This window comes from Meles meles, chromosome 13, assembly GCF_922984935.1.
Source record: "Meles meles chromosome 13, mMelMel3.1 paternal haplotype, whole genome shotgun sequence".
NCBI lineage: Eukaryota > Metazoa > Chordata > Mammalia > Carnivora > Mustelidae > Meles > Meles meles.
In genome coordinates, this window is record NC_060078.1 from 31587444 (window position 1) to 31728419 (window position 140976).

Here is a 140976-nt window from a genome sequence, read left to right on the forward strand (position 1 = left end):
GAAACCATGTAGGGGAGGGGGGCACCTGGGCGGCTCAGTGGGTTAAAGCCTCTGCCTTCGGCTCAGGTCATGGTCCCAGGTTCCTGGGAGGGAGCCCTGCATCCGGCTGTCTGCTCAGCAGGGACCTGCTTCCTCCTCTCTCTCTCTGCTTCTCTGCCTGCTTGTGATCTCTGTCTGTTAAATAAAAATAAAGTCTTAAAAAAAATTAAAAAGATAAAAAAGATGACGGTGCCATGTAGGGAAAAAAAAATCCCAGACTATATTTCTTCTCATTGTGGCCCCTGCCACCCCAAGCCCTCTGTCATCAGCACAAATTCCAGTGCCTCACTGGTTCCCCATGGGTATTTCCAATCGCTCCCAATATTTTTGTTATCCGGGAAGGCACCATGATGCCATGGAAGGCCGATTTGGGAGCATTAGTTCCCCTTGCCCCCCAAATATTCATCGATCTCCCTACACCGTCCCAAACAAACACTGTGCTTTCTCTGCAAGCAGGGTGTCCAGGAAATACCTGTCAGACTTTAGGGTGCATGTCTATTACCTGGGGGGCTTGTTAAATCTAATTTCAGATTCATCATCTGGAGTGGGGCTCCAAGAACCTCCATTTCTAGCAAGCGTCCCAGGGATGCCAGTGGCACTCCTGGGGAAACCATACTCTGGGTTGGGAAGCTCCAGGGAACCCCACCTCTGCCTCCCCACCAGCTCAACCCGTGCTTCTGAAGCCCCCACCGTGAGAGAGTCTGTTGGGGGGAGAGGGGAAGGAGATTTGCTTGTGTCCTTTCCTTAGCCAATGCTTCTTGCTTTTTCATATCCCTCGTCCCTCTGCACTGCATTATAATTCTCTCTTTTCTGTCTTCTTTGTTCTCTTCTCTCTAGCTTTCTCCCAAGGGCCCACCGATATAGTTAGGACACCTAAGACCGAGGGTCTGTGGGGATTTTGTTCTGTTTTAGTATAATGTGATTCCCCCGTGAAGGCTGAAATTATCTCCGTTAATCCCCATGCTTCTTTTATCCCTGGCCACTGTCTCCTTGATGCTTCTCGTGTAATCCCTGATGTTATCCTGTGGTTAGGGGGAGAGGGAGCATGGGGCAGAGAAGCCAGGGGCCTTGAGTGTCTCTCTGTCTCTGTCTCTGAATCTCTCTGTCTCTCTCACGCACACACACACACACACACACACACATACACACAACCTCTGGGCTCTGCCAGGAACAGCCAAGAGTCATGTTCCTTTCTGGGCCTTGGTTTCCTCACGCATACGCAATGGGGTTGAGCTGGCCAAGAGTGGAAGTTTCCTCTACCTCAAACTTTTGAATTTAATATATCAACCAGCATATTTTAGGCTCTCCCTCCAAAATCTAAAGCCTTAACTTTCTATCCAAAAACTCTATCCCCTTCTTCTGTGTGTCTTTGGAGTGATCATTCACCTTCTCTGGGCCTTGGTGTCCTGATCTGCAAGTTGGGAGGTAATGAGAGTCAGCTGATCTGGGCAAGTTAGGACCTAAAGAGAGTCTTGGTGTAAAGGTACCTAGTTTAGTTCTTGGCAAAGTTAGTTTCTTAGTCAGATTGGGCTGTCACAACAAAATATAACATAAAGGTGTTGGCAGGTTTGGGTTTTGGTGAGGATCCTCTTTCTGTCTTGCAAAGGGCCACCTCATTGCGCGTGCTCACATGACTTCCTTTTTGTGCGTGACTGGAGAGAGAGAGCCAGAGAGGGCTGCGGCCTCTTCCTTTTCTCATACGGACACTCATCCTATTATGGGAGCTCTGCCCTCAGGATCTCATCAAAACCCAATGACTTTCCAGAGACCCCACCACCACATTGGGGGTTAGGCCGTCAACATATGAATTCTGGGGGGGGTGGAGGGGCTGGAAGGGGTGGAGACAAACTTTTAGTCCACCACAATACAGATTAGTCAATAATGTTGAATTGGTTGGTTCATCCGGGAAGAATGACAGGACCGCCTGCTGCATTTTAAGGAACAGCGAAATTGTACTGCAGAAGTGTAGGGAGGGATCAGAGATGGACCCTGGTCCTTCAGTCAGCTGGCATAGAGATTTTAGATGAAAGGATGGAAGGTAGCAGCTAAGAAGGAGATGAGGGAGAGCAGATCCTAGGATCGAAGAAGAAATAAAGAAGAGGGGTGGAAGTGGGGAGTGGGGAGTGAGGAGATCAGGTCTGGAATCGCAAAGTGACTCTTGATGATTTGACATTGGCTGAAGGGCCCAGAACATTTCCTGGCCCTTCCACACTGAGAATAATGGATGTCTGCTGGGAGATATCCCCAAGAGGGGTATGGGTTTGGGAGCGTCAGTGACTGATTCAGGAGCTTTGAATGGCAGAGGTGTCTGGGATTTCCGATGGGGTGGGGCTGACAGTGAGGAAGCCTAGAGATAACCCGCTTGACCCTTTCAGAGTTTTCACCACCCTGGCGGCGAAGATGGGAAGTGCTGAGGGGTTGTGCGGAGGAGGGCAGCTGTTCTAACAAGAGATTCCATCCCGAGAGCCCTGGTTGAGGGTACCAGGGGCAGCGATGACACTCTGGGTTAGTGTCCTGACAACATTTGCAAGGGGTTGGAATTGGGTACCCTCATTTGTGTCATTTTTGTTAAGATTTCAAGATTCCATCTAGGTGTCATTTTTAAATCTGTTGAAAAAAATACCTCATGAAAAAAATACCAGTCAGTGACCTGTGACTACCCTATCTTTGCTCCTGCTGAGTTAGTGTCCTGGGCAAGTCATGAAAAACATATTTGAGACTGAGCTATTTCATCTGGAAGTCAAGGGTGACGTTTGTGGTCCTGGTGGGCACTTTCACTTCAGTATTAGACGCTTCCTAACATTGCTCATGAAAATAAAGTAATATTGGTAACGTTTTTTGCCCAGTACCTGGTCTCTGTTCTTCATGTTTGTGGGGGGAGGGGAGCATGGGGAGGGTAATTCCTTTTAGGGAGTTTTCATGTAGCTTTTCTTTAGGCATTACTGACCTCAAGGAAATCTCCTGGAAAGAAAGGGTGCAAACCTCTGAGACACCTGTTAAAATTCCAAAGGTCTTTCTAGGGACCTATTTTGAGCGGTTGCTTTGGATCATTTGGTGCAGTGCTCGGCCAGCTGACTCTCTCAAGGGCTCCAAGTGACCAAATGTGACCAGTAAGTTGGTTTTTACAAAAGCCGGCCTGAGGGAGAAGCTGGTGATGGTCCGTCCCCAGGTTCCACCGCCCCTCAAGGCCCGCAGAGATGCGGGTCCCTGCCCGGCCAACAGGCGGCGCGCACGCGCCGTCAGGCCCGGAGTAGAGGCGGGCCTCGCCCCCACCCCCGGTCCCCAGGCCGGAACGTGCGCGCGCCCGATGCCAGGGTCGCGCACGCCGGGATTGGGGAGCCATTTCCGGGCGGGGAGGGGCGGGTCCGCCAGCGGTCGGTACTCCAATCTCGGCGGCGGCGGCGGCGGCTGCGGCTGCAGGGGGAGCCCGCGCTCCGCCGCCAGCAAGTCGGTCGCGTGGTGAGGAGGAGCAGGGCGGGCGAGAGGGAGAGGCTGAGGGAAGGAGCGGGGCGGCGGACTCGGGGCAGGGGAGTGCAGGGGGCCACTGCGGCTCCGGAAAAGGGAGGGTCGGGCTGGGGCGGAGGGCTCCAGGGTGGGCAGGGCAGGGGCGTGAAGAGGGAGAAGGAGGGCCCGGCTGACCGAGGGACGCGGGCTGAGTGTGGGCGTGCCGAGCCCCTAGTTCTGAGGGAGCTGGGAGGGGGGGGGGCCGAGAGGGAGCCGCCGTCCCGCGGAGGTGGGAGCGGACCGGGGCCGCCGGGATCTGCTGATCCTTCCTTAGAGAGGAAGGGCTCCGGGCTGGGAGTGACGGAGTCGGCGGCGAGGCCGGCGGGGCTCGGGAGGCTGGACGCTGGGCTTGGCTGAGCTGAGCTGCCTTCGGCGTCCGACCCTCCTCCCTGCTGCGCTGGTGGGCTGGGCTCCCCGGCCTTGTGGCCGGGTCGGGGGCGGGCTGGGCGTTTCCCCGGGTTTCTACCTGGGGGGCTAGCTGGGTGGGAGGCTGGGTCTGGATTCGTTCGGTCAGCTGTGGGAGGGAAGCACAGTGCCAGCAGGGTTGTGATTCGCTGGCTTGGGTGCAGGAGGGGTGGAGTGTCCTAGCTGCGAGTGAAATCGGAGCTCTCAAAGGAGGGAGAGAACCATTTCTTGACTGCTCCTGCGACTCTAGGCGGGCCGAGGCGACAGTTTAAAGCTTGAGAAGTAAACAAACCTGCTTCCCTTTTGCAGAGGGGAGGCGCCTAGAGGAGGGCTGGGGGAGGAAGATGCCGAGTACGGACCTTCTGATGTTGGTGAGTCTTTCCCAAACATCCTCGCTGTAAGGCACTTGTCCCTTAAGTTTTATTTTTAGTCGAAAGGATCTGAGTGTGTGGATCTCACTTCTGGTGCTTGCTTTTGGTAGCTGAGCATTTCTGCTCTCCTTTTAGTTCGGGTTGGGTTGGATAAATGCCTGAGTTACATATACGAATATGCTTGTATTTAATGAATACGAAGACTCTTTACAGAATTCTTGTAGTTGATTTTAATCTCTCCCTTCCCATACTCCCAGAACGGTTTTAAAACTTGTATTCAGTTTTGCCTGCGTCTGCCGTGTACTGGTTGATAAGCGTTTGTCTCTCAGACTAGACTTAAGATTCCTCAGAAAACAGATAATCATGTCTTACATGTTTAAAGATGAATAAACAGCTGTCATAGTGCTCTGTCTATAGTAAGTACTTAACACATGCTTGGCAAGTTAAACTAATTTGAATTTAAGTTTTTCTGTTGGGCTGAGGAATATCCCTGCTTTGGTAGAGTCAGTTTTTTCCTCTGGAGATTTCTGTGCCTCTTTCTCCCGCACCCCACCCCCACCCCCCAGCAGGGAGAATAGCATTGCAAAATGAGTGTTTCCCAAAGTGAGCTTTTATTCTTGGGACATTTATGATTCCATAGAGGCTCTTTTTTGGGCTTGTTGTGGGGAGCCCATGGCTTTCTAATAGATATCTCAAAAAACAGCATTTTGCTTTTAATAAGCTAGCTCTCTGAGTCTGATATGTCTTTGTGCAAAAACACTGATTTCAGAACAATTCATCTCCCTCTCTTTATCTCACTCTCCCAGAGAGCTGGTAGCTGTCACTGGGAAATTGGCAAAAACAAACAAACAAACGGGCAGTGAGGGTTTTTTGTTTTTGTTTTTTAAATACCCAGTGCTGACTTTCTGTAGTGATAAAACCTATAAGGTCTGTGGGAGGGATAAAGAAGGTAATTAAGTGCTGATTAGTGCTGGTTTGAGGCAGAGACCAAGGATGGTTTTAGAGACCAAGGTAAATACTTGGCTTATTCACAGATCCTGATAAAGAGTTCACTTAAAGTAGCTTCTTGCTTCAAATTTCATGGATTGTCAGTAGATAATCGTTATTTATTATGCGATTTTAAATTCTTATTGCAGGAGCCATGTATTAGAAAAATTGGGAGCTATACATAAGCAAAAGGAAGCAACCCCCCAATGATTACATTACTCAGAAATAAACACCTTGGAGGGTTAATGCAGAATGATTTGTAACGATTGGCAGTTTGTTTTTCCCCTTACAGACAGATCAGTATGTTGATGGAAATTAAGATTTCCTTGTGTAAGTAGGCTGCACCTTCATGGCCAGAGATGAGCTTGTGACTTCTCCGGGCCGTTTGCTCTCTTGAAAGGTGTGGCCAGTCAGGGCTTTTTAATTCAGGATGTTAACTTGGGCATCTGTTTTGTTTTGAAGCATTTCTCTGGTCACCACCATTAGTTTTCATTTCCTCATTCGATAAGCTAGAGTATTGAGGGTGTTCATTTGCTTGTTGGTGTAAGGAATACATTCACATGGACAGTGACTGGCTCTCGAGAATCCTAACTCTCTGAGGATACTGTACATGTTCCTTGAGGTGCTTTCTCTGGGAAAGCTGTCATTCCTTCTTTGCCTGTGCTGCGTTCTTGAGGCCAAATGGTAAAGCACCAGTGGCCAGGGCCGGGTTCTTGAGGGCAGTAAACGGTCATTATCTGCATTCTTTAGCTACTTTGTGTGAAGTGGAAGACATGTTCTGGGCCCTCTAACTGAGAAGAAAGGACCCCAGGTACTAAAAAGAAAAGAGCCTCCATGCCAGGCAGCGTCTTGTAGAGCCGCAGAAGTAGAAGCAATGTTGGAGGCCGTGTGATGCAACTTCTCACTTAGATTGTATGTGAGTCCTTTTTAGAGCTTCTCTGATGAATGGATAGCCCGTCATCCATCCTTTCTGCTGGGGGAATAAGATGGGCGTAAGCTGGTTCGCAGTCCAAGGTGAACCCAGGAATAATAATGTACGGCTGGTAGCTAACATTTATTGAGCACGTCTTTTTTTTTTTTTTTTTTTAAAGATTTTATTTATTTATTTGACAGAGAGAGAGATCACAAGTAGGCAGAGAGGCAGGCAGAGAGAGAGGAGGAAGCAGGCTCCCTGCAGAGCAGAGAGCCCGATGCGGGACTCGATCCCAGAACCCTGAGATCATGACCTGAGCCGAAGGCAGCGGCTTAATCCACTGAGCCACCCAGGCGCCCCTATTGAGCACGTCTTAAATATTAGGTGCGGAAACAGATACTTTCCATGTTCATTGAATTTTCATAAAAACCCTTTGAAAAATATGCCAGCATCCTCCTCTTGTAGGTGAAAAACCAGGCTCAGGGAGTGTGCTGCCGCCGTGAGCTGGCGGAGCCCTATTTGACCTCCAGCTAGTCTGACTTCAAATCCTTCCTTCTGTTCTGCTTTTTTTTTTTTTTTTTTAAATATTTTATTTATTTATTTGATAGAAGACACAGCAAGAGAGGGAACACAAGCAGGGGGAGTGGGAGAGGGAGGAGCAGGCTTCCCGCTGAGCAGGGAGCCCTGTGTGGGGCTCGATCTCAGGACCCTGGGATCATGACCTGAGCCAAAGGCAGACACCTAACCACTGAGCCACCCAGGCGCCCCCTGTTCTGCTTTGTGATGCTGCCTCGGACCACACTGCGCATAGGGACAGAGGTTGCTGAGCTCTTTGAGTGACGGGACAGGGGTTCGTGTGGGGCAGGGGGGCAGCATAGTTCTGTCCCCTGAGGGGGGCACTTTGAAAACCCATGTGGGGTGCTTTTGTTTTCTAGTATGGTCCTGTCTGAAAATACATGCTACATGATACAGATCTGATTTATGTTCTCCTACCTTGGCAGTTAGGGCATTATGCCGAGATTTTTAAAAGTTATGTTAGCACAGGTAGTCTTTGAATTCCGTTTCAGAACCATTAAAGGGGCATACGAAATGTTTGTTCTAACAAGAGGGCGGCAGGTTTGATAGTGTTGGAAACTGCTTATGTGAACAGTATCCTGTGGCACAAAAGCACGAAGATGAACCAGAGTCCGGAGCTGATAAGCCTTGTCCTGCTCCATACCGCAGGGCTGCGGCCGTCCATCTGCCATGCCTTCCTGCCCTATACTTTGCCCTCGTTTGATAAGGATGGTTTGCCTGAGTTTTCCGTTTGCTCACTTACGTCATGAACTGTAGTACTTTCCACCTGTGTCTCGAAGAGAATGAAAGGGGTGAGGGTATTCATCTGAGACCTGCGATGCTTTCAGAAGGATTTCAAATCCGGATTTTTTTTTTTTTTTTTTTTTTAGCAGTTTCTCTCCACTTTGCCCACATTCTTTTCACCCACGTTCTCTTCCTCCCTGGTGCTAAGATATGGTGTCACTTTGTAAGTTGTCAAATACTTGGAGCTTTTAGGAAAAGAGTAAGTCTGCTCCTTTGGGTGGCTTTTCTCTTTTCTCATCTGGTGACTCATTCACGCCATGGCAGTGCTGGGTGGAGGTGGAGTGCTAGTTTATCTGGGGCCAAGGTTCTCGGCTGTGATTTTGCTCCCCAGGAAAATTTGGCAATGTGTGGAGGTGTTTTTGGTTGTCCTGCTGAGTGCTAGAGGTCAGGAATGCAACTACAGGCCCTACTGTGTACACAGCACTCCACCACCAAGAACTATGTGGCCTAAAACGTCAGTAATGCTTGGGTTGGGAAACCCTGGTCTAGGGTTCCTTAACACGGGTAATAGCGTCTATGTAGCCCTGGCATTCACGTGGGTGAGAGAAGGAGCCTTTTCTTAGAGTTCAGTGAGACTGTTCCAGTGCTCCATTGGGTTATTTTGTCCATGGACCAAGTCCTGCCTCTTTGGAATGTCTGTATTGGACCGTATACAGCACAGTCTTCTGTAATACAGTAAAATCTTGAGAAATACTTTCCTTCACAACATGTCTGAAGCACTCTTGATTTGGAAACAGTAAGCCTGTCTTGGTTTTGTTTTTTGGGTTCAAAATGGAATCTTTCCAGATCTTAGAGCTTTTATCTTTTGAGCCTTGAATCTCTCTCAGGCATGCTTCCTTTCTGAATGTCAGGTCAGATTTGAGCAATAAGCCAAAAGATCGACTTTGAATCCGGTGTCTTGTTTGTAGGATTGTTTAGGAAAAAAAAGGGAAAATTCATTAGGGCTGGTAGGACCTTTAAAATTTTGTTGACTATTTGAATGGCCCTTGTAAGATGAGCACCGTGTTTGGCATTGTTCCAGTCATATTGGTAAAGCAAAACTATAATAACAAGTTATTATTCCTCCAGCCATTGGTCTAAAGGAAGGAGGGGTGATAAATAATAGATAAATGCCAAATCCCAGTATTTGGCTTGGCTTTGCAGTCTGTGTGTCAGGAATTTTTAGTGCTGTTTGCTTTCTTAATTAGGCTCTGCCCAAACATACAGTTTGTACACATTGGTGGCAAACCTGGGAATCATTTTGGGATTAAGAATTTTCCATAGGGAATTGATTTAGAGTGACTCAGTCCGTATGTGGAAACGTATAGGACACAACTACTGAGAGGAAAACCATGCTGGGGGTAAGGGGAAATCGGCGTCTGGGAAGGTGGAATGGTGCAGGCTGAAGAGGGGGTTGGATGTATCTGCTATCTCCTGGCACCCTCCAATAGTGTGATTGAGGAGAAGAAAGAACTGTTTACAAAGCTGGGCAGAGTTAAGGAGACCCATAGTGGTTGGTGAAACACCTCAGGGTTAAGAGTCATCATCATTCTTAGGCCTGAGTGGGCAAAGAGAGAGTAGCTTCTGGAACCTTGAAAATTTAGCTGGAGGAGAGGGTAACCTGTAGGAATGCTGCCACTGCCAACCGGTACCCTAGCAGGAAGGGAATCGGGGAATACATACCTCAGACCCTTTCTTTTCCCACCCTCTGATCTCACGCTGGAGCCTTTCGTTGGCCAAACCCAGCTGGAAACGAGAGGATGAGGAAGGGAGCCTGGGAGGTTTAACTCATAGAGGGCAGTCCTGTGAGGCACAGGGAGGTGGAGAAGGTTGGGTAGAGGATCTGGAGGAGCCAGGAGAGGATAGCCAGCATGCTCAAGTTGAAGTCAAGTTCATTCTGAGAGGCACAAGCAAGAAGATAGCTTGTTAGCAGAGTCTTGAAGAAGGGATAGAACACAGAATGTTACAGAAAAGGAATGTTCTCACTGATAACAGAAGGATAGATTCAGAGGCAAAATGTTGCCACAGCTTTGGCAAGGCGGGAGCTGCTTTTTTCCAGGAGTAGCCTTAGAATCTTAATTGCCTGAAGGGCATTGAGAAATCCTGCAGTCCAACTTCCCTTGCTGTGTGGAAATCCTTTCCATGGTGCCCTGCCAGGGGTGGGTGCAGAGTGCTTTCTCATGGAGTTCTTTCCATTGTTGGACAGCTTTAATTGTAGAAAGCGTTCCCTTTGTCCAGATCACTGACATATCCGGGAGGGTTAGGTTTGGCTGCCTATGAAAGAAAAACTAAAGTAATAGAGATTTTTAAAGGTAGAAATGAATTTCTCTAAAGTAAGAAAAAGCCAGAGTAGACCCTTCTTGGCTGCTCTGCCCGTTCCTAGGTCTTTGAGGAGGTTCTACCAAACACGGTGTGTCCCCTCCTGGTCCAGGATAGCCCTGAGCTTGACAACAAGCTCATGTTTCATGACATCAAGCTCATGAAAACTTCATGTTTTATTTGGTAGGAACAGCAAAGGCAAGGAGAAGAGCTTGCCCTCCTTTTTAATTAAAAATGTTTTCATATGAAATTTGTTATACATATAGAGAGCTATATAAAGCACATATGTGTATTTTAAAGAATAAAGATAAAACAGTCATACAGCTATCCCCAGGTTAAGAAATAAAGAGTATTTACTCCCAGTCCCATGTGCCTCACCCTGATTGTATCTCCTTTCCTCCCCTCTAGGGATAACTATCCTGATTTTAGTAATAATCTCTTGCTGTGCTACAAAAAAAAAAAGTTACCACTTACATATATGTCCCTAAGTTTAGTTTTGTTCATTTTTTAACTTGCTGTAAATCTGTGTGTATGTATTTTTTGGTGATTTCCTTATGTTGCTCAGTATTTGTGGGACTCATCTGTGTTGTTACATGTAGTTATTGGAATTTCTAGTTCATTCATTTTCATTGTTGCCCAGCGCCTCGCTGTATGACTACCACAGTTTATCCAGTGCACGATGGTGGGCACTTAGGTGGTTTCCAGTTTGGGGCTCTTTTGAACATGACCGTAGTGAACTTTCTTGTATATGACAAAGTTTTTCTGGGATTTCCTCCTGGGAGTAGAATGGCTGCATTGTACCTTCACTTGATAACGCCAAACTTTGCAGAAGAAGTGGATGCAGTTTATACTCCTGGGAACAGTGTATGAGAGTTCTTGTTTCTGTGCAGTTTGACAGACATGGTACTTTTTGCCATTCTGGGTGGGTAAAATCTAGTTGATTCCCATATACATTTCCCTGATTACTCCTGAGGGTAAGTGTCCTTCTCACTGTATATGGAGTGTTTGGATCCCCTGTTTTGTGGGGTGCCTCTTCCAATCTTAAACACTTTCTCAATTATTTATTTCTCCTTGTAGTTGTAGTAGATTCTGTTGTATGTATTTTGAGATTTTTTTACTGGGTACATGCAGATTTAAAATTATCATATCTTAACCTAGTAAGTTGCACTTTTAACCTAATAGTGCCTTTTGACTTGATATAATACAGCTGCATTAGCTTTTTGTCATGAAATGGGCAAACTGTAAATGTTTGATGAATGAATGAGTGTCTTGCCGGTTGTATAGGCAGGAACTGCAGAACAGTCTTTATCCTGGTTCGTTTTTCTGGCATACTGCTGTTTATATGGCCCTTATCGCTAGCAGTGGATAAATCACTTTTGAATTAAAAAAAAAAAGGTAGTTTTCTTTTTTGAGAAAGAATTTGCATACAGTAGAGGAAGGAATCTTAATTATACAGCTCAGTAGTATTTGCATGTGGTTATGCTGTGCTCGCTGCCCAGATACTAAGAATGTCCAGCCTCCCAGCAAGTTCTTCCTTCCCTCCCATTTGGACCCACCAGGGTTATCCTTCTCACTTTAGCTTCGTTTTGCTGATTTTTGAACCTCATATAAATGGAAACATACAGTATGTTTTATTTCGAGTGTCCTTTTTGCCGAGTCTGTGAGATTCAGCCATGCTCTTGTGTAGCAATAGTTACATAAAATCATAGCTGTGTGGTTTTACATGTATAAAATACCACAGTTTAAAAAAAAAATACTGCCGTTTATTCCTTCTATAGTTGAGGAACATTTGTGTTTCTAGTTGTTGGCTGTTTTCAGTGGCACTGCTGCATCCTTGAATATGTCTGCGGGTAAACATAGCATTGCCAGGTCATGAGGCCTGCTGCCAGATGGGTTTCCCAAGTGGTTGTACCAGTTTATACTCCCACGGGGTTTTCTTAATGTGTAACTTGTGCTTTTAACTTCGGGGCAGCGAATCTTAGATTTCTGTTACCTGCACATTAGATGTAGGAAGACGGCATTGAGAACTCTGACCTGAAGTAGGGTAGGCACTTTTAAAGTGTGAAATGTCCTTCCTTTTTTGTAATTTCCCCGGAGAGTAAAAGCCTACTGTGTTCTTATTTATCTCATCTCTAACTATTAATACACATTTGATGGAAAGCGAGCAACCTGGGTTCTCTGTTGAGAAGCAGCTGTTGTATTATATTTACACTTTGTGCTCCGTCCTAGGGAGACCTTTTTTTTTTTTTTTTCTGGAGGCTTTTCTGAAAGCATTTAAATGTATTCCTTTGAAATGCATTTTGGCAGAGAGGACTGATGTATTCTCTTTTAAAACCACCCTGAGTTCTAGTCTTACTGGTGCTGAAACAATTGAGGCAAATAGAAAATTCTGTTTTCATACTCTAGTAGGAAGGACTGTAGAGGTGAAAAACAAGATTGCCACCAGAGACCTGCTCCCTGTCTAGCCCATTGCAGCCAGGGTGGACAGCCAGGGTGGACGAAGGCCTAGGAGTAAGCTACCCAGCCCTTTTGATAAATTTGTGATTTCAAGTGCTTTCCCAAGAGTCATAACAATAGTAATCGACAACAATCTATCCCGATGCCTGAAATCAGGCTTGTGATCTGTAAACAGGAGTAGGTAACCAATATAATCCTGTTTTATAGGTGAGAGGGCGCTTGCAACCTTCTGATTGAGTTAGATAGTTGGAGGCTGAGAGTTGACTTACCTCTGTCTTATTAAACATTGGCATCTGTAAGATGGTACTTAAGATAGTACGACGTAGGCATGGGAAGCAAACCACGTAGAGCCTCTCCCAGCTCTGCCTGTGGGACTTTGCTTGGGACATGGCAAAGCTCATTTTGTCTTGCTGCTCACTGAGCAGGAAAGGAAAACGTTTATCATCAGAGATTCAGGTTCATCAAATATTTAGTAAGTGTTCATTATCTGCAGTCAGTCTCTTACCCCCTGACTGCGCTGAACAGTCACAGCCACCCTGTGAGTAGCTACGTGAGGTGTCTGTTTGTCTTGTGAACTTTTTGTTGAATGACAACAATGGCATCTGTTTTTGCAGATCAGCAAAATCCAGCTGCATAGAGGCTCAGTCATATGCCAGAGGTTGCACAGAGCTCACATTAGAGTAGAAGCCTCTGCTCACCAGTGCAGACTTTCCAGGGCACCGCAGCTGTCTGTAGGACACGAGTAACAGACGTTCAGTGAGTCTCCAGGAGTGGTGAGGAGTGTCGGCTCAGAACAGCAGCCAGAACCGGCTGTCCTTTCCTCATATCCTTAGTAGTGGCTGGAGCACCAGTTTATGAGCTGCCAGGGGAGAAAGTGGTTTTGGTTTTTGTTTTTTGTTTTTTAATTTCATCCTTTTAGCAGTTAGTAGTTCTGTTTATGGACTCGTAAAAAATACATACCTTTAGGCAATAATGACCTGCTTTGTCGAGTTTATACATAATTGGTCTACAGATTTCTGAGTTATCCTCAGATACTCAGGATTGCTTTCATGTGGAGTCCAAAGCTTTACTCTCTGTTTCTGGAACTGCAGTTTCTGCTGTTTTTGGCCCATATGGCAACTTTTTTTCAAAAAGGCCTTTAGGCTTTTTGGGTTTTTTGTTTGTTTGTTTGTTTGTTTTTTGCTTTGTTTCATTTTTTAAAGAAAGCCTGTGAATCTTAGGTGGTTGGTCTTAGCTGAGAGAACAGTGGTGAGCGTAAATGGAACTGCTGGGTCATAATGCCTTTTTTTGTTTCTTTTTTTAAAGCATCCAGTTCATTGGTTTTCACTGTGTTCACAGAGTTGTGCAACTATCACCACAATTTCAGAACATTTTCAGAAGAGACCCCTTATCTCTGCAGTCACTTCCTTATGTCCTCCCAGTCCCCCAGCCCTAGATGACCCCCAAACTGCTTTTTGTCTATGGATTTTCTTATTCAGAACACTTCATATAAATGGAATCCTGTAGTGTCTGGTCTTTTGTCATTAGTTTTGTTCCCTTAGCATGATGTTTTGAAGGTTTATCCATGTTGTGTAGCTTGGATCAGAATTTCATTCCATTTTGTTATAATCATAAGGCTTTTCCCAATTTTCAGTAATGGATAATAGTTCTCACCTCCAGGCAACATAGGGGACTTGGGTTTACTCTACATATAATAGGATACTTTGTTATATTAAAGCATTGCTGTGATTCATTTTGAAGAGGGGTTTATTAACCTGGGGAATATAGGCCCCAGTGACACCTTCAGGATGTTCTGAACCCTTTGTAATTATTTACAGGTTTCATGTTCCCAGATACTTTTTGGTGGGGAGTGTTTGGGAACCTATGGGTTTTAGCCTTTGTTGAAAAAAGGTAAAATCATGACACTGATACAAATATAAAACAAACACACATTAAAAATTTTATTTTGCTTATAATGAGTAAACCTGGCAGATGTTATAACCGTTTCAGAGGAAAGGTCCAAAGAACAGACACATTTATAGGTCAGGGATATTAAAATGAATATGCAAACAGCACCAAACTGATTTCTTCCCTAGAAAAGAGGGAAGTCACGTGAACCATTACCAGACCTGGCAGATTTTACATGTTTATAGATAAAGAATAGTTTAAATTGCTGTAATTATATACAACTTAAAGGGTTGTACAATAACTTCCTTACAGTCAAAATCAGGTAACCCAAGGGAGGTCCTAGGTAATGTATAATTTTCCATTGGAAGCACACATCTTCTTCTGCACTTCCAGCAGGTTATCAGAAAAGTCAGTAACTTTTCCCAGTGTTACTATTAAAGTTGGACCTTTCTTTACTTTTAAAAAGTAGCTCCTTTGTGACTAGGTTTTGAAAGCAGATTTTCCAGTGGGTGTTTATATCCCTTGATGGCTGGTTAGAGACCCAGGGACAGGTCTTTGATTTGTGCTTTTGAATAAGGTTACACATTAGGAATCTCCAGAGAAGGAGCTTTTGTGGCTTAACTTAGGTTAAGCTTCCTGGCGCAGATTCAGTGTTTCTTATCTCTCATAGCCGCATGGCGATGGAAATGGAGATTTCTGAACTGTAATATGGAAAAGGTGGGCATCTGAGCTCAGTGACAAAGGTAGAAATCCTATCAGTAAATAAGGATGGGAAGGGAGAGGCCATGTGACTCCTTCCCCAGCTGCGGTCTGTGCAGGGAAGTCAAGACTTCCCCTTGATGTGTGAAGAATAGGGGATTATTTCTGCTGCTCCTTATTTGTAATCCAAGGAGTTTCCATTAGTTGACCAGAGGATAGTGAACTCCTTTTGTACTTTGAAAGGGAGCTTATATGTACGTGCACAGTCATTTAGCTACTACGTAAGAGGCTCTGGGAGTTCATAGCTGTCAAGTTTGAACAGACCTCCTCCCACCCCACCATCTTCCCTCCTTGCGTTTGGGTGAGAATGTATTCAGCCAGGCTCTTACCTCAGCATCCCTCAGCCAGTCCCCCTGCTTACTGAACTTGGTTTCCTGCATGTTAGCTTTCTCCTGGTTGAAGCTGCAGGGTGCCTTTCCTGATGCATCACAGAAGAGAAGGGCTCCAAGTCTTCGGTGACAGAATTTGCATCAGTCTTCACTCAGTGTCTTTACCCCCAATACAAGTAAATAAATGCAGAATTTACGCACCCGTTTGGCAGGTTTAGGGCTGTCGTCAGCGTTTATGAGCGCAGAAGCTTTGATCTTCCAGGAGTACACTTCTGGCACTGCACGTCTGTCCCCTGTCTGAGGCCAGGATCATGTCTCAGCGATGGTCCTGGGCTTGTCTGAATTCTCCGGTGCTAAGTGCAGAGCAGTTAGACGTGGTAAGTGTTACGGAGCAGTACAGCTATACCTCTGACTCTTGAGGCAGGCCGGCCGGGGGGGAAACATGGACAGTTAAGCTTGTTGCGATGATGACCTCCACCCACGTGGTGGAATTTTGGAGGAAGTATATGGTTTGTTCTTTACCACCTAAGAAATGATGATTCAGTCCCTTCAAAAAGCTCTGTAGTGCAGTCAGTGGACTGGTTTTGTTGCTCAGTTCTTACTTCTTTAATGACCCAAGGGAGTTTTTCCTTTGGGCTTGTGATCTGGTTTTGCTGATAAACTTTAATGCCTTTTAAGGTTGCAAAAACAATAGTGTTTTCTTACCTGTTTACTTTGCACTTTGAAGTTCTGTGGAATGTGATATGAAAGGGAACCAGATTTAATTTGCTTTGTTTTTCTGTGTTTTTAGGGCAGAAGTGGAGTAAGAATGACTACATTAACTCTTTGGTGTCTTCTGTGTCTTAGCTCTACTCCTTGACCTGAGTCCCAGGCTTTAAGTACCCTCTGATCTTGAGACATTAAGGTGGTGGGTGAACTGGGTAAGACAGGTCTTCTTTTCCTCAGCAGCCCATTCCTGCTTTAAAGCTCGGATTTCTGGCTCTTCGGGAAAAACTATAGAGTGGTGAGGTGTGTAGTTGTATCGGGTATAAAGAAAGTGGAAGGAAAAAGAAAACCAGTCGCTTTTTGGCTGCAGCATTGCAGGGTGGGAGGTTTTGATTACCATTAGTATTTGGCTTAAGGATAAAAACTAGGGGCGCCTGGGTGGCTCGGCGGGTTAAAGCCTCTGCCTTCGGCTCAGGTCATGATCCCAGGGTCCTGGGATCGAGCCCCGCATCGGGCTCTCTGCTTGGCTGGGAGCCTGCTTCCTCCTCTCTCTCTCTCTGCCTGCCTCTCTGCCTACTTGTAATCTCTATCTGTCAAATAAATAAATCTTAAAAAAAAGGATAAAAACTAGGAGCAGTGTGTGGTCTTGTGTATGATGTGGCCGGGCCTTCACTGACACTTCCAGGAACACTTGGCGATGTTAAACAGTCATCTGAAAGACGGATAGCCACAAAGTGTGGCGACTGAGTCTCAGTCATTATTCTTTTACCACAGCAGGGGATGGGGAAGTCATGTGAGCCTCGGGTGGCAGTGTGTTCATCTCTGAGGTACGGAGAAGGGCCCTGTGCTAGGCTTGAACATCCCTGCTGCCTCCGGTGGCCAATGACCTGAGGTGCGTTGTGAGTTCATCTGAACGGTGTTGGTTTGTGCTGGCTGGTTACAGATACCTGCCCTTGTCCTCCTCGGGTTTGAGCCCCTGCTGCCAGGAGAGGTGTGGGAGAGGTGAGACAGGATCTTCCCTAGGACCGTACAGAGCAGTCCTAGTGGATGCAGCATTAGAATTATTTCACTTTAGTTGAACCAATCAATCTCGCATTTCCGCCGTGTTGAAGGTGTTACAGGAGATATAAAAATTATGCCTTCTCTGTTGTTTGTATTCTTATCAGCACTTGGTGCCGTAAGAGAGGTCAGGTCTGAAAACAGTTACTTGGTTGTTCTCCCCGACCAGGGTTGAGGGCTCTGCCTCTGGGATGTGTTAACTCACAGTGCGATTGGCTAATGCTGCTTGGCGCTGATTGACTCTTGAGAAATAACCCGAGCTGAGGCACATGGAAATGCAGAGCAGTCACTGTGCTGGGATAGGGAGGTGAAGATTTTGTAGCAAAGCAGCTTTCCCAGAATCCCAGTTTCACAGTGACTTCGCAGTGATATTGTCAGGGAATCACTGTTCTGAATTTTCCCTCCTGCAAGTGACAGACTTAAACTCGAACCTGGGTCTTTGTCTTGGCCAGCAGCCCTCATTTGGACAAGCAAGCATTTGGAGGGGCCCAAGTTGTGACGGGAACCGAAGAAAACTAGGGAAACTAATTTGTGGGCACTTTAGCTTTGACCTAAAAAACCTTCCTAGACTTTGTGCTGGGTAATAATCAACTGAGCAAAATTGCTACATTTTCTTTGGTGAGGAATCCATATCTCTGTCAGAAATTATTAGCAGAGTCAATCATTCTGACAGTGGGAATGTTTTTTTCTGATGTTTAGCCTGATTTTCTTTGATATGGGAGGATCAGGAAGGAAAACATACATTGGAATAACTTGCTGGTTCCTCTGCTTAGCCTCACAGCATTTTGGTTTCCTTGAGTTCTCTTCTTTCAGGTCCTGCTCCTCCAGTTAACGTTTAGTTACATATGGTGTCATGGACCCCGGGAGAGGGTTCAGGACGTTTCAGAATTCAGCTCTAAGTGTGTGAAGTCCTGTGTTTTAGTCCTCACTTTGCTCCTTATTACTTGCTGTAGAGCAAACTTACCCTATCTTGATTTCACTTTTTGCCACCTATGAAGTGAAACCGTTCATTCTTTTTTTTCTCAAACCATTTATTCTTATTTATTTATTTATTAGAGAGTGAGAGAGTGCAAGAGCGCACAAATTGGGGGGGGGTGTGTGAGGGAGAAGCAGACCTCCAGCTGAGCAGGGAGCCTGATGGGGGTCTCAATCTCAGGACCCTGGGATCATGACCCATGCCGAAGGCAGATGCCTAACTGACTGAGCCACCCTGGCGCCTGTGAAACATTCATTCTTTTTTTTTTTTTTTTTTAAAGATTTTATTTATTTATTTGAGAGAGAGAGAGAGAGTATGAGAAGGGGGAGTGTTAGAAGGAGAAGCAGATTTTCTGCCAAGCAGGGAGCCCAATGTGGGACTCGATCCCAGGACTCCAGGATCACAACCTGAGCCGAAGGCAGTCGCTTAACCAACTGAGCCACCCAGGCGCGCCGAAACATTCATTCTTAATCTGAGAACCTCATGAGGCTATAAAGTACACATAAAATAACGTGAAAGCTGGTTAAAAATTTAAGTTATATAAATATCACTGGGTATTCTTTACAAATGAGTTAATGCTTTTAAGTGCTTCACCGTATCCTCTGCGTGTTTATCATGGCCCCTGGGGCCTTCCCCACCTTCATTCTAGTCCCTCTGTGATCAGGGGGTCATCTAGTCTTGGAGTTTTGAAGGGAAGAGAAAGTTATAAGTGAAAACAAACTGGTGATCCCTGATCCCTATAAGATAACCCTGTGGGGATAGTAGGTGTTCAGGCAGTAATTGTCCTGTGGCAGAAAACGTGAGGAGCAGTAGGCATGTGTGTAGTGCAGGCAGCATAGCTCTGTGAGCTGCTCGTAAAGTGTGGGAGGCAGTGCAGGGAGCCGCCTGAGCTGAGACGCCCAAGCTCTTGAACGAAGCCAGTACAGATGGCTCGCCCTGCAAGACCACGGAAAAAGGATTGTTGTTATTTGTATTAGCTCCGAGGAAGGAAGCGCCGTCTGCCAGATAGATTTTCTCTTTCAGTCCTATCCATTCTTAGAGTGTTTCTTCTAGTATGCATTGGTCAAAATCGCTGGGGAAGAAATATCACTGCCTAATTGGCAGTTGGCCAAGTGCAGTTTTAGTTCTCAAAGAAGGTTTTTTGGGGGAAGGGTGTGGGTAGTGCCACTGAGGGAAGTTTGCCTGTGGAGTCTTCTCTCCCAGAGAGATGTGGGGACTGAAAGAGTTAGCAGTCATTGGGAGTAGCTGTGGGATGGGACCAGTAGGAGAGGAACCTGTGATGGAAGGATTCAGTATCTCTTTGACTGACCGTTAGATCATGACGTCATAATGCTGGCCTCACAAACATATGAAGAGAATAAATCTTAAGTGCAAAAACCACTGAGAATGTGGAGAGTGTAACGTACCTCCACGTTAACACCCACAGCTGCGTTACACAAGTGCATTCTCTATTCGGAGAAGCCAGGAGTAGACTCACAGTAAGGCCCTGCTTTTAAACCTGAAGGCTGTGATCCATTCAGAGGGATGCAGAATCAAGTTAGTGGTTTGAACATTTAAAGAGAGAGAGGAAAGAAGAGAAAAAAATGTAGCTGCAGCACAAGTAACAGGTGTTAGGTTTTATTTTGGAAACCTTTGTTTTGGTTTCCTACCCTTCTGTTGCTGTGTGTGCTAGGTGGTTGTGAAATACACTTTGCAGGTCTGGAGTGGAAAAGTGTGGATCTGGTGGTGCCTGGGCAGCTCAGTCAGCGAAGCCTCTGCCTTTAGCTCAGGATGGAGCCCTGCATCAGGCTCCCTGCTTAGCAGGGAGTCTGCTCTCCCTCTGCCCCTCCCCCTGCTTGTGCGCCCCCCCCAATAAATAAATAAAATCTTAAAAAAAAAAAAAAGAGGAAAAGTATGAAATCCTGTGGTCTAAAAATTAACATGCAGGGGCACCTGGGTGGCTCAGTCGGTTAAGCATCTGACTTGATTTTGGCTCAAGTCATGATCTCAGGATCATGGGAATTGAGGCCCACGTGGGGCTCCAAGCTGGGCGTGGAGCCTGCTTGAGAGTCTCTCTCTCTCACCCTCTGCCCCTTCCCATCTCCTCCTTTCTCTCTCAAAAAAATAAAAATAAAAAAATAAAAAAGCACATGTCCGGAATTTATAGATTTTCACTATTGTGTTATTTTTATATGGAAGTGTCTTGCTCCTTTGAAGTGATTTGGGGGTTGGAAGACTGCAGTATGATTGGGACTAAGAGGGCTACTAAGTTCCCATAAATCCTAGCTGCTGCTTTTTGTCTGATAATGTTTAGGATTATTGAGTACTATTTTGACGGCTTGTAGGCGTCAGCTAATACTTAATCATTAGATGGGAAATCGGAAAGAATTAAGAAGAGAAGGGCCAGTTAGTTTATTCATCTTTGACAGTAGCTCCTTAAAGTAGTTACTCTTTGGAATCTTTATATTACTGAGGTTTATCTTTCTATTTTAATATTGTATTTTTAAAAAGATTTACAGTATTCTTTGTCATCATTTTAAATATGCTAGTGAGCAAAGTGTTTTATTTTGGTTTTCCTCCAGGGGAATACGTTCCCAATCTGATAACAAACTGCGGAGGAAGGAACGCTTTCCCTGTGGAAATTTTACCAAAACTGCTCTGTTCAGGGTTGGAGGTTCATGCCCGCACGTACCCCCCCCCCCCCCGCCCCACAGAAGCACATCTACACAGACACAATTTCTTTCTTGTGTGACTGTTATCCTGTGTCCCTTCCTCTAGGTGAAGGACGGATGCACATATTGGTGAAATACTTACCTGGAGGGCACGACAAGCCAGTGGCCTTCACAGATGTCCACTTGTGGTTCTTGTGTTTCCAGAGACAATGTGTGGATTAGCTTGAAATAAAAGCCAAATATTGACTATTAACACATATGCAGGTGTATATTGACCCCCAAAAATGTATTTCTGTAAGCAGGAAGACATGGTGGGAAGTAGTAATTGTAATAATATTATATTCTTGTGCTGTTTCTGTCTAAGTGTATTTATATCTGTAGTCATGACCTAATTCTACAGTTTTAGTTCGTTCTGAACTGTACATATATCCAGGGTAGGTTCTGCCAAAAACATGTGAGAAGGAAGCTCTTGGGATGGCACTGGATGGTAACGTGTTAAGTGACCCTCTGCTTATAGACACTTAATGAAGAAGGGTGGAAAGAACCCCGATCCCTGAGCTGGAGGCCCGGGCTTGGACACAGCCTCTGTGGCTAGGCTTTAGCATGGCTGTCTCACCACAGGGCCTCTGTTTGTGCACTGCAAATGTGGCCTTGATCTCTAGGGTTCCCTGCAGCATCGGGATTGTATGTTTCTCTAGGGCTGCCGTGTTGCGTCAGGCCCCGGACTGGGGCTTGTGCCGCATGCAAGGCCCCAAGGAGCTGCCTCATCCTTTTTTCCAAGGAGATGGTGTGCATTAGCCCCAGAGCCCTATAAAGCCATGAGCTCTTACTGCTGGGAGGTGTTTATTCACTGGGGATGGAACCTAGGTTGTTTGTGGTAACCAGAAGGACCTTGGGCTGAGGCCAGGATGTGATTTCTGTGACCATCTAGTTGTCTACTCAGACAGCTTACTAGGACCTTTCCAAGGCCAGCAGCATTCTGTATTTGGAGAAGGAGAATATAGAAACAGATCTCTTCCTAAGGAGATATATTTAAGGACTTGGAATTTAAGGACTCCCATTATCCTCTTAGAGCAATTACCAAGAAAATACGTTCTCACTGAATGTAATTTTATAAATGTTAGAAAGGAATGCATTCATATCTTAATAGGCTTTGTAAAACTTAACACAGATTACATTTGCTGATTCTTTGCTCTCTCCCTGATACTAGTTATATTACTTTTTGTTATGTGCTGTGAAAAATTGATATTTACAGGCATCTTTTGACCTAGGTAAGCTCTATTTTTCTGGGTAAATTAGGACCTGGGATCACCAGAGGAAAAGCTGATCTGCATGATTATTTCTTCTGTCATTCCATTTGTATACATTATTCATTTCATGTATTTACTATTATTTAATGTAGGCTCCATGCCCAGTGTGGGGCTTGAACTCATGACCCTGAGATCAGAGTCGCATGTTCTGCTGACCGAGCCAAACAGATACCCCATATACACTATTTAACCATTTGGTTTGGTCCTAGCCTTAACACTAGAAGATTTCTTCATAATGATGGAAATAAGGACACACCTCTGATGATGGGTAGGCTCCTCTGGTCTTCCCCAGGTCCTGACCGACACTGTCACCTCTGGGCAGGATTGAGGCTGTTGATAGCGACAGTGGACTCTGGGGAGTGGCCAAGAACTATGAGGGGGTTGGAGATCAGCTGGGTTTCCATGGCTAGCCCTCTAGGGAACCTAGCACTTGCCCCATGTTTAATGACCTTACACTGCAGCCTAATTGCTAAGGATGGAAATGTTTTCAGTAAACATTTGTTGAGTACCTGTCCTCCTCAGCTTTCATGCTCCTACTAGTACACTGCAGGTAGATATCCAACAGGAACATAACTCAAACCAGTATCATTATCTTTATCGCAAAATCTCCTTCACCTTCTTCCGGTTCCCTTTTCTTCTAGCCTGCTGGGCTTAGTGCTGACACCACTCACCTGCTCTCTCAGACTTAAACTTGAACATTTGGAATTACGTGTACTCTTCCCACTCCATACTTCCTGTATCTGTGAAGTTAGCAAACCCTGTTTGTGCCACCTCCGAAAGGGGTTTTTAGTCTGTGCTGCTTTTCAGTCCCAGTGTCATACTGCTTAAGGTCAAACCTAGTCACTTTCTCCCCTGAACTGTTTCAGCAGTCCTCTTAACTGGGATTTGTGTTTCTGACCTCTGTCCTCCTTTCCTTCATCTCCCATCAAGTTATCTTTAAAAAAAAAAAAAAAAAAAAAAAGTACTCTCCTGATTAACAACCTTTTGTTTGCTCTTGTGGTTCTGCAATTTTTTTTTTACACTCAATATTATGTTCTAGAAATTTTTCTATGTAGTTCATTTAGATCTTTCTTTTAAATGCTGCATAGTATGAATACATTAGGTATGTATTATAGATTGTTTAACCATTCGTCCTCGAATGGCCATTTGTGGTATTTATATTTCACTGTTACAGAGAAGCCTGAAATGACTATCCTTGAACCTGTCTCTGTGCACACTGAAAAGGATGTAGATACCAAAAAGTTGAATATCTGGGTCAAAATGAATGTACTTTGAAAACATCAATAGACACTAGCAAATTGCTTTATAAAAAGTGCCTATCAAATTATATTCCCACTCTCCAAGTTTTTTTTTTAAGATCATTTCTAGTCTGGACAGACTATTCTATTTCTGCCAGCCTCAGTTCTCCGACTGACGTGTTGACGCGCATGCTGGGTGGCCGCCGGCCACCATCCGAGTGTTCGTGGAGCACGTGCTGTGTCCTGGGGGCCTAGCACTGATGACACACGTAGCTCCCTGTCCTCACTGCTGCTTGCACTATGCAGAACTTTTTTTGCTCTTCCTAGACTTTCTTTATGCATTTGCAGGTCCTCTTCTCTCTTCCCAGTTATGACTTTTTTTTTCTTTCAACTTTTCTGCCAAGAGAATTTTCTTTGGTAGTTCTTTTACCCTTTTAATAATATTTTCCCCGTCTCCTGTTAGGTAGAGTTAGACAGGCCTTTTTTCTTAGTGGTCTCTTTCAGCACTTTACTTCAATACTTTAAAAAATATATTTCTTTTATTTAGGAGAGAGAGAGAGAGAGCTCACAGGCGCGCACCCACACGCATGGGGGGGAGGGGCAAGCAGAGGGAGAGGGAGAAACGTGGTCTCCCCTGAGCAGGGAGCTGGATGTGGGGCTGGATCCCAGGACCCTGGAATCATGACCTGAGCCGAAGGCAGATGCTTAACTGACTGGGCCACCCAGGTGCCCCCTTAAATACTTTTTATCCTGAAGAGTTTACATGTATATGTCTGCCAGTGTATGTTTTCATGTGTATGCCTGTGCGGGCGCACACGCACACACACACCCCCTTTCCCATTAGACTGTAAACTCCATGAGGGCAAAAACTTGTGGTGTTTACCTTAAGGCTCCAACACTGGGGATGCTTAGGAAACGTGGAATAAGCCAGTGAGGAACAAACTCAGATGAACCAGTTTCGTTCGGGCTGCCCTAGGGGCCTGGGGAGATGACACATATCTGATGGGCGTTGAAGGACTCAGGCCTCAGGCGGAGTGAGGAAGATAAAAACAGAGGAGTAGGCCAAGTGCAGGCCACCTGGAGCTAGGCTCTGTGGGGCGGCACAAGGGGAGACTTGAGAGTTGAGCGGGAGAGATTCATTCTTTTGAGTGGGGTAGTCTGATCAGGGCAGAGGACTTTTTTGTCCCTCGTGCTGGCTCTTGCGAAGGACACACGTAGCGGTAAGCTTCTGTCTCTGCCCTAAGAGTGTGTTAGCCAAGCTGGATGTGAGAATGGAGATTGGCCGCATCTGCTGCCTCTTTCTGTATAGCCTGGGAGCTAAGCATGATATTTTACATTGTGAAAATGGTTTTTATAAAAAGAATATTTTGTGATACGGGCAATTCTGTGGAATGCAGATTTTAGCATCTGTAATGAACTTGCTGGAACACGGCCATGGTCGTTGGCTTCCTGCCGTCAGGGGCGCTATCAGGGGCTGCTGCCACAGCAGCAGAGCCGAGTCCTTGTGACAGAGACCAGCCGGCCTGGGATGCCTGAGACCTTTCCTCTCTGGCCTTTAAAGAAACAATCTGCTGACCCCTGGGTTAGAGGATGGGAAAGATCCAAATAAAGCAGAGCAGGAGGGGAAGATGGGCTTGGTGGAGCTAGGAGAGGGGGACGATGGATACTGTAGTCATAGTGAATCTTCAAGACGGAGATGACGATCCTGCAGAACCTTCTGTTTTATAGGCTAGGCAGAGGATCAAAGACCGTGTCAAAGTCCACCTGACTCGTGAGGGGCAGTGTACCCTGGAGCACCTGGAGCAGAAGCCTGGAGGACCCGAGAGGAAGATAAGATTATTGCTGGGGTGGGGCCAGATCCTAAATGGCCTTGCCCTTGAAAAATGAGAGCTGAGGAACAGATGAAGAACAGACTTTCTCTTTCTGAATGTCATGTTTCTTTTTTCTTCTTCTTCTTGTATTTCTAGAAGGCTTTTGAGCCCTACTTTGAGATTTTGGAAGTCTATTGCACAAAGGCCAAGAATTATGTAAACGGACATTGCACCAAGTATGAGCCCTGGCAGCTCATTGCCTGGAGTGTCCTGTGCACCCTGCTCGTAGTCTGGGCCTACGATTTTGTCTTCCAGCCAGAGAGTAAGTACACTGCCCCCTCTCCTGGAAGGGTACAGTGGAGTCTCACCAGCCTTAGAACTCATGGCTGATGGATTGGATGAATTTCTTGCCTTCTGATTTGGTTCTGATTTTTAAAATCTGTTTAAACGGGAAGTGGGACATTATCTTCTGACCATAAAGTTATAGTAGGACTCCATACGTAAAGTTATAATAGCTACTCTCATGTGTCTGTTCCTGCTCTGGTTGATCCTTCTGGATTTGCAGCTTGCACAAAAACTCCCGAGAAAGTAGTTACTGTAAGGATCTGCAGGTATCTCAGAGCATGGCTTAAAATAACTTTCTCATTTTTAGTTTCTTGCCTAGAACATAATTGCATACCCTGGAGTTTCCCAAGCAAGAATTTATTGCGGTCATTTTAGGCCATCTTTTCAGTATAGATTATGGGAAATTGAAACAGCACTCCTGCAGTGACCCTATGAGTATATGCTGTGTGCCAGGCACTGTGCTGGGCTCTGGGGATTTCTGCACAAGTTGTACAGAGTCCCTGTCCTCTTGGAGTTAAACATGGATGTCAGGGGACAGTGTACTTCGAACTTCCAGGCAGCAGGGTAGTGCACTACTATTCCGGGAGCCAAAATGACATGGGGAAGAGGAGGCCACTTCTCAGGGAGTGCAGAGGAAGGTGAGAAGTCTATTAGTTACGGGTTTGTAAGTCCTCCATCCTTCCCAACCTGTTGTCTGGTCCTCCTTGTGAATTGTTTCTCCCTGCAGGTTATGCTTAACAAGTAAAACAGGAGTGGCGCTGGGTGTTTTAGACCTCTCCTCTGCACCCCTTCCCCACCCTTAGTACAAGAGCGCACTTGAGTTAACTTCCTTGGGATAAAAAACCAGCCACTGAAGAGAATTGTGTGTCATATCTCATTTGTTTACAATGTCCTTGACCGTTTGCTTCCCTAATAACATCTGTTTGAAGGGGCCCTTAAACTATACTTTTTCCGCTTTTCTTCTCCCTGTCAGGAAGGTTAACTTAGAAACCAGTTTCTGTTTTACCTGTTTACCCTGCAGATAGCCACTGAGCTGTTCTAGTAACCATGCTGTTAAGGGGTAGTAAACATTGCGCTTAACGAAGGTGAAAATGAGACCTGCTTGCCCTGTTTACACATTAGTCCATTCCAGCTGTAAAAACCCTGTCCTCAGTTTTTGCTCCAAGTCCTTGCAAGGTTTCCTCATGAACTCCCATGACTAACCCTTCTGCCTCGTCTGCTCGGTGGTTGGGAAATGGACACAACCTGTATCTTTCTGCTCGGGGAAGCCCACCATCTTGTCCTTCCAGGTGAAGTAACTTATTCCAGAGGACTCTAAGGCATAGCAATAAATAGACTTTTCTTCCTTTCTTTTTTATTGTGATAAAATATTTGTACATAACATTCTTTTATCCGTTTTTAAGTACATTCTCATTGTTGCACAGCCATCCCTACCGTCCATCTCTAGAACTTTCTCAGCATCCTACACTGAAACCCTGTACCCACTGAATGATAACTCCCCGTGACCCCCTCCCCCCAGCTCCTGCTGGCCATCAGTCTGTGTACCTTTCCTTTTAAGGCTGTGCATTTGTTAAAACCAACGTAAGGTTACAGATCTTGAGTTTATATTTCTTCACTATGATCAGTATTCGCTTTAGGTATTGACTTCTATTTTTAGTTCTGCAGGCCACAGTGCCTGTGTGCATTTTGCCCAGAGCCACCTTAGACCCTGGTACTTATGTACCTGCCTTGTTCCAAACAGAATATAATGGCCTCCATGCATTCCGTGAGAAAATTACCAGTAGCAGTGTATTGATGGTATGTGCCATGGAAATCTTTGTAAGCCCAACTCCGAGCTATTTAAGTCCTTTTAAATACATTTTTTCTTATTACAAAAGTAGTACAGGTTCATTGCTGAAAATTAGGCAATGCCAATAATCCATAAGAACTAAATGAAGATCTTGCTACCTAGAGCCAACCACTGTTTACACACAGGTATCTTTTCTCTGTATCTGAATCCAGTCGAACCAGACATACAAAATGTTGCATTTTTGAATATCAGCAATTTCCTATAGTTTAACACATATACACAACCTAAACTTTTTATTTTGTAACTTCTAACTTGAATTTTGGACATCGATCAAAATGTCTTCCCTCTAGAGATTGGAGATAACATTGGTGGCATTGCCATTTTTTCAGTACCTTGCTTGTGGAGAGGCATTGTCCTTATCACTGAACAGTTGAGTTATTTTCAGCCCATTTCCCCAGAGGAGTCTTAAAGTCTCGACTGGTGATAAATTTTGCTGATTTTCAAACTCTGAATACACGTCTAAGAGGAGAAGATAATTGTGGAACACAGGATGGACACTGGGGCAGATAAGAACTAGAAGTGGCAAGAGGATGGGAGTGAGAGCGTGGGCAGGGGTCAGCTGCTCTCAGGCGTGTTATCTCGTCCCTAATTCTGCTCAGCGATATCAGCGCATATCATTATTCTTTGACATTGATTTAACTGTGGGATTGTCCATAGTTCATGAACAGAAATCGGAGTTACGTGGCGGGAGGCGGTGATACACTCTGCGAGTTTCTAGCCGTGGCGCCTTGAGCAACGCCCTTAAGCTCTCTCAGCCCGTTTCCTCATAGTAAAATGGGTAATGTCAGTATTGGGAGGCCTCATTTGTGTGAAAGGAATTTGTCACCTGTAAAGAGCGATGCTTTGGTGTCATCATACTGCTTTTCCTATTTCATTACCTTAAAACACTACAATAGACACTGTAATTACTTTTCTTTCTGTACTTCTGGGAACTTTTACTTTTGAGATCATCTTTTTATGTCATGATCACATGACCTCTTCATTTCTAATTTCTCTGTCTCTGACCTTGTATTCTCTTCTTTTTACCTGTCCCGTTTAATCTCACAGCTTGCACACATTCAGTCTGTTCTCTCCTCCTTCACCTAGCCACATGACTAGTTCTGGACAAGTGACTCCCATTTACTGAGTTTTTGACCTCTTTCTTCCTCATTAATTACTTCATCTATTAAATAAGGAAGTTGTTGTGAATCTTTACAATTTCAACATTGTTAGAAATGGTCAGATAACAAGCAGCTTAGATATCCAATGTTAAGTTATACTCATTTGAGGGCCTACTATGGTAATATTTTTAAAAACTCTGTTTAGGAAGAATCTTTAATGTAGCAAATGCTGTGACAAGAGGACACAGGGTAGTACATACCGTTAGATTGCAGCTGTATGTAGAACATAGGCCTGAAAGGAAATACTCCAAAATTTAAACAAAAAAGTAACCTACAAACAAGTGATTTCAATCCCTTTGTCTTCTCACTCAGTCTCCGTCTCAGTTCCTGGTTTTGTCCCAGATGTTAGGGAGTGTTGACACTGGCCTTAGGCACTGTGGGTAAGGGGGAAAGGCAGGGTTGCAGTGCACATAAAAACAAGCAGTAAAGATGCAAGGCGTCATGTAGTCAGTACTAACGAGGCACAGACAGTCCGTGCTTGTTGGAGAGTGCTCCCCTGGCCAGGGAAGTTGGAGTGTCTCCCATCTCCTTGAAGTGTAGTAAAAGGTCATATTCATTTCCTGCCTGCACAGAAGCTAGGTCTAGATTCCTTATGGACTCATTCGGGATAACAGAATTTCTGTTCTGTGTTTGAAGCAGCATAGAGTCCTGGGGTTCTAGGGCTAGGAAAATTAAGACTTCAGTTAAATCCCTGCTGCGTCACTGTTGTGACCTGTGGTCTTCAGCAAATTATTAATGCTTGATCTTCAGGTGGCTCCTATATTGAATGCGAGTTTATTAGAAGTTACGATGGTCTCTTTGGATGCCATGTATTTATAATTCTTGCAGTGGATAGGATCAGAATTCCTTATTTGTCCTGTGTACTGCCTGACAGAAGAGAGTCTGGTTGGTGTCCGTGATACCGAAGGCCTCTTTAAGTCCGTAAGTGGTGAAAAGTTGTCAGGGGGTGTATTGAAGAGAGACTAGAGCATAGATCCTGAAGAAGAGCATGGCTTGGTCATTTGTGTTCGCGGAGGGAAGAGAGGTGTTGGGCATCTGGAACCTTGGGAAGGTCAACAGCCCTGCAGTACGTATGTCATTTGACCCAGTGTTCTGTTCCCAGGAATTCGTGCTGTAGGCACGCCGTGAGGTGTGCAGTACCTGCTGCAAGGTTATCGTTCCACTGTTGTTGGTAACAGGAAGTAACTAGAAAGTACTAGAAATAACCTAAGTGTCCATCAGGAAGGGGCAGGTTAAATTAGTTATGATATGTCCATATCATAGATTACTTTAGAGCTAAAAAGGTGAATGCGAGGGCATCTGGGTGGCTCAGTCAGTTAAATGTCTGCCTTCTGATCAGGTCATGATCCCAGGGTCCTGGAATCGAGCCCCATGTCCGGCTTCCTGCTCAGTGCTAGTCTGCTTCTCTCTCTCTCCTTCTGTCCTTCCCCTTCTTGTGCTCTCTCTGTCTCTCAAATAAATAAAATCTTTTTTTTTAAAGATTTTATTTATTTATTTGACAGAGATCACAAGTAGGTGGAAAGGCAGGCAGAGAGAGAGAGGGGGGTCCTGCTGAGCAGAGAGCCCGATGCGGGGCTCGATCCCAGGACCCTGGGATCATGACCTGAGCCGAAGGGAGAGGCTCCCACTGAGCCACCCAGGCGCCCCTCAAATAAATAAATTATAGAAAAAATACGGATGAATGAGGAAGCACTGAGCTTAAGAGAATATGCCTAAATAGAAAATCAAGGTCTAGTATAGTGCTAGCGTATGCTACCTTTTGTTTAAAAGGTGGGGCAAATAAGATTTTGTCTTTATTATTGCTTGTATAAGCATAAAGAAATTCTAGATAGCTATTCTAGAAGTGAAGAGTAGTAGTGTTTACCTGAGAATAGGATGAAAGTCTGGGGAATCAGTGAGAGCGGGGAGCCTGATACGGGGCTTGATCCCAGGACCCTGGGATCATGACCTGAGCCGAAGGCAGCCACTTAATGATTGAGCCACCCAGGCGCCCAAGAGAGAAACTTTTAACTCTGTGTGTATTTATTAATTTAAAAAATTTTTTAAAAGATTTTATTCATTATATATTTGAGAGAGGAAAAAAAGAGAAAGAGAGTGCACGTGCACACATGAGCAGGGGGAGAAGCAGAGGAGGAGTGGGAGAGAACCTGAAGCAGCGCTGTGCTCAGTGTGGAGTCCAACTCCAGGCTTGATCCCAGGATCCTAAGATGGTGACCGGAGCCGAAACCAGGTGTCTGACGCTTAACTTGATTGAGCCACCCAGGTGCCTCAATTTTTTAAAAATTTGAACCATGTAAATATATTACTTTTGGCAGTTTAAATTTCAAGGTTTTTTTAAAAACAATACCTTTGTGAGTAGTAGGTGGGTGAGGTTGCAGGAGGTACATTGAGGAGTTCATACCTTATCCATGGGAATTTATTCGGGTAACGGAACCCTCTGTTTCTTTTAGGTTTATGGTCAAGGTTCAAAAAGAGATGTTTTAAGCTCGTCAGGAAGATGCCTATTATTGGTCGCAAGGTAAGTGGAATCTGTGTACATCTCCTTGCCCTCCCACCACCCGCATGATCATGATGTCTTCTTTCTGTTTATTGAATCTAGTGTGAATTCCCCAGGGCAAGGAGTGATTTTTGTCCCCCTCCCCACCGGGGAACATCTGACAATGTTTGAGGATGCCTTTGGTTGTCACAACTGGAGCGGGGTGCTGTTGGCTTTCAGTGGAACGCAGCCAGGGGTGCTGCTAAAATCCTGCAGGGCCCAGCAGACAATTACCTGGCTCAGAATGTCGGAAGTGCCAAGATTAAGAAACCCAATTGAACCCTCTCTCCAACCTATTTGACCAAAGGAGACAGATGACGTCTGTTGAGGCAGACTTTGCAGTTAGGAAAGCTGACCAAAGTGGCATGGTGCTTTTGAGCAGTCTAACTTGAGATATGTATCTAGGGTCGGGCGCTTCCATGGTTAGGGCAGGGTTGACAGACTTTCTCCGTGAAGGACCAGATAGGAAACATTGTAGGCTTTGCAGGCCATACCATATCTGTCAGAACTGTTCGTGTCTGCCCCTGGAGCAGGAAAGCAGCACAGGGCCATGGGTAGGTAAAGGAATGAGCCTGGCTGTGTTTGCCTGAATAGCCAGGGGCCAGATCCCAGCTGTGGTCTGTGGGTCCCAGGTCTTGAACTTAGCTCTGTTCTCTTGCTGTTTGTACCTGTCTGTAGCACAGTATGTTCTCTTCCCTGTGTCCTCTGTCCCCTCACCCATGCTGAAGATGAGACTGTCACCTCTGTACCCTTCCCACCGGCTCTTTATTGGAGAAGATAAATAGGGCAGGTCCCTTGCGGGCCCTAAGGAAGGCACACGGGCCCTGGTGTCTTCATCTCCCTACGTGCCCTCCCTGTCCCTCTTTCACTTTTGGCTTTCGGTTCCCTTTCCCTTTTCCCCTTTCCTGGCAAATCAGAAGAGATGTCAGTCATCTTTAGCCTTTGACCAAAATCCATTCAGACCCCTGTACTAACTAACTCTCCCATAACTGTGATTTTATTTTCAGGTTCACTTCCTGATAGGGAAGTGGAAATAGTCATTGGGGTAGAAAAGGTGAATGGGAATGGATAGGCTTTTATTTGACCCAAAATCATCTTAAGCCCTAAAATGAAATCTCCTTGAGTCGTTCTAGAGTTAAGGGGGTAGGGAGAGGGCAACTGTAGAGAGTGGACTGGATTTCAAAGGATACTGGCATTTCCCCTTTCCATTCCCCGTATTTTTTTGCTCTTTTTCTTCACACATTTCTCCTTCAGTTTCAAATTTTGGGACAAATAATTGCTAGGGTTCCAGAACCCATTCTTAAATTTATAAAATGACAGAATTGGAAGGCACTTAGAAACTATGCAGACACCTTTCATTTTTTAGAAGCAGATTTTGAGGCTCAGAGTTAGGAGTTCTCTTTGTTTTGAGTTAGTGTGCATGTGTCCCTGTCTCGTTCATTTCGTTATATTCACTTACTCAGTTGACAGTTTGTGGGCCTGTGCTCAGCATCGGGTACTGCTCTGGGTGCTGGGGACTGAGTCCCCAGTCTGTGCAGCTTGCATTTTCCTGGGAAAAGCAGAAAATAGATACATGAACAAATACACAAGAATTTCATTTTGAAATAAATGCAGTGAGGAAATTAGAATGTGATTGAGGCTCTGAGGCAGGCTCTGGGGGAAAGGTATGTGCCATGCTTTCTAATATGATTATCATCGTTTTGTGTTTCTTCTGTTTTATTATAGCAGCAGTCTAGGCATCGAAGCTCGGCTCCCATGGCTTGGTCCTGCTGTGCGCTCGCCATTTAGGCAGTACAGTCCACGTACAACTTTAAAAATACTTTCATGCCCATCACATGCCTCCCAGATACCCTGGGCGCGGCCTCCACTGCCTGCTGCTGCCTGCCTGCTAGCCTGGTGGGCATGGTTCCCAGGCACGGCTTTCCCTGCGGTTTCTCTGGGGCCCGCATCTAGGAGGTGTCTCTCCTGTTCTAATCCTCTACAGCTAGAGATGGAAAGGTCACAACATTTGGGGTCAGATCTTGGGCCTCAGACATTCGCAAACAGGTCGCTGAAATGGTCTCGCTCTAATGCTCATAGATCATGGCCTGTAGCCGCTCTTCTAGGCCTGACCCTCAGTGGTCCCTTAGCGCAGATAGCAGCCCCTGCTGGCTTGGGTGTGTTTTTAAAACTCCGCTCTGTCCTCCCTCAGCACTTTCCACCACCTGACTTTCACTTTCTGTGTCTGCTGCTACAGGGAAGCACTGTGAGAACAGAAGTAGTTCTTACTCGTACTGCCTAGTGTGTTCTGGTCACTGTGTCTCCCAGGCCCACAGGGGTCGTTGGGCAACGGGGAAGGGAAAGCACGGGCTGTTGTGGTGAGGATGAGGGCCAAGGAGAAACAGCCGTAGCTGATGAACCACACGGAAAGGACCGCCGCTCCCCTAGCACCGAAGCCTCAGGGAGTACAGGCAGCAGACAGCCCGAGGAGATTGAATGTTCTCTTGCTGGACCCCCGGGGGTCTTGTGCTTGCGTGTGGGGAGTTGCACAGGGCCTCTGCGTTCTGGGCGTGCTGTGTGTGTGTCTGGTGACGGAGCCCATCACCAGCACGGGCACCAGCATCCCTTCTGCATGTGGCCTATATTCTGGCTGCCGTTCGTGGCTCCACCTTTGTTTCTTCAGCACACACACTGGCTGCTGCCAGGATGCAGATATGGTCCAGATACCATGCTCAGAGGTGCCGGCACTGGCTCCTGCGAACCCAGTAAAGCAGGGCTGATGTTGGGCATGGCAGAGGAAGGGGGTGGGGAAGGGAAACTGAATGCATCTTTGACTTTCAGAAAGAAAGTTGACTTTTCAGACTCCTAAGAGCGTGTCTCACATGCCAGCTAAGAGCTGAGCAGCCAGCATGTACCGTATCTGTTGAAAAAAAATACCATCCCTGTTCTGTCGCACCGGTGTGGCGCCCAGCCCGGAGCAGTTGACTCGGAGTCATAACTGGTTCTTCTGCTCCCTGGCCTGTATTTTTCCATATCCTTTTTAACTTCGCATTTCTTCCCTTTGGAGATCCAAGAGAAGGTGAACAAGACCAAGGATGATATAAGCAAGAACATGTCATTCCTGAAAGTGGACAAAGAGTATGTAAGAGCTCTGCCCTCGCAAGGTCTGAGCGCAGCCGCAGTCCTGGAGAAGCTCAAGGAATACAGCTCTATGGGTATGATTCAGGTCAAACGCATGCTGTTTGCTTTCCCAGTGTGGCCAGTTTGGTCCTTGTTTAATGTCATAGGTTAAGAATGCTTCATCCCTGGAACTTACATGTTCATCCTGTCTCAGAGGCTGAATTTTTTTTTTTTTAAGATTTGATTTATTTAGGCAGAAAGGCAGGCAGAGAGAGAGGAGGAAGCAGGCTCCCTGCCGAGCAGAGAGCCCAATGTGGGGCTCGATCCCAGGACCCTGGGATCATGACCTGAGCTGAAGGCAGAGGCTTTAACCCACTGAGCCACCCTCAGTGGGCACTGAGGCACCCTCAGAGGCTGAATTTTTTATTATAAAAATTATGCTTACATTCATCCTTCATCCATAAAGCAAATAAATCTCAGAGACAGTGGAACTAGAACTTGGTCCCATTTCCTTTTACGAGCCTGAATAAAACAGTTTTTTTCTAAAGAGAGAATATATGTAATAAAAATGAAATGCAGATGCATTATAGAAATTGTGAAATCTGCACAAAGGCACAAAAGAACATCCCATCATCACAAGATAAACACAGATTTTATATATATATATACACACACACACACACACACACACACACACTCACACACATACATAATATGTATGTGTATATATGAATTTTAATAGTGTTTTTGTGTAGTAAACATACACACATGAATAGATACATAGATATGCATGCATGTAAGGGAAGGATAAATATACCAAGTAGCTTAGTGTTCTTAATGTTTAAGAGTATAGCCCTGGCTGGCTGAGTCGGGGGAGCATGTGACTCTTTTTTTTTTTTTTTTCTTTTTAATATTTTATTTGACAGAAATCACAACCAGGCAGAGAGGCAGGCTAAGAGAGAGGAGGAAGCAGGCTGCTTACAGAGCAGAGAGCCCGATGCGGGGCTCAATCCCAGGACTCTGGGATCATGACCTGAGCCGAAGGCAGAGGTTTTAACCCACTGAGCCACCCAGGCACCCCGGGAGCATGTGACTCTTGATCTCACGGTTGTGAATTCAAACCCCACCTTGGATATGGAGATTACTTAAAAAAATAAAAAGATCTTTAAAATGGAGTGTCGCCCATGGACTCAGCCTGGATTCACATCATGGTTGGGCCACTGAAGATGTAACTTTGGGTGAATTACTTAACCTATGTCGTGGTCTCTGTCTTTCTACAATGGGGATAATGCAGCTTACTTGAAAAGATGATTACAGAGATGAAATAAAATCGTACATATAAATGTATAATACCTGGCATATAGTAAGTGCTCAATAAATGTTGACTCTTTTTTAAAAAGATTTTATTTATTTGAGAGAGAAAGAGAGAGAAATAAAGCACTAGCAAGAGGGAGAGGGAGAAGCAGACTCCCCACTGAGCAGGGAGCCAGATGCGGAGCTTAATCCCAGGACCCTGAGATCATGATATGAGCCAAAGATAGATGCTTAACTGGTTGAGCCACCCAGGTGCCCCAAAATGTTGACTATTACCACAGATGTAGGTTTGTTACAGAGTAAGATCATATTGCAAGTACTTTTAGAAAATAGGCTTTTTAGTTTGTCATAATTTTAGATTTGTAGAGAATTTCCAAATTCATGCATAGAGATTTCCCATACACCTGGCTTCTCCTGAAGTTAACATCTAAAGTGACCATGATTCATTTGTCAAAACAGTAGTTGACTAAACTGCAAATTCTATTCCTATTTCACCAGTTTTTCTACTAATGTCCTATTTAACGTTCTAGGCTCTAATCCAGGATACCACATTGCATTTCAGCAAATACATTTAAAAATTGCTAATTGACATGTGTTGAGATTTTGACATTGGATAGTAGAAAATTAGCTGCAGTCCAGGATTTACAGGTGATATAAAGCAGGGATCAGCCATCTGAGACCTGGATGTTAAAGATTTCTGTGATCTTGAGGGCACATTCCTATCGCCATATTGCCTTGCCTTCCCTTTTCTGAGTCATTGTCAGTAGCCCCGTAAAATAACAGGAAATGAAACCACGTATTCTATTTTTGAAGGGCTGGTGGCCTCTGGTCTGAAAACATACATGGGACAGTCCAGTGTCCTCTAAGGAAAGAGGGAAAGTCCTATGGAATCAAGCCAGAGCTGGCAGATTGCCTGAAGATGAGGGGTCTCTCTGGATGTTCGCTACTCACTCTTTTGCTCTCTTGATGGAGCTGAAGAGCGTGGCTTTGTAGGGCCCGTGGTGACAGTTTTCAGTTAGTGTGTCTCTAGTAGCTTTGTCACTGCCCACTCTCAGTAGGGCACAACTGTGTTGTAGCAGAGGTACCCACATCAGCAGAATCGTTGATATAATGTAGACTGTCTTTGGAGAAGCACCTCAGACAGGAGGTAGAATTGTGGGTGGGTATGGGGCTCGTGCGAGGCCAGGGCTGCTGAGACCAGGGTGCTGATGGTGTGTTCATCATCGTTGTTTGTCTGGTCGGGGATTCAGTTCCCTGGTTCCAACTTTGATGGTAGTGTACTGAAATTTCACACTTCGCCTTGCATTTTCCTGCCAACTCTGCTCATCACAGTTCTTCATACGTCCTTCGACTGGATAGGAAGGGGAGAAAAAAGTCAAGTTAGCCATACAGAGACCAGAAAATGAGTATAGATAAAGGAACAATTTGGTACTGGTAGAAGGCCGCTGGGGATGATGACAGCGTCATTATTGGACTGTCTTACACCTGGATGCTCTTACTGTCTTTTTCACACTGTTGTTGGTAGTTTCACACTTTCATCTTTATTTTGCTATGATAATAAGTCTTTATTGGAATTCTTTTTCTTGATTTAACATAAGAACACCTTTGGGTTTCTACTCAAAAGTTTTTTTTTTTTTTTTCTTTTGTACCCAGAGGTGTTTCTTTGTATTTTGGGGAGGTTCCTGCTTATTGACCCAGTGGTCTTACCTTTCTCTACAGACATCTTCTGGCAGGAAGGGAAAGCCTCCGGAGCGGTGTACAGCGGGGCAGAGGAGCTCACCGAACTCCTGGTGAAGGTGAATGCTGGCACCCCAAGGGAGTGTGTGTGGTCTGTGGCCTTCATACTACCTCAGTTTTTCTCCTTCCTTTTGTGATAAGAAAAAAAAAATTAAGGATTATTGAAAAGTTTCTCTTTCCCCACACATAGGTGAATAGGGATAATATTGTCAGAGACATCTTCAGTCCATAAAAAAGGACAATACTACTTATGTTCCCATGCTTTATCGGTGCCCCATGTAGGAGGCAGATTACTGGGGAAGGTAGTCTGTTACCCCATCACTTGGGGTTATTAATGACAAGACATACTTTGATGAGAAGAGAGGAGGAACAGACACTTGTCCATCAATCCCTGTACCACCTGAGTCTCAGATCAGATGACTTGAGAATAAGCAGTAGGCTCACTCATAATTGAAATAATTCTCATTTATTTGGTTGACTTTAGGGTTGCCTATAGCTTCTTCCTCTCCTAATCCAGTTTATTTCCTAAACCCCACTTTGTCATTGGCATTGGCATTGGACTTAACAGTGTTTAAGGTCTTCATGTTTGATTATGGTAACTATGAAACCGCTCCTGCCTCACTAAATACTATAGGTTTGGCTCGGCTGTACCTTGACATAATGCTCTGAGCTTACTTCTTAGCTTAAAAATCTTGCCACTGAAAGATTTTCACTGAAAGATAGCTTCCTGCTACCTATGGGATAAAACCCAAGCTGCCTACGTAGCAGAAAATGTGAGCCCAGCCTCAGCTGGCTCCCACCTGTGTTTTTCAACTACCTCTGTTACTTTCCCATGTAAATTATGAACCTCCGCCTTTCCTCTTCACTGAGTGTACCTTGCTCTTATCATGTTTTCCTCCCCTCCTTCATTCCACCTGTTCAACTTGATCTCTCAAGGTTCTGCCTGTACAGACACCTCAGACCCCTCTGGCTGTTTGTTATTCCCTCCTTAGGGCTCCTTCCATCACTTGCATATTTCTGCTATCACACACCTGGCTGCTTTTTGCCAGATGCTCTCCTAAGGGCTTTGCATTACCTAATGTTAATTTACTTAGCTAGAACCCTGTCAGGTAGGGACCATGATTATCTTCTTGAGCACATGAGGGCATTGAACCTCAGAGAGGTGTTTTGACCTCAGATGACATAGCAAGAAATAATAGGCAAAGCTAAGATTGCAAACTGGTCTGTTTGGTGTTTCAGTGTGTGCTTTGAACCACATTCACATCTCCTCTCTCACCACATTGTAAAATAACTATTTGCAAGTCTGTCTCCTGCACTGTATTTTGAGCTTCTTTGGAGGGGAACACATATCTTCCCGTTTTTCCTATCCCATACCATGCGTTTATCCCTCTTGCTTCATATCTGTGTGCATCGGTTTGCAGGCTTATGGAGATTTTGCATGGAGTAATCCACTGCATCCAGACATCTTCCCGGGACTGCGGAAGATCGAGGCCGAGATTGTGAGGATAGCTTGTTCCCTGTTCAATGGGGGGCCGGATTCCTGTGGATGTGTGAGTATATGCAGGTGGCCTTCAATAACCTTATGTTTTTAGCCTAAAATAGAGTTTGTTGGAAACATTTTGTTATACAAGTAATGTGATTATTGGTAGGAAGATCAGATTAACAGTAATGGAAAAATGCTAACTTTTGGAATTTTTAGAGCATTAGCATTTTATTGTATATTTTTAAGATTTTTTTTCTCTTTAGTTTTGTATTTTGAAAAGTTTTAAACCTGAAGTTACTAGACTAGACAGCACCGTGGATTCCATTACTATAAATATTTTGCACATCTGCTGTGTCTGCTCCCTTCCCTCTTTGACCCACCCAGTATCCTCCCAGCACTAGACCTTCTCCTGTGCCGTCGACTCTCTGAACTCTGAAGAGACCATCAGTTAAGCAAGCCCAAAACAGTTTGGCCTCATCTGAAGAAGTGGAAGAAACATGTATCTCATGACCCTGAAATTTCACTACTTAGGGCACATACCCCCGGAAAACTGGCACGTGTGTGTCAGGATAGATGGATGTTCCTAGCAGCATTGTCCGTGATGTTGGAAACTGGAAGTAATTCAAATGTCAGTCAGCAGTCGGGGGGGAGATTACAGACTGCTCCCTGTGTTGCAGTCCGTCGGAGCTGCTGCTCTGAGTGATGCTCCGATTAGCCTATTTTGACCAGTGGGAGCCTCTTAATTTTGGCCTCTGGGTCCTTTTGTATGACTCAAGTGGTCTTTGAAAGCTTCCCTTCTTTCCTTCTTTTTTTGACAAAATATTTTTATTTGCTGAAATGTTCCAGGGTTACTTTATGCATTTGCAGACACCAACCCAGCCATTTGTCTGAAGAGCCCTGTTTCATTCAGAATGGTATAAAATACATACATGGCTCCTAACGCAGTTTATAGAATAAGACTTACACAAAATTAGCCAGAAAAACATCCAGAGGGACAAACAGCACAAAGGAGGTTGGAGAGACATGAGGGCTGCACCGAGAAGGGCTGCCACGCACCTGGTTGGGGTGTAATTAGCTGTTGAAAGAGCAGGTGTTATTAGCCGCAGCGGCAGGGGCGTTTGCAGGTGGAGGAAAGACAGGCTGTGAGGTGCTCATTGTTGGAGCGGGGAGATGAGTACAGGGGTTTCACGGATTCCCTCTTCAGCCGTGTCTCCTCTGCACTTGAGTTCTCCCATTGAGTTTTTTTTTTTTTTTTCTTTTTTAACCTCATTTACTGTATTCTTCATTTTTGAGAATTTTGTTTTTATCTGGTGATTTTTTTTTTAGACTAGGTTTTTGCTCAGGTTATTTGTTTATTTATTTCTGTCATTATTTAAGCATAACGCCTTACGTGGGGCTCGAACTCACAACCCCGAAGTCAACTGTTGCATGCTCTGCTGACTGAGCCAGCCAGGTGTCCCTGCATGGTGGTTCTTTATCGTTCCTTTCCTTGGCTTATGTTTTGTTCATTTAAATACGTTGCATGTAAGTATTTTATATTCTGCATCTGATCGAATTATCAGACAGGATTGTTACTCATGAGTCTTACCTCTTTGTTTCTGCTGGTTTCACTCATAATCGTCTTGTATCCTTATATTTGTGACTTTTTCTTACATCTTCCTGGGAACTTCAGTCTCCAGATTGAAGTGAAGTTCTTGCAGGGAAGATGTGTAGTTACTTCTGGCAGTTGCCCGGGACTTGCTGGGGGTTGCTGTCACATGAGAACATTTGAGTCTGATGCTCAGGGTGCAGTCTCGTCCTCCAGAGGGCACGCGCTCACGCAGACCCACGTGAGAGCTGTCTCGTGAGTCCTTGAGAGAGAGCCTTATTTTTCTTTACCAGAGCATCGGGTAAGGGAGAAAGCAGTTTTTTGCGCTGTCTTCTGCACCAGTGGGGCTTTAATTTCTTGTTCCCCGAGATGTGGGTGTAAGTCCCAGGTTCTCCAGCTGTCTCCTGTTAGACTCTTGACCTTGGACGGGCCCACAGTTCACCTCCTGTTCCTTTGTCATCGTGGGGGTCGGGGGTCTCGGAGGGTGGTAGCAGCCCTCAGAGTTGAAATCAGCTTTGGCACTCACTTAACTGCTAGGATTCTTGATTTTGCTCTGTTTGAGTTCAGTATATTCCTTTATGTTATAAGCTTAGTGGTGGATGTAAAGTAAATTTTAATGTTTTATGAGGCTTTTTAGTTGTTTCCCTTGGGGCTGCCCAAGATGGCTGATCTATTGTGCTAGAAATAGGATTTCCATGATTGTTGTTTTTTACCTCCATGTGATCTTTGTACACTTTACAGCTTTCTTCCTCTGGATCTGCTCTTCTCCACTTTCTTCCTAGGCTACTCAGCTATTCTTAGAGAATACGATTTCACAGATTGGCAACCATGCCCATGTTTCTTCTCCCAACACCTTTTGGTTATGTGTGTCCGGCCAGAGGGATACAAGTGTAGAGAGGCAGTGATCTTTCAGTCTCTGTCTTTTTTTTTTTTTTTAAGTCTGGGTTCACTAAACTTGCCTTAAACCTTACCTCCAAGCCCTGATCTTTATTCTCGGCTGTGTTTATTCTGTTCCCCGTGTCCTTATTACTCCTGTGTCGGGGTCGTTTGGTACTCTGTGTTTTAGGTCTGTGGTCTCATTCTCTTGTTTGGGTGTCCAGTCTTTCAGCTCTTACTTTCTTGAATTGGTCTTCTTATAATGTTGTCCTATAGTGGGAAACAGTGGTGAGGAATTCCCTTCTCCTCCTCAGACTGTTATCTTTCGACTTAGTTACCATGCCATTTTCTTTCACTGTGGCTCATGCTGATCAGAATATTCTATTTTGTTGTGACACATGCTGGTTGATTTCTCATCGGAGAGCATTAGGTTGAGGGCCTCTTGTATTAGAATATCAGGCCACACCTGTGTTAGAATATCTGGGTCTCTTCTGAGATTTTGTTAAAAGTTACCTGTTAGAGTTCACTCTGCCTAGGTGGAAGAAAGCCCAAAACCCTTTGGGCTTTGATTATTTCTTTAACCCATTCTATATCCCTGAAGCTGTGACTTTGAGAGGTCGGTCCCAGTGTTCTCTTTCCCCATTTTGCCCGTTTCTCCCTAGCTCCCTCTGCCACTCACAGAGCAGAAGATGAGGAACCCCCGCCCACTTGCTTCTCTGGAGATTTGGAGGGGTATTAATGAGAATCCTCAGGATTTTGCTGGCTTGCTGGACAATTTTCAGGGCCTCGAAGAGGAATTAGGAACTGTGTTTTGCTCTCTGCTGTGTTTTAGTAACTTGTCTGTCTTTTTCATTGCCAGTATTTGAAGTTTATTGCATTGTATTCTCTCTCTTTTCTTTGGTGGTTGCGATTATAGCTTTCTGCAACTGTTTTTTCCCTACTTTTAGGTACCGGGAGAGGGAGTAGCTGTGAGGTAGGTTCAATGTTTCATCTTAATGCCCAAGTCCCACCCCAAGGGCGTTTTTGCATTGCTATGGTATCGGGGCTCGAGAAAAGGATGGAGTCTGAGATCCCCTAGTCTTTTCTAATACTTAGACTTTTATAAGAGAACTCATTACCTCTGGGGTACTTTGAGTTTCTCTGTTTCTCTCACTCTTCTCAGTCTCTGTCTCCATCTCTTTGTCTGTCTCTTTTTTTTTTTTTTTTTAAGATTTTTATTTATTTATTTGACAGAGAGAGATCACAAGTAGGCAGAGAGGCAGGCAGAGAGAGAGGAGGAAGCAGGCTCCCTGCCGAGCAGAGAGCCCGATGCGGGACTCGATCCCAGGACCCTGAGATCATGACCTGAGCCCAAGGCAGCGGCTTAAACCACTGAGCCACCCAGGCGCCCTCTTTGTCTGTCTCTTGATGAGTTGCTTTCGGTGAAAAAAGTTCGGAGATGGGAACTAAGACAGAGCCACATGGCCAAGCTCTTAAGCTCTTAAGCTCTTTTCAGGTTCTTTGTTCTTCAGTCTAAACCATCTTTCCTGTTACTAACTTCATTTGGCTCTGTTAGTAATGGATAAGAAGTGATTTCATATACTGAAAGAACTTCTGTTTACCTGGGGAACAGTCTTGGCTTGTGCAAAGGCCTCTGGGTCCAAACAGCATCTGAAAGGAAATTCTCCTCTTACTCTCTGACATACTTCTCTTACATTACAGCGAGAGTTTTTCTGAATGTCGGAAGAAGCTGACTAACATTAGTAGTTATTGAAGCTTTCATCTTCTGATTACACAGCTTCCATTTTTCTTTGGGCACAGAGGGTCGAGGCAATGGGAGGTTAATAGCATGTTTAGACACAGAATTTGGGGATTAGAAATAAAAATTAGAAGTAGAATTTAGGTGTTCCTGCTTTTACAGTCAGAAGTACACTGCTGTTTGCCCAACAAATAATGATGTTGACCTGATTAGTTATTGGACTAAAAATAGGGCGTGTGTGCTGGGTGACTAGGGGTTTAGAAATCCTTTTGCGTAGGTCATTACTGAACCTTAGGAAGAGGCTGACATGCTGGAGACTTGGACGTTGCCGGTCCTTTCCTGACTTGCTTCACAGCTCGTTTGGGTCCTCATGTGACAGTCTGACGTTTTGTGCTAGACCACAGGGTGGCTGCTGATTTGCAGAGCTGACCTCCACTATAAGCATTTTCATTTCCTCTGGCAGAAAGTGCAGAGGCTACAAACAGGCGGGCGTCCTGTGCCCAAGTTCAGTGTATTACTTCGTGGGTGATGGGCACGTGTTTGGTGAAAACTTCCTGAATCACAGTATGACTAACTTCTTTCAGCTAATCTTCCATGTAACTCCTGACCGCTGGGATTTTGTAGCCAATGGTGTTTTTGTCCTCTATGGGGGTATTATATGAAATTCCAGAAATCCCCCTCTCTTATCCAACTCATGTTAAGCTTCACCAAATGAACAAATGTAGAAAGTTTTCCTTTTTTAAAAAAAATTTAAATTCAATTAATTAACATAAAATGTATTATTTGTTTCAGGGGTACAGGTCTGTGATTCCTCAGTCTTACACAATTCACAGCACTCCCCATAGCACATACCCTCCCCAGTGTCCATTACCCAACCACCCCATCCCACCCTCCCCACCAACTCCAGCAGCCCTCAGTTTGTTTCCTGAGATTAAGAGTCTCTTGTGGTTTGTCTCCCTCTCTGGTTTCATCTTGTTTCATTTTTCCCTCCCTTCCTCTATGATCCTCGGTCTTGTTTCTCAAATTCCTCATATCAGAGAGATCATATGATAGTTGCCTTTGTCTGATTATTTTGCTTAGCATGATACCCTCTAGTTCCATCCATGTCATTGTAAATGGCAAGATTTTGAGAGTTTTGATGGCTACATAGTATTCCAATGTATATGTGTGTGTGTGTGTGTATATATCTCTCTCTCTCACATCTTCTTTACCCATTCATCTGTTGATGGACATCTAGGCTCTTTCCATAGTTTGGTTATTGTGGACATTGCTGCTGGGGTGCAGGTGCCCCTTTGGATCACTACATTTGTATCTTTAGGGTAAATACCCAGTAGTGCAATTGCTGGGTCATAGGGTAGCTCTATTTTCAACTTTCTGAGGAAACTTCATGCTGTTTTTCAGAGTGGCTGCGCCAGCTTGCATTCCCACCAAAGTGGAGGAGAGTTCCCCTTTCTCCGCATCCTCGCCAGCATCCGTCATTTCCTATCTTGTTAATTTTAGCCATTCTGACTGGTGTGAGGTGGTATCTCACTGTGGTTTTGATTTCTATTTCCCTGATGTCAAGTGATGTGGAGCACTTTTTCATGTGTCTGTTGGCCATCTGGGTGTCTTCTTTGCAGAAATGTCTGTTCATGTCCTCTGCCCATTTCTTGATTGAATTATTCGTTCTTCAGGTGTTGAGTTTGATAAATTCTTTATCGATTTTGGGTACTAGTCCTTTATTTGATATGTCATTGGCAAATATCTTCTCCCATTCTGTGAGTCGTCTTTTGGTTTTATTGACTGTTTTCTTTGGTGTGCAAAGTTTTTTATCTTGATGAAGTCCCAGTAGTTCATTTTTGTCCTTGCTTTCCTTGCCTTTAAGACATGTCTAGCAAGAAGGTGCTGCAGCAAAGTTTTACTTTTTATCAACTGATGCTAATAGATGGCATTGGGTGGATTATTTTAGACTTCTTAGGGCTCAGTTTTCTCACCCGTACAATGAAAAAGTTATCTAAGCTTGTATGAATTTTTAGAGATGAGAAATCTAAGAAAATAGCCACCTAGCTCAGTGCTGTGGCTTTTTTGTTTTTTTTTTTTTTGTTTGTTTGTTTTTTAATTTTTTTTTTTTTTTTTTAAAGATTTAGTTATTCATTTGAGAGAGAAAGAAGAGGTCGGGGAGAGGGGCAGAGGGCAAGAGAGGGAGACCTCCACTGAATTCGGAGCGTGAGGTGGGGCTCGATCTCACAACCCTGAGATCCTGATCTGAGCTGAAATCAAGAGTTGTATGCTTAACCAACTGAGCCACTCTGACTCCTCTGAAATGATTCATTCTTAGATGTCATCAAAAGCTCACCTGATGGGTATGATATGCCTGTGTTGGTCATGGTTTACTGAGTGTCAGATCAGGCTTTGAGAAAGTTAGGTGACGTTCTGTTAGGTGTCAGCCTTTAGGCTAGGTGCTTGGAATATTGTCACGAGTGGATAGGTCCCCACCTTCATGAGTTTATGGTCTCGTGAGGGAAATTGGACACATGACATGACCTTTGAATATTTACGTTTCATCTCTGATAAAGCAATTCACCGATAACAGGGGGCAAAGCCTAGCTTCAGGAAAACATTTTACTTTGTTTAAAAACACGAGGATTTTTGTTTTGATTTCAGGTAAGTGAGATAACCAGCTTTAAGTAGAGGCTTCTGCTTTTCTTTTTCAAAGAGAAACCACAGTTCACTTCGGAATGTCTAAACTTTTCTTCTTGATCTGCTGAGGTATCACGTAGTTTAGTGGACTTTGTGACTGCAGTGTATTCTGCAGTGGGCACTGGGAATATAGATCAAAGTCTGTAATCCTGACACTTTTGGGTGGTGTAAAATGCGCTGTCCTGTCCGCAGCTGGACGAGTAGAGTGTAAACAGCCCATGTGCTGCCGACGTCTGGGGAGCTGGTGCATTTTTCCATACAGTGCAGAGATTCTTATTTCATACGTTTTTACTCTTCTGAACCAAGATTGGGCTTAGCTGATAAAGCCACATTTCCTTCCGGAAGACACAGCAGCGTCCGTTCTGCAGAGTGCATGCCAGACCTGACCTGACCTACTCCTGCATCAGACACCACCAAGATAGGGTGGGACGTGCATGCCGACAGCTGTCCTTCACTGCGCTCCAAGGATGACATCTCTTCTTTATTACAGGTGACCTCTGGGGGGACAGAAAGCATACTGATGGCCTGCAAAGCTTACCGGGACCTGGCCTTTGAGAACGGGATCAAAACTCCAGAAATGTATGTATGCGTGGCTTTGGGATTTATCTGTTTGGAGTACTGCGGTTGGAAACAACCTGACCATCTGTTTTCTCCTTCTCTTCCCTCTTCGTCTGGCAGTTCCAGACCTCTTTCATCCCGTCCCGAACCCTCGACCCTTATCCCCTTACATTCCACAGAATCCTATGTGGATCAGTCAGTTAATTTTAAAGGTCATTCATTTCCCAACCCCCAAGTTTATACATGGTAAATACTGAAAGCAAGAATGAAATCATTTTTCTAAAAGTGACCAAGTAACAGGACTACATCTTTGAATTCTGCAATATTTATTATAAATAATCTGGAGCCTAAGGAAAAACTCTCTACTTCCCTTAAGTTCAGTGCTAGTTACTTAAATATAATAGGCTGTCTCAGGGTGCTTCCTAAGAAAATCAGCCTGCAGGATATTTTCTGGGAGGAGAACTTTTTAAAATCTTTTTGAGATTTATCCGTAATGCCACCCCATGGGTGTAACTTTGATATTTGGCTGCATTTTTTTCTCTAGACTGTCTCTTTGCCCAGAGGGTTTATGCTACATCCTCTGGGTTTCCGTTTCCCCACAAGTATCTGTGACCCAAGGGTTGCACGTGGTCTCATGCTGTGCCTCATCCTCGGCCTGAGAGAATACGTCAGGCTGCCATCTTCTTCCATATGTAAATCTTGGTGCTTGGTACTCAGTAATAGAGTCTTTCCTTCCATAAAGGGAACGATTGATTTTGAGAGTGCAGTAATTGAGAGAAATTGAAAGCAAATACTTAACTGTGACTCAGTCTCCTTTTCAGTGCGGTTTGTCTTTTTTTTTTTTTTTTTTTTTTTTTTTAAGGAGCTCTGTGCCCAGCAAGGGCCTTATACTCAGGACCCCAAGATCAAGAGTCGCAGGCTCTGCTGATCGAGCCACCAGGCACCCCCATTTCAGTGCTGCTGGAAGTGCTGCTTCCAAGTGTGTAGGAGCAGTAGGAATTATAGTTTCTCACAGGCTCATGGGCTCTCAGAGCTGACCTCATAAAAGCAGTCTTGGGTTCTTGCTTGGCCATGTGTCGTGTCGGCGTGACCCCACCCCCCCCCCACGGCTTCTTGGCTTTGGATGGCTGACGTGAGGAAGCTCTGCTGGATGCCGATCTGCTCCAGATTCCCAGGCCCTCGTCTTCTCCCTGTCAGCCCTAATTTATGCTTTGGATTTCCTAAACCATAGGGAGAAGATTTCTATGGAAAATCAGTTGACCTCTTTTTCTTTGTGCTTGAAAGGGTAAAACAGTATAAACACTTGTAAAAATGTGAGGAAGAATAACCAGCTGCTAACTCGGCTCTCTCTTGAGCCCTGTTTCTATCTGAATTTCATTACTCTTCTCTCTCATTTAGTGTGGCCCCCCAAAGTGCCCATGCCGCATTTGACAAAGCCGCCAATTATTTTGGGATGAAGATTATACGGGTTCCGCTGAACAAAATGATGGAGGTGGATGTTCGGGTGAGTTCCCCTGAAGGGCCCGTGTTGTGCCACGGGCTGTGAGGAGCAGGGACACACCCGGCTGACAGACGGTCTCCAGCGTTGTGCGCAGAGAGGCTCCAGTGGCCTCTGACTGTGGGCATCGGGGCTGCCAGGCTGCTGCCGGCTATGGGGACGGAGTGCGGCTCAGTGTTTGCATAAAGTCGTGAGCTCTGAGAAAGCAGGATGATCCAGTCCCTGGGTTGAGACTTGGCAGACCTGGGCTTCAATTCTTTAACTTCACTTTCTCCTCTCTCTAAGATGAGCATGGACTGACTTGGTCCAGGACTCTCTCTGTGGTTTTCAGGAGCCCGAATCCATATCCTCTCCAATAAAATAGGAACTGTATCTTTTCAGAACTAAACTGCCCAGTTTTGTAGCACTAGCATTATTTCTGCCTGCCATCTTTATTGATATGTTGACTGACTAATTAATTGACAGATAAAAATCGTGCATATCTAAGGTGCTCGCTGGATGTTCTGCTGACGCGTGTCCACACAGCCAGCTCCTCACTACAGCCGCACTGTGGAGCGTATCCCATCTCAGATAGTTACCATCATCCTTCTTCTCCCTTGTTTCTGGGTTAGAATACACAGGCCTGCTCTCTGGACCGCTAGCTGGTTTCAGGCACACAGTGCAGTATTGTGCAGCCTGGCCACACAGCTGTCCACGAACGGTCCAGAACGTCTGGACAGGCAACACTGAAACTTGGTGCCCCTCATCCTGCAGCCCCTGGCAGCCGCCATCCTGCTCTCTGCTTCCGAGTTTGCCTGTCATGGGCGCCACGTACGTGAGGTCATGCAGCCTTTGTCTCTCTGTCCCCTGGCGTGCTTCACTCAGCACAGTGTCCTCCAGGTTCATCCATTTCATCACAGATGGCAGGCTTGCTTTTTTGAAGACCCTGTAGTAGTCCTTTAGTCACTGTTTCTATGCTGTGCTGTGTGGAGAACTCTCTAGTGCCTGGGTGCTGTAAGAATTGCATCCGTGTCCTGTGACAGTCCGGGTCGGGGGCGGGGGGGGGGCTGTAGAAACTGTCTGTCCTTGCACAGCGCACAGGTGAGGAAACAGTTTGTATGGAGTTAAGTGGTTTGCCCCAGGGTTCCACACGAGTGAGTGGGGCTGAGACTAGCACAGGCTTCTCTGCCTCTCGGCCCGATGCCCTTTGTCCTGCCAAGTTGTGGTCTCGGACTTTTCCCCAGATGGAGCCCTCTGGCCGTGTTTGCGTGCTGCCACCGTGGTGGGGGGCTGTCCTCTCCCAGGTTGGAGAGGCATAGGAGGTGGGCTAGAGGAGCACAGACCCTGAGCCGGTGGCCTGGAGTGCTCTTGGCAGCAGCACAGAAGAGGGATTCTGACGTGGCTTCTCATTTTCCTTTCAACTTTAAACCTCTATCTAGGCAATGAGGAGAGCCATCTCCAGGAACACGGCCATGCTTGTCTGTTCTACACCCCAGTTTCCTCACGGTATCATTGATCCTGTCCCTGATGTGGCCAAGGTACGTGGGAGAAATGGGCTGCCAGGCACTTGGGCTGAGATTTGAGAACAGAATGTAATGGTGTAGTACTCGGCAGGGAGAAGCAAGTCTCAACTTAGACACGTGCACACATTTCCTGAGCCCTGTAGGAAGCCCTGCTGCTCTGTTCGGAGCCTCAGAAAGTTACTGGCTTCTGCTGTGGGAAGAAGACCATTGAAACTGGATATTCTGGGAGAGAACTGGCATTTCGATTCAGCCAGGAAGATGAGCTGCATTTGGAGTCTGCTGCCCGAGGGTGGCGTCCAGCAGCAGCCCCACCTGTCCCCTTTCCTCCCCATCCAGCAGTTACTACAGCAGGACCTTGCCCCCAGTGTCAGAGGGCTGCTCCTGTCTTGCTTGATTTTAGAGTGAGGTTGAGGCCCTGTGTATTAAAGGATTTTTTAAAGCCTGAAAGACGCGGTATATAGTGGCCTGTGGTCACAGCACACCTTTCCACCTATGTCTTGCAAATTTTTGTTATATGGCTATAATGAAATTCTCTTGTGGTCTTTGTCTTTTGGGACTAGCTGGCTGTCAAATATAAAATACCTCTTCATGTAGACGCTTGTCTGGGGGGCTTCCTCATCGTCTTCATGGAGAAGGCAGGATACCCGCTGGAGCAGCCTTTTGATTTCCGGGTGAAAGGTGTGACCAGCATTTCAGCGGATACCCACAAGGTGAGACAGGGAAGCGACCAAATGCTAATCAAAGTAGGTGGCTGATTATCTCCACTACTGTCAACAAAATAAATTGGTTAAAGCATTAACTTCCACTCAAAATGTAAAATTAAATCTGGCTCTTTGATCTCCCCCGCTTAGCTGGTTCAGGTGACAAAGTACCGTGCTAGAGGTGACTGGTAATCGTGAAAAGGGACCTGTTATCTTTGTGGCATATGGCTAAGAGAAGTTGTGCATCCCCCGGCTGTATGTAGCTGGGACATGCCAGGACAGGGGCCCATAGAACAATGTTCCGAAGCGCTGAGATTCCGTGGGGTGGAGGATAGTGATGAAGCTGATAGTGGAATTCCTGAGAGGATGGACATCGGTGCTGTAGCTCCCACACAGCCGGGGCTGCTGCCTGGAGTGACAGGAGCCAGCTAAGGGAAGCCCTTTGACAAAAGGGAAGAACCGCTTGCTGGAGAAGGTTTGGAAGCCACCCCCGGTGGCCTGGAATGTCGTCTAAGTTGGTCAAGAATGCTCTGAAGCTACGCGCGGTTGTGGGGGAAGTCGAGCAGCCTCAGGACTCACTCGCGGAGCTTGTTTTCATCCCAAGTACAGTGGAGACCTGTGTTTCAAACCCTGCGTGATGCACGTGGATCTCCTGTTGGGACCTGATTTGGGGTGTCCTCAGCCCCGAGGCCACCCCTTGTGCCCGCGTCCTCACCATCTCTCGCCATGTGGGTCAGGGAGCCAAGCCGTGTCCGTGCTGGCTGCGACGGGAGTTCATTGGGAGGGCAGGTTGCTGTAAGGAAACCAAGTAGTAGGTTGTTTTTTTAAAGGGTATTCAGTAGCTTTAAGATTCTAAACACCCTGATGTTCCTAAAAAGGAAGTATAACACTGAGCGAGAGGGATGGGAAGGAGTCAGCCGGGGTTTTAGTTGCTTCATGTGAATTCTACCCTTTTCCCGGTTTCCAGTGGGAGCTTGTCTTTGCTTCTGTCCTGACGCCCTGTGCTGGGGTCCTGTTTACAGAAGAGAAGCCACCTGTTGGGAGGGGTGTTGGGTGGGGGCCCTCGGCCTCTCAGCAGCACCGGCCCTGCGTGCCCTCCACCCTTCATGTCTGAGTGCAAATTCTCCAAGTTCCAGGTGCGGGTGGGCCCTGGAGAAGGGGCGTAGAAGAAGTACGGGAGGAACTCATGGGGCGGGCACTCACCTGTACGCTTCTCCCCCTCAGTATGGCTACGCCCCCAAAGGCTCTTCTGTGCTGCTCTACAGTGACAAGAAGTACAGGAGCCATCAGTTCTTCGTGGCAACAGACTGGCAGGGCGGCATCTACGCGTCCCCGACCATCGCTGGCTCCCGGCCCGGAGGCATTAGCGCGGCCTGTTGGGCTGCCTTGATGCACTTCGGTGAGAGCGGCTATGTTGAGGCCACCAAACAGATCATCAAAACCACTCGCTTCCTCAAGTCAGAGTATGTGTGTTAGATTGGGCTTCTGCTTCGTCTCTTGCTTTGTCTGCTTCTAGGCTCGAGGCATATGCTGGGCCCAGCACCTGTGCCCCCAGCCCAGTCAGCATCCTTAGCGGCCAGGGTTTAGGACAGCAGCTTAGGGGTGGTGCTGGCCTGGGAGGAGGAGAAGCCCCCTGGCACTTCTGGGACTTAGAGGGTCCGATCCAGGCTTCATGTGTAGGCCCTTGTGTCTCAGAGGATATCTTCACGAGTGGCCGCTCTTACCCACTGCCCAGATGCTGTGCGCCGTGAATGCTGCAGACCGCGGTTCTCACACGTGACCGTGCGTCGTCATCATTGGGAGGGCCAGTCACGACACACGTTGCTGGGCACCCCCAGGCTTCTCATTCTGTCCATTTGGAATGGGAGTCTGCAGACCGGCATTTCGGGGATGCTCCCAGTGGATACGGAAGCTGCGGGGCTAGAGTCGCTGGTAGATGAGGCAGAGGGAGTGGGGGAAGGGCGAGCCGGGAAACCCAGGGCGGGGATGAAGCTAGAACGAGGCAGCGCATTTGTCTGACACACCTGTTCCTGTATATCCGCACCCCCCCCATCCCTGTGGCTCACCCACCCTGGAGATGCTTTTTCAGAATCTGGAGGGTGAGTGAAAGCGGCCAGGAGGCATGTCTCATTTGAACAAAACCTGCATATACACAGCCAATACACCCATCTATTTGTGAACTGCTCTGCCATTTCTTGCTTTAGGGATTACATACATGACTTTTTAAATTGCAGACACGGAGGAGTTATTTTCCAGGATTATTTTCTTAAGTGTGTCTTTTATACATCGTACGCCCCTGGGCACGCCGTAATTTGGGAGTTGGGCAGACAGGGTAGGAGCCAGTGACTCTGACTCATCTGAGCTCAGTGGGGTTTGGGCCTTTGAATGTTTGTAATGTTTGGGAACCACTGATTTCAGTCTTGCCACCTGATTTTAGAAGGTGAGCGAGCTGAAGCCCTAAAAGATGAGACTGTGTTATAGGGGAGATGTTGCATGATGAAAGAGATGATGGCCCAAGCAGTATATGTGGCTGAAATTTCCTTTCTGTTCCTTTTTTTGTTTGTTTAAGACTGGAAAATGTCAAAGGCATCTTTGTTTTTGGGAATCCCCAGTTGTCAGTCATTGCTCTGGGCTCCCGAGATTTTGACATCTACCGGCTATTCAACCTGATGACTGCTAAGGGCTGGAACCTGAACCAGCTGCAGTTCCCACCCAGGTAAGCCCCGGGGAGCTTCCCGCCTTCGCTGTGCTCTGTGACTTCCCAGCAGCTTGGGTAGCGGAGTCACCCGAAGCCTAGAGACTGGCAGTGAGGCCAGTGCCCTGGGGCCGACGGACTATCTGTGTAATTTCATCTCACCACCTGGCATTACTCAAACTCTGGGGACCATTGGTCAGTCAGGAACCCCCTCTACAGCAGACCCTACCCTCTTCCTGGGCTGTGTACTCTGTGCCCCATCTCGTAACCACCATCAGATTGTCCTTGGACGCACTCATGACCTGAGTCATGCTTAGCTCAGAACCTTCCACAGGCTTCTCATCGTTCAGGCCCACTGCCCTGTCCTATAATATACTTCTGTCATCTCATCCCCCATGATGCCTATAACTAAACACTGCTCCCCGAGGGCAGAACCCCCCCACCCCCAGGTGTCCTCGGTGCACCCTGATCCTTTCACCTGGTGGTGCCCTGCCAGTCTCACCTGGACTCAGCTTCTTCCTCTTCACGATCCCTCTGGACCTCAGTCTCCCTCCAGGGGGTGTGAGCATTTCTTCTGTGCTTTGAAGTCCATCAAGACCCCTGTGGCCGTGAGCTTGAGGGGAGTTATCATCTGCGAGGAGAGCATCCCCTTGGTGGCCCCGTGGCTCAAGGCATAGCAGTTGGCAGTTTCTGAGGGGAGAGGTGGGACAGAACAGGCAGCCTGGACTCCCTTTTGTTAGGATGTTGCTGCTCACGTGGAGGCGTGACACCCTTGTGCTGGCCCAGGCTTGACAGCCCGTGTATTTGAGAGCCCCAAGTCCCAGGACTGGGAACACTTGTCACAAATAACATGAAGAAGCGAGTGACGAATTCCAGTCTGTGGGGCTGCCTTATTTTAGAACTTGGTTTTCTTTCCCCAAGGTTCATTTCCGCCTGTCTCTCTCTTCTCCCACAGTATTCATTTCTGCATCACGCTAGTACACACCCGGAAGCGTGTAGCCGTACAGTTCCTAAGGGACATCCGGGAGTCTGTCACTCAAATCATGAAGAATCCTAAAGCAAAGACCACAGGAATGGTAGGGACGCTGGGGACTTTTATCTTCCTGTGGAAGTTTAGGTGTCATGGGGGGTTTGGAAGAACCAGGTGACCTCAAGTCTCTTCCTGCCTCTGTTCTTTCTCTTTATCCCTTGGAGCTCATGACCTCTGCCTCACCTGTTTCCAGGCTGTTTGGTCTCAAGTGAGGCATGCTGTAGATAACGCACCTTGTATATTTGAATGTGTCCTACAGAGGCAGGTGGTGGTCGTGTCCCTTTGAATGGAAAATTTTGACACAGGAAAGACAATAAGCGTGTTTTCTCTGGAATTTTCTTTGACAAATCCCATGGGTCATTTCCTTTGGGCAGAAAGGCAGACCAGCAAGTACCTGTGAAGAGCTGCCTGGGTGGGCGTGGAGCCAGGGTGGGATGCAGACGTGGAAGGTGGGGAATGGGAGGGAATCGGAGCCGCAGCTTCGTCTCCACCCCCCATATGCTATCACCACTAACACTCTGACTGGATTTGTAGGGTGCGATCTACGGCATGGCCCAGACGACCGTTGACAGGAACCTGGTCGCAGAATTGTCCTCAGTCTTCTTGGACAGCCTTTTCAGCACTGACACTGTAACTCAGAGCAGCCAGATGAATGGTTCTCCGAAGCCGCGCTGAGCCTGGACCCTCTGGCCCCGAGGGGCTCCTGGCCTCCAGACGGTGCTCGGGGTGTGGAATGGGCCCTGCGCAGGGTCAGCATCTGGTCTTGCTCCATGGAGCACGACGAGACAGACCGCGAGATGGCTCGATCCTTGGGATTCTTGTTCTTCCTGCCGTCATCCTCCTGTGGTCTTTATGTGGAGACCCTGAAGGAGTCTATTACATAATTATTTTGCCCTTGTTCTCAGATGTTGCCCTAGGAATTGTTTTAGCCATTTCCCTCTCTAACCTTCTAGCTTTTGACTTCACTTAATCATTGTGCAGCGGCTCTGACCTGAGTCCTTACAGAGGCTGGGGCGGTTTACGTGATAAAGCAGCTTCTCTGTTCTCTCAGGCAGGCTGGCGAGGCAGATCGGAAGATGTGTTCCCGGGTGGGAGTTATGTGCCCTCTAAGCGTGAGGCCTTCTCCGCCTCCTCTCTGCGTAGTGAGTTGTCTGTCTCGTAGAGTCACTGGTAGTGCGGCTCAGTTTCTTTTCCTAGGACACAGATGGATAGGCCATGGCTTCTGTTTTGTGGGATTAGAGTGGCGGAGCTTATCTGCTCAGTCTGTCAAGGCAGGCTGTGGAGTGGCCTTCTGCTCTCCCCATTTGATACTTGGTGGCCCCATCTATGGAGATTTGTGCTTGAAATTGGGCTCCCATTGGTTTGTTGTTGCTGCCCTGGATTAGGAAGAGATCGGGGTTTCCAGAGAGGCCAGGCTTTTCTGGCCCTGGCGCTGCCTGTCTGCACAGGCAGTGTTCAGAGCACACCTGGAACCTCTCCTGGGCTGCTAAGGATCGGAAACCAGAGCCTTTTCTCAGGTTCTCTGTCACATTCAAATACATGTCCCAGAGTTGGTGGTGGTCCTCCCTTCCCCTGCTGCTGTACGCCATCTCGTCTGCGAGTATGTTTGCTTGAAGGAACAGCTCAGAGCACCTTCACAAGTTGCCTTGACCTACCCTAGATGGGTGCAAGGAAGCATGAGAGAGCCTCCAAGGCAAGGAAATTTCTCCCCATTCGTGTGTCCCTCCTGCCTCTTTCTGTTCTCTTTGGCTCCCAAGGTACTATGGCAGTTTAGCCTCAGGTACTGGACACTTCTCAGCCCCGGCTAACTCTGAACTAGGGAAGCATGATGGCAACTCTCAGTTGGGGTCTGGGGCCTGGGATTCCTTCCTAAGACTAGTTGCTCAGGGTGGTGCAGGGACAGGACCAAACCCTGCGCCCGCTCCCTGTCCTCTTCACCCCTGCAGAGGGCCCTGACCTAGGTGGAGCCAGAGTCTTCCTCTGAAGACAACCTACCATGTGCCTTTTTCCTCAGCACTGAGCGGCAAGGGGCTACTCCTGACCCAGGCCGTAGGGGAAATGGGTCAATCTTCGAGCTTTTATTTGGGTGGGGGAGGACTTCAGGATAAAGTCAGGAGAAAATGTCCTCTGTTTATTCCCCTTCTCAGGGACCCCTGTACCATTCAGCCTCTGCAGGCTGCTGCCCTCTGGCCGCCCTCACTGGGAATGTTGGCCTGGAGAGCCAGGATGATCAGGCCTTCCCCGGGGCTCCATAGCACACGTGTCTGAAGTAGCCTTTGGCACTGCGCTTCCGCCACAGTAGCTGTGACTAGCTGGCCGTGTCATTGCCGGGCTGCAGTGTGTGTGTGCCTCCTGTGCCTTGTGGGTTCCAGGAGCGGGTGTGTGTGTGTGTGTGTGTGTGTGTGTGTGTGTGTGTGTCCGTGCACGCGCATTAGAGGGAGAGGCTAAGATCTTTTGGACATGGTAGCCGAGTTCCTTCCCGTCGTTGAACTGCGGGGCACCTCCCTAGAGTTGCTGTGGCGGGAGCCGTGCACCAGTGCTCCTGGGTCTGTGGCGCGTTCGTGGTGTCGGAGGAGGACCCGGGACCCAGAACCACCCTGGCACCACTCTGGTTTTTCGGCGGCGAAAATGGAGAAGCCTGTGCCGGATAGAGCGATGGGCGTGCTGTTGCTTCTGGTGTCTTGGTGTCTACGGGCCCTTCCTCTGCTGTGACGGCACTGCTGCCCCGGAGGCAGTGGTGTTTTTTCAAAGGGACCTACAGTAGCCACTTTATATCACGAGCCTTAGTTTGACTGACACTTGCGAGCTTTCCATTCTATGCATACCTGCGCGCCTAGAGCACCTAGTCTGGCGGAGGCCGGCAGAATGTCTTCAGATGTGTTGCTAGCAGATGTCATGTTGGCCTCTGCAGAAACGGTAGTGTCTGGGTTCTATACGGAGGGAGCAGTCGCCAGACTCTATACTGCCATGTCACTTTTAATATTACTGGTTTTATACTTGCAAAATGGTACTTGCCTCTTTTAAATCTTTTCTGTATTTAACCTCCTTCTTCCCAGCTCAGTGCTCCCTTCCTGATTGCAGCAATAATATCTTAAAGAGCAATTCAGTAATTAAATGGCGGAAATCATCAACGATGTGGTTGCATTCCTTTGCTTCTGGAGGGGCAGGTGGGAGATCCCCGGTGGGGTGGTGGCCGCGGGAGACCTGGCTGCTGGTGGGAGCTCGCCCCCTTGTGGTGAAATGGTTGTGTGTGGCCACGCAGATTTAGGGTGGTGGCTTCACCAGGAAGGTCTGGAGCTCAGGCCTGTAGTTCCCCAGGTTCCGGGCCCGCCTTGGGTTTTCTGTCCTCTTCACCATCTACTTCTGCCTATACCTTAATGATGGATGGAGCTTCCCGGGGTGGGAAGCCCTGCATCTGGTTTGGGAGCCGATGGAACCCCTCAGAATATATCTGCACATGTAACCGCTGGGCGTCTTGTTCCATTACAAGTAAGAAGTGAGAAGTCCTTTCACAGGTCCTAGAGCCTGTCAATTGGTAACCAGCGTTTCAGCCCATTGGACTTCGTCAGAATCAAGCCAAGAAATGCCTGTCTTTGCTAGTTTTCTGCTAAATGACTTGGTTTCTTGAGCACCTGCTTGCTTTGGGGTTAGTCCTAGAGGATGAGGCCTGCCCCCCCCCCCCAATCCAAGAATTGGTGTTTGGATGCTTATACCTGCTACTTAGCCTTCTCTGAGGGTTCTTGGTAGCAATGAGCCACCTGTAGCCAGACCCAGCAGTGGAGACGTCATTACGTCTCCTCAGAGGCCTGACTTGATAGCCACCAACTACAGCCTGGGTCTGAGCCTCTTCTCAAGTTGGGAGTCTTAATTGCTATTCTTTTCCTTGGGCTTTTTTTTTCCCCCTCATCTCTTCTTAACATCTTCCCCTGTAACTTCAGTTATTTGCACGAATTGTAGAATAAACATTTGTTTCTGAAAAATTATCATTTATGTCTTTGTCCCGCAGCAAAGTCTTTCACAGAACTGTAGTGTCCTCTAGGTTGCATCTTTCAGCCCCTGATCCCTGGGTGAGCAGAGGCAGGAAGGTGACATAACACATGCTTCATACCTTCGTGTCTGGGGGCTTCTGTCCCCTAAGCCACAGTCATCAGATCGAAACACACTTAAGAAAAGGGAAGTCAGAAGTGGAGCAGATGGGGGACCACCATCAGAATAAGTTTTCTGAGAACCTGCCGTTCATGTAGGTGTTGTCAATCCTCAGATCCTGCCGGTACCTCTCACAACAAAATGCTTCTTTCTCAGACACCGACCTCTGCCTATTTTCTGGCCCTGGTTATGGGACCAACTCATCCAGGGTGACTGGGTTGTGATTGCTAAATGTCTGCTCCAAGGAATCCTGGCATTTGCAAGTCAGCTTAGAATGCAGAAGCTGCCTGCATCCAGCTAGGGGATCTTAGATGAGAACCCATCAGGAGAAGGGCTTCCCACAGTCCTATGTCATGGCGTACACGGACTGCTATGTGCATCACGTGCACGGGGGGGGGGGGGGGGAGAAGATGGAGCTCTGTGCCTCACCCCCTCTCCCAGTCACAGCGCATTAGTGGGAACACTATCCTAGAGTCACTAGGTTGGAGGACTTATCTGTAGGGATCCAGTCCTTAACTGCTTGGATGGAAAGTAGCCCAGCACCTCCTAAGCTAGAATTTCCGCCCTCTCCCTCACACAGTAAAAGTGCACAAGCCTCGAGACGGGCTGAGTCTCTAAGAAACTGCAAGACCCTCCCAGGATTAGCAGTCTCCCCGCCCTGGGACGCTGTAGGCCGGTATGCGACAACAGCCACGGACTGCTTTCCTCGTCCCAGATGCCACCACGCGCAAGTACAGGTGTCCTGCATACCTTTACGTGTTACTCATGGTACCCCTTTGGCCACCCCTACCTCAAGAGTCCCTTTCAGGTTTTCAAGGCACAAGTCAGTGAAGCCTTCAGACTCACTCTTGTCAATCACTTGATGTTCCCTTAACTCATTTCTTTACCCTTGCCTCTAGTGTTGACTTCATCCATCCTGCCTCGTGGTAGTGAACTGCTTCCTGCTTAATTCTGCTACATGAAGACAGTGGTCTGGTCTCCTGACCCCAGGGCCTTGAACAGGGCTTCCCACAGAGTGCTTATTTAAATGCCTGTTGACTCCGGTTTGGACTGACCTGTAGAAAGGAAATTTCTAGAGTCTGAGACCGTGTGAAACACTAGTTTTATTTGAGACATAAAAGCACAGGTGTTTGTGTTACATACGATGAGGTTGACTTTAGGGTCCTGGTTTCTGAGATTAAGACTTGGTACCTCTTTGTCACAGCCTCCTGGGAAATGAATTAGAAAGGGAGCAGGACGCAGCCTGGCAAAAAGACCAATACTGTTGCCGGGAAGTCTTCCAGAGAGGGAAGATCAGACTCAATTAGTGTACGTGTAACAGAGCGTCAAGGATAAAGAGGGGTTTGGGGAAGAAAGGTCAGCGGTGATGCCGGCATCTCCTTCCATAGCAAGGACTCTCTCCCCTAGCTGGTGGCTGCACAGTCCACTTGGCCCTTCTGGCTGCAGCACATCTTGGCTTCCCGGATCCCCCACTGGATTCCTGATTCAGTCACCCTCTTCCCCTGAAGAATTCACAGAGGAAGGGCAGGGCCTAGGTCATGGACACTGCTACTTGTTCGATGAAGCTGGCCAGGTTTATGTCCCGTTCCGAAAGGCCGGCACACTCATGGGTGCTCAAGGTGATGTGGACCTGGAACAAAACCAGAGGTTCGGTCCCAGAGCGGGAGAGGGTCAGGGCCATGTGGCTCGGTGACACGGAGCGCTCCAGGGTGGTAGCTGGTCACCATGCTCTCACCCGGGGACAGCCTTCCTGTCTCCAGCAACACTGCCAACCCTCCCGCCGTGGCTCATGGCAGGGGTCTCATGACCGCCCTACGATGGCCTGCGGTCCGACCTGTCTGCTGTGTGCGTGTGTTCTCAGCTCCGGTGACTACTTTTTCATCCCTCCACACCACACCTCCAGGAGGATTTGGGCCATAGAGCTATGAGCCATGAATACGGCCAGTGCCTGCGGTTCTGTGGTTCAGCCTTCCTAATGTCGACTGTCCGCCTTAACCGCATGTTCGCTCACGGGTGTTTTAATTTGCACTTTTCTAGTTTGTAGCGAGCCTGACTACCGCAGGGGTGACGGTGCTGATTCTAGGTGGGGAGGCCCCTAGGGAAGGCCAGGGAAGGGCCTTCAGAGCTTGGCCAGCCCAGCACAGCAGGCACGCCTCACTCACCTTGTTGTACACGTTAAACCATTCGGGGTGGTGGTCCAGTTTCTCGGCCTGCAGGGCTACTCTCGTCATGAAGCCAAAAGCCTGCGAAGTGAAGTAAGACCCAGGTGAGCGCTCTGAGGGAGAGGGCTGCTCGAGGAGTTCCAGGTGTGGAGACCCCAAGACCCATCACCCCTTCTCCTGTCCCCAAGGAGCACACTCCAGCCCGATGTGGGTAGTGGCCAAGGGACTTAGGTAGCAAGGCCCTCAAGGGAGAGAACAAGTTTTGGAGTGTAAGAAACTCTGTCCCACCCGGCGACATACCCGATTGAAGTCTTTGAAATGGAACTGCTTGAAGATGGCATCTCGGCCTTCCAGCTCATTCCACCCCACAGCCCTCAGGTTTGGCAGCAGCTGGTCCCGCTCCTCAGCACTCAGCCTGTGCGCTTTGCCGGCCTAGGACAGGAAATCAGCAGAGGCCCACGGGCATTTCTCCCTAGGACCCAGGAGAGGGCCCCGGTCATGAGGGGACACTGGCCGGCCTCCAAAGGGGCTCTGGTGGCATGGTCTAAAGCAAATGGACAGGGAGCCATTCAGGAGGCACCCTGCCCTGGGGGTGGGGCCCTGGCTCACGCACTGATAGGTTCTTAGATTGACACTTTGCTCAGAGAACAGAAAATATTGAGCTGTGACGCAAGTCACTGGGACTGAGCAGCACTCCCCCCGCCCACCCTTGTCCCCAAAGCCTGACAGAGCTGCCCCCCCCACCATAGGTCTTTTAAGTTAATGAGGGACTAAAAGTAAAATCAAGCCCAGATGCGAATGTGTTACTACACAACTTTGCAGAAAAAGACTACCCATGACTGTCCAACCTTCCTTTCTCTGTTACGGACTGTATCCAGTTCACCCCCACGCCCGCACAAGGAAACTGAGGCCTAGAAAGGGAACATGACCACAGTTCTCCTCCCCCGCTTCCCCCTCCTTCCTCAGAGCACAGACATTGTTCTCAAAGGGGTGTGAATCTGCGTCCTGGGCCCAGGGAAAAGGAGCAAGTGCTTATAACACCTTCCAGGCGATTCTACCAGAACTGATCCCCACTGGCACTACCTCCCACTGGGTATTCATCACGCTGCCACCACGCAGCCCCTGAGTACCAGCTGCTAGGCCTGGGGGTTTCGGAGTCCCACTTTGTCTACTCCACCAGCCTGGGAAGCCTGAGCCACAGAGCTCAGGCCAAAGTGGAAGTAACTTGGCCAAGGGCGAATGGCAAACCTAGCCCCTCGGCCTATTTGCCTATTGTGCAAAGTGCCCTCCAGGCAGCCCGAGCTGGCACAGTTCAGGGACTGAGTGGAACCTTCAGAGACAGACGGAAGCAAAGGCCGGTTCCATCCTCTGGGGGGATGGATCCAGGCCTAGACCCAGAAGAGATCCCAGAACTGTGACTTCTCCAACAGAAACTCTATAGAGTGTTGAAGGAAAAATGAACTAGTAAGATCTGGGGAGAGAATGTGAGGGAGGCTAATTCAGCTTCACGAGGCAGTCCGCAGCCTGGCAGCCATGAGGGCGTTGGCAGGACTGGGTCAAGCCCCAGTTCTGGTGTTGTCCAGCAGGATGATCACCTCCCTTGGCTTGAAAGGTAGAAGGGGCCCACAACTTCCATTTCAGATCTGCAAGAGGAGCCTATGAGACCTATCAGTAAGCCCACCCTTATTAAGGGCCTGCCATCTGCATTTGTAAAGGGCTTGTTAGGCCTTGGGGTGTGGGGTCTGGTGTGGGGGTCGCACTAGAGAAGCAGTACAGCCTCCTCTAAGTCAATCTTTCCTTCCCTTCTGAAAACACTTGTTTTCTCCAGGCTGATCTGGCTTGGTCCAGTTCCTCAGCTCTGAGAGCTCTGCATCCTGCCCCAACCCCTGCTCCATTCCAGAGCCGGCCCTTTCTCTGGGGCTGATAAGCCTGGTCACGTATCCAGGCAACCGGATGAATGATGTCAGCCCAGGGATCAGAACCCACTGCTTCGCTCTCTGGCCCAGAAAGAAGTAGGGGGATACAGGGAGCTCCTAGGAGGCACCCCGTGCCCCTTAGTGTCTTCTGGGATCCCCCAAGTTTCACAGCCTGGGGCTGAAAGGACAAGCCCCTCTGAGAGCTGGGGTCAGACGGGGGAAGGGGCACTGTTTGCTTAGTAGATCACAGGCCAGGCCTGGCCGAGCCTTCTAGGGGAGTGTGCGCTCCGGTTACTGATTACCAGCCCTGCCCTGCACATCTGGGGCCTCAGAACACCACACAAGCGGCCTCACTCCCCCCTCCTCTCCCTCCAAGCCACTGCTTTCCAAGTGCCTTCTCCGCTGTCACCGCAGTCCCTACTGCTCCTCCGGCTTTGGGATCAGAAAGGGGCTGTTTAGTAAAGCTCCAGGGTCTACACACTTCTCCCCAGCCAGGGCTCCCCTTTACTGCCAGAGGGTGGAGGTGATGAAGCAGGGCTGACCACAGGGCCCAGGCCCTCCTGGGGGAACACCCAGCCTGGAAGAGGGCTGATCCTGAGCAATCGGTCCCCACTACTGGGCGCAGGCCTCAAGCGAGGCACCAGGGCCTGGCTACGAGGCCAAGCGGGCAGCGCCGGGTGTGCAGAGGGCCTGGCCGGACCCTGCCGGAAGTGCAAGCCAGAATGGCGGTAAACAGACTCCTAGAGGAACACAGAACCAGTCTCCCTCCTACTCACGCTCAGACACACGGACGCCACCCGCCCCCGCAATGTGGACAAGAACCCGCCACTGAGAGGGGGCGGTATCTACAGGCTCACCAGCTGCCTCCCCCACCCCTGCCCTGGGCCCACCAACCAGGCCCTGCGAGGCGCCCGGGGAACAAGGGCCTGGGGGCAGGGCCGGGCCTCTGCCGCGCCACCGCCCCTCTCCCGCCTCAGCTCACCTAGCGCGCCACAGGGGGTGCGGGTGACAGCAGGGCGGAGACCCCGGCTCTCCAAGCCTAGCCCCGGCTCTCCAAGTCTAGCAAGCGGCCGGCGGGCGGGGCGGGGGGGGGGCTTGCAAGGACCGTTCCCCACCCTCGCCGCCGCCGAGATCTGCCCCTTCCTCTCCTCCGCCCTCCAGCGCGCCGGGGCCCCGCGGGCGGCGGCGCGCGACCCCCTCACCATGGCGGGCGCGGCGCAGGTGCTGACGGGGCGCAGGTGCGGACCCGGCGCAGGTGCGGACGCGGGCGCAGGTGCGGACGCGAGCGAGCAGCAGGTGGCGGCGGCGCGGGCGGACTGCACCCGGCGTTCGGGGACGCAGGCGGGGAGGGGCCGAAAGGACCCGCCCACCGGTAATAGTTAACTCCGCTGCGACGCGCGCACTCGGCCTCTGCCCCCTTCCAGCACCTTCTTCCGGGCTCCTGTTACCCGGAGCTCAGGGGCTGAGAACTACAGGCTCCAGGGGCAGACTTATGCGTTTGAATCGCTCTCTGCCGCTTACCAGCCGTGTCACTCTGGACGCGAGATTATGCTTTTCTTTTTTAAAGGCAACAGATGGAGGTATTGGCCTAGAAGAAACCGCACAGAACTAAAATGTACTGTATGATGCGATTTGACGTCTGTTAGCTCTCCTGCGAGCATCACTACAGTCACGCTCATAAACTTATCATAGCCGGCGTCCCTACAAGTCTCCTTCTTTCTCTGACAACCACTCATCCGCTTCCGGGCACAATCTGTTAGGTTGTATTTCCTAGAATTTTATGTAAATGCAGAGCATGCAGTGTACGCTCTTGTGTCTGGCTTCTTTAGGCTCAGCGTTGTCACTTTGCGGTTCGCCCCTGTGGCTGCGTTTATCAATAGTGTCCTCCTTTCTATGGCTAAGTAAAATTTATTTTGTAGTGTTACATTGTATGGCTATACCACAATTTGTTGATCTGTTCACTTGTTGATAGGCATTTAGATTGTTTGCAGTTTTTCACTATTATAAATAAAGATGCTGTGTGCTTTCCCATCCAAGTCAACTTAGATATCTGCTTTCATTTCTCCTGGGTAAAGGTCTAGGAGTGGAATGGCTACCTCATGCGGCACATGTGTGTTTATAACTTGTTAGGAAACTGCCAGACGCTTCCCAAAGTAGTTGTACTATTTTAGGTGCCCGCCAGCAATGTATGAGAGTTCCAGTTTCCCTACATCCTCAAAGATGCACCAATATTTGCTACGGTCAATCTTTTCCATTTCAGCCATTCTCACTGGTGTGTAGCGGTATCTCATTGTGGTTTTCCTTTGAGTTTCCTTAATGGCTAATGATATTGAACACTTTTTCAGGTGTTTATTTTCACTGGTAAATCTGATAATTGCCTTCGAATTTCCTGTCCCCCCCCCCCCCCGCCCCCGCTTTTGAGTTGGGTTCTTACTGGCTTTTGAGTTCTTTATTCTGGATATGGGCACTTTACCAGTGACATGGTTTGCCAGTTTCTTCTTTGTGTTTTGCACTGTTTTCCAAAGATCAGACGCCCTTAATTTTGATGAAATCCAATTTATCCGATGTTACTTTTATGGATTAGTGTTTTGGTGTTGCAACTAAAACAATCTTTCCCTACCCTATTGTTATGAAGACTTTTCTGTTATGTTTCCTTTTTGTGATTTTTTTTCCCTGTATTTTATAGTTATTGGTTTTCCATTTAGGTCTATGATCCATTTTGTGTTAATTTTTCCTATGCATTGCATTATGGATCCAAATTCAGTTTTTTGCATATGAATATTCAGTTCTTCCTTTCTCCACTGAAATGCTTTTACACCTTTGTAAAAACTCAGTTGAAGGTATATGTGTGGTTTCCTTCAAATTGGACATATATGTGTGGACTCTAGCCTGCCCATTGACCTGTTTGTCCCTCTTGATGCTAATGCTATACATCTTGATTCCTGGAGCTGTGTAAGTCTTGGAGTCAGGTAATACAAGTCCTCTAACAGTCAAAAACGTTTTTCCTTCCCATTAACCTTCATCACTATAGTCCCCTTTTATTCCTCTCCTCCCAGTGCGTTACTCTACGAAATCTAATGTGTTGATATGTAGTTTTGTTTGTATCTGTTTTGCAACAGGTGCTGTTGTTTCATCTCTGTGCCTTTTATTTTTTGTAAATAGATCCGTGTGCCGTGTCTCATTCTGTTTCTTTCACCTATTTTTGCCATTTTTATATATACACTTCATGCAGAGCTTCTAACTGCTGCTCTGTGGGGAGTGCCCAGTGTAAGTTCTCATTCCTCCAGCGGTGGATGCTCGGCTCGCTTCCGACAACCTGCCTCCACCGCCACCCCCCAGCTTGTGAGTGGGCAATGCACGCAGAACAGAGCAACAAAGATGCTGCTCCAGTGAACATCTCTTCCAACTCAGTAGCTCTCCAGCCTGTGGATGGTTTTTTATGCAGCTTAAATATAAATATATAAATATATACGAATATGTAAATAGAAATATATACATAGATAAATATATTTATTATATATAATAAATACATGTATATATGTATATATAATAAATACATACATATATGTATATATAATAAATACATACATATACATATATACATATACATACATATATACATATACATATATATATATACATATATATATATATCTCCTATAAATCCAGCAATTTCCTCATGGGTGTGTATCCCAAAATAGTTTCAGATGCTGTGGGCAGGGGCTGCTCTTTTCCTCACGTCATGTGCATCATGTGGGGGAGGGTTTCTATTCCCCTGTATTGCTCGCTCATAACACTCATCCTTGGCATTATCTTGCTTTTTAATTTTTAACACGTTAATAGGTATAAAATGATAGTGCACTGTTTTTACTTTGTTTTTCTGATGACTAATGGTTCCGAGCACCTCTTCATCTGCTTGTTAGCACCTGGGGCTTATTGCTCGTAAACTGCCTTTTAATAGTCTTTCCATTTTTTTTTTTTAAAGTATACAGTGTTCTATTTTTTTTAAGTTGATTTGCAGGAGTTTATATGTAGACATTAATTGCTTGTCCATTTTCAGTATTGCAAATATCTCCTCCCATTGGCCATCAGTATATTAACTTCTTCCATAGTGTCCTTTGTTGGTAGAAATTTTGTATGTTGGTGTATGGGACTTATCTCTTTTTTTTTCTTGGGCTTATAACATTGTGCTTTTCAGGATTTATCTGATGATTTTCCTGCCACAATAATAATCTTCCTTTTCTCCTGTTAACTTTATGGTTAGATAAACATAAGACTTAACTGTGAAAGGTCCCCTTTTATATGTAGTGTTCTTAGTGTTCTCCAGTGGACCTTGACTGTCCGTCGTCTTGCCTGTGGCTTCCGCTAATCATCCTCCAGTGTGGGACAGGGCCTCCTTGGCCGTCCAGACCATCAGATGACTTCAGCCCCAGCAGTCCCATGTGAGACCTCAGCAGAGACTAGTCAACCCATGGAACCATGAGAACTAGTAGTACGTTTTAATAGTAAGCCACCAGATTTGGGGGGTGGCTTGTCACACAGCAGTGGAGAACAGGACGCATAGATTCCCGAACAAAACTCGGTGCCTTGAAGTGAACTGCTGAAAACAAGCTGCCTGGGAGCGGTGGTGGGAGAAGGCGGAAGGAAGGCTGCAAAGACGGGAAGGTTTGCTTCCACCCCAGATGCAGAAAGCTGCAGAGTGTTGCTCCCACACTAACATGGGGAAGCCTGGATATACTACAAAATCAGCACTTTTCTTCTGTTCCCCAGGAAGCTGAGCTCACAGGGCAACCAAGGAGCCTGAATTCCAAGGGAGGAGCACAGACAGACTCATCTGTGCTGGCCCTTGGGGAGGGAGGGGGACACATACGCCTCCATATACGAGGGGAGGAAAAAAAATCAGTGAAATCTTTTTTTTTTTTTAAGAAAGATTTTATTTATTTATTTGAGTGAGAGAAAAAGAGAGAGCACAAGAGTAGGGGTGAGGGAGGGACAGAGGGAGAGGGTGAAGCAGACTCCCTACTAAGCAGACAACCCAACCCTGGCTCGATCCCAGGATCCCGAGATCGTGACCTGAGCTGAAGGCAGACACCTAACCGACTGATCCACCCAGACACCCCAGAAATCAGCTCAAGTCTTATCAAATAGTTGGGAGCCAGGTGTGTGCTGGTATGCCAGCCTGAAGAGCTGGGGCTGCAGACACCTGGACAGTTTGCGTAGAGGAACTCCAGCAGGTGCCGCGTGGAAGATGGGAGGAAGATCCAGCCACGGAGCAGGGGTGGGAAGGGATTGGCAGCTGCTGTGGGGAAAGGGCCAACCCCTCCCTCCTCTTGCAGACCCTTGTTGCAAAGGAGCAAAAAAGCCTTAGTCACTAGGAGAGGGGCCACATACCAAGCACGCCCAGGGCCCTCGTAAAGACCCACTGTGGCTTCATTTCCAGCAGGAGGAACAACCCGGGCCACCGCACCTCACAGGGCACTGCTGGAAATACAAAATAAGTCAGCCACTCGGGAAAGCGCTTTGGCAGTTCTTTATGAAGTTAAACACCCACTTACCTTATAAATCACCAGTCCTACTCCAAGAGAAGTGAAAACATGTCCATGCAAAGACCTCCACGCAAATGTGTATAGCAGCTGTATTTGGAAATAATCCAAGTGTCCATCAGCAGATGAATGAATGAACACAGGTGGTCCTTCCAAACAGTGGGATAGTACTCAGCAGGGGAAAGGAGTGCACCATGGACCCGGTCAGTGTGGTGGGTGAGTCCCAAACACGTTATGCTACGGGACAGCATTTCAGATGTCTACATACCATATTATATGACATATTACATTATTCCATGTATATAACATTCTGAAACCCACACTACTATCGGCAAACATTCCTGATTGACTGCAAGGGGCTGGTGGGGGGAACCTGACTACCGGGGGAACACAAGGGAATTTGGGGGGTAATTATAATATGTAATTATATTTTATTATATTTTGATTGTAGTGTCCCATGACTAGATGTTTCTGCCAAGAAGTATGAATATGTAAATTATATCTCAATAAACTCGAATTAGAAAAGTGAGCCTGGAGTATGAAATCTCAGGACAATCTTTTCCCAGTGATAGTTAATGTTGGAGAGATTGTGAGTGGGCTTCTGGTAATGTTTTGTTCCTGAATCCGTGTGTGGGGTATGTGGGTATGTCAGTTAGTGAAAATTCTTCAAGCCGTACCTCTATGATTTATGAACTGTTTTATATGTATATGTCAATAAATTTTTTAAAAAGGCACAGTGAATAAACTTTTGGAAAAAGAGGACTCAGGAACAATTAGGAAGACTATCTCTTCAAGTCACCTGGAAGGGAGAGGGGTTATCTAATAAACTTGTGCTGAGCTTTCTAGCTGCCTGTGATAGATAACACCAAGAGAAGTGGGAATGGTGAGCTGATTGGTATCTTTTTTTTAAAGTAATCTCTATACACACTGTGGGCCTTGAACTCACAACCTCAAGATCAAGAGTTGCATGCTCTACACACTCAGCCAGCCAGGAACCCTGACCTGTTTGGTTTTTTTTTAGCAGAATTTATAGAAAACAGAGAGGTCCCAGGACAGTCTTTCCGGGTTGCAGAAGAGTCTCAAAGTAAGAAATGACTTCACAGTAAAGGTCAAGTCAGGGGTGCAGTTGTAAGACTCTTTGTTATGACCTTAGAGAGATTTAAGGCTGTGTGTCATACTTTCAGGTAGACAACAGGTCTTCTAGAAGTTTTAGGATGTGATTCTTAGACCAACTTTGTCACAGGAGGGCTGTTAAAAATCCCAAGGACAGGATCCTGCCCTGCCCTGACTCACAGCCCAAGGCAGAGAGGGGCCTCTCTTGAGATTTGTGGCTGGAATTTTTGTCTAATAGAATAAACCTCCATAAGGTTCATAGGAACCTCACCAAATTTTTAAGAGAATTGTATTGGTAATAGCACTAACAACTTGGATTGAAAAAGACAGAGACAGTTGAAAAGGCAAAGAGTCCACTGTACTTCCTGTCTTCTAGGAGTAGAATTCAGACAATTCAGACTGCACTTCAAACAGGAGCATTTCTTATCAAGAAGAAAAAGTAAGCCCCATTTCAGAGGCAAGAACTCAGTGCTCTAAGCCAAGAGCTATGAAGATTCACTCCCAGGGGCAGGACTGGGCTACGACCCAAGATCTTATGAGGAGCATGCCCTGCTGGATTTCAGACTTGCTAAGGCCCACTGACTGCCATGTACCTCCTTCTCCTTCCCCCTTTTGAGCAGGAGTGTTTATCCAGCCATCCTATCCCTGCTATTGCATGTTTGGGGAAGGTTTGAAGTAGGGTGATGTTCTGGTGAAAATGCCTTGTCATCTTCCTGGAGGAAGGGTCATGTCTCTTCTAGCCCCTTCTGCTAGTTCCCTGCTGTTCTCAGGGGATGGAATGTGAACAGACAAATGAACAAGCAGTCTGGGGCCTCATGCTGGGCTGAGCAGCCTTGACTCCTCTGTTTCACACCTCTGTCAGGATGGGGTGGGTTATGCTGCAATAACAAATAGCCCCCCAACTCCCTGTGGCTTAACAGAGCCAAAACTCTCTCCTATCGCATCGTGCCCAGTGCAGGGCGACAGGTGGATTCTACCCATTGTAGTCACATGGGGACCTAGGCCAATGGAGGTCTCTTGTCTTCCACATTTCCACAATCACTAATCACTACAAGAGTGGGGAGGGGATGGGATAGGTTAGCTCTGACTCCTCAGTTTCAGCTCACATGGCTGTGCCTAGCTTCAGAGAGAGTGGGGAAATGCAATCCGACCGTATACCTGGGAAGTGATGCTGGAAGTATCTGATGACTTACATGAAGGACCAGAGTCCACTATCCCCATGACGGAGCACCTAGAGAGGGTGGATGCTGGCCTAGGTGGAAAGGGAGGCTGTCCTTTAGGCTCTGTAGTGTGGAACAGTGGATCAGGCATGTTTGAGGCTCCAGGGGCATGGTCCAGCCCACGGAAACTTCTGAGGCTCCCTAGTTGAGGCCAGAGGTTCATAATGTCTGGATTTGTTGGGGCCATCTTCTGGTCTTCCCATTCTACATAGTCCCAGAATGTCACCCCTTTATGAAAATGACTTAAAAGGGGCGCCTGGGAGGCTTAATTGATTAAACATCTATCTTTAGCTCAGGTCACAGTCCCAGAGTCCTAGGACTGGCCTGGTATTGGGCTTCCTGCTCAGTGGAGAGTCTGCTTCTCCCTCTGCCCCTCCCTCTGCTAGTGCTCTCTCTCTCGAATAAATAAGTAAAAATTTAAAAAGAAATAAAATGATTTATTAATGACCTCTTCCAAGAAGTAGGGGCAGATCCAGAATTTTTGTATAGCTTTAATGTGTATGCAACTGGGGAGGCCTTCTTTAAGCAAAATAACACAAATTACAGAAAAAAAATCTCTCCACACAAATTTAAGCTCAAATGTGAATATTTATTTAGAAGCAGAAAGGCAGTCACAACAAATTGCAGATTTAAAAGAACGGCCATAAACATCACAGAGTTCATAGAGATAATAAAATATTTTAATTAGGTGGCTGACATGTACCTATAATAGTTTTTATTTCCTACAATTTCTTCTACATTTTGATTACTTCATATGATGATAGTTTCATTAGCATTTTTAGAGAGAGAATAGGAAGATAAATTTTTATCATTATGCTAGAAGAAAGACTAATTATTTTGTTGATAATTTAGATGCACAAACTGACCTCGGGCATATGCAGACTTGCTAGCTGGATCTGACCAACAATGAAATTCTGATACATTCTATCTGTGCAATACACAGAGAAAAAAATAACTGTATTTATAATTGAATATGTTGCATTATTGAGAATTTTGCTAACAAGGGAGAAGATGTCTTTTTTTTTTTAAGATTTATTTATTTATTAGAAAGAGAAGAGGGGCAGAGGGAGAGAGAGACTATCAAGCAGACTCCATGCCTAGTATGGAGCCTGATGTGGGGCTCGATCTCAGGACCCAGAGATCATGACCTGAGCCAAAATCAAGAGTCAAATGCTTAACCGACTGAGCTACCCAGGTCCCCTGAGATGTCTTCTTTTTTTACCAGGTGTTGATGAAAATGAACATGCTTACCTACAAATATTACTCAACTGACAACTGAAGAATGTTCTAGAGGTTAGATGCTGGCTGTGTACATAAGGAGCCTTTTCTCTCCTGCATTACCCATATGACCTTTGCAAGGGTCCAAGGGATGCATTCATGTCACTTACAGTGTCTCGCCCTACAACTTTTTGTCACTTACCTGAGGATTCAGCACAGCAGGAGGCAGGAATATTTCTGGAAGGCATTCCTACAACCAGAATGGCCAGCAGTAGCTCATCTAGACATGGAAGTGACTGAGAATCACATCCATGTACCCTGCCTTCTGAAGCCAAATTAAGCATATCCCCAGCTCAGCTTGCCCTTAGCCAGATCCCAAACCCACCCAGCATCTGGCCGAGGACAACCCAACCTGGGGTGAGCAACCTCAGGATGGTGTTGGAGAGACAGAAGACATGGGGCTCAGTCCATTGTATTTAAAATATCAAAATATCTTTCTTTTGCCAATTTCACAAAAGCATATGAGCAGGTTGCTTCCTGGCTGGGTCCCACTCAGGGGCAGGGCTCTGAGGCTCAGAATCTGTTTGTTCCAGTAAATCCACCCCTGCCTGGGGCCTTTCCCACAGCCCCTCCCACTTCCTGACCATGCTTTATTGCATCTGTGTCCTCAGTACATTTCCTTTCCTCCCCTTGCTCTGCAGGATGAAGCATGGCATCTCTCAATTCCCCCACAGCATCTGGCGCTCTGCCCTCTGCTTAAGACGCTTTCAACAAATGCTTCCCCAATCCACGTTCATGTCTGTTTGCTGGTTGGGATGGCTACCGAGTGACATAGGATCTACAAGGGACACCGCTCAGACTCACATTTCCCTACCACTAATTTTTTTTTTTTTTTTCTGGATCCTATGCTAAGGAGCTAAAAAGTTAAAGCAAAAAACACAAAACAAAAAATTCACAACCTTGAGAAAAAAACGTTTTGATTCTATTGTATAGAGAAGTATAATTGACATCCAATGATAACTTAGTTTCAGGTTTACACATTGTGATCAGATAAGTCACACAAACTTTTTTTTTTTAATTATGGAAGGAACACATGCTTATAGTAAAAAAGAACACACACACACAACAAAAATTAACAAGAAGAGCGTTGACGATATGGCTGGGTGTAATAAGGAGAAAGGTAAAAACCACCTTTCCATGCTGCTTTGTGCCCACCGAGGATCACCACGTGGAGGCCACTGCAGGAACTGGAGTGGCATTTGCTCCGAGGTCACGCTCCTCCACTGGCCTTACAGTGGGATCTTGGACAAGTTACTGAACTTTGGAGCCTCAGTTCACTCAACTGTACAATGGGAGTAATAATAATAATGATGATGATGATAGCTGCCTTGTAGGGTTTTTTGCAATGATTAAATGAGATAGTGCGTGGCAAGTGCCCAGCACTGTGCCTGTGCCCTTGCAACCCCAGGTGAAGGTCACATGCAAGGTCTGTCTGCCCGCTGCTGCTCTCTGCTTCCCTCCACTTGAGGACATTCTCCGCCCCTAGAACAAGCTGTCTATAGACATTTAGAGTGGGAGGGTAATGCCCCACTCTCCACCAATGGGGACCAGGGCTTTGTGGGTCAAATTCTCTCCCTTGCTCCTTGGGGGAGCAATCCTCATGTGTTCTACATGGTCCCTCAGGGGTCCCTAGCAGGTTCAGCCCATTGCCTGCTCTTCAAAGCCCATGCCCTGAATTTCCTCCCCACCCCCCCCCACCACCAACCCGCCCACCTGCAGTCTTTGTTTGTTTTTCATATTTCCAGATGGTCCTTTTCTTGTTGATTTGCAGGATAATAGTCCCTCATTTATTACAGATGTTGTAAATATTTCTCTGAATCTCGCTTGCTTTTTACCTTAGTGACACAGCGAAATGTTAGATTTTGGGGGGAGGTGCTGAAGAGGGGGGTGGGGGAGGAGCAGAATCTTCAGCAGACTCCACGCCCACCACAACCCCGAGATCATGACCTGAGGGGAAGTCAATGAGCCATCCAGGCACCCTGAAATGTTAAATTTTTAGACAGGAAGATCTGTCTGACTTTTCCTTTGTGATTTCTGGATTTCAAGTCTAGCTTAGAAAGGACTTCCTCAGGGCGCCTGGGTGGCTCAGTGGATTAAGCCGCTGTCTTCAGCTCAGGTCATGATCTCAGGATCCTGGGATAGAGCCCCACATCCGGCTCTCTGCTCTGCAGGGAGCCTGCTTCCTCCTCTCTCTGCCTGCCTCTCTGCCTACTTGTGATCTCTCTCTCTGTCAAATAAATAAATAAAATCTTAAAAAAAAAAAAAGAAAGGACTTCCTCATACTGAGAATGAACAAATATTGGACAGCTGGTAAAAAGTGCTCAGATAATTAATCTCTCTGGAATTTTCTTTTGGGCATCATGTCAGATATACTAATACTAACAACAACAACAACAACCAAAAACCGGAGAGCAATACTTACTGTTCTGTTTCCAAGTGGATAAGGGATAATCTCACACTATTTGTTCATATCTCTACTGGCCCACCTTGCTCCCCCACCCCCACTCTGAATGCTGCTCTCGAATTTTGCCCAGTTCCCATGATCCCCGTAGCACGGCTTCTGGAGTCTTCGTTCTGTTCCTTTGATGCATCAACTCTGCTCTATTGTAATTACTCTGGCTTTACAACGTGATTTGTATCTGGTAGGTCAAGTCTCATCTCATTTTTCTTCCTTTTTCAGAAGGTTCTTGGTGATGTTTACTTGTTTACTCTTTCAGATGAGCTTAAAAACCAGCCTGTCAAGTTCTTATAAAAATCCCTTTCAGGTTCTGATTGGAAATGCATTGAATTTATAGATTTAATCTGGGAAGAATTGACATCTTCATATTGTTGAGTCTTCCCATCTGGAGCATATGACATATCTCTCCATTTATTCGGCCTTCTTTATGTCTTCAGTAAAGTTTTATTGTGTTCCTTGTGTAGGACTCGGACATTTCTCATTAAGTTTACTCTTAGGTATTTTATAGTCTCGGTTGGCCCTTGTGCACGGGATATTTTTCCCATTACATTTCTAATTGGCTATTGTTGGGTGGGCAGGTGGGGTGTGAATTTTTGATGGTACCTTGTCTGCAGTCACACCATGCTCTATGGAGTTCTAATGCTTTCCTGTGGGTTAGCTGAACTCTAAACCAGCTGTGCCTGTCCCGCAGGGGACAAGGGCTTCCTCCCTCAAGAGCAGAGTGCTCTGTTGTACCTGGCTGGCAGCAGCTAAATGCTGACCCCATTAGGGCTGCTGTAGGGACAGCAGCATGGGGCAGAGCTCTGCACCTCAGGCCCTAGATCCCTTCCAGCTGTGAGCTTCCCTGAGTTCATGATTCTGGTCGCCCTGTTTGTTTTCAGCCATCTTCCTGAGCACAGGATCATCAAGGGTGAGGTCCCTTCCCTCCCATCTTCCTTTCCTTCTTCTGTTATTATTGGATTTCTACATGCTGAGCTCTGCAACAAGGGGCGGGAGGGAGGGGAAAGGGATATTGAGACGATAGTTGAAAGTATAAATGCTTCCCACCCTTGGGATGCAAGTGGTATCCCTTAAAATATTCCTCAATTAGTGCGTGGTAGAGACTCACACCCCCAAATGGCTCTAAGTGCAGTATATATTCCGGGGCTCCTCCTCCACCGCATATCCCTAGGCATGACCCTAGCCCCAAGCACGAACCTCAGGGGTTTGCATCTTCCCAAAGGAAAGCTTCTATTCCCCGGGAGCAGTCTTGCTTTTCCAGGTTGCTTGCCTCAACGTTTGCCACAGAGGGCGCTGCTGTCCAGCCCTGGGCCCCTGCTCTGCTGTGGATCCAGGCTTCCGTTCCAGCAACCTGCCTTCTCCGAGGCAAAAGTGCGGGTGTCCTTGCCCCCAGCAGCTGAGGCTGCTCCTCAGGGACCCTCTCAGCAGTTCTTAAGGGGCGCACTGGGGGGCAAGGACAGCAGGCTCTGCCTGGCGGAATCCTGAAACAGCCACCTTTGCCCTCCTTCCTCAGCCCACGAAGCCCCCAGCAGGGGGGCTGCTCCCTCCCCCACCCCTAACACAGATGACTCTTTCCCATCCATCTCTCACAGGGACCATGCTTACCTACCAGAAGGGCCTGGGACAATGGTTTTCAATCAGGGTGGCGGCAACGGTGACGATTTTGTCTCCCAGAGATCATGGGGTTCCTCCCCATCATATTGCTGGTGCTCAGTCAGCTTAGCGCCTGGCTCATACAAGCCCTCACTAAATGTTGTTGGGTGAAATGAGATCTGAAAGACAGCTTCGGAGCAGCCCAAGAGTCCTGAGCACCCTTGGAGGTGGCCACTAGTTTTTAGAATGAGGTGTCCCAGGGGTGCCCTGAATGCCCCCGGTTTGGGGGCTCTCACTCCCTTAATGATACTCTCCATTCTGGGATGGCTCTCGCCATCTGGGCAGAAGTTCTTGCTGATGAGGGAAGGGTAGGTCAGCTACCTTCTGAGAGCCACAGGTGACTGGGGGCTGTCATACGGGACAGGACTGTTCTAGACATTAGAAATAGAAAGTCTTCATTTCTTCCCGAGGGAGACAAAAACTGCCACCTGCTCCTGTCTCATGACTCAGCCTTCCTCCCCAAGGACAGCGGGGAGCGCTGGCAGGAGTAGTAGAAACCAGACCCACGAGTTCAGTTCTTAGTGAGTCTCTGCCATGCTGAGATCAAGTGGCCTCTTTCAAGGACCCTCTGGTCTGGGCAAGGAGTCAGGTACCCCAGTAATACAGGCGACAAGTGCTATCCTCAAGGGCTGTGGTGGGGCTGTCATAGAGGGACACAGAGTAACTCTACATGTGGTGGGCAGTGAAGTGCCCGCATGCAGGGATGTTTGGTGTATGCCATGAAGACGCACCAGGAGTGGGCCAGGCAGAGACAAGGTATGATGTGTTGTGGAGCTCCTGGCCAGAGTCAGGTGGCAAGAGAGGGTATGGCCTGTCCCTAAGGACAGTCTTTAGTGGGCTGACATGGGAGCCCCAAGGGGTGGGAGGGGGCTGATGGAGATGGACTCTGCATACCTCTGTGGCCTGCTTCCCCCATCTCCGCTGAACCACAGCTATGGGCTCTGAGGATGCTTGGAACCCAGTGTTGCGTCCACCCATCCCTGCAAAGCTGCTTTCCACCAACAGGGGGCAGGGCGACCTCAGGAAATGATCCCGGTTCTCTGGGATTTGGGCAGCCAGAGGATGTCCAGTGTTACATGAGGCCTCAGGATACTCAGGGGACAATGACTGAGCTTCAGGCTTGGTGCTAGGCTCTGGACGCATGAAGACAAAGAGACACCCCGCCCCCTGCAGCCTGTGTCCCTGGCCACAGGGGTCATAGGGGCTGCAAGGAAGCAGCAATCACTTCCATCAGGGTGGAGGCCAGAGGAGGCGTCGGATCCGCTCCCTAGAGAAGGCCGTTTGGGGGCTCAACCGAGACCTCTTGGCAGACGGGGTTTCGAGATGTGCACCGAAGGGACAGGGCAAGGTGCATGGGGGCAGGACACGGACAGGAATGTCTGGAGGCTGAGCGTGGTCCTGGATTCCAGTGCATGAGGTGTAGGCAAGTGTCGGGGGGCAGGGGGCTGGGACAGTGACAAGGGCGCTGGGGTTGTGGGCGCAGCTCCTGGAGGACCTGCGCTCCATCCGGGGCAGCAAGGAGGAGCAGACAGACTTGCCTTTAGGAACACAACATCAGAACAACTTTTCATCGTGAAAACAACGTACAAATACACACCAAAGCATGTACTATAATGACTTCCCTGTGCTTGCCAATGGTGATCACGTTCTCCCACGGTCTCATCCGTTGCCCCTCCGCATCTGAGAAACTTATTATAGGGAATTTCCAACACGCACCAAAGCAGGGAGCTGGTATAATGATCCTCATAGACCAGCTGCCCGCCTGGCTCAGCGATGAACAGCTTCCCGGGCCCGTTCCCTCTGTACCCAAACCTCAGATTATTTTGAGGCAAATCGCATATCATTTCATATATAAATATTTTTGGATCTATAAAACTTAGGGGCTCTTTAAAAGCAAAACACAACTGCACGACCGTAAGCACACCTGAACAAAGTTAACAGGCATTCTTCAATTTCATCCCATACCCAGGAATGACAGATTTTTAAGCCCAGAAATGGCGGGAGTTGGGTTAGCATTTCCAGAAGCTCGCCCTGGCTGGATATGCACGGGAGATGGGGGTGGGGGTGGGGTGGGCAAGGGGCTGGTGTCAGGGCATCAGCCAGGAGACCCTTCTGAGAGGCTGAGGTGAGGCAGTGAGGACGTGAACTTGGCTAAGGGACGGCCGTGAAGGGAGGGGTGGTGGAGAGCCATCGGGGTGCCAGACACTGCACGTGTTGTCCTAATCTCACAAAGCCCACAAGGGAGGTCTTGTTACGCCTCATTCAAGGTCAGGAGACCACAGTTTGGAGGCACTGAACTGCACCATTCCCCAAGCCCTGCCTCGCTACAGCTCTCCCTGCAGCTGAGTGCCAAGCCGGGGTGTGGGGGTGGGTTGAGCTCAGGTGCAAGGGTGTAGGAGGAGCCTCTGGCATGTGAGTTATGGGGGAGGGAGCTGTCCCTTTCCCAATTCCCTAAGTCAAGCTCATGCCCATCCTGGGAGATGCGGTAAGAGTCTCCAGCCCTTTCTGGGCTTCAATTTCTCCGGCTATGAAATGAGGTGGGAGAACTTATCTCCAGGCCACTCCAGGGAGATTGTCCTGGCAAATCCTGACCAACAGAAGCGCTGTGCCTGGTGAAGAGGGGGTCATGGCTAGCTTCATTCCTTCATTGCTTCTGGACCTGTGGGCTGAGATCAAACCTGCTATTGCTTCCCTCCCCAGAGTCAGAAGGGCACAGGGGATGGGGCCCCGGGACTCTCCCCCTCTTCATCTTAGTCCATTAGGAATCACTTCTCCCCTCTAGTCCCTGCCCCTCTGACTGCTCCCCCAGCCCCAGCCCTGTTCACCTCCTACCTCCCCTGCAGCCCAGATGAGCCCATCTGTCTTCGATAAACAGGGTCTTGGGCCCCTAGTGCTATTCAGAGCTGGCCGCCCTGGGCCAGAGCTCTGCGGACTATGGCTTTGAAGGAAGATGAGCAGGGCCTCCTTGGTGTCTCTCTGTAGCCTTTGGTGGCCCTGGGGAAGCTGTGTGACCGGTGTTTATCCATGTCTGGATTAGACTCCTACATCCCCAAACCAGCCAACTGTGCCTGCTCCCCTAGGAGCCTCAGAGGCCAGAAGGGACCTCAGGGTAGTTCCTTACTGGATAGATGAGGAGACAGATGCCCAGAGGGTGAGGGACCTGCTCAAGGTCACTGTCAGCTGTGATACAAGGCCAGGCCTCCTGCCTTACTGGCTGGGTTCTCCTCTCTGCTGTGGGCCCCCCTAGACAGGTCGGTGCTGCCGGCCTTTCCCCACCTCCACCTCGACAGGCTGGAGGGGCTCTGGTGGGCTGGACTTGGGGTTCAGACCTTGGGCTCTCTGAGACCTCAGCGGCCTCCAAACCAGAAGGAACAGAAGGGCTCACCTTGCCCGGCCCCTTCCTCATATGGCAGCTGTGGAAATGGAGGCACAAACAGGGGAGCTCGCCACCTTCAGCCAGCCACTTGGGGTCTCCTCTCCGTCTGTGCTACCTTCCTCCTCCTCATTTTCCTCCTTCACGACCGACTGAGGGCCAAGGAAGGGAGATGGCCACGGCTGCCCCAGCTCAGCCCCTCCCCCGCACCCTGCGGGGAAGACTAACAGGGCAAGGTCTTCCTCCCCTGTTATCTTTGCAGAGCGCACCTCCCTGCTCCCCTGAGCCTCCCCAGCTCACCTGCTGGTTAGAGCACTGGAGAGGGAGTCCAGAGACCTGCCCACTGCCGTGGCATCTTTAGTAAGTCACTTCACTTCTCTGAGCCTCACTTGCGCAATGGTCACAATGATTCCACTAGCCCTGCCTTGATCACCGGGGATCGCATCTGATAGAAACCCCCAGACAAGTGTGAGGGGTGGGCTTGTCCTGAGACAACTAGAGAGAGACCGAGAGCATCCATGAGTCTACAGAAGAGGGCTCTTCCGGGCTCCAGAAGACCGTGATCACCAACTCCAGCTCCGTCACAGATTTGCTGTGTGGCTTTGGGCAAGAGGCCTAACCTCTCTGTGCCTTTTATGAGGCAGATCTGGGCTTCTCCGTGCTGTGGTATTGATCTGCTGGCAACATGGGAAGCTAAATGCGGAAGAGCTCTAAGATCCTTGGAAGAAAGGCTGTTTATAAACCTAAGAGATTATTAACAACATCCAATAATCACACTGTCTGCTAACAAAAGTAATGACGCCCTAAAGTTGGGCAGAGAAACTAGCCCCGTCAGCACAGCAGCTCCTAGCCGGCCTCCCTCTCAGGCTCCAAGGGCTAATAACCCTCTGTGTTCATGTGGGGCTTTGCCTCTGCAAACCAACCACTAATTAGCTCCTCCACAGGCGTGCCCAGGAGGTAGGCAGGAAGGGCATGGGGTTATGAGGGAGCTCAAGCTCCCGGAAGGGGGTGTCTAACCCAGCCACCCAGCTGCTTAGGGGCAGGGCCAGGCTGGGAACAGAAAGCTCTCCCGGTTCTCAGCGCCTACTTCTGCCACCATGGTGATCACCAGGGTGGATGGCTCACCCTCTCTGGGCCTCTGCTCCCCTCTAGAGATGCCAACACAGAAAGGCCGTGGGGCATCATGGCATGGGTGGCCAGATCTCCTGGGACTTCGCCCCTCAAATTTTCCTCTCTGTCATCCTTGATGCTTGGTGCTGGCCCAGGGACAGAACTTGGAGGGGGGTGGGGGGTGGTGGCGGGCTGCATCTTTAATTCTGAGCCCAGGGAATCCCACAGGGTGTCCGTCCTCTTTGTGGCCCAGTCCTTGTGGTGGTGCCCAGGAGTCAGGCCTGTCATGCGGCTCTCTGAGCCTCAGTGTCTCCATCTGTACAGTGGGGTTGTAATGGCTACCCTGCCTGGTCTGGGTGCTCAGAGCCTGGCTCTGAGCCCATTGAACGCTGCACCGGTGGGTTATTTCTGGGTGGAAGGATGTCTTCAGCCCCCGGCTGGGGCCTGGGCAGGAGAGGGAGACACAGCCACCGGCTTGTTCTGGCGGAGGCCTGCGGGGACACTCCTCCTCGTCCGGCCCCCATACCTCTTGCTTCAGATGCCTGCTCTCATTCTGTCTCTCTTTCACCACACAACCTATTTTTAACTTTCAGCATTGGGGGCGGGGAGGAAGGGCTCTGTGGCAGCGGTTTTTCCTGTCTCCTTCCCTTTGTCTTTTCCTCCTGGGTCCTCCCTGCTCTGCCCTCCCCTCCCCACCCCGCTGCTCCCCCATCCCACCATCCTTCCTCCCCTGCTGCGCTCATCCCCTCCCTGCCTCCTGCTCTTCCCCCAGGGTCCCTCATCTCCCTCTCCCTGCTGCCTCCTCCCGCCCCACACATGTCCTGGATGGTGCCCCCAGGTGGCAGCCATTTGAGTAATGCCCCATCTTAACCCCATTGCTTGTGATTGCTGGTGGCCAATCTAGGGGACACTTTGTGGCCACAGTAGCCATGGTGACCACGCCCTCCCTCTCCTCCTTCTGGGAATCTGATCTTTTCTTGGTGTCTGAGACATTGACCTTTCCTGGTCTCCTCACCTTGCTGGACAAGCCTGTGGGCACCCCTCGCTCCCTGCCTTTGACTGCTGGCGTCGGCTGGGAAATCTGGCAGCTGCGGGGAGGACATCCCAGGGCCCTCCACCTTCTTTGGCTGCCAACGTGGGGATGCCCCTTCCTCTTCCTCACCCACCTGCCTCATCCCTGTCCCTGTTCTTGTGGACCCCATCTGGCTTCAGACCATGCGTGTGACCAGGCCTGGCCCGTGGATGCCCATCCTAGATCTTTGCTGGATTGGGAAGGAGGATCTTTCCCCTTGATGGGAAGATGGTGGGATGTCAACCTGGAGCTACCGTGTGGCCCACTGCACGGAACGCCTGCCTGAGGGAGAGGTCCGCAGGGAGGAAAACAGAACCCTAGAATAGAAGGAAAGGGATTTCCAAGCCATTGGGACCTGGATCCAACAAGGGGTGTTCTCAGTGCCTGTCCCCGTACCCCACAGCTGGCTGCCCCCTCCCCCCCAGGTGGGAGGCTGTCTCAGATGCATCACAGGAAACTGCACCTTGTGGAGTGGGGATGGCCACAGACCACAGCCCACCTTGTGGTGTACTGCGATGAGGATCTGGGACTCTGGTAGGTCGGGGGCTTCTGCTAGGGCCCGTGGAAACACCTGCCTGAAGCATGCGGCAGGCCTAGGAAGGTGGGATCCTGCTCTGGGGCAGTTGGGGAGGGCGGTGCAATAGCCCAGACTCTGTCCGACACCATTGGGGTTCCCCCAGCCCAACCCCAGCTGGCACTGGCTCTCCCAGGGTCCCCTCCAGCCTTTCCTCACCACCTTCCTCCTGCCTGCAGAGCTTGGCTCTGCACCTGGCTGTGGTTCAGCCACCCCTGCGAAGGCTTCCCTGCCTCCTGACCTCCCCAAGGACTCAGCTTCCTGTTTGGGGCCTGGGACGGCGTGGCCCCCAGCAGCGGGCCCCGAGGTACCTGACCTCTCCGTGAGCATCTCTGGGCTCAGAGCTAGTCCCTGTGTGCCTGGAGGGCTGGAGGTTCAAATCCTGGCTGTCCCATGAGCCCAGCTGTCTGGGCTCCCAGACATGGATATAAAAAAGCCCCTGGGCTTTGGAGTTGGGCAGATCTGGGTTTGAACCGCAGGTTGGCTGGGTGGTCTCCTTATGTCTCTGTGTTTCTGTGTCCTTGTACATAAAACCCACCTTGGATATTCGAGGGAAGTGCCTGGGCCAGCATGTGGCTGCCTCTCCCCTCCCCTGCCTGCCTTCTAGTCTGAAGCAGGGTTGGGCACCCAGGAGATGGTGTGGGGAGGGCAAGTGGCAGGAGGAGGGCACCGGGGCAGGGGGCAGGCTGTGCTGGGGAGAAGGGAGAGTTACCCTTAGCTCGCAGGGGCTCAGAAACACTGGTCAGCAGTGGCTTCAGCATGCAGCCCTGCAGGGCTGGGGCCAGCACAGAGAGGGGGAGGGCGGGAGGCTTGGGGTGGGAGGGAATGAGGGGCAGAAGGCACAGAGACAAAGAGGGATAGAGACGAGAGGCAATGGGACACACAGAAGAGCCCGAGGGGAGGGAAAGGCTGGCAGAGTGGAGAGCCAAGCGCAGTGGAGAGCGGTAGAGGGAGGAGAGCTGAAGGCCGGGTCTCCCCCCCAGTTTTCGCCCTGCCTGGGTGAGTCCCCACAGGCACATGGGAGATTGTCTGTGAGCCAGGGCCTTTGGGGGCTGTCATTTCCCATGGCTCCTCATGCCCCCATGAGTGCCGACGAGCAGTCCTGCAGCCCAGGGTCAGCAACTAAGGAGTGGGCTATGGCCTGATTGGTGGGGGCTCTGGGGGTCCTGGAGCTCCATGACAAGGGGGCTACCAGCTCCTGTGAAGGGTCACCCCGGCACTGGCCACTCAGAGAACTCCCTGGAATGCCAGGGCCTCGATAGCAGGGCAGAGGAAGGGCAGGAAGGACGTTCGTGGACTTACATGCAGACTGGCAGAACTGGGAGGCTCATGGAGGAGAAGGGGAAGCAGGGAGTGGCCAAGTGTCTGAGTCTCTCTGGGATGAAAGAGTCCCCTTGTCATTCCACTGCCTCAGCTTGGATGCCTCCAGGGTCGGGTAGCTCCCCACCCCTGAGAAAGCCTGCTCTGACACTGAGAAGGTCTTTGCTTGGCTGATGCTTTCACTCTGGCCTTGGCCGTGGGATGTGTGCGCCTGTGTGTGTGTGTGTGTGTGTGTGTGTGTGTGTGTGTGGTGTGTGCGTGCGCGTGTGCTGGGACAAGCTGTAAACCAGTGTATGAGACCATAGGGCTGCCCGTGGGCAGAGAATTCTAGGCACTTCTGTCTGCTCCCCAGAGGAAGCAGGGGTCTTTCCTTTGGATCCTTTATTTGATCTCGGGTCCCTGTTGCCCCAGGGAAGGACTTCTGACAAATTCATTTATACTGCGATGCTAGGACATGACTTTGTTAACTTCCTCTATAAAGAGGGCAGTGTTTAACCCAAAGTGACAGTTCACTTACGGAGGAATGACAGGCAGTGGAGAGATGATGGGGGAGGGCACAGCACACTCTCTGGCTCCTGTTCCCCGCTAGAATCTCTTCCTCTTGTCTTGATTGTGGACCCTTGGCAGGTGGGGGTGACCCCCCCCTTGCCCCAGGGGACTCCCTGTGAGTGGCAGTGATGAGACAGTTAGCACAGTTTCCGTGCCCACGAGTCACATCACCAAGATCTCAGCTAAGGTACAAGCCCTGGCTGTGGGTGGCTTGCTGTGCAGCCTCGGGCAAGTCATTGCCCTCTCTGGGCTTCCATGGCCCATCTGGGAAAGGGAGAGCTTGGACCATAGGATCTTTGAAGGCCCCTCCAACTGTGGCAGTCCAAGGTCCTGGGCTTTTGAACCCCTCAGGTTGCTGGTCAACGCCCAGGCTAGGCTTTGAGGGGAGCAGGATAAGGTGTCTGGACTCTAAATGATCCTGTAGCCCTGGACCAGCCCAGCAACCAGCCTCCTCCAGACAGAAACGATGCTCTGGAGAGCTATTGCTGGAGGCCTGGGGGTTCTCTAGTCTGACTCGCTTGGTGACAGATGGAGAAACTGAGTCCCAGGTAGAGATGGCTTGCCCAAATCCCTTAGCACGTTAGGACTGGGTCGGACCTATAAACAGGTTTCCTGCAATTCTGTGCAGTTGGTTAGGTCTTGCAGCTAAATCCTGGTGGGCTCCCTGTTATAGGTGAAAAGTAAGAGAGGTTCTAAAGGAAAGTGTGGGTGGAGAATTGTCTTCTAAGGAGGGGTTGCACTGTACACCTGTCCTTGGCCAGTGTGCCCCTTCCTTGCATCCTTGGGTCCTAGAAGCTTTGGTGTCTGAGTTGGCTGTTCTGCACTTGGCCCCCGTCGTGCAGTGATGGAGGCACCTCTGGGGTGTGCGCTGTCCTCAGACCAGTGACCAGACTGGGCGGTTGTGGCTGTAAATCAGCCATGGACCGGAGCTGGAGGAGAAGGTTTATGTATCGCAGGTTCCTACCCTGCAACTCCGAATGGATGGTGACATGTCACTCTAACGAGTTTGTAAATTCCCTTGTCACCCAGCACCACCTTCTCACCACAGGCCCCTCCAGGGCCTCTCTCCTGGCTAGGGAGTGTGTACAGAAGGCGATGGGCCTTCAGGTTCCATCAACCAGACTGGAGAGGCCTGGGACTGGCCTGACTTTGCACACCCCAGCCCACTCCCACTCTGTCTCCCTCTGCTCTCCCGGGTATCTCTCCCCTCTGGCCCCCGATCTCACTGTCCTTGAGTCTGCCCTGTAGATTTTTCCCCCCAGATCTCCACTGTTCCCATCAACTATCCAGATTCTTTCAAGGTCAAGGTGAAGACTTCTCCCCCCAGGAAGTCTCCTGTAGCCGGCTCAGTTATGATCCTGGACCTCTGGGGACAGGGGAGCCCCATTTTGCCAGCGGACTCCAGTGATCAGGCCAGGGGCTGCCTGGGAGCACCCTAACAGAAAGACCAGGGAGGCTGGATCTGGGCCCAGCTGGAAAGAGCTGTGGGACCGATGGGAGATGTCTGCCAGGGTCAGGAACTAGAAGACCGCAGGGCCTTAGGCTTGCTTTCCGCAATGAGGCATCTGGACCACGTGGCTATAGTCTAACATTTCACACATAGTGACATTCAGCCTCTCTCATTGCTTTACCCTCTGTCTACCCAGGGGAGACATAGCCTCTTATGGCAGGCACTTTCCCATGTTTCCCCCGTGTCCCTCGTAGTGGTAGATGTTGTGAAGACTTGACAAACCCCAGCCAGAGAGGGGGGCATGAGGAAAATGCAGTCACTTTCCGTAGAGCTGGGAACCTGGGTCAGAGGGCTTCAGAACCATCTATACAGGAGGGCTGTAGGGGACATGACATGCGGAAGCTTTTCCTCGAGGAAAGTGAATGTCGGGAAAATCTTTCTAGTAGGCTGGAGGTTTCTGGATTGCTGGTGTTTCTTGAACCAGCGAGGCAGGGCCCAGGGTCCTGGCCTCAGGAGCCCCTATGTCCCCAAGCAGACTCCTTTTTTCTCTTCTGAGGCTCTGAAAGCATTCATTAGTGCATATCTTCCCACATGTGAGATCCCATTTTATAGATGGAGAGATGAAGGGTGCTTGGGATTCATGTTTGAATCCCAGGGCCCATCCAGCAGTCTGGTAGTGGCTAGAATGGCTCTGGCTCCGAACATAAGCTCTCTGTTCAGGCCAGACCCCACTCTTGTCGAAGAAGTTGTCCCTTTATGGACCCTGATGAAGAGTGTCTGAGCTATAGTCACTTACAGATAGTTAATTCTGAGTCCCTTGTGATCAGACAGAGAAAATGAGGCCCAGAAAGGACCAGGGCTGGCCCCAGGCCACACAGCCTCTCCTAATGGACAGGCTTCCTGACAGCCAGGTCCCCTGAGAATCCAGAATAGAGGGTGAGCAGGGCTGCTTGCCTGGGCCTTTGCCAGAGTCCCACACTGCCCAGACCCAAAGACACTGAAGAAAGGGCCCCTGCGGGACTCCTGCTGTGGTAGCTGGCCTTGGCCAGCACTAGTCTATGCCTTTACTTTCCACCCAGTTAGACACTGACTCTCCACCCAAGCAAGACCTTAGTGTAGGACGGTTGTGTGGTACGAAGACAGTGGTAGAGGCTTAGTGCTCTGAAGTTTTCAGCTTGGCCACTGATGCCTGGGGACATTTAGCCTTCCTAGCTTCAGTAGCCTCATCCCCCCTCAGTGATGTGGGATCAGGGCATCCCTGCAGTCTTGGCCAGCTTCAAATTCTTACTATAGTGTCAATGACTGATAGAGGGCTTTTCTTGAAGCCATGTTGGCAGGAAGTGGGAAGGAGAGGAAGTGGAAGGTGAGAATGGGACCCAGGGGATGCTGATGCTGCAGATATGAGTCATGATGTGGTCCAGAGAGGAGATCTGGGGGCCAGGACCTTCAGCCTGCTTCTGAGCCCCCTCCCTGGCTGGCCTTTCTCTTCCTTCTTTTCCTCCTCTGTCTCCTCTCCCTTCTTCTTGTTCTCCTGCTGCAGTGGTTCATGGAGTCCTCCCTCAGCATGGAGTGCTGTGAAGAGCTGGCCCTTGGCCCGATTTGCATTGGTGGTTTATTGGTTAAATTAATAAGGGGGTGTAGAGTGTCCCCCTCCTCCATGTGAGGTTGGGCAGGGGCTGGGCTGAGCATTTGCAGGGCAGCTGACTGCCATTAAAGACCCAAGGAGGCCACTGACATCAAGTTCAGCCTGTTTCAGGGTCCTGTGGTTCCTGTCACCTTTGTCCCTTTGTCCCCTTTGGACTCTATTTGAAGTGACACTGCAAGCAATAGTCCCCGGTTCATCAAGCCTGGGGCTTCTGCCAGGGAAAGGGGGATCCCAGAGGACAGCAGGCAGAGGGAGAGCAGCCCCAGTAGCCTGGATCCCACCCTGGCCACGCCTGCTCGGGCAGGTGCCCCACTCGGGGCCCGGGGATCGCGGGTCTCTCACCCTCAACAACAGAGCGGCGCTCCAGAGGCCGGCGGTGTGCTTCCCTGTGCCCAAGCTCGCCCAGCATCCCCAGATGCCATCATGGGGCAGGCATTTGTTACGTCTGCAGGAGAGGCAGGAATGACTTCAGGTGGCCAGGGGGCACTGGCCTGGGAGCCAGAAACTTGGGCTCCGTCTGAGCTGTAAGGGCTGTGTGGCCTGCTTTCCAGCTGCCCTCTGTGGGTGCACGGGAGGGCTGGGGTCAGCGAAGCTGGAAGTCCTCCTTAGTTCCAGGGTTGTCTTTCCTCTCATGCCTGGGAACTGTCCTTACACCATGGATTGCGGGGCACTGGGTGGGTGCCTCCCACTGCTGCGGGGTCGGCCAGTTCTCACTCCAGCTCTTCCAAGTGGGTGAGCTCATCAGCACCTTATCGATGTGCAACTCAGAGAGGTTGAGTTATTGAGTTACCTGCCTCAGGTCACACAGCTGGTAGGTGGCAAAGCTTGGTTTGAGCCCAAGCAGTTCTGGGGGTTGGGTGGTGGTGGCAATCGGGCATCCTCCCCACCCTACTGTCACACTGGCCCCTTGGGTCAGCTCCAAGGCCCCTCCCGCCCTGCACAGCATGCTGCAAGGGCCTGCCTGGGGGGCACGGGGAGGACAGAGATGCTGTAGGCAGTCTTTGGCCTCAACTTTTGTTTTTTGTTTTTGCGTTTTTTAAACATGCAACATGCAAGACTTTGCATGTCATCCCTGCAGCAGAGGCCACGCTCCTCTTCCCTGTCCCATTTCAGTGTTGGTGTGTGTGTGGCCGAAGCGAGTACACCCCATCCTTCGAAGAGGAGGCTGGAGTGACTGAGCTGAGTGGGCTACACTTGCTGCAGGGAGCCAGGAGCCTGGGTGAGGGGACGGAGAGTTGTCAGGTGTCCTCTTGGCGGGAGTGTGGCTCTGAGCCTGACAGTGCCTCCAGGGTCTTTGAGGCCCATTGCCCAGATGAGAACACTGAGGCCTGGGGCACACAGTCTGGGCGGGGGGCTCCCTGGGGCAATCTGGCCTGGCCTTCTGCTGATCCTCCCTGGACTTGCACCCCTCGCCGCCTGGACCAGGGTGGCCGCTCTGTGGGTGCAGGGGACAGGCAGGAGTGGGGACTGGCACCACAAGCTGGTGTCAGCAGCATCTGTCTCGTGAGTTCACAGCTGCTGGGAACATCTGCTCCGTCTCCCACCTGGGTACCAGCTGCTTCCTTGCCCCGCCCACCCTGTCTGTGGCTTTTCTCAGTTCCTTGGGGGTCTCTGTTTTTCCCCCTCCTCTCATTCTCTGGGTGTCTCAGAATTGGTCATCTCTGCCCCATCCACTGGGCGGTGCCAGCCCCCAGGATCCAGGGGGAGGTGTGACAGGCCAGCATGGCAGGCTGGGCAGGGGGACCCACAGCGGGAGGGTTCCCCGGCTGATCGCTCTGGGCTTCCAACTCTTCATCTGTACAGTGGGGGACCCACAGCGGGAGGGTTCCCTGGCTGATCGCTCTGGGCTTCCAACTCCTCATCTGTACAGTGGGGGTAACAGCACACGCTCCCGAGGGCCATCGTGAAGGCAGATGTCCAAGGACAGTGCCCGGTGCCTTTCTCGCCCCCCCCCCCCCCCCGCTCCTTGCCCAGGCTCAGAATTGCTGTCATTGTCACGCATCCCCATCCATTCCCAGACCTGGTTGTGCCCAGGACTCCTGGGCAGTCCGAGGAACTGCAGATCCTGGGTCTTTTCCCCTACCTTGCTCCTGCCCGGCTGCCCCACTGATGCGGCAACCCTGCCAGGCTCTCCCTGCCAGAGGCCATGCACCTCTGGCGTGTTGCCATCGTTACCAAGGAGGGCTAACCGATGCGGGCTCTGGTACCATTGCTCAGCGCTCTGAGCCTCAGTGTGCCCATCTGTGAAATAGGAAGGATAAGGCCTCCTTCCTGGGCTTGATGAGAACATTCCCAGAACGTGTTCTTGATGAGAACGTTCCCATAAAGCTCTCACTGCAGGGTCCCACCGATGTCAGAAGGGCCCAGCACATGGGGCTGACTATACCTGTTGAGCCTGCAAATGTTGGGGGGCTCACCCTCTCAGATGGGTAGCAGGGGGTCCTGTTCTAAATGACGCCTGGGCATGTTGACCAGGAGTCCTTGCCTCTGCCTGCTGGTCGAGTCCCTCTTTCTCCTTCGAGAAGCCTCCCCTAGCTGCCCACACTGCTGACATCTTCCTCAAGCCTCCTGCAGCATGACCGGCTGAGCCCACGCCTGGCACCTGTTTCCTGCTGGTTCGCTCATTCTTTCACACCTGGGGTGTTGCAAAAGCCTCCCCAGCACTCGTCCTGCCCTCCCTCACCCTCTCCACCGGACACTTGAACTTTATCTAGAGGGATTTAGAAAAACCACTTTATTGGGGGTATTTCTTAGTATAAAACTCTCAGATCTTGAGAGTGCATGGTTCTATGGATTTCTACATGTGTAGTCTCTGCAAATGCCTCTTTGGTCAAGATACAGCAAGTTCCAACAGCCCAGGAGCATTCCCCCGGGTCCATTTCCAGTCGGTAATCTCCCAGAGGTAACTGCTCTTCAGATATTCAAATGGACCCACCCAGTGCCTGGGCCCTTCTGTCTGCCGTTTTCCATTCTGCGTCATGGCTGTGAGGTCCAACCCACACTGACCTGCTTCGCAATTAGCTTTTTCATTGCCATGTAGTATTCCATGGACTGGCAGGCCCTCGCTCTCTGTCTGCCCCACAGTCCGTAGGACGGAGAGTGGTTCTTGGTTCTTGGCTCTCGCAGCGGAAAGCCGCAATGGCCGTTTTTGTTCACATCCTTGGGCGCTCATCTGCTTTCATTTCTCTTGGGCAAATACTTGCGAGGGGCATTGCCAGATCGTAACCGAGGCATGTGTTTAGTTTCCGTAAATCCTGCCAGGCCGTTGCCCAAGCGGTTAATTAACACTCCCACCAGCGGCATGTGAGAGTTCTGGGAGGCCCACGTTCCTGCCGACTCGGGGAGCTAACATTCCTTTTTAATTTTAGCCACCGGGGTGGGAGTATAAAGGGTTCCCATTGTAGCTTTAATCTGCATTTCCCCCGCGAGCGATGGCATTGGGGAGTTTTCACGTGCTTCCTGGACAGCTGGACACGTGCTCACGGAACTGTGCCCGTTCCAGGACTTGGCCAGTGCTGTTTTTAATTGGGCTGGGTTCTTTTCTTAATCTGGACTTTTTTCTTTTTTCTTTTTTTCTCCTTCCTTCCTTTTTTTTTCCAACATACTCTGGATTTGATTCATCTGTGGGTGTGGCTAGGCGATGTGCTTCTCTATCTTCATCCATGCCTTTCCCATCCTCTCACACACCTCACTCTGCCTCCCTGGGCGGTGCAGGTTCCCACCACTGAGCGTTGGAATGTGGGGGGCCCTCTGCCAGGTGAGATCACCCTCCCCTCCGCCTCGCCAGGCTTGCCGTCCAAGACCTAAATCAAATCGCTTCCTCTAGAATGTCAGTCCGTTCCCGCTCCCTGCTCCGTGGCTGCCCTCTCTGTGTTTGGGATGCTCGGCGTGCCCAGCCCGATGGCTACCATAAAAGCGTGCATCTGGGTGTCTGTGTGCACCTCCGGGGCAGGATGGTGTCTTCTCTCTGTTTTACCTGTCCTGTACTTCACGCAATGCTGTCTCTCGACCAATTCCTGGGGTAGGTTTTCAAAGGTAGGGTTGAGGTATGGCCCAGTTTGCCTGGGACAGTTCCCACGGAGACCTATGGTCGCAGCTTGCTTATTCGCAGCCCCGCCTAGAGGCCCTGAGGGGTGGGGAGGGGGTATGGCCCCCCAGGGGCGGATGGGGATGAGAACACTCGTCTCAGGGATGGACCCCGGCCTAGTGCTGACCTGCCATCACGTTCCGTGTGCTCTCAGGTAACTCCCTTACCCTCTGTGCCTCAGTTTCTTCTGTGAAATGGAGAGAATAAGTCTTTCTTCGCCCATGCCTCACCAGGGGGTTATGAGGATAAACGAGACACAAGAGGGGCGTGAAGTGGGACAGAACACAGCCCGATGCACAGAGAAGCCACTCTTGCCCCCCGTGAGCCCCTGCTTGGAAGGGAGGTGTCAGACGCACCCCCACGCCTGCACCTGTGTGAGAACGGAGGGGCCCCGGGAGGGGCACTGAGCGTGCTCTGAGGGGGAGAAGCTAGTCCCAGTCCTGGAAGGCTGGCTGAATCCTAGCATCTCAGTCTGGGTGGTGGCTAGATGTCCTTTTCTGAGTGTTCAGACTACTTCATAATAATTTACCTTATTTTTCAATTGAAAAATAAAAGCCTAGATCAGGCTCTCCTGATGCTCTGGGCTGCTTGGGAGGGGCCACCCGCGGGCGGCTCCTCCAGGAACCGCACATGGATCCAGCCAGCTGTGCGGGGCTGTGCAGGCATATGTAGGACCCGCCTCTGACAAAGGGGACACGCGCCCTGTGTCCAGGTCCGCATACTCCGTCGGATGCCAGCCGGCTGAGGACAGGTGTTTGGGGGTGGAGGGACAGTGACCCAGTGCCTGGGGCTCTGTCGGGGCGGGGTGCTAAGGGGGCAGAGACAGGAAGAGACAAAGGCAAGCTCACCTGACTTCCAGAGGCCAGAATGGGGCCCCACGGCCCTCATTTGTACAGATGGGGAGCCTGAGACGCAGAGGCCAGAGGGGACTTGGTCAAAGTCATGCGGGCAATTCTTGGGGCCAGGTCTCCCCACTGACTTCATGTTCCCCTTGCCCCGCAATTGCCGGGGATTGGGATACATTTTTCTGGCTTCCCTTCAGGCTTTGAAAGCCTGAAACTGCCTTGTCAACCCCTAGGTTTGGGCCAACCTCTGTGTCTCGGACCTGGGCTCCTCAGCATTGAGAGCTGCCTAGTCCTCGGTTGTCCGCAGAGGAGCCTGCCAGGCACCTTGAAAGATTACTCTTTTGGATCAACTTATTTGTCATCTCTCCTGGGTGTGCCAAGAAAATCTATATGTCAGGGACTAACCTGGCCTGACTTGTGTGCTCTGAACTGACCTCTGAGTCCTGGGCTATCCCGGGCGAACAGGTGCTCGAAACCAACCCAAGTGTTCTAGGATATCATGTGTCTCTGGATTCATGTGTGGGACTGGGCTGACCTAGGAACTAGTTCTAGGCTAGCCTGGGGCTAACCTACATGTTCAGAGATAAGTTGTAGACTCTGGCTACCCTCGGTACCTGTTCCAAGCTAATCTTCGAGACTTGGGACAGGGGAGGGGGGTGCTCCCTCTTCCTCTCCTGGAGACAAGAACCAGGAACAGAGCTTCAGTCTGAGTGCCTTCTTAGGTTGTCAGTGATGGGAAAGCTGTCCTCAGTTTTCCTTCTGCTGAGCCCAGCCAGTGCCCAAGAGCTTGGAGTTCCTTCAGCAGCGGGGCCCCTGGGATGGCCTTAGGAGTCCAAAGCCAGGCTCCTCCTGAGCTTGTGGGGGTGGAGGAAGACACAACCTGCTCTTGCCCAGGTGAGGCAGGGCTAGGCTGGGTAGGTGAGGGACAGTGGGGTAATTGTGTATTCTGGGGAGGAGGCCAGACCGTAGGAGGGCTCCCTGTCCTTCCTGATTCTTCGTGTTGAAGAAAAGCGGGCACGTCAAGGAATTCTTGGCTTCACCCCTGGCCTCCTCAAGACCCCTCTGCCCCCAAGAAAGCCTGACATGCACGTATAGCTCTGCATCTGCCAGGGTCACCCCCTACCCACCATGGCTTGGTGGAAGGAGGATCAACTGTCTGGTTGGCGGGTGGGGCCACTGAGGGTCACAGGATCCCCGGTGCCCCTAGCTCTGATGCCAGTGCGTCATTTCCCTCCACCTCTCTGCCCTCCCTTCTCTTCGTCTATGCAACGCAGACCCGTCTTTGAGAACAAAGATTTAATGCCCTTCCTCGGGAAACCCTTTTCTGTGCCTCAGTCCACGTGAGTTCCGCCTGCTCTTTGCCTTGTGACCACCCCCCCCACTACTGCTTTGTAGCAGTGATCTTGATCACAATGAAGTAACAGCTGTATCTCACTGACTTTTTACTCTGCCTCCTGAACCACCTTCCTATCCCCAGCCCATGCCCTCTGGAAGCTTCACGATGGTGGGGTCCTTGCCCATTCTTGAGTGAATGAATGAATGGGAGCCGAGACTGTAGGGAATGATGAGTGAAGAAGTGAGAGGCCAGCCAGGGGGCCTCTGTGGTGGTCCAGGTGGGCCCAAGAGGCTGCCCTTGGCCGCGTCCCCCTGCATGGTGTGTGTGCATGGCTGGCCTTGGGTGGAGGTGGGTGAGAAGTGTCAGATTTCAGACTGGTATTGGAAGCAGCACCAACAGGCGTGGTGGACAGAGTGGACGCGGGGTGTATGCAAAAGAAATCTGGCCTAATTGGAGAGGAGGAGGCACCACTGGGATGGGAAAGGCTAAGGGAGTGGGTTTCAGAGGGAGGCCTGGGATTGTGACGGTTTCAGTGGTAGTAGCCTGCTGGGTTCCTAGGGGAGGTCTCCCGGGAGGTAGACGGTGCACAGTGTGAGTCTGGAGTTCAAGGGGAGAGACATTTTGGAGTTGTTGGTGGATGGAACTGGAAGGTGTGGAATTAGATGGGCTTATTAAGGGCATGAAGGGCCCATGGCTTTAGGAGGCGAGGGCCATGTGGAGATGGGGAACAGCCTCAGGGCGAATGAAGGGGAGGGGGCACAGCAGCCTCAAGAGAGAAGGAGGGAGAGGAGGGCTGGGGAAGTTTCCAGGATTTAGGATTTAGAGGATTTAGAAGGCAGAGGCAGAGGAAAAGTCAGGGATAGGAGATTTGGACGGGTTGAAGAGGCTCTGAATGAACATCAACACGGGGAAGCCTTGCTTTATTTTGTCAAAACCAGGGAGCTACTGATGAAGGCTGGTGAGCGGGAGGTGCCAGTGATGGGGCGGGCCCTGGGGACCCACTCAGTGGCTGTGATTAGAAGGGGTGGGCTGGAGACCAGGCTACACCCATGCTAGAGTCTGGATATGAGTTTACATTTTAGGTGACCTTAGACTTCAGTGTCATTCTCTGTCAAGTGCATAATAATCTTAACCTTGCATAAGGAGGCTGTTTTGTTGGGGGTGGGGTGGTTAGCCTCCCATCTTCCCTGGGGCAACGCAGCCTGCTGTTCTGACACTGGCCGCTAGGTGGCAGTCAGTCCCTAGCAGCCCCACCTGTAGCCAAGATAGACCCGGAGAACTTTCCGGTGCCCTGCTTGGCACTGCCACCCCTCAGGCTGCAGTTTCTCGGTGGAATCTTCTCTCCTTACTCACTTACCAGCCAGAGGCTTCTGGGGCTTGGGGTACCAGGGGGAGGTCATGACTGAGAAATTCATCATGCACACCCCCCCATGGGGGCCTCTCTCTGGGACACCCTTTGCCAGGCATGGGGCCCAGGGGACACTCTGTGTAGGGTTGTCCTATGGAGCAACTAGACACAGTATTTGGGACAAAATCTTGCTGAAAATTATTCTTAATTAATCTAAAATCTACATTTTTCTGGCAACTCTGATCCCATGGCATTGGCCATCATGGGTGACAGGGCCCAGAGTCACCCATGCATCTGCACCAATCACAGGGTACTGGCCCCGGCTGCCAGGGCTTTGAGCTTCAGAGAGGGAGTTGGCACCAGGGGACCAAACCCAGCTTCAGCTGGCGGTCCCTCCCCTGCATGCTTTTCATCTGTGTGTCCATCTGTCTGTCCAGCCGTACGCTCATCAGTCCACCTACCTGTCTCTCCACCCATCCATCCATCCGTGCGTGCACCAGCCACCCAGCCAGCTGCCGTTTTCACTCCCTGTGGACCGGCTGGCTTCGAAGGATGTACAGACCACTGGCCGCTGTCGTCACGTTCTCCTGGGCTCTATTTCTGTCCTTCCAGGTCCAGCCCACTCGGCTTCTCCCCGGAGCCTTGGCAGAGCCTGATGGTGGAGTGGGATAGAGTGCATGGGCTCCTGCCTGCTCGGAAGATCCGCTTTCCATGGTGACTTTGGGCTGGACACATATACCCACTTGCCCCCTCCCTGAACCAGAAGTGTATCCCCAAGAGGGCTGGCAATTGTACTTTTGCCAGGTAGTTGTGTGTGTGAGTGGGACCCAGAAGGTCAGGGAACGGGGAACAGGGTCTGGGGGAGGCTGGCACTGGGGGCAGGATCCTGAGAGAAAGACCTTCCCAGTGGGACACCATCCATTTTTCCTCACCTCCTGGGGCTGGGGCTGGGAGGGAGGGGAGAGGGGGGAACGTGGTGGGACTTAGGACCCTGAAGGCCAGCTGGGGATGCCTCTCAAAGACCAGCGGGACCCATCTCTTCCTCCCTGGATGTTAGATTAGGAACTGAGTCCCAGAGAGAGCCAGCGAGTGACCTAAGGACACACAGTGGCCCTACTCCCTGTCTGAGTGGATTATCCTGCCTCCTCCAGGCTCCTGGGGTCCGTGAGCTTCCTTCTATCCCCGGGGGGTCTCCGCCCTGGGTCCCCACAACAGGGCTCCTTCCTCTGTCCCCTCCACCGGGAAGAAAATTCACGAGGCAGGTGAGTTAGTTTAAAGTAACCTGGGGTCTTTTTATCACCTTGATGGCTACAATGGATTTTGTTTCAGGGAGTATCCATAAGACTTTAATTAAATCAGGAACTCGGGCCCCGCCAGCTTCCCTGCTGCTTATCAGCTTCTTAAGGCCGTGATTCATTACCCAGGATTATTTTTTTTTCATCCCTGAAATAATCTTTAAAGGCCTTCTATCAGGGAGATTAAAGCCATAAGTCATACATGCCCACGTGGCCGCTTTGTTTGCTCTGCACATGGGTGGTGACAAGTCACCCAGAGGCCTGGCCCCGGCCAGGTGGAGGGTGGCTGGGCCTGTGGGTGCTGGGGTAGCTGGGTGGCTCGGGAGGGATGGGCCGGGAGCTTGGCATTGGTCTTCCCTTTCACTATTGACACCTGATGTCCTGAGTAAAAGGGCCGGGCCTGTCTCACTGTCAGGCTCTGCCCTTAGCAAAAATGTACAAACATAACAGAACGGGGCACCCAGCAACTCTCAGCCTGCTACTGCTCCTTGCCTTTTCCTCTCATTCTGCTATCTTTGCTTTCTGATCTTTCTCCTTCCTTCATTTAACAAACATTCATAGCCCTCTGCTCTGGGTCTCTCTGTGCCGGGTGCTGGGAGGTGCAAGACAGACCGGACGCCCATTAAGGGATACAGAGTGTAAGGAGTGAGCAACGATGTCACGTTTATCTCTCTCCCTGCTTCCCTGTCTCTTTATCTCTTTGTCCCCACTGCCACCCCACCCCCTATCTTTCTCTGGCTCTGTCTCTCAAACAGAGAAACTAGAGGCCGGACCGCTCCCCGGAGGTAATGGTCTTTGAGCTCATTTTGAATTGTTCAGCGTGAATCTCCCCTAGACCAGTTTCCGAGAGTGCAGAGTGGGGCCCCCTCAGTCCAGGTCCCCAGACCCTTGAGGATTAGTGAAGTTCATGGCTCAGACTTTCATGGGGACAAAGGCGACCAGGGACGTGGAGGGAGGAGGTCAGCCTGCCTGGAGGAGGCGGTGATAGAGCCTCAGGTCTGGCTGCAGAGAGCATGGGCCTGGATCCCAGCCTGCCCTGCTCTGGTTTCAGAAGGAGCTGGGGTGGATCAGAAGTCACAGGCCTCCGGGTGCCTGGATGGCTCAGTAGGTTAAGCCTCTGCCTTCGGCTCAGGTCATGATCCCGGGATGCTGGGATCGAGCTCCTCATCGAGCTCCGCATCAGGCTCTCTGCGCAGCAGGGAGCCTGCTTCCTCCTCTTTCTCTCTCTGCCTGCCTCTCTGCCTACTTGTGATCTCTGTCTGTCAAATAAATTAATAAAATCTTGAAAAAAAAAAAAAAAAAGAAGAAGTCACAGGCCTCCAGGACCTGCCTGGTCTCTTTGCTGGGGTGAAATAGGAGGTACCAACGTTCAGCGCCTGATGCCTTCCCCCAACCTAGTCCTTGTCTACTGCCAAGTTCAGTAAGTTGCTAGTGAGCCACGCGTCCGTGGCTTGGGAGATGTCAGTGTGTTCGTGCCGTGTTGTTTTGAGTCCTAGGTGCTGGCTCCTGACTGCGGCTGCCCTGTGTCCTGGAGGCAGGCAGCGGCTGTAGCCAGGACACTCTCCTGTGCAGGTCCCAGGTAAGTCTACACTGGGACTCCAAGTCCCAGTGCACCTGCTGGATGGTGAGGCCAAGAGCAGCAGTAGGCACCTGTAACTTTGCATAAATTGATCAGCAAGGGGATGCATCTGGGGTTGTGGGTGGTCAGAGATGGGGTGAGGGGGTCCAGGAGCTGGGAACCTGGGATGGGATTCAGCCCCTGCCCCCAGCACAGGGCCCGCAGCTGGCTCTGCACTCCAGCACATGACTTCCTTTCCTTTTCTTGAATGTGTCTTGTTCTCTTCTATGTCCTGGCCACTACCTGCCTCCATCCACCTCTCCGTCACCTGGACTCCTCTGTCTCAGCCATGCCATGCTGCCCGATGAGGCCAGGTCCCTGTTCGATGCCCTTCTGGCACCAGGAGCCCATAGGGATGGTGATGAGTCCTCAGAGGGCAGGATGGCCAGCATGGCTGGGCCCTTCTGTCTGGCACAGAGCAGGTGGTGAGCCACACCAAAGGGACTCTGGGGACATGGAGCTCCCACGAGGAGTATGGGCCAGACCTGCAGAGAGAAAGCCATCCCCAAGCCCACTTCTGCCCAGAACACAGAGGGTCTCCGTGGTGCAGCGGGCCAGCCTGGGGGGCCCAGGAAGGGATCAGACTGGTTCTCCCCTACCCCAGCTCCTTTCTCAAGAGGCCACAGAAGGCGACTGGGCCAGAGCGTGTGGGAGAGCCCCTCCCCTTCCCCGGCGTCCCAGATCTTCCTGGGGTGGGACAGTGGCTGACACCACGGTCGCCTCCTTCACACCGTGGGCTGGCCAGCCCAGCGGACACCGATGCTTGTATCGATCTGTGTCACACGCGATGACTTCCTCTTCTGAGACAAAACTCAGAAATACACGCTGAGCCTTTCAAATCCAGGCCACCTTGATTTTCTATAACATCTGTTCCCGATGTGCGTGGGTCTGGGGAGCTTGGGGTGGGGGGGGGCACGTGGTGGCTACACCGAAGCCCTGGGCTTCAGCAGAAGTGATTGAGTTTCAGGGGCTCTGGGCCAACCTGTGGTTCCTCCAGGAGATGGGGGGGTGAAGGTTGACAAGGGGAAGGCGATTAGCCTGTGATCATTGAGAAGGTCAAGGTCTTTCCTTAAAATAACAGCTCCTGTTTATGGAGCGTGGCCTCTGTAGGAAGTGCTTGGTCGGGGCTCCCGAGCCTTCCAACAGCCTTAGCAGGGGCGATGGTACCGTCCCATCTTCCCGATGAGGGAGCAGAGGGCCAGGCCCTGTGTTCCTTCCGTCAGTCATTCATTCGCCGGGTCCCACGCTTATCAGCGCCCTGTGCCCGCTCAGCAGCAAGGACGACAAAAGGATGCTGCTGCTTACCTGTGTCAGGCTCGCTTTCCTACCCGCGGCCTGATTTCACTCAGTGACCCCAGAAGGCACATGTTTGAGCCTCACCTCCTTCTGGCTGCTCACGGTCTCTGCCCCACGAGTTCCTGGGCCAGGATGGGGCCCCGGCAGAAGCCTCCTTGGCTTGAGACAGGCGGCAGGACGGCGGAAGACAACAGGCTTGTAGCTGAGAGAGCACAGTGTTTCTTCTTTTGGACACGTGGACTGCGGCAGGCACGGTGTGCCATCCTTGTGCGGGGCTCTGCTGGCTTCTCCGCCGGCCCAACGCCAGATGGGCTCTGCAGTCGCCATGTTGGCCTTGACACCGCAACTGCTCTGAGCCTCAGTCTCCTCATCTGTGCAATGGGGCTGATGAGAGCTCCCTCTGCAGGTGGACTTTGTGAAAATTAGACACGGTGCGTGTCAAGCCTGCGACACAGGGACTTCACGGGTAAGAGGGACGGGGAGGAGGAGGAAGAATGGGGGGACGGGATGCCTTTTCTCCAGAAGATAAGCTAAGCAGTGCGGGAACACACCTCTGACGCTGTGGCCGCACAATTAGGGGTGTACGTCACATCACCTCCCCGAGCCTCACTTCCTCCTCGATGAGACACGACAGGCCGAGCCCCGCTCTCTACCTTGCAGGGTCTCTCTGCAGCTCCAGTAACATCACGGATGTGGAAGCTCCCCCCTGAGTTCCCGGTGTCGCTCCAGCTGGAGGATGATCGGCTTTTCCAACACTCCTACTAATTTACTCTGTTTCACCGCTCAAGTGATAAATAAGAAAGTCCAGCCAGGGGAAGCTTCCTGCCTGTCATGATCCACGATTCATCCCTTCTCTGGGAGGTCCCTGCGGCCTCCGGCAGCGCCAATTCATCCGCACACCGTGCGTCTGGCCCCCTCTGCTCCGAGGACCCTGGAATCCAGTGCGATGGCTCCCAGCATTGATGACTCTGCCCGCTGGCTGAGTGACTTCTCTAACCTCAGAGTTCTGTCAAATGGTCGGGGCTGTCAGAGGGTCCGATGGGACGGGGTCTGGATGTCGGCTGGCACGCACGCAGTGGTGCTTAGGGAATATCACCCCTCCCCCTTCTTCATTCCCTAGGCCCTTCTTGAATATCAGCTGCCTTATCTGCAGGACAAGGGCATCGGAACTTGAAAGGATGGCAAAGCATGGGCCCGTACCTGGAGCCAAATCGTGCTGTCCAAGGCCGATGGCATACATCACTATTCGGCTGGAAGCAGCCTCAGAATCCTTCTTAACTCAGGGATCCTCAAGCAATCAAGTTCACAGATTGCTTGAACTTCTCAGATGGACTTCTAAGGGCTAGAATAATCTTGATGTGGGGAGGCGCGAAGAGTCCATATGGGGAGAAGACCTAAGGTTTGCTGTATGAGAAGAGGAAAAGGAGGAGGAGGAGAATTGCTCTACGTGCGTAAGCCTGGTGGTTTCTAGCGCACTCTCACCCAGAGTGCCCAGTGATGCAGGAGAGCCCACCTGGCAGAGAGATGCCAATCAGGGGCTAGCCTCCCCAGACCTTGGGTTCTGCCTCCATTGCCTTTCCCCAACCTTTGGCCTCAGGCAAGCTTCAATACACACCCTCACCCCTGTCCTCTACTAGGGCCCTGCTCTGTGCCAGCCCCCAGACCAGGCACGTGCATCTATGATTTCCCTGAGCCTCACGGCCACCTACATACATCCCCATCCTATAGACAAGGAGCCAGAGGCTGAGACACCATGAGTCCGTGGCCAGGGTTGGATGGCCAGACAAGAGCCGAGCTGGGAGGGGCCCCGCCGGCTTCTGCTGGATTTACCCAAGCCATTAGCCAGGTCCCTGACATCAAATGAATTCTATAATTTGTAAACGCAGCTGAGTGCCTTCTTACAGAGGAATGTCAGGAAGCGATAGAAACCAGCTTCAATAGATTTACGGAGCAGCTGAATGCCAGCCTCTGGCCCCTCCTGCTTTCTCCAGGAGCTACACATGACCAGAGAGAAGGCCCGAGAAGGCGTTTGTGGCTGACGGCCAGGACTTTCATCTGCTTTTACAAGACAAGTTTACGGTGTGGAGGAGATGGGGATGCAGGGCAGGAGGGAGAGGGATGACTCCGTCTAGATCTCAGGCAGGAGTGTGACAGACTAGCAGGGGAAGCTAGGGGAGGACAGCCCTGGCCCCTCCCCTAGGGGCTGCATGCCTACCCTGCCTGGGCCCAGGCCTCCAGGGCGGGGGGGCCTATAAGGGCAGAGCTGGATGGGTGAGAGCTCCAGTTCCCCATATCCTCCCTCCATCCCCCCCTCCCAATACTGTCTGTTTTCCAGAATGAGCATTTTCCCAGAGGCCAGGTCCGCTGCTCACAAAGGCTCCCGTTGCCCTTAGGGTGCCCTCCCCACCCAGCCCTGCTCTCCAAGCTATGAATTTCCCTCTCTCTTTGGAGCCCTCTTTTCCCCCTTCACCTGGTTCAGGATGATATGGAACCCTGACACAGCTCAGGGGCCCATTCCTGGGGGCCCATCTCGGCCCCCTAGACCCGCCCTTATATCCTAAACCCCAGTTCGTAGGGTGGTATTCTGTGTGCAGGAGACTGGCAGCCCTGGTGAGGTCAGGAATGGTGTTTGTCCCATTTGGTGGCCTATCCCCGGCATCCTGGACAGGGTTGGCATGCAGTAGGTGCTCAATTAATGTGTGAGATTACAGGGTGGAGCAGCTGGAGCCCAGTGGGATTTGATGATGGAAGAGAGTCCCTGGGAATTCAAACATTCTCTGACATTCAAACATCAGCCTCTGCTTTGTCCTGGGAAGACATGAAGCTGGGGCGGGTCCTGAGGACATCATTGGTGGGAGTGGGGAGAGGTGGTGGACCCCAGTGGCAGCTGTCTCTTCATCTTCAACACATCAAGGCCAGATGAAGCAAGGGGGCCTGGAACTCACTCACTGGAGAAGACGTGCCCGAGATACCCCAGGGGGTGTGATCACAGCTTTCGAGTGTCTGAAGGGTGAGGACCTAGAAGAAGGCATGTGTCTTCTGGATGTTCTCAGGAGCGGGAGGAAGGCAGGGGAAGGGGAGGGGGAGAAGCCACAGGAAGGCAGCTGTCAGCCTGCTGGAAGAAGAACTTTCTGGCACTTGGAGAGGCTCTATAACAAATGAAGGTGCCTACCGTGGTGGTGAGCTCCTGGGATCTGGGGGCATTCAAGCAGAGGTGGGTGAGGATGAACTGAGAGGCAGGCCGGTGAAGCTGATGGCTTCTATGACTCTCCCCCACCGTCTGTGACTCCAGTCCGGCCCACAATACAGGGACGCACTGGGACATGTCCCCTGTTGGTTAGCTAGAATAGGGGGACCAACTGTCCCAGTTTGCCTACGGGATTTCCAGGGATGTGGAACTTGCAGTGCTAAAACCTGGGGAATCCTGGGTGCTCGGGGATGGGAGTGTCTTGGGGGATCTCCCCTCCCAAGCTAGCATGGCTCTGGTCCCCACGATGAACACCGAGGCTGGCAGGAATGGTCTGGACCACCTCCTTCTCTGACATAAGCCCGACTAGCTAGGAAGGGCAGACAGAGAACTCTCTCGACCAGGAATTCTCCACGATGATCGGCCAGGCCAGCTAGAGGCCCTGCCCACTTGCTTCCCTTCTCTGGGCCTCTCTTTCTCTTTCTGTAAAATGGGGAGGGGTGTGGATCGGTGGCTGGGGACATCACAGCCCTTGTTATCCACCGTCCCCTGACATTCAAACATCAGCCTCTGCTTTGTCCTCCCGGCCAGACTTTCAGCCGCCTTCTTGCTGCACATGGGGACAGTGGGGTTGGGGGTGACACAGAGAGAGGGCTGGGATGAGAGCCTTGACTCCATTCCTCGGGCCCTGGCTTCACGCCTTGGAAGGAGGAGAGGCCTGGTGAGTGGGGAGGCCCAGGTCGGAGCCTCTGTCTGGGCAAAGCCGCTCTGCACAGTGAGAGGCAGCCTGAGCGTGAAGCCCCTGGCGGCCCTTCCAGGCATCAGTCCTCAGCGGGGCAGGGCCGGGGCCCCAGGGCTCACTGTAGCTGGGCCCAGGGTGCTGCGTGCTTCTCAGCAGGGCTGGGGAACGGGGAGCAGATGGTCTGAGGAAGGGGCCGTGCCGAACTGGGAGCCAGGCAGCTCAGGCCCTGTGGTGACCTCGATGCGGACCTCGGGCCAATCACTGCCCCTCTCAGAGCCTTGGCGTCCTCCCCAGCCGCTCTTCCTTCCTGTCATCTCTGTGAGGCTCAGACACCTGGGATGGACGCGCTGGTCGGTTTTTCAGGAGCTGAATCCCTGGTTTGCTCTTTGTGGGGTGCGGCCTGACAACAGACACACAAAAGTGTGCACACCAGCCCCTGTTCACACCATCACTCACACACACGTACAGCCCTGCGCCCAGACTAGGATGGAGCAACAGAGATGATGGGCCCAGACGAACAGTTGCTGGAGAGCTCCAGGGGGGCTCGAGACCCTGGGGAGCTGGGGGCCGGGGAGGCCTCTGCCGGGCACACATGCCCTGTAGGTGAGGAGTCTGAGTGGACCCCTCCGCTCCAGACCCCTGGCGCCATCTTGTCCAAGGGGCCCTGCAGGTGTGCAGGGGGTGTTGGCTCTGGAAGGTCATGGGCCCTAGTTCCCCCGGCACAGCCTGATTCCAGGCAGCAGCTAGGCACTCCAACTCCACATCCTGACACCAGGCTTCAGGCCTCTTTAAGATGCAGAGGCAACCGGGTGGGGGGAGTGGAGGTGACTGGCCCAAGGTCGTGCAGAAACCAGGAAGGAAACCAGATCTCCCCAGAGAGACTTCGAGATGTGTTCGAAACATCGAGCTTCTGTTAGGAGCCGGAGTTTGTGCCTGTCCTGCCTGGCCTTCTCCATCCCTGGCCTTAACCACCCTCCCTGGGCCTTAGTTTCCTCCTTAATCCACCATGGAGGCCGGTCAGGCCATGCTTCTCAGTCTTTTTCCTGCCTCAACACCCCCAAGAGAGCCTCAGTCTCACCCCAGCTGTGACGGGCGCCCTACTGCTAGGACTCCTATATGGTACTTGGTGTGGGGTGGGAGGAGCTCCTGGGGACAGGGAGCCTGAATTCAGTGCCACAGCGGGTAATCTTGATGTGTCCTCCAAGAGGGCACATGACCTTGTAACTCCTTGTGGTCCCCTTTGTGCCCCTGTCTGTTGTTTTCAGGTTGTCTGTCTCCTTGGCTCTCTTTCCCCACAAAGGGAACCTGGGGCTGCTCAGACGGCCCTCTGTGAGTGGAGGGAATCAGCCCCCTGGCAGCTCAGGAGCCCTGAGCCTCCCTGTGTTAAGGACCCTGACACAAAAAGGTTGCCTAGGATCCTGCAGGGCGAAGGGCTTCCATCTGCCCAGGCAGCAGAACATTGTCATGAAGGCCAGAAGTTCATCCAAGGGGTTCTCTGGCCAGAAAGTGAGGGGGACCCAGGGGCCAGAAGCTTTGGGGTGCTTCTCTCAGTGGTCTCTCTGTCCTCCTCCCCTCCCCTATTTCCTGGGACTGCCTCTCCCTCTCCTTGCCTGCTCATCCTCCTTGTTCTGCACCCTTGCTCCAGTTTGCCAGATCCTCAGCCCAAACCTCAAGGAGCCCTGTGAGCTGGTCTCCATCCCATGGAGCCGAGGTCCGTGCGCTAGGTCACACGATCGGCTCCAGGCTGCCTGCGAGGGCCACGTTTTCACCCTGTCCAATCAGCGCCATCTGGAAGTGGGCAGGATCCCGCTTTTTGGAAGCAGGCAGGATCCTCTGGGCACGATCACTGTAGCTAGAAGGGGACATGGGTATGACAGCCACCCTGAGTAACATGGGGACATTGCACAATGCTTTCTGGAAGACAAGAGTCGGGGCTTGATCTTGAAGGAGAAGTAGGGCTGTTCATATCTCCATGGGTGCCACGAGGTAGACTGGGGATGGCCTGCCCAGAGGGTCTTTGCAAGCAGGCAGGAGTCAGAGCCAGTGCAGGGTAAGGAGGGGTGGGCTGAGGGTGCAAATCCACTGATGGTCTGCACTGCAGGGGTGGAGCGGGAGCCTGAGCACCCGACTGGGACAAGAGTCCCTCGAGAGCTGGAGGACTGGAACAGGGCTGGGTGTCATAAAAGCAAAGAGAGGTGGCCGGCAACATCAGCCACTGTACGGGGCCCAGGGTAAGAGTCGGGAGGCTGAAGACTTGCTTAGAGCAGGTGTATGTGGGCAAGGCCCGATAGCAGGGATGAGGAGGGAGAGAAAAGTCAGGTACGAAGATGCCAGGCATAGACCTCTTGGGGGTTCACGGGTGAGAAAGAGCCCTGTCCCTGCATGCTTAGTCCACCTGAGACGCAGAGTGGGTAACCTTGTTCCCAGCCTGGCTCTCCTGGGGAGACAGCAGTGGGGGCCAGCGGGGAGAGGCTGCAGGGCAAGCTCCTGCAGCTGTGACAGGTGACATCTGCCAGGTCTGCTCAGCCCACGGCCAGAGGGACCACACCCATGGACCGACAGTGGTAAACTGCGGAGGAGCGTTGGTGCCAGGGCCACACGACCCAGGCCAGAGGCAGGATGACTGAAGGAATTCTGGCATTGAACTTGGAAAGAAGGTGATGGTTGTTCTTAAACACCTGAAGGTCTGTCCCACAGAAGAGGAATTCTGCTTGCTCTGGGGGACTCCTGAAGGCAGAGCTAGCTCCAGAAATGGGGCTGAGCAAGAGGCGATTTTCAGCTGAAATGGGGAAAAAGTTTCTAGGTTAGCACTGACCCAGTGACTGCCGGAGGCACAGGGACAGGAGCAAGGGCCCCATCCCTCGCAGGACTGCAGACAAAGGACATGTCCTGCACATCCAAGGTACCCAAAGAATGTGTGGTCTGAAGGACGTCCAAGATATGCGTGCCATGAGCCCTGCTCTTGGAGGCTGATGGGAGCGTGGGGAATTTGATGCAGACAGAACACACAGAGGAAACCAGGGCAAGGAGTCACCCCCAGGTGGGTTCCACATTTCTGGAAGCACCGGGGCCCAGGGAAGGCTGTCCTGCAGCGATGAGGCTGTCTTGTGGACAGTACACAGCCCGTCCTTGGAGGAATGCAGCTGGGACAGGATAACCTTGGGCAGGGATGCTGGAAAAGGGATTCCAGTTTCGGGCATGGGGAGGGGGTTGGAGGTGAACAGATGACCTCTGCAGTCCCTTCGAGTCCAGAGCTCTTTGGCAGGGAAAAACAGCCGCAGAACTCTGAGCGGCACACAAGGTTACTGAGGACGGAACAGAGATCCCAATATAGCTGGCGGGAGGAAGGCGGCAGCGGGCGAGGGGAAAGTAGGTCCCCCGAACAAATGAGGTGGGGCACGAAATTAACGAGGCTGGAAAGGGCTGAGCTCAGGGACTCATTTTTAAAAACTGTCTCTTAGCAAGAAAAATGAGGGAAAGAAATGTGGGCAATGGAGATGTAATGGGGGTTGTGACTGCTTCTATCGACTGCCAGCCAACTGGCCCGAGAAGGGGGCCTCCTGGACAGTGTGGGAGAGATGCACATCAGAGGGTCCAGGGTGACCCTGCATGTGTGCAGGCCAGAGAGGAGCTGGTGAGGGAATATGGGTGATAACAAAGGGGGTGACCCCATCCTACGCACTCTCTGCCAGTCTCCCTACACGCCAGCTCTTTAGCTAGACCATTCTGTCCCCCGTTCTGTCCTCAGGCACTGTACTCTGACTCACTTATCCAACTACTCCTCACCTCTACTCACACAATTCGCTCAAAAGGCATAATCCTTTTCTCCTGTCCGATGGGGCTGGGAGATGGCTGATTGTTCTTCTTCTCAGCTACTCTATAACCCCTTGAGTGGTGGGTATTAGGGCTGCCTGAGTCACCCCCTGGTGACTGGTTGGCTTTATCCTTGTCTCTTTGGGAAGAATAGATTGCTGGGTACCTGGGTGCCATGGGGTCTTGCCCACCCAGCTCTGCCCCAAGGCAGGTGGCCTGGAGTTTCCTGGGTACAGAGCCTTTTGGGTTCCTTTTTGGTCTGCCTGGTCCCTGGTCTGACACTAGAGGCAGAGGGCATGCTGGATGATTGGATGAGTGGATGGGTGGATGGGTGTGTGTGTGGATGGATGTGTGTGGATGGATGGATGGATGGATGGATGGATGGATGGATGGATGGGCGGATGGATGGGTGGGTGGGTGGATGGATGGATGGATCAGTGGATGGATAGGTGGATGGGTAGATGAATGGTTGGATGGACTGATGGGAGAGTAGATGAATGGGTGAATGGATGGGTGGGTGGGTGGATGGATGGATGGATTCATAGATGGATGGGTGGATGTATGTTGGATGGATTGATGGGGGAGTAGATGGATGGATGGATGTGTAAAATGCGGGTAGGTGAGTAGATGGCTCTCTTCTCTCTGGCCACCTGTGTGCCATCTGATAAAGACCATACTTAACTACATTAGAATGATTCTATCTTTCACTGGGTGGGAGGGAGGACAGAGAGGATGAGGAGGAGACAGGGAAGATAAAAGGGACAAGAGAGGAGGAATGAGATACTTCTGGCTCACACCTGAGCTACTAGGTCCTTAAAGAAGAAGAATACACACTTCCTGAGTCCTCCCAGAGCAAGAACCCCTTGGCTCTCACCATTGGCCTCTGCCAGGAGGTAACTGAACTCTGGAAGCAGGGGTCAGGAGGCAGAATCAGCAGGGGAGGCTCTCAGCCAGAGCTTCCTCAGATCATGTGTGGGGGCGTGGTTCGGGGAGTCCATCTGGGGTCCACTGGAGAGGCAGTGGGGGCCTCTGATTGTATTTCTGGGCTCTTGGGGTCCTGCTTAAGGGTGGGGACTGCTGCCACCAGCCCTGAGGAGGGGCCCGTGAAGTTCTCGGGAAATAGGATATTCTTAAGGCCCAACTGCCCGGTTCTGGAGGCTCCAGCAGCCTCCAAATTCGCAAAGCTCCATTGCTGCTCACTGTGGTGGCCCTGGGTGCTGGTGTGCAGCAGCTCAGGGTCGAGCTGAGCCCTTCCAGATACTAGCCTCCCACCCCAACCCAGGCTCAGGAGGGAGGGGAGAGAGCAGGCATCCAGGATCTGGGCTGCAAGAACTCAAATGAATCCTGACCTACGGGGACATGACTGCAACCAGCCTACTTGTTCTGGGGGCCTCTGGGGTGCTGAGTATGGTAAGGCCCCCGCTTGCTGCCCACTGTGGAAAACCCTAGGGTCGTGGTCTAAGCCCTGAGAGCCCACCTCCCCCCCACAGATCCTCTGGTGCCACCCTCCTGGTATAGGTGGGTCTGGAGGCTCAGAGAGGGGAGGGGAATCATCCAAGTTTGCACAGCACAGGAGAGGGGCAGAAAGGGAAAACAGAGCTCCCATTATCCTGAGCTTTTCCAAGGCAGTACTGTGGATCTCCCAGGACAGCCCCTACTTCTCTGAAACCCCATTCCTCCCCCATTTTAGGGAATCCTGACTAGTCACTCTCTTCTCCAGGAGTGGGAGGGCTGGAGTGGGGGTTGGTTAGGGGGATGCTGAGCCAAATTGTTTCAATTGCTAGCAGTCCCCAGTCTTGGTCAGGTGGGCAGGTGGAGAATGTAGGACAGACATCTCTGCTCCCCCTGCACTGGCCCTCCGGAAATTCAGTCCCCAGAAACCCCTGCTCTGCTCTCCTCTCTACCTAGGATGTGGACGTGGAGGTGGTGGGGCTGGAAAGGGTCCCTAGCAGCTGTCCAGATCTGGCCAAGGCGATCCCGGGAGCCCAGTCTGCCCCAACCTCTTTGTTGTGGGCCTGGGGGGACTCCCCCTCCTCCCAGCCCACCCTATGGCCCTGCACAGGTGACATCGTCCCGGAAGAAGTCCAGCCAGTGGGACTCCTCAGCAGCTGTCACCAGGAGGCAGGGAGCAGAGGGACCACCAGGAGCAGCAGAGCCCCTCCTGCAGAAAAGGCGAGGAACCTGGGGGCTGGGGATGGGAGAGCATGGAATCCAGCAGCCACTTCACACCTGGCCTATTAATTGCCAGATTGATTTCAGATCCCAGTCTCCAAGAGGCCCCAAAATCAATGCCCTCCTCTCCTCCCTTCTGCGGGCTCAGAAGTTATTCTTAAAGCCGCAGCTGTCCCAGCTGCTTTGGCTGAGCCCTCCTGCTGAAGGGTAGGCTTCAGTCTCCAAAGCATGCCCAAGGTTCTGTGTAGGAAAAATCTTACCCGGAAGGGAAGTATGGCAGCCCATTGGGTTACCAGCCAATGACTGGAGGGGCACTAAGGAGGCTCTCATCAGGGCGCCTGGGTGGCTCAGTTGGTTAAGCATCCGACTCTTGGTTTCAGCTCAGGTCATGATCTCAGGGTCGTGAGATCAAGCCCCACATCAGGCTCCGGGCTTGGTGTGGAGTCTGCTTGAGATGCTCTCCTCCCTCTGACGCTGCCCCCACTCACGCTCTCTCTCTAAAACAAAATAAATAAACAAAATCTTTTTAAAAAGGAGAAGAAGAAGAAGGCTCTTATCTGCAAATCTCCCCTCCACCAACATGCCCTGACATCCATAATTCCACCATTAGGAAGTCATTCCTTTGGGTGATTTAGGTCAACAGTCCCAGCTTCCAAAATGGAATCACAGGAGAAGGGACATTTGTTAATGCAGTAATGCTTCAGTTCCATGTGACTGGAGGCACTGGAGACCCTGGGGCATTGGGAGAGCTCAGTGTGATGACTGGGGGTCGGGGGAATGATATCAGGGTGAAGGGAAGGGGAGTGACACTCTGGCTTGTCTTGGTCCTCGGGTTGACTTTCTCCAAGGAGCCCTGATTGAAAGACCAGAGAAGCTGAACTCAGGCATAGACTCTGGTGTTGGCTGCAGGTGCAGGGCTCACCGGGAGTGGGGCGGGTACAGGCTGCTGGGGACCTGTGGGTGTTCTGAGGGGTCACGTTCCAACTTAGTAGGAGAAGCCTCCCTCTCGCTGAGCTCCCTCCCAATGTCTGCCCTGGGCAGGGAGAGCTGCATCCCTTGGGGCATACAAGGGGAAGCCAAGAGCCACCTGAAGGGAGGCTGTGGAGGGACTTTGGGCAAAGGGACATCAGGCACCCCGAGGGCCCTTCCCTCTCTGGGGGGTTGGTCCCTGGGGCTCTGGGGCTGGAAGGCCAGCTTTGCGGCAGGCAAAGGGTGGAAATATGGGGTAACTCCCAATGGCTAGCACTCACTGTGTTCCCAGACCTGAGTCAAGAACAGCGTCCTCTCTAATGCCACAGCCTTGCAAGGAGAGCACTAGTAGCCCCGTTTCTTAGACGGGGGACACTGTAGTACCTGACCACTGACACTGATGTCACACAGCTGCTGGTCACATGCAGCCGGGACTCCAGCTGGGCTCTGCTCCTTCCCGGACAGAAGGGTCTGGGCTCTGATCACTTCAGGCTCACGGAGGCTCCTGGGAAGTCAGGGGAACTGGAGTCGAGGGAACCCTCCATGAGGCCAAGAAGCCCAGGCAGTCCGATTCTGCCATCCACAAGGCAGACCTGTCCAGCCCCGGACTCTGGCCTCGGCCTCTCTGATTCTGCCTCGCTCAGAGGGCCACACATGGGAGAGGCTGGTGGCCGTTCTTCTGCTGTCCTGGCCCAGCTTCTGCTCCCGGCTTCTCCTCCTCTGTGCCAGGTCACTGAGTATCAGTCCTGGGCCTGAAGACATGATGACATCATTGCTTGTTACCTCCCCACCTGGGACCAATTACTAACGCAGCGCTCTGTGTCCCCACAGTCACCGATGAGGGCCTCTGTCCCGGTGGCATCAGTGATGGGCAGAGATCCTGCCACCTCCCTCCGACCCTTGTGCCAGTGCAGTGGCTGGAGGGCCTCCCTGAGGTCAGCTTCCCCCTCGTGCTTCTCTGAAGGTGTGTCCTCACTTCCTCCACCTAGGGGTGTGTGTGTGTGTATGTGTGTGTGTGTGTGTGTGTGTGTGTGTTAGAAGGAAGTGAAGTAGCAATAGTGAAACATTTGGTTCGGTTTCCTGGGAACAAGTCTTATCTTTGCCCTGCCTGTGAGCTGCGGGAAAGCAGGGTCTGTGCCTGCTTGGACCACCCCTCCCCTTGCCCCGTGTGCCTGGCCAGTAGAGGGTACTCAGTAAACGTTTGAATGAATGAATGAATGAATGAATCGGAACTCCTGCTCTCCAGGCTCAGGGAAGTGAGGATCGTGAACTCTGCCTCCTTCTCAGAGGCAGACAGGGAAATCTCTAGGTGACTCTCAGTCCTTGCTCTGCCCAGAGACGCTGTGTGGTCCTTGGTGAATTGCTTTCTGTCTCTGTGCTCAGATCCCTGGGAGCAGCACTACCTGTGGAGAATGGCTAATGACATGCAAATGTTGGAGGGATAGAATGGGCAGGAGGGGAGAAGGTGCCAGCAGTGGGAACCACAGGGGAAGGGGGGACTCTCAGTCTCCCCCAGGGTGAGGCTGACATGGGTTAGAGCACAGTATGGTCCTGAGGACTGGGTGGACAGTGTCCTGGGCCTGGCACCCAGCCAGGGCACGGACTGGCCCTGGGACGGAGGGGCATCAGCGTGGGCCTGTTGGGGGCTTGGCCAGGGGTTGGAGCCAGGGCCCGCCTCCAGCAATAGCCGGGGCCTTGTGCTGGTTGCAATGAAGACTTTGGTCAGGGGCTGGGGCAGAGCCAGGGCTGAGTTCTCCAGGTCCGGGTTGAAGTCCGAGACTGGGGCTGATTCCTGGTCTTCAACCTGGGGCTAGATGAGAAGCTCCTGCAGACGGGGGCAGGGTCGGCTGGGGGGCACGGGGAGATGTTCTCTCTGATAGGAACCAGGGAGCGAGCACTGCCGTCCTGGTCTCATCGGCCCTAAGCGCTCAGCTGATTTGGGGAACAATGGAGGCTTTCTGAGAGTGTTGTTCTTGGAGGTGTCCTCCTTGTCCTAGGGTGTCCTCAGGGATGCTCGGGGCTGCCTGGGGAGGCTTTCTGCCTGCGTGTGAGTGCGGCGAGGGAAGTGCAGGAGAATGACCGCACTAGCCCTAGCTCTCCAGCGGTGGAAGGCGAGCTGTCATTTCTCACACGTGCGTAGCCCTTTACAGTTCATAAAACCCTTCTCTCCAGCACCTTTTAGTCTTCTCCATGGTCCCAAGAAAGAGACCTGACAAGAGATGATGCCCATTTCCCAGACGAGGAGCACAGAGACCCAGAGAAGCTAAGCAGCTTGCCGAGGCTGCTCGGGAGGAGGGAGAGCTGGGAAGTTCTCTGTCTTCTCATTGGCTTCACTGCCACTGGCTTCCCTGGCCACCGCCGGGGCCCGGGTCCCCTGCTCTGTTGCCAGGCCCTCAGCCCATGGTCTTGCTGCCCTCCGAGGCCTGCAGAGGTTAACAAGCCGCTCCTGCCCTACAGCTCTTGCCGAGTCTCTCCAAGTCGCCTCTGTCATCAGCAAGTCACATCGCTGACATCATGACCGCATAAAATTAATTTATTTAGTTAAGGAAGGTGTTAATTAAGAGTTCTCATTTATTGTGTCTTTGTAGACAGCTCTCGGGGGCTTCTGAGTTGTCAGTGCTGGTGACAGCAAAAGCTAATGGTATCACAAGTTATTAATAGGACTCTTGGAGGGGGGAGGGGCAGGAGCTGGGACTGCAGGGGAGGGGGAGGGGGGGGAGAAGGGTGAAGGGAAGGAGGGAAGGAGAAGGCTGGGGGAGGGGAGTGGACAGTGCCCCCAGCTTCCTTCTCCAGAAATGCAAGTTGGTCCCATTGCAGACATTCCCTGGGGGACCCAGAGTTTGTTGCTAGGCCCTTCGGATCTGTTAGTGGGGTTGAGACACCCAGACGGAGAGTGGGCTTTGAGCCCCGGAGGGGGTCACGCTGCTGCTGCCCGCACTCCCCCGTGTCTGGGGTTCGCCTTGAGAGGTGTTTGCTCTCAGGCAAGCAGGTCCTTCTTTGCCTGCTGGCTTCTCTGCCCTAACCCTGAACATCTTGGAGTGTAGACAGTGACTGGGTTAGCTCTGGGTCCCCCCAAAGCCTTGCACAGAGTCTAGGGTATCCTGGGAGTCAGCAGACATTTGCAGAGTGAATATGGGGTTCTCCTGGCCCCTAGCTGGTCTCACGTCCAGACTTCTTGCTGAAAGAGCTTGCCATCTGAGAGAAAATCACGGGAGAGAGACTCTCCAAACCCCCAGTCCCTTGCCTCCAGCCCCTTCAGCCCCCTCTGCCTTGCAACCCTGAGTTCCACACCTGGCAGACGATAACTCTTTGCTGGTGAAGGTGGGGACTTGTGATCAGGTGGGGGCAGCCAGGTGTCGGGGAGACTTGCCAGGGCTGGGGGAGTAGATGAGGGGTGTCTGGTAAACTCCGCATTGGGACCCACTGTGGGGACAGGTGGGAAAAGAAGACATTTTAAACTATTTTAGCTCAACAAGGATGGTTGCAAAGAAGTCACCTGGGGTGAAGGAAAGAGCCCAGCCACCAAGGAGCTTAGAACTCCAGTTCTATCCCTGATAGGCTCTGTGACCTTGTTGGTGGGGATGGGGGGGGGGGGGATGACTGTTCTGTGGACCTTCATTTGCCTATCTGTGAAATGGAGTGACTTGGCTAAACTTGGCAAAAGTCTCCCATATCCTGCACAGTCGCTTATGGAGAGCACTTTCCCATTCCAGGAGATGCGCTGGACCCTTTTCTTGTCTTGAATGCTTACTTCGCTCCTGGAAGGGGGGATGGTTATATTATTCCCCTCGTTACAGTTGGGGAAACTGAAGCTCAGATGTGTTAAACAAAAACCAAGTAACTTGCTGAAGGTTCCAGGTGGGCTTAAATCCAAGTCGGTGCTCTTTTCAGAGTATCAGGCCCTCTCCATTGATCAGTGGGATGCAGTGGGTACAGAGACCCCAGTTTAGAAGTTGGCTGACGGAGCAGGGCAGGTAAAGGCTGGGGGGAAGGGGGACAGAGCCACAGGGCCATGGGACTAACTGGGCCCAGCTGTGAGGCTGCTGGAGCAGGGACAGTCGGCCTCATACACAGATATATCCCTCGATGGATGATGGAGGCTGGGACAGAGGCAGCTCAGGTCTGCTGGGGGCTCCTTGGCAGGAGGGATCACTTCTCTGGGGCCCAAGTGACTAGAGGAAGCGACATTTGAGCAGAGTCTTGAAAGATGAGCAGGTGTTCAGCAGGTGGGAACGGGGACTCTCAGAAGGCCAGCTCCGGGTGGGGCAGGGGGGTGGGGAGAGCTGTGTGGGCGGAGCCACGCAGGTGCGGAAAATACATAAGGGCTGAAGCCTCTTGGGAAGAGGGGTATCGAAAGGTGAGGTGGGTCGGAGGCCCGACCATGCCAGCTTAGAGACTCTGGACCCCAGCTGGAGGGTACTAGGGAACCATAGGGGATTTGGGAAGAAGAGTGGTACCTACACATGAATCAGATCCTCCCCCTCCCCCACTGCTTTCCTGCTCTGGGTGCTGAGGACACCGCTGAGAGTGGGGAGGAAGGGGGTCAGTTTGGATTCCTCCAGAATCCAAACAGAGACATCTGTTTCATTGTTGGGACACCAGCAGGGAAAGAAAAATAGTAGGCCATTATCAGGCCCATTACCATGGTGGGTGAATGGGGCCCTGCCCTGCTGGGGAGCTCTGAGACCTGGAACGGACCATGCCCCACTGTTGGACCACCCAAGGAGCAAGGGGGCTGGGTTGTGTATGAGCCAGCGCCCATCTGTCATCGGTTGAAGGCTGTTCCCGGGGCTCTTAACTCCGACATTTCTGGTCTTCCCTACATAGTCAGTAATCAGAGAAAATCCTTAGGCATAGAAAAGAAGAGGATGTCATCTGGCCATTGGGCCAGTGAGATCTGAAATGGTAAGGGGAGGGAGTGCTTATGGGGAGAGCACCCACAGAATTGGCTTCAGGGACCAAGCAGAGAGAACCAATCTCTCTTTCGCTCTCCTTTTTTTTTTTTTTTTTTTTAAAGATTTTATTTATTTATTTGACGAGAGGGAGAGAGAGAGAAAGAGAACACAAGCAGGGGAGCAGCAGAGGGAGAGGGAGAAGCAGGCTACTTGCCGAGCAGGAAGCCAGATGCAGGGCTCAATCCCAGGATCTTGGGATCATGGCCCGAGCCAAAGGCAGAGGCTTAACCAACTGGAGGCTCCTGGAGGAGCCAGAGGTCAGTTTGCACCGAGACTCAGTCATGGGCCACCTGGTTGAACAGACCCTGGGGGCAGCTGCCAAGGGGAGAATCAGCTCCCTGGACATCTTTACCCCGGCCTCAGCCTGGGGGCTGGACCTCAAGACAGGAGGGAGGGAAAAATTTGGTCCTAAGCTCCAGCTCTGGAGAAATGCAGATCTGAGTTCGAGTGCTGGTTGCCATGTATAGGGCTGTGTCCTCGGACAAATTACTTAACACCCCTGAATGTCAGTCTCCTCTTCTGGAAAGGGGAGATAATAGTACCTCAACTATGAGGTCATTGTCCTCAAGGCATGGGATGTATTTAGCCCACTGCCTTGAATAGACAATGTGCCTGGTAAATGTTTATTATCATCATTATTTTATTATTATCCCACTGATACCAATAAAAGAGGGGGCAAGAGAAAGGCTTGCAGAACACGCTGCCAACTTACAGGCTAGAGTGATTTTCAGTGGCTCACGGTGCTCTTGGGAGCTCAAGAACACAATCCCAGAGCATTCCTGGACTCTTGGGAGCTCCAGCAGAGCCACTGGCCAATGACATTACGAATCCGTTCACATAGGTCCTGGCTGCGACCATCAATTCTCAGTCTGAGACCCCATCTCCCCAAGAATTTAGAGATCAGCTTCAGATGTCATCTGTTATCACATAACCGTCCTTGGACTGTCCCTGAAGACACAGAGTGGAGGAAGGACCCCGGGGCAAGGAGCGTGGATTCTAATTGAGGCTTCAGAGTGAGTGAGGGACGCCTTATCTGCATGTGGACACAGATGCTCTTGGCCGGCGCCTGGGGGTAGGCAGAAGGCAGAGGAGGTTCGGGGGTGGCAGTTAGTAAACCAGGAGGTGGGCTGGTCCCCTGGGAAGCGTTGTGACTGATTGGGACGGGTCTCCTCATTTCCTTACAGATGCAGGGACCTCTCCCAGGGAAGCTGGCTCTGGCCAGATGGGCAATACCAGTGGTCTGCTGGAGGCCATGTGGCTTCCCTTTCTCCGTGGCTGTGGATGGACCGCAATCTAGTCCTTGGTCTCAGCCAGGGTAAACCCAGCCCTCGTGCCCATGTCAGTGGTCAGTCTCGGTGTTCTGCAGCATGAGACCATCCTGGGTTGGAGATGCTGCGGGGCTGGGGTTGGAGGCCCGGGGGGGAGGGAGCAGTCCCAGCCGCTCGGGACCCCTTTCCAGAGAACCACTCAGGGAACTCTTTTCACTGCGACGCAGAGAAGGAAAGTCACAGCCCTAGTGAGGCAGACAGAGAAGAGTACGTGCCCCAGGTTGGGATGTCTGAGCGGGATGTAATCTCTAGAAGATGCCAACAATTTCACATGATGTCAGTGGTGGAGAGCTGAGGCATGGTCACCTCTCTGAGCTCCCCGGGTCCCATCTACAATGGACAAATCCCCCCTCCATCCTTCCTGGACCCCCCTTGTCTGCATGGTCCTGGTGCGGGCTGGTTTCCACCCTGGGGGCATTTCTCTGTGACTCCTTGATTGGAGAGATCCAAGATCTAGAAGGAGGACTCTTGGTTCTATTTAGAACACCTGGGCCCCCCAGGTCTCAGACATGATTGGTACAGGGCTGGGGGTGGGGGGGTGCAGGAGGAAGAAGTTTTGACGTAGGTTCAGGCTCTAGTTTCAATTTTAATCTGTTATTCAGGGACCCAGTCAAACTGATTCCCTGAGATCTTATTTTATCTTTCAAAGCAGAAACCCTCTAAAAGTTTGGTTGACTCTATCGTTTAAGTAAAAACCTTCGAATCTGTGACTTTTACAGTTTTCCTTCTATGGCTTACAGTTGCTCCCCACTCTGAATCCAGAACTGGCTTTGTGAGTCCGGATCACAAAGGAAGCCAGTGGAGAAAGACCAGGGTCATAGTAACAAGGGAGGGGGAGCTGGAAAGGGAGATTCAGGATCATAGTGGGGGAGGCAGAGAGTGACAGGCCAGGGGCGCTGTCCAGTGCGCTGGGGCAGGGCGGGGCGACAGGTGAAGGACAGACAGAGACAAGCGTGCAATAAGTCGGACGTGAGGACGAAACCAGGGGGGGAAGAGACAGAGGGACTAGGAGAAGGTGAGGGAGGTGGAAGGAAAGTGGTGGCAGGGTGGGGGCCCCACATTCTGGAGCCTTCTCCACCACCTTCTCCTCCTCCATCTGCCTGGCAGATAAATACAGTACAGCTGGGCTTTTTTCTCTTAATTGACATCTTTGAATCCGTCCCTGCTTGACAAATCAGGCCATTTATTATTAGTGATGACAGGGATAAATATCACAGGCATTCATTTTACATCTGGGCCCCCTGATAATAGCCCCTCCCCCTACTGCCCCGCCCCTGCCCCCAAGCAGGGACACTGGGTGCCCAGGGCATGGATCTCCTCCTCTTAGTGGGAAGCTGGGGGCGGGGACTGGCCACGACCAGCCCCAGAGGGGACAGAGATCCCAGGGTAGGATCCCAGGGTGGCTTCTCTTTCTCCCCTGAGCCTCTGCCATCCCTGGGGCCTGACCCCTGCTGACATCTGAGACAGTCGGCTCTCCGGGCCCCTCACGGGGCAGCTGCCGCCTTCCTGAGGGCAGGCCTCCCATGCCCTGTGGGGCCGGACGGGGCTCGGAGCCAGCCTTCGGTGGCTCACCGGAGCTGCTCGTGGCTGCGAACAGACGTGTGTGCGGACTGGGGGTATTTTGACGCACACACGTCTTTTCACGAAGCTGCTACTGCTCTTCCAAGATTATGGGGGGAGGGAAGAGTCCCTCTGAGGATAGACAGCTGAGGCTTGTGGCCCCTCACTGAGACAGAGTCCTCCTGGGTCTCCCAGTGCATGTCAGACTCAGTAGGCAAGGTCACGGTCCCAGAGACATAGGGCCCTGCCTCCCATCCCCCCGGAAGGCCAAGCCATGCTAGGTCACGGACTAGGGCTCTAGTCCCCTCCCTGATTGCTCAGCACCTTTGGGAGTTGACCTGTTGGGGTGGCTCTCATTATGCAGGCCGTCACGGCCTCAGCTTCAGTGTTAGGGACATTGTAGGGAGCTTCCCACCCAACTGCCCTGCGAGAGCCCCAACGGCTCGTGGGGCCGTTCTCTCTGTGGAGCTCTGCCTCGGAGGGTCCAATGTCATTCTACTAACGGACGTGGAGGAATTTCCCTGCATGCTCTTACAGTACAGGGAGCGGCTCCCTCCTCTCTCTGAAAATCGGGGCAGGGGGGTCCTCCTTTGGGGTGAGCAAGCAGGTGGCGGGCGGGACTCTCTTCTCTCCACTGAGTCTGTGGGGAACTCAATGGTCCAGAGGTGGGCATTATGGGCTCCCCCCTCGCGAGTTGGGGCAGAATCATTGCCTGGGTCTAGCAGAATCCTTGGGAGGAAACCACTCTCCTTCCTGGGCCTGTTATCCAGTCAGATGCTAACACAAGACTTAACTTCCACTCCGCCCACTGCCCCTGAGCCCATGGCTGCTAACCGGAAGTTCCAAAATGGAGGCCCTTTTCAAGAAGTGGTTTAGAGGGGGAGAGCCATGTTCATTAGCTGATGTGGCTACTCCTCAGAAATGGAGTCATGTGCTTGGTGGTCTCCGTTCCTATAGAGGGAGTGGACTCCCGAGTACATCCTTCCCCCACAGGCTCTGAGGCCCAGAGACCCCCATGGAACCTCATAATATCAAAGGGCTTGAAGATGATCTAGGTTCTAGATTAACTCCTTCATTTCAAGATGGCGAAGCTGAGGCCCAGAGGGGAGACCAGTTTCCTGGGGCCTATAGCAGAGGGGCATACCTTGAACTCTGGGCTTCAGACCCATGCCTGACCTCCCATGCCAGGGTGTCCGCCTTGTGCGGACAGAAAGGCCTCTGGGACCTCGGCTGGCAAGGCTCTGAGCATGTGCTCAGGTGGCGAAGCAGCAGCTGGGGATACCTCCTCTTGCCTCACGAGAAGGCCTATGACCTCAGCTGGGAGAACTGCACTGGGACCTGAGAAGGCAGGACGGCCCTTTAGAAACTGCCCTTAGGGCTTGGAGCCCTCCCAGGCTGAAGGGGGTAGGAGGGCTCCATTTGTCTCTGCTCCAGGGGGCCGGTGGCTCAGGAGAAGCTAATGAAGCTGTCTTCCTCCCGACACACCGAGACAGTGACAGATGACGGCGGGGAGAAGGCAGGTGTTGGCACACGGCCCATTGGGCAGGGTAGTGAATAGCACGTCCCTCAATGTCACTATGGGTCGCAGTGACTTCTGGGCCTCCAGAAAGGGGGCGTGTGGACCCTGGGGTGCAGTGACAGGGATCCCAGGGAAAGCCAGTGTCTTGTGATCCCCCTTTGTGTGATTGGCAGACAGAGGTCAGTTAAAGGGAACATAGCATCCCCATAGTCCAGCCTGCTCATTATCCCAGTGGAGAAGCACAGGCCCAGAGAGGGATAGTAATTAATCAAGGTCACCCAGCAAGCTAGGGGTAGAGATTCCTGAAGAGGTCCAAGGTGGCCTAGGGAGGGAGAAGAGAAAGGCCTTGGAATATACCACTTTCCCCACTGGTGGGGGTCAGGGTGGGGGAGTGGAGATGGGCAGAGGGTGTGGTCCCAATTTCTTGCCGAACATTCAAGGCCATGATGATATGTCTGTACCTTCTTTTCCTTCTCACTCTGTAGCCCAAGTTATCTGCCTGCCTTCCCCAACCTCCGAACCTTCACGCATGCCCCAAGTGCAGGCAGTCTTCCAAGCCCCTCCCGTCTCTGTCTGATAATCTATGGGAAGCATTAGCCCAGATGCCTTTTGCAGGTGCATGTTTACCTGGCATTTTGAACTACTCTCTGCATGAGGCCCACACCTGATCACAGAGCTGATGCTCCCTTCCATTATTATTCACGAGGAGCCCCAGAAGCTTTCTCTTCCATGACAGTCATCCCTGGTGTTGTCAGAAGGACCAGGGCTAGGGATCCTCTTATGTGAAGAACAAGTCAGGCCCACACGGGAGAGAGGGATTTGCAGGAGAAAAGGGCCAGTGAGTCCTCCGCCTCCCCAAGCGGAGGTCTGGGTCACCTCGGTCCTGGCCCCTGGGTACTTCACCTTCACCTTCCACTGCTCCAGGAAGTCTGTCCGGCCTGGGATGGGCCTGGAGGATTTGGCAAGGAAGCAGGAGAGAGAGAGCAGGCTCTGGGGGGGGGGTCCCCTTTGACTTTGGGGATCCTCACCATTCAGGGGGATCTGTGGTCATTAGCTCACTTGACAGGTGCCATCACAGGCCTGCCGCTGAGCTGGGGACCATTAGCTCCAGAGGAAGACATGAAATCAAGCGGGGGAGAAGAGTAGGTAAGTGGGTTCATGGCACTTGCTCACTCACTCATGTCAGTGAATACTTTTTTGAGCACCTCCTAGGGCCAGGCACTGTGCTAGGTGCTGAGAATGGTCCCTGTTTTCAAGGGCCTTTCGGAGAACCCAGCTTCCTGCTGTGTTGGCTCTCCGGCCTCTAGAGGGACAGGCACTGAAAGGAGTACTGTCTCCAGAGTCTGCCCTTGAAACTCAGGGTCTAGATTTGTGCCTCAAAGCTCTTCCTCCCGCCCCTGGGGTTTTCTTCCAGAATCATCCCCAGCGTCCTCGAGGACACCACCCCCTTCAACTCTCTGCAGTGTCCACTGACCCTTCCTGTCCCCTGTCTTTGGCTCCCCACCCGCCATGCCTGCTCCCTGATCCATCATTCACCCTCAGCAGGCAATGAAATGGAAGAAGGAAGAGGAAGACCTTGACCCCCATAGCCTCTTGGATGGGGGATGGGAAGTAACGACGCCTCCTCTCCCTCCAGTTCTTGCTGCCTGGGGCCGATCCACGCAGACATCTGGCCAAGATAAGGTCAAGACCTCCAAGGGTTTGAGAAATGAAGGGGTCCTCGTCTGGATGCCACCGCAGCCTCCTCCCTCCTTCCCTCCCCCACTTTGCGCTCCTCATTCGGCCCACCAAGGCCAGATTTGTCTTGCAAAGTGGCATCATTATAAATGCATCAGCCTCCTTTGGACGTCTGTACCCGCTCCCGCCAGCCCATCCAGGCTCGATTACATCTGAGGCTGTCTGGGGTAATTAAGTGACATTAGGACGCATCCCCCGCTGTAATGCAGTGTTCAAAGCCTTGGGCTCTGGCATCCCGGGAGCCGCCGCACCAAGGCCTTGTCTGCCTAATGCTCCGCGCCCGTGATTGCGGCTAATTACTCCAAAGACAGGCCTCATTAGTGGCGGGTTTGGGCTGGAAGGTGGGAGCAGGCTGTCTCCCCCATTTCTTCCAGCCCACCAGGTCACAGCCTGGTCTCCCCTCTCCCTCCACAATCCAGCTTGTCCTGCACTGCTCTTCTGGCGGGATTAGAACAGGGCAAGGGCAGTCCTGAAAGAGCCCTCTTTTGACGGAACAAGGTCATAGACAGACTTTTGAGAACTTTCTGACTGCTTTATTCAACTAGTGGGAATCGAGGCCCAGAGACTTGCTCAAGGTCACACGGCACAAGTGAAATAAACGTGCCAACTTTCCTAACCTGCCAGGCTTGGAGAAGTGGGGCTGGACTGAGTGGACCCACCTGGATCCAGAACTCGTGGGAGAAATGGCTCAGGAGCTCCTGGGGAAGAGCAGGGTGTCAGCCTTCCCCCCAGAGGCACCATGTCCTTCCTCAGCACTAGACCTTTGTGCCCTTTGCCTGGAGTCCCCCCATGTCCTCCACCTGCCACCTTGCATGTGGCTGAATTCTTTCATCCCTCAGGTCCTCACTTCCTCCAGGGAGCCCCCCAACTCCTGAGGCTGAAGTCAGCGCCCTCATCTTGGCTCCCGGGATGCTCTGAACGACCCCCTCTCAGCACACATCCCTCGGAATTGTCATGCCTGGAAACTTGTCTATACCCCCTGGGGACGGTAACGTCTGCAAAGGGAAAGAGCTGAGACTATCTTGTTCGTGCTGGTTGTCCCAGTGCTGGGTCTGGGGCCTCTGACACAAATCAGTGGCATGAAAGGTCAGTAATCAATGCTTTGTGCCCCTTGTAGGGTGTGGACTCCTCAGGGAATATGATGAAAGCTTCTCCCCAGAAAAAATGCATGTGTCTATGTAAATATAGCAATTTCCACAAAATTTCTGGGCATCCTGAATCCCATCACGTCTTCAGAGGACTACATGGAATCCCAGTTAATCACCTCTGAATCAAAGTGCTGCTTCCCCCTAAGGTCCGAATTCTCCAGCGTGGACCAGGAGCCCTGCCTCTCCTCCCCCTGCCTCTGGCCCAGCTTCCTCTCTGGACCCCCTGGCAGTATCCTACATGCTAGACTTCCGTCCACCATGCCACAACGGTCTTCCCTCTGTGTGTTTGCTTCTGTTGCACCCCCTGCCAGGGATGCCCCGTCCTCTGTCTCCCTCTGGATCCTACTGCCTTACAGTGCCCAAGCAATGCCTCACCTTCTCTAGGAAGGTGTCTGTGGTGACAAGACACCAAAGGGGTCCTCCAAGGTTTCTGCTCTTGGCTATTCAACACAAATCCAGTTACCTATGTGAAGGGACTTGGCAGACAGAATTAAAGTCACTATCCAGCTGACCTGAAAATAGGGGGATTCTCCTGGATCACGTGGGTGCGCCCAGTGTAATCACGGGAATGCTTGCAAGCAGGAGAGCCCATCAGAGACATGACGGGGAAGAGGACAGCAGCGGCAGGTGAAGCAGAAGGTGGGGCAGAGAGATTGCAGTGGGAGAAGGACTCGGCCCTCCGTTGCTGGCCCTCCACAGAGACAAGGGGGACCATGGGCCAAGGAGGGCAGTCAGCCTCCGGAGGGTGAAAAGAGCCGGCAAGAAAATCGGAACCTCGATCCTACAACCACGCCAACCTCAATTCTACCCGCAACCTGAATGAGCTTCAAAGCAGGTTCCTCCTGAGGACCTCGAGGAAGGAGCACCACCCGGACAACACCTAGATTTGGTTCCTTGAATCTCAGAGCAGAGAACCCTTGGAGTTCCGCCGGGCCTGAACTTCCAGCCTTCAAAATCGTGAGGTAAGGAATGGCTGTGAGGGGCTCCTGTGTGGCTCAGTCAGTTAGGGGTCTGCCTTCGGCTCGGGTCATGATCTCAGGGTCCTGGGATCGAGCCCCACATTGGGTTCTCTGCTCAGCGGGGAGCCTGCTTCTCCCTCTCCCTCTGCCTGCCTCTCGTGCTCCCTCTCTCCCTCTCTCTTGCTCTCTCTGTCTGAAATAAATAAATAAAATCTTCAAAAAAAAGTGCTTGTGACTTTAAGCCACTAAATTTTTTTTAAAGAAGATTTTATTTATTTATTTGACAGAGATCTCAAGTAGGCAGAGAGGCAGCCAGAGAAAGAGGAGGAAGCAGGCTCCCTGCTGAGCAGAGAGCCTGATGTGGGGCTCGATCCCAGGACGCTGGGATCATGACCTGGGCGGAAGGCAGAGGATTTAACCCACTGAGCCACCCAGGTGCCCCTAAGCCACTAAATTTGTGGGCTGGTGTTACAGCTGCCACATAAAACTTACACATCCTCTGTGGCAGGGGAACCCACACTACGAAGCCTCTGCCCCTCTGCCTACTGAGCGGTGGGTTCACTCCCCATGCCTTGGCCGGCCGGTGACCGCTTTGATGAAGGAGGACAGCTAAGGGGACATGTGCCAGATCCAGGCCCAGGCTTGCAAGGCTCTGGTGGCTCCCACCTTGGTTTCTTGGGGCCATGAGCTGCCCTGTAAGAAGTGTTGATGGTGCTGAGATGGCCATGTTGTGAGGAAGCCCAAGCTAGCCAGCCAGGCAGAGAGACCATAAGCAGAATAAATGATGCCCAGCCAGTTCCAGCTCTCAGCCATCTGGGTCATCCCAGCTGAGGCCACAGACGTCACGGAGCAAAGAGCAGTCATCCCCCGCCCTGGACCGTGTTTGAATTGCTGACCCCCAGCAGAGTGCGATATCACAATACGAAATTGTTCTGAAGTCTTGAGCATTGGGGTAGTTGATGACATAGGAGTGGGTAACTGGACCCCTTTCCCTGACGGTTCCTAGTCCCAGGGGTGTGTGTGTGGGGAGGGTCTCTCTGTTCCTCCGACACATGAGTGCAAGCCCCGTGCGTGCTGGCTTCCAGAACCCGACGTCGGTATGACTGTGGCATGAAGAGTCAGTGTCATGTTGCCATGTGTCCCCTGTCCTGAGAGCATCCCCTCCCCCGGTTGGCAGGTCTCACCTGGAAGCCCCGGGAGACAGGGGAGCACGAAGATCCGCAAGGTTAACCCAATGTCCCATGTCTGCACCTGCGAGTCAGCAGCAGTTAAACCAGTAAAGCCTGTCCTGGGCTGGGCCAGCTGGCCCAGAGCCCTTGTGTGAATCGTGCAGAGAGACATTTCTCTGCAGAGCCCTGGTGTCACCAGAAGGGAAGCCGCCCCTGGCAAGCGGCAGTTCAGCTGGAGGGAAGCCTCTCACGTCTCTGGAGGCACCCGAGGACTGCTTTCCTCACAACCGTGTGCGCTGACCAGGCCTTCTCTTCTCCACCCTCTTCCCCCCGCTCCCCGGGGTCACCCCACCCACTCCAGAGAACAGAGGAGACCTTTCCCCATCAGCCGTGCCCCGCTGCCCTGAGGCCGGCCGGCGCCTCTCCTAGTCATGGCTCAGGATGCTCCCAGGATGCCCAAGGATGCAAACTGAGGGAGGGATTTACTCAGACCCAGAGATGTGGTTCTGTCTGCTTCAGGGGACTGAGGGCACCAACCATGCTTGGAGTCCTCTATGTCCCCGTGGTACCAGGGTGAGGCACCAGTAACCTCATGAAGGTCTGCTAGGGAAAGTCAGTCAGCATCTCAGAAATGAAACTGTGAGCCTAGACGTCAGAGTGAGGAGGGCCTTTTCCATCCCGTGTTCTGGGGATTTCAGACCTTTCGCCGCTGGGGCCCTTGGTTCAGATAAGATCTTACTCGATGCTGTGCAGAAACCGTCCTCGGATTTGGGGCAGAATCCAGAGTGCTGTTCCTGTTGCCTTTCCGCCACCCCCATGGCCCCTCTGAGGCAGCTCATGACCGTGAGCTGGGGTCCCCAGGGCACCGTCTGAAAGCTGTGCGTTCATCTACTTGATGACGTTACAGCAGAGGAACTGAGGCTCAGAGATGGTCTCGGGCTAACCGAAGGTCACACAGCTAATAAAATGTTGGGACTAGAGGCCCGTGTCTGAGCTCCTGGCACATTCTTCCCCATCCCACTGTCCCAGAATCACAAAACACTGATGTGGAAAGGGCCAGAGACTCTCTAGGACAATACCTTTGGGGTGCAGGAGTCCTTCCCATAGGCTCTCTGACAAGTAGGACAGCATCTGCTTACATACCTCCAGTGATGGATCGCTCACTACTTCCAAAGCAGCTCCCTCAGTGGTGAGGCCTTTCAGATTCTTAGAGTGTGCTATCTTACGTGGAGCCCAAACACACCTTCTTCTAACCTTTTGCCCCACATTTCCAGGATCACCATTTAGGATGTGTACAAGAGGGCAGGCATCCCATACTCTGGCCCAAAGCCCTGGGAAACTGGTAGGTTCGTTTGGGGATTATGTGTGTGTATGTGTGTGTGCAGTGTTTCCTCTCCCACATTCAGCTGTGAAGGGGAAGCTGGCTCTTCCTTGATAAGCCAAGCCAATTTCCTTGGCTCTATCTCTAGGCTGGGTCACAGGGCTGCCAGGGTGGAGTGGCGGGGGGGGGGGCTGCTGATGCCAGGGCAGGGCCCGAGGAGAGAGGCCAGGCTGCTCTCTAGGTGGAGCCAGCCACCAGGTACCTGGGAGGAGCGGGGTGGGGGGGCAGAGGAAGAGAGGGCTCCCCAGCTCACTTGGGGATCACCGTTTCTGATCTCCCTCCCATTTATAGCTCCCCTCCTCCCTGAGAGCACAGTGAGGCAGACCTCAGGCTTGAGGAGGTAGAGGCATTGATGGAGGGGGAGGGAGGCCAGTGCCATGGATTGGAGAAGAAAGAGAGCTCGGGCAGCCTCCAGGGGCAGAGCTCAGCATCACTCATCAATCGGTATTTCCTAAGCCCTGGAGTGGCTGAATGGACAGAGCCAGTTAAATCAAGGAATTCATTAGTAGGGATATAAGACATACTCTCTTGGCAAGATAATCCCAGCAGGATGCAGCACCAAGTTGTCAAAGGAATGGGGTCTTAAAGATTTGAACACTTTGGCATAAATCTTATCGCTGTGTGTCCTTAGGCAATCTCTTCGACCTCTCTGAGCCTCCGCTTCCACATTCATAAATTGGACTTCCTAACGGCCACCTGACTGCTGCGGACACAAGGTGGCCAATCAGGTAGTTCCTGCTAAGGGTCCCTTGAAACTGGCTTTCCTCAAGAGGAAGTGAGGAATTTCCTTCCCTTGGTGACTAGCCAGGAACCAAAAGCCCCTGAATTCTTAAAATGTCTCCCCCAGTCCCCAGACTGCCATGGAGACAGAGATCCCCACAGAGCTCCTATGGGGGTGAGGGCGTCATGTCCAGAAGTCCCCTATAAAAAGGCAGCCTCTTCATCAGAAGGGCCACATGGAAGGACCCTTAGTAGGAACCACCTGCTTGGATTACGTAGATTCCCTCAAGGGTCTGAAAGCTTGGGCCCAGGACATGCACATTCTCTGGAGCGCAGGAGGGAGAATGCCTCCTCTCCATGTGACGGTCTTCACTGACCTAGCTTGCGTTCCTCTCACCTGACCCCTAAGGTCCCTGGGGTACCTCGGACCCTGAGCTGCCTGGTGCGATCGATCATTTAAGGGAGCCCCCTAGTGAGCAGGGGGAGGCTTTGGGCAGGAGAGAGGAGCCACGACTGAGTAATTGGAAGGGGCTGGCCAGGAGGATTTCTGAGAGCCTTCCCAAGGCGGTTGGATCAACACACATTTAATCACTTTATACTGTCCCAGGGGCTGAGCCCTGTTCTGTTGAAAGCGCTAAGTAAGGAACAGGGAACCAGATGCAAGAGGTCCCCGGGGCTGCTGCGGCTCCACAAACCTAAACTGAACCCCCCAAGACTTTCCCCCGGGGCAAGTCGCCACCCCAGGTCAGCCCAAAACCAGCCTCAGGCCTCCACGCTGAACTTCCCTGTTTCTGTTCCCTGTCACTTAACTCCATCCTTCACACTCAAACCACCCCCTTCTGCCCAAACCAACTGAGCCTAAGTCAACCGAATGGGATGTCATGGCGTCTACCCAGCCGACACACAGTGTACAGAGAACCAGGTTGTGCCCTGCATGGACGTCTTGGCCAAGAGCCTTGATGGGTTTTGGTCTGTAGGTCTTTAGGGAGGGGCCCCTAAGCCCTTGTCGCCCGTGTGCTGGGGTAGTTCTGCCCCTAAGCGGGGAGGGGAGGGGCACCAGGGGTTTAGCAACCCTTCCATGTGCACCCACCCAGGGATACGGCACAGCTCCCTCTCCTTCCACTCTGTCTCAGTGGGGGTGGGCAGACGGTCGGTGGCCTGTGGCTGTGAGTCCCCTCCTCCCAGCTCTATCTGGCTGAACGCTGGGCAGAGGACGTGAGCAGCCCAGTTGGAAGACCCAGACCCTTCCACGTCCAGCCCAGCGAGAAGGTCTAAGAACCACAGAGAAGGAGAGAGCTGGAGGAACAAGGGGCGTTGGAGAAAGAACCACAGCGTGACAGAGAGACACAGAGACGGAGAGAGACAAGGAGACAGAAAGTGTGACAGGGCAGAGAGAGGAAGTGGGGAGAAACAGAAAGGAAACTGAAGGAGGGGAGGGGAGGCAGGGGCGGCAGGGGAGGCCGGGGCGGCAGGGGAGGAGGGGACCCCAGGAGATCTAGAGTCTCCCTGTCGACTGGGTGTTGCAGTGTGCCTGGGGCAGGTCACGGGGACTCTTGGGTTCTCTGGTCACCTTCCTGGCCAGGAGCAGAGCTTCTCTGGTCCTCCCCAGCCGGCCAGGGATAGTGCTGTCAGGGGGTGGTTCCTGGTTCCGGGGTGTGGCTGTCCCACCAGGGCAGGGCCCCCTCCAGGCCACCAAGGATGCTGCAGGGAATAGGGTAAGGGACAAGGCAGAGGGATCTGCCCTCCCTCTCCCAGGCTCTCTCACCCGACCCTTCCCGAGTCCTCTGATGAGGGGACAAGGGCTCACTTGTCCGAAGTCCCTCAGGGGTCTGGGCAGAGCTGGGACCAGGACTCAACCCTCCCACTCCAACACTGGGGCAGACTGCCTGCTCCCTTCCCTTGTCTGTATACAGAGAGCCGCTGCGAGTGCCCATTGACGTGGATTGTAATTAGTATTTGTCTTGGGTGAGAGTGGCTGTGGGCAGTTGGCGTCGCCCGGGAAACCGAGCTGAATGTCCTTCTCTTCTCGGTCCCTTCTCACATCTTCTTTGCGGCTCCCCTGCATCCCCGGTGCGGGGGCCCTGTGCCAAGCAGTGCCTCTGAGCCCAGCCCCTTCCCTCCTGGGGACTTAGTTTCCTCCTCTGGGAATCGGGTGTCGCTGAAGGCCAAGCAGTGTGACAGGTGACATGGCCGCTGCGTAGCAGGTGCTCAGTAAATGCCAGTTTCTTAGAAGAGCTCAAGGCTCTTCCGCCCACACAGGGTCGAGGGTGGGAAGGCAGAGCTGCTCCTGCATTATGAAACTGTTTTCCGTGCTTCTCCCAAGACCCACGAAACACCCAGGAAGTCACTTCCCGTCCCGCTCCGTCCCAGCCAGCTCACTCGCTGCTTCCACCTTCTGACCCCCTTCCTCACGACATCCTCTGGCCTCCCGGGTCCAGGGGTCGTCCTGCTCATAGTCCAGCTTCTAGGAAGCCCCACCCCTGCGTCAGCAAGGACAGAGGGGTGAGGAGCTCAGGGGCGTGAAAGCCTACAGGGAATAGTTTACCTCTTAGGGTGATCTTGGTCAACCCTTTCCTCTGGGACTCCGTGTCCTCCTCTGAAATGATGAGGCTGTTCCTTCTAACTCCCAGATCCCAGTGTCCCAGCCGCTCTTCTGGAAGGCCACCAGACAAATGGATCGTTCTGCACACAGTGTGGATTCTTTGGCTTTTCCCTTGAGGGGGGGCTGGGCTGCGTTGACCCCCTGCGCGGTGGGGTGAATGTCACCTCCCACACCCTGAGGCAGCCTGCGTCGTGCGTCTGTAGATCTCTGAGCCTCACTTCCTTGTCTGTCAGATGGCAATATCGACGGGCACTCTGCCCAAGCCTTATAAGGCGAGCCAGGCTTGCTGGAGACTGATCAGCGAGTAGGAGACCATCGGCCGGCACGGCGCGGAGAGTGGGAGACGGAGGGTGACAGCTGGAGCTCGGTGCCCGGATTCCAGGGTGGCTTTATCTCCCCTGGCTGGGTGCTCTAGCCAAATGCAATTCACACAACATACACTTATTGAGTGCCTACTGCATGCCAGGCCCTGTCGCCCGCACTGATGATGTAGGGGTGAACAAGCCGGACGCAGCCTTCTTGGAGCTGCCCTTCCAGCTCTCAGAGTTGGCGCTGGAACGAGGGGCGGGGAACCAGGGATGCTTCACTGAGGGCGCAGAGCCCGGGGGTTCCCACTCTAGAGAAGCAGGAAATGCAGGCAGTCAGAGATCCTCTCCCCAGGGGGCTTTCCTCAGCCCTCTTCCAAGCCCTGGGGACCCTAAGTGGAAGAGGGAGGGGCTGAGCAGAGGGACTCCGCCGGCCCCCACCCCACCTTCCTGCCCCAGCTTGCGTGTCTTGGAGGCTGGGCCCTGCTTGCTCTTGTGTTGAATGAACTCGGCAGCTACAGGAGGTTCCAGAAGTTCTGCTGAAGTCCAGCCCTCCTCGGTGTGCAGCCTGGAAAACCGACACCCAGAGGACGTGCCCGAAGGCACCCAGGGGTGCTGGCCAGGTGCCATTTTTGCAGCATCCAGGCCTGCGCCCTCCAGCCCCAGGTCAGCCCAAGCGCCCGGACCCTAACGGTCACCTCTCCCCACCAGCCCCGTGCTGCCCATTGATTAATAACGACATATTTGAGATAGTAGCACAAATGAATTTCTGAATTGCGCCATTAGTGAGTAATTAATTTCTTTGCTCTGGGAGACGAAGATATCCCTGACAGGCACGTTATCTAAATCTATAAAAGAGGAGAAATGCCAAACGGGCAACTCCATTAATGCAAACATTGATTTTTTTTTTTTCCTCCATCTTCTTCTCTTTTTGTGAGGACTTTGCTCCCTTACCATCCCTTCACTTTTTTTTTGGCAGCCTCTATTTTTCTAAGGAGGGGTGGGGGCCTTGGGGAGGAGAAGGCTGCCCCACAGTATCTTCATCGGTAATCAAAAGATCATGTGTGCTCACCACAGCCAGATAATGTCCTTACTGGATGCTGGTAAGGATACAGTTGCTGTGGAAACCCAGGCTCTCGGCCCCCCAGGTTTGGATGCCAAATCTGGAAGGTGTATTTTTCTGCTTGGAGGTTTGGGAGAGCTGGGAGGAGAGAGGTGGCGGGCTCAGAGGTCATGCTGTGGACTGCCTCGCTGGCCCTTCCTCTAGGAAGTCCCCCAGGATTCATGCTTCTCCGTGTGTCTCCCACTCCTCCCCTGCCTCCGCCCCACCCCGCAGCCAGATTAGGGGGGTGGGCTGCTCCAGCCTCCTTCGCTCACTTCCTGGACTGTCGGGGCTTGTCTCTGCTCTAGCATCCCTAGCTGTGTGATGCTAGATCAATTACTCAGCCTTTCTGTGCCCCATGTCCACATCTTTACAAGGGGATACTACTGGTCCCATTCTTAAGGTTGACTGTGATTATTTAAGGAGCTAAAAGATGTAAGGTGCTGAGCACAGTGCCTGGCCCAGGGTGAGTGCTGATCAAGAGACTGTTCCCACCCAAATGAGCCCCAAGGGTCTGCAGCGGCAGGAGCAAACAGGTCAGCTGTGCTTTGGATCCGTGGTCTGCCTCTGGCCGGCTGTGTCCCTGGGCAAGTCACCACCTCTCTGACCTTCGGTTTGTCTTTGAAATGGGGTTAATGCTGACAGCACAAGAGGGACGAGCATGCCTCCTGACCTATGGGGCAGTCCCCGTAGCCCCTGTTGTCCTCGCGTGGCAGGGGACACTTATGCTGGGCTCACGATGGGGGGTAGTGTGTGGCCAGGCCACCTGTCCCCTGCTCCTGATGTCGTGGCTGCCCCAGCTGCTCCAGGTTAGGCCCAAAGCCACCTCATTAGCTCAGATTCCAGGCCCCTGTGGACAACCTGGTGCAGGCTTCCGCTCTGATGCCAGACACAAAGGCTGCTTGCCCCCTGCCTGGCTCTAAACACTAGCACTAGTGGGGTACAGTGGCCCCTGTGACCCCGCTCAGCCCCCATTAGTGTGCTGGGAGAGAGGCTCCCTGCAGGTTCTACCCCATTCAGGTCCTGAGTGGGAAGACCCCGCTGGGCCCAGGTCCCCACCCTTCCCCCAGCTCATTAGTGCCTTCTGGACCAAGGACGTGGGATGTCTGGGGCGGTGACAGTTTATCATCTGGCCGCCTGCAAACATGCTTCCTGTTAGGGCTGTGCACAGGCTTGATGATCAGAAGACCACACGTCACTCAGGCTCCTCATCTATAAAATGGGTAAAATAATCCCTACGTGGCTCACGCTCGGATCACATTTAACGAGGCTCGAGAAAGGGCTTGCTAGACTCTGGAGTGACGAGTGCCCTGCAAGAGATGGGTCCTACGGAGGGACCCCCCAAAGCAGATGTCTGTGAAGCTAAACTCGACTCTGGGCTGGTTTCTTTCTAAACCCTTGGCCTCCGTAATGATGGCCAGGTTTCCATGGGAACAACAAAACTGCCCATGCACGTGTGTGGGGGAGAGACATCACTCTCAGGAGTGGAGGAAGCCGGGGTCGTTGTCTGGGCTCTGGAAGACTTCGGTCCAGGTGCCTCAGTTTCCCCATCTGGTGGAAGGCATGCTGATGCCAACTCTGCCTCCCCCACGGTCCCTATGAGTGTCTGGACAAAGGAGGAGATTGGTGTGTGCATGGCCAAGAGGGTCAAGGAGCGCAGGAAAGGACGCCCAGGCTTCAAGCCCAGCTTTGCTCTTTCCTGGTTCCGGAGGAGGTTAAACCACTATCTAGCCGAGGAGCTTCATTTTACGTAAGAGCTGTGCACCTCTGGGCTCCTTGGGGTTTGGTGCCCTGGATTGGAAACACAGAAATTCTGGGTGGCAAAGTTGGCCCTGTACCGTCATGTCCTGCCAGCTGAGGCGGGAAGGAGCTGGGGCTCAAGATGGTGAGACCATGGGGACAGGAGCTTGTGGCTGGCCCTTGGCCTGCACGTTCCCTTCCCCCCACCCAAAGATAGCTTTCCTCGGGGAACTGGCCCCAAATTCAGGAGTAAAGAGCTAAAAGCTGGGTGGGTCCACCACCCCCCGTTAATGATTATTTTCCTTGTTATTAGCAGCTGGAACCAAGTTTCAGTTTCTGGGAGCAGTGGTTTTCCAGGGATTCTTGAGGTCCTGGGAAATTCCCCAGTGGGTGCCTACACCTTTCGGCTGGGAGCTCTGACAATTCTCATGTCCTCGCAAGTCTTGCCCAGGGGAAGGGAGGTGCTCAGGTGGGATGAGAAGAGGTCTGGGCCAGAATTTGGCCTGTGACCTGTGGTCTGCCCGAGGTGTGAGTGCAGGCTCCAGAACTAACCAAATTTGTCACAGGGGATTAGAGCCCAGCGGAGCTCCTTAGGGCTCATGGCTGCTGGGCTGGTGAAGGTTGAGATGGGCCCACAGAGCCAGAGGATCTCAATGATCACTCCTCCTTGTCTCCAAGCTCCCCTCCCTGGGAGAGCAAAGCTGGGGAGCTATGGAAGCTGCTAGCAGGCTAAGGGAAAAGGGCCCTAGGGGAACCAGGCATCCAGGACTCTAGATGGAGCAGCCCTGGCCAGGAGGCAGTGGGTGAGCCAGCCCGGTGTGAAGGGAGACCTGGGATCAGAATCCTCGCACTTCTTAGAAAGTATCTCCCTCCTTAGCTGGGAGACCTCAGGCAAGAACTCAACTTCTCTGCGCCTCAGTTTCCACATCTGTAAAATGGGGTTCATAGGCACTATATCATAGGACTCTGACCACATGTGTAACATGTGGGTAAAAGGCCCAGCATGGTGCCCTAGTGCAGAGAAACTGCTAACTGAATGATAGATAGCAGCCTTAATCCCTGGAGAGCTGGTGTGAAGTTTTAAAATGACTTTTCTGGGGCGCCTGGGTGGCTCAGTGGGTTAAAGCCTCTGCCTTCGGCTCAGGTCATGATCCCAGGGTCCTGGGATCGAGCCCCACATCGGGCTCTCTGCTCGGCAGGGAGCCTGCTTCCTCCTCTCTCTCTGCCTTCCTCTCGGGCTACTTGTGATCTCTGTCTGTCAAATAAATAAATTAAAAAATAAAATAAAATAAAATAAAATGACTTTTCTTGTAAGAGTGCCCAGATCAGTGTGTGACACAAAAGGGTCAAAACCTGTTAGTTTTCAAAAAATTAAGCAGGCTTGAGGTCCCAAGGAGACTTAGGTAGGAAGGACGAAGGAGGGCAGAAGTTGAAGAGGGGGCTGCTGGAGGGGACAGGGCTTCCCTGGCCATTTCCCAGTCATGCAGAACCTTCTCCGCCCCAGCATGTTCAGGCTTTGGGAAAAGAGGGTGTCTTCTGTTGGCAGAAAGGTGGCAGATGGAAAGGACGAAGACAAGGGAAGGGACCCTCCTCTTCCAGCCTACACTGGACAGTAGGCAGCTCCTGACCATGATTCTTGAGAAAAGGGAAACAAAATGGTGGATCCCATGGTCACTCCAGCTCTCAGCCTAGAGGCTCTGTTCAGACCGCAGTGTGGGGAGGGAGCCCAAGGAGAGCCTGGTGGGCCCTCTCAGTGGAGGCAAGGGGTTGACATCCAAGCAGGCTGAGGCAGCTGGAATTTGTGGGGCAGAGAACTGGAGGTAGGAGGGTATGCTGAGAAAGAACTTTGGAAATCTCCATAAGAAACCTCTAGATTATGTGGCTAAATTCTGGTGTTCAGATTTAGGATGGAACTCCACAAGGCGAGCAAAGAGTGACCCAGGAGCTGGAATTTGAACGATTTCCAAAGCTTACCACAGGCTGGAAGATAGCGAAGTTCTGACTGGTCTGAGTGGAAAATCCCTCAGAAGGTTCATATGTTAGTATGAGTAAGCTCAGCGTAAAGGGCACTTACCTGAGCTGGAAAAAAGACCTTAAGGATCAAAATAATGTGCAAAAAACCCCTAACTGCATACCAAGACAAAGGCCAGAACTTTTAAAGGACTACAGCAAGACTGGACCCTTGCAACATGAAACTTACAACGTCCAGCAACAATCAAAAATTACTTGACAGTCTCCCTCTCTCTGCCTGCCTGCTTGTGATCTCTCTCTCTCTGTGAAATAAATAAATAAAATATTTTTTTAAAAAGTGGGGTGGGGGGGCGCCTGGGTGTCTCAGTGGGTTAAGCCTCTGCCTTACGCTCAGGTCACGGTCTCAGGATCCTGGGGTCGAGCCCTGCATCAGGCTCTCTGCTCGGTGGGGAGCCTGCTTCCCCCTCTCTCTGCCTGCCTACTTGTGATCTCTCTCTCTGTGAAATAAATAAATAAAATCTTGAAAAAAATTACTTGACAGGAATGGGGAACATTCCCAATTCATTTTGTGATGATGTACTATCCTGATACCCAAACAGATATATGCATTAAAACATAAGAAAAATTCAGACCAATATCCCCCATGAGCATAAGATGCAAAAAGCCTTAACAAAATTTTAGCAAGTCAATTTTTAAAATATATTGAACAGTTATAGCATGACCAAGTGAAGTTTATCCCAGAAATGGAAGGTTGGTTCAACATCTGAGAATCAATCAATGTGATTTACTGGATCAAGAGACTAAACTAGGAGAACCATGTGGTCATCTCAGTAGATACAGGAAAAGCATTTAATAGAATTTAATATTCATCTATGATAAAAATTCTTAGCAACATAGAAATAGAAGAGAACTTCCTCAACCAAAGAAAGGGCTACTAGTGTAATTAATGGTGAGAGACAAAAACACCTCTCCATAAGGTCAGGACAAGGCAAGAATGTCCATTCATACCATTTCTATTCAACATTGTATTGGAAGTCCTAGACAATGCAATAAGGCGAGAAAAAGAAATAAAAGTTTGGAAAGAGAAAAAATGTCTTTGTTTGCAAATGGCATAATAACCTACGTACAAAATTGTAACAGAATGTACCAAAAAGCTATAAGAACTAGCATATAAATTTAGTAGGATTGCAACACAAAAAGTTGATTTAAAAAGTCCATTGTATATCTATGTACTGGTAATGCAAAACTGGAAATTATAATTTAAAAAATCCATTTATAATAATATAAATAAAATACTTGGCAATTAATCTAACAAGATATATGCAAGATTTATATGCCAAATACTACAGATCTGATGATCAAAGGAGATCTCAATAGATAGATATAACATGTTCATGGATCAGAAGACTCAATATTGTTAAGAAGTTACTTTTTCGGGGCGCCTGGGTGGCTCAGTGGGTTAAGCCTCTGCCTTCGGGTCAGGTCATGATCCTGGGGTCCTGGGATCGAGCCCTGCATTGGGCTCTCTGCTCAATGGGGAGCCTGCTTCCTACTCTCTCTCTGCCTGCCTCTCTGCCTACTTGTTATCTCTCTTTATCAAATAAATAAATAAAATCTTTTTTTAAAAAGTTACTTTTTCTCAAACCATCCATAGATTTAATGCAAACCTAAAACAAATTGCATTGTCCTTTTCCATTAATATTGAGACACTGATTCCAGAATGTATATGGAAATACGAAGAACATAGAATAGCCAAAACTATTTTGAAAAAGAACAAATTTGGATGGCTCACACTACCATTTTCAAGAGTTACCAAATAGCTGCCATAACCACGACACAGATAAAGGAAACAAAATAGAACAAACCGAATTAGATGCACACATAGGTGGCCAATGGATTTTTAGAAATACAGTCTTTGAAAAAGAGTTGTTTTAGGTTACAGCAAAATTCAGCTAAAGGTGCAAAGATTTCCCATATACCTCCTGCCTCACGCATTATCAACATCCCCCACCAGGCTGGTGCATTTGTTAAAATTGACGAACATACACGGACACGGAATGATCACTCAGTGGCCACAGTTGACATTAGGGCTCACTCTTGATGTACATTTTATGGGTCTGGCGAAACTTATAACGACATGTATCCACCATTATAGTATAATGACATGTGAGATGATACAGACCCATAATTACAGTATCACACAGAGTAGTTTCATTGCCCTAAAATTCCTCTGTGCTCCACCTACTCCCTTCCTTTCCCTTAACCCTTGGCAACCACTGATCTTTTTACTGTCGTTACAGCTTTGCCTTTCCCCGAATGTCATCTACTTGGAATCATACATTACACAGCCTTTTCAGATGGGCTTCTTTCACTCTGTAATATGCATTTATGGTTCCTCCATGTCTTTCCATGGCTTTGTAGCTTTTTTTTTTTTTTTTTACACTGACTACTACACCAGTTTATCCATTCACCCATTAAAAGACATTTTGGCTGCTTCCAAGTTTTGGCAATTATGAATGGAGCTGCTATAAACATCCACGTGCAGGCTTTTGTGTGTGTTTTCCATTCCTTTCTGTACATACCAAGGAGTGCAACTATTGGATCACATGACAGGAATATGTTTAGTTTTCTAAGAGACTGCTGAAGTGTCTTCCAAGGAGGCCGTGCCATTCTGCATCCCACCAGCAATGAATGAGAGTTTCTGTTGCTTCACGCCCACAGCACTGGGTGTTGTCAGTGTTCTGGATTTTGGCCATTGCAATAGGTATGTATATTTTATTGGTTTCGTTTGTATTTCCTTGAGGATATATGATGTGGAGCCTGTTATCATATGTTTATTTTCTATCTGTGCATTTCTTTGGTGAGATGTCTATGCAGATCTTTTGCCCATTTTTAAATCAGGTTGTTTGTTTTCTTATTGTTGAGTTTTAGGGTCTTTGGGATACCTGGATAACAGTCCTTTGCCTGATGTGCTTTTTGCAAATATTTCCTCCTGGTCTGAGGCTTTTCTTTTCATTCTCTTGACAGTGTCTTTCACAGAGGGGAAGCTTTAAAATTTTAATCAAATCCAGCTTATCAATTCTTTCTTTCGTGGATTGTGCCATTTGATTTTTGACAAAGGTGCCGGGTAATTCATTGGGGAAAAACATCGTTGGCCGGGTGTCAGGAAAGCAGAATGTCAATTTTTTCTGTGGAACCTGGGAACACGTGCTATCCCCTCCAGGAATGAGTGTCCCTCTTTTAAAATGGCGTTCTCCATCCTGAGTCTTTAATCTTAACTTGGGCACTGATCTACTGTCCATCTTTTCCCTTCCCTAGTGGTCCCTCTCCCACTTTATTCACTGCTGAGTTGGAGGCAAAGGAGGAGGAATATGGAGAAGAGAATCAACCCTCCTGTTCTGAGCCAGCCTGTGTTTCTCAGTGTCTGGGGTACAAGCCCGAGGCTGACCGTAAAAGGCAGTGAGAGGACCTGGCCCAGGGCATTGCTGGGTGACTGTGATTGAGTCGTTAAATCATGGTTGTAGAGGGCTGGGGCTGGATGCTTTTTTGCAAGGCTGGCACAAGAGGAGGGGGCTTTCAAGGGGTAGAGACTATAGATATCTTCCTACTGAGGTCCTGACCAATGCTGAAGTCTCTCTGATAACATGCCAGATAACCCTCTCCTTGATTACCTCTACTGATGGGGAACTCATTCTCTCCTGAAGCAGCCTGTTCCAGGTTGGATCAATCTAATGCATAAATAGGTTTTCCTTGGGATATCTCTCAGGGCCCCAGCAAGGAACAGCCCTTGAGGAGGGGTTAATAAAGGGAGTATTTGGAAAGATGTATCAGGGTGTGCATACACTCAAGAGAGAAGGAACGTCTGAGCTAGTACATCGGGAATGGCAGACTGAGAGGTTGTGATTTTCACAGACACTGGGCAGCTGTGAGAGGTGTCCAAAGGAGGAAGTGTTACAATTAAATTTGTGCTTTATAAAGATTACTGTCGACTCTACAAAGGAGAACCCTTTGGGTGCAGGATAGGGAAGAGAGAGGAAGCGAGACTGGAGACAAAGAGGCCATGAGGAGGCTGTCTTAGTAGTTCAGGGGAGAGCTGCTGAGGGAGGGGCTCTGGCCACCAGGGTGGATGAGCAGGAAAGGAAGGGTTGGAGAGCTTCAGGGCAGGGCATGGGTGTGGGGCAGTGTGATTTGGTGAGAGAGTCTGGGGGCAATTTCGGAGACTGGTGGGCCCATGCCCTGTTCAACCATGTCATGCTGGGAACTTGACCTCCGCTGTGGTGGGCTGTTTACACCACGGAAACTGGCAAACCCTGTAAATCAGGGTGTTTCCGCCGCTCCCTCCAGCTAAACATAAGAACACCACCCACCCCAGAGCACAGGAACAGCTGGGCGGCATCTCCAGCCGCCGGGACATTTGCCAGGCAAATGTGCGCCCATCTGTGGCCGGACAGAGCTGCCCCAGCCTCCCACCTGGAACAATTTCAAGGTAGACTGGTTTGTATGTTGGGGCCCTCTCAGGTCTGGGGAGAGGTGGAGGTTTTCCAGGGACCTCTCAGGCTTTGGGATGTTCCCTTCCCCAGCCCCAGGGCATTCTCACACAGGCCTTGGGTAGCTGGGGGAAGCTGGGAGTGGGCATTATGTCGCCTTAGTGTTCGGAAAAATGAGAGCCTCAGAGAGGTCAGGTGCTTTGTTTGACCTGGTTCAGTGCTTGAGAACCACCACCCGGGTGAAGAAATTGTGCCTGGCCAGCACCCCAAACCTTCCCCTCCTGCTTCCTCCCTGACGTTTCCCTCCTCACCAAGGAAGCCACTGTTCTGGCTCTGTGGCTTCAGAGCCGCACAGTCTGATGTTGACTTTGTATAATTGGAACCATCTAGCATGTTCTTGCCTGGGTCCTGCTTCTCCAGCGCGGCCGTGACCGTGAGCCTCGAGCATGCAGCGCGGAGCCGCAGTTCTCGGGGGTTCACGGCTGCGCAGTAGGCGGCCTGTTCACGCACACGGGACTCATTTCCAGTTTTTGGCTGTTGCATTCTGTCGCACAGAACGTACTAGGACGTAGGTTTTGGAGACCGTATTTGTGCGTTTCTGCTGGGTGTGTGCCTAGGGATTTGGAGACGGTTTAATGCTAAGCCTGATGCAACAGATGGTCCCTTGGGTGGGCAAGTTCCTGAATGAGACTCCCTGGGATGGACATAGTGTCTCTCTCAGGAGCTCCCACCTAGGGGAGGGTGTTGGGGGGCAGAGGGTAGAGGAGACACAGTGGGCAAAAACTAATTGAAAATGGAGGTGCCGTAGAGAGGGGAGAACAAGAGTTCTTGGGGGAGTTCACAGGGCAGTGTCTGTGTGGGGATCTGTGTGGGGAAAATGGGAATCTGGAGGAAGGGTTTGGGAAAGATCTGAGTGCGCAGAGATGGAAGGCGGGGCTTCCAGGCAGGGGGCTGCACAGGCAAAGGTGTGAATTTGAAGAAAAGTCTTTCCCTCTGGCTGGAGAGCTGGGACTGAGTCTGGCCAGGTGGTTCTTGGTCAGGGTCTGACCACTGAGCACTGGGTCCTGGAGCACAAGCCCAGGAGTTCGGATTTCTGTTCTTAGGGTCCAAGGAAACCTAAGGCCTTCGACAAGGGCAACTGGTGGGGCTGGATTGTATGGGGACATGTTTGTGGGCGGTGCTGGGTTCAGGCTAGGGCAGGAAGTTCCCTCACTTGGGAACAAAGTGAGAAGAGGGGCAGAAGCAGTGCTCGTAGGGGGTCCCACGGAGCTTGGGCGTCATGGGAAGGGTGCACTTTGCAGAACACACTGGTGCCTGTAGGACTGAGTGGTTCCAGGAGGCCAGACCCTGGGCAGAGTAGCTGGACCCATTCAGGCTGCCCTCCCTTCCATGACCTGCAGCGTCTACCGGGGCAGGACGGGGAAGGGGTGGTGGGCAGCATTCAGCTTCCTTCTGGTTCAACCTTCAGTCTGAGATTCCTTAGACTGTCTTTCCTTCCCTGAGGGAGCAAGGTCTCTCTGGGCCCATTGCAGAGGGGGGTAAACTGAGGCAGAAACCATGAAGTAAGGGTCTAAGGAATTTGAAATCAGGAGGCTGAGTCTCCATTCCTCTTACCTTCCTGCCAGGCTCAGGGCCTCTTCCAGATGGAAAACGAGAAGCAAGTGGGAAAAATAGAGGTGGGCGCCCTCCTCCAGACTCTGCTGGTCCTCCACCTGCTGCTCCGCCCTGGGCCCAAAATCTTACTGCAGCAGCACGGTCTCTGTCTCCAGGAGAACCCAGGCTGGAGGTGCCGGTTCTTCTGGATGAATGGGGCATGGGGGTAGGGGTGCGGCTGGCATTCAGAATCAGAAGACTTGGCCCAAGTTCCAGCCCCTACTCCCCCTTTCTGGGCAGGTCCTCCCTCTCTGGGCTGTGGGTCCATATTTATTCCCAAGGGCAGCACCACTGTCCCTGAGGCCTGGCCTCTGGTTGCTCCTGGCCGGGCCACCCTCGAGGGACAGGCCGTGGGATGATTAAAAGGGCGATGGATGGAAGAAGGTTTGGGACACCCCAAGCGCCACACAGGTGAGTGGGAAAACTAGTAGTCACCCCTCCACTTAGCACGTGGGCCGGTGGCCTCGTGATTTACGGCAAGCATTATTATTAATGACATTAAAAACCATGCCGATCGGGGCGCCTGGGTGGCTCAGTGGGTTAAAGCCTCTGCCTTCAGCTCAGGTCATGATCTCAGGGTCCTGGGATCGAGCCCCACGTCAGGCTCTCTGCTCAGCAGGGAGCCTGCTTCCCTTCCTCTCTCTCTGCCTGCCTGTCTCCCTACTTGTGATCTCTGTCTGTCAAATGAATAAACAAAATCTTAAAAAAAAAAACAAACAACAAAACACACGCCGATAACACTGGTGCTGCTTTTTACGAGGCTTTTGTTTTCCAAAGTCACCTGTGGCCTCCAGCGCCAATTTTCCAAAAGCCACTCTTTGTGTGCGTGAGCAACGGAAGCAAGCGCTTACGAGCATGTGTGTGTGCGTGTGCGTGTGTGTGTGTGTGTGTGTGTGTGTGTGTATACTGTGCAACCCAGGCCAGTGGGGATGTCTCTTTCTATATGCAAGTTCTCCAGGTGGTAGTTATCGGTATGACAAGTTGTCCACACTTGGGGGGGCCACTGGCTTGGGAGGGGCTCTACGGTCCCACACTCGCTCCTGCTACTGGGCCTTTTACGTGCTGTTCCCTCTGCCTGGAATGCCTTTCCCTTTTCCCCAGATGTCATCCATTGACCCCTTATTCTTTGTATTTCATCCTAAACATCGCTTCTGTAAGTTTCCCTGACCTCCCTTGCTAGGCTCAATCATTTCACATTCCCCACTTAACATTCTTCCAGCTCTCGCACCTCCTTAGAGCACTTACCCAGATTTGTGCATCTCTCTTTATTCACTGAGTGACTGTCCCTGTAGCGTCCGTCTGCCTCTAGGGTGCTGGTGCCGTGGGAGCTTACTGCCCACTCGCTGTTGGGTGCCCAGCGCCCAGCATGGGGCCCAGCGCTAAGTAGGGTCTCCCTAGGTCACCCAGTGAACGAGTCATAGACAAACATGTGAAATGTCCCTACTCCTCTCTGCCATCTGGAAATCAAGGCATCGTGAGGGATATCACTTGGCTAGAGTCCCACTTATTAGAACCAGAAAATCAGGGCTAGCCCCACCTGGCTCCACCAGGGAAGGTCCCTACTCACAGGTGCCAATCTCTGCTTACCTGCTCCCAACGACAGGAGTTTTCCTTGTGCTGCGTCTGCTTTGGTCCACGATGTCCGGACGTCCCTACAGCCTCTCCAGTCCTTTGTGCTGGATTACTGGGACCTGCTGTCTGGGAAGACATTGTAGTGGGCCTTCTGGGGCTCTCCCTGTGCCCTGCAAGGATGAGGGAACCAGAAGGAAATGTCGGGAGCAGCTCGTGTCATTTGATACATGGATTCACAGAGGACCAGAGAGGGGACGTGATCTGCCAATGTCACAAAACCGATTTCCTGCTGATTTGGGACCATGATGCATTTTTTCAACAGTTGGCATTTT

The 140976-nt window shown here is 51.0% G+C and overlaps 2 protein-coding genes across 8 annotated transcripts; one reads left to right on the forward strand and one right to left on the reverse strand.

The window, feature by feature from the left end:
- Positions 1-3404: 3404 nt before the first annotated feature.
- On the forward strand, positions 3405-56577 carry SGPL1 (sphingosine-1-phosphate lyase 1). Of its 5 annotated transcripts, none has more exons than XM_046026760.1 (15): positions 3405-3498; positions 4258-4319; positions 25215-25380; positions 30863-30930; positions 33995-34142; positions 37081-37157; positions 38520-38648; positions 45953-46041; positions 47419-47524; positions 48937-49035; positions 49581-49730; positions 50946-51184; positions 52291-52437; positions 53372-53492; positions 53981-56577. In XM_046026760.1, the coding sequence occupies exons 2-15, from the start codon at positions 4293-4295 to the stop codon at positions 54119-54121; spliced, it is 1707 nt and encodes a 568-aa protein (XP_045882716.1). In that variant the 5' UTR covers positions 3405-3498; positions 4258-4292; the 3' UTR covers positions 54122-56577. The 5 variants fall into 5 exon arrangements, with proteins under 5 accessions (XP_045882716.1, XP_045882721.1, XP_045882718.1 ...); XM_046026765.1 differs by having other exon boundaries at positions 25218-25380; XM_046026762.1 differs by having other exon boundaries at positions 3429-3490.
- Positions 56578-58677: 2100 nt separating this feature from the next.
- PCBD1 (pterin-4 alpha-carbinolamine dehydratase 1) lies at positions 58678-63042 on the reverse strand. Of its 3 annotated transcripts, none has more exons than XM_046027956.1 (4): positions 62873-63042; positions 60055-60186; positions 59755-59835; positions 58678-59222 (listed from the first exon to the last, which is right to left on the reverse strand). In XM_046027956.1, exons 1-4 carry the CDS (start codon positions 62873-62875, stop codon positions 59124-59126), a joined length of 315 nt encoding a protein of 104 aa, XP_045883912.1. In that variant the 5' UTR covers positions 62876-63042; the 3' UTR covers positions 58678-59123. The 3 variants fall into 3 exon arrangements, with proteins under 3 accessions (XP_045883912.1, XP_045883913.1, XP_045883915.1); XM_046027957.1 differs by having other exon boundaries at positions 60055-60226; positions 62873-63016; XM_046027959.1 differs by lacking the exon at positions 62873-63042 and adding an exon at positions 62653-62797.
- Positions 63043-140976: the final 77934 nt, after the last annotated feature.

Coding starts and splice junctions, on each gene's coding strand:
- SGPL1 (XM_046026760.1), top strand. CDS start 4,293: ATGCCGAGTACGGACCTTCTGATGTTG. Junction 34,143..37,080: donor CAAGGAATACAGCTCTATGG/GTATGATTCAGG, acceptor CTTTCTCTACAG/ACATCTTCTGGCAGGAAGGG. Junction 46,042..47,418: donor GGGATCAAAACTCCAGAAAT/GTATGTATGCGT, acceptor TCTCTCATTTAG/TGTGGCCCCCCAAAGTGCCC.
- PCBD1 (XM_046027956.1), bottom strand. Junction 59,836..60,054: donor ATTTCAAAGACTTCAATCGG/GTATGTCGCCGG, acceptor TTCACTTCGCAG/GCTTTTGGCTTCATGACGAG. Junction 59,223..59,754: donor GGTTTAACGTGTACAACAAG/GTGAGTGAGGCG, acceptor GTTTTGTTCCAG/GTCCACATCACCTTGAGCAC.